Genomic DNA, 144,179 nt, shown 5'->3' on the forward strand with positions numbered 1-144,179 from the left:
ATGTGGATAAAGCGGTGTTGTGGTTGTTTCTCATGTACAGTAAAAAGGAGACCGATCTACAAATTCCAGGTTGCAAAGGCTGAATCTGGGAGGCGGCCAAACCTATGAAATGCCCCATGTGTTAAGGCCCGTACACACGTACCGATCGTCGGCATACAAACGTCGGCGGACGAAAGATCTGCCGATTGTACGCGTGTTAGTATGGTGCCTCCGACAGATGTCTGCGCACAATCCGCGGACAAAAGTCTTTCTTGCAAACATGAAAATTTTTGTATGCCGACACCAGAACGGACGATTGTTCGCCTGTCAGTACACAATTCGGCCGACACACAGCTACAAATCCCAACACGCGTGATCAAACCAAATGAGTTCCCGGAAGAATTTTCTCTAGTAAACTCAACATTTTATTCAGAAAGAACTTTCGGCTCGCGGAAGTCCAAGAAATAGGTGAAATGCGGAGCACATGCTCATCTTGATAAATGTGAGAAGAAGGAAGATGCTGCTCATAATGCCATACTTTTCTAATAAAAAGGTATGTGTTCTGTTATGATGAAGATAATGTTTGTCTATTCTATCTGTTCTATCAAATTTTATAATTAAATAATTTGAACTCTTCACCATTATTTTTGTATTTTCACACCAAAGATCTAACTATTGATATGACCCTTTATTCTTGTATGAATTAATGTCTAAAACATATTTTTCAGGTTATGCACAATATTAAACATATTAACAAATTCAGATAGGCCATTTTTTATTTTCATTTTCTTTATTTTTTGGATCTCAGCAAAAAAAACCAAAGCAAACATCAATACTTTCCGTATAATAAACTAAACATAAAAAAGGTCCATTTGGACAAAATTAAACTAGAAACTGGCAAACAGGGGTAAAATAAATAATAGGGGGTTACAAAAATTAAAGTTGCTGGTAACTGTAATCAGGTTGCCATGAGGGCAGGTTTGGATCCTGCTGGCCATATTGCCACTGGCCATGTGGCATTTGGCGAGGTGGTGGGTGTTGTGGAGGTGGAGGTGGAGGGCACGGGTGCTCCTGGCATGCATGGCTGTGCTCAGTAAGTATGCCGTTTTCAGCCTTTTGCAGCACATCAAGAATAATTTTTCTGGCATACTGACACTGCCTGGGGTCCACCTTATCCAAAATTTTTGCCGTCATGTTGCCGAAGGACTCATTGGCCTCCGGTTTCCGACGTAGGGCTATGGTGGCCTCCTGGATAAATTCGTCTGTGATATCATCCACGTGCTTCCTCTTTTGCCTCCGTTTGGCAGGAGGAGGTGGTGGTGGAAATAGTTCCACAGGCTCCTCAGGCTCCGCAGGCTCCCCAGGCTCCTGGCTGCAACCTGGCTCCTCCTCAGTGACACTTCCCTGTTGATGAAATGAACAATTGATTAGAATGTTATAGTGTATATAAAAAGTCATGTTTGTTATATTATTGTGAACAAATAGCAGACTTTACATACAGTGGCGTATCTAGGGTCTCCAGTGCCCTTGTTGAGGAGCTGTATTTGGCAACAACCCCCCCCCCCCCCAAGATCAATGTAAAACTGTAACCCACCCCCCCCAAAAAAAATTAAAGGGCATTAAAAGTTTCTAATTTGCCCCTTGTTTGCCCAGTGTAGAGCTCTCTAGTGGGCAATCATTGTCTCAGGTGTGAAAAAGAAAGAGAGGGTTGAGAGATAGAGAGAGGGAGAGAAAGAGGGGGTGTGAGAGAGAGAGGAGGGGGTTGCAGAGAGAGAGGGGCCTGAACTTGCAGAGGGCTTGATGTAGGGCATTGAGGGTGAAGCAGTGCAGGGAAACAGGAATAAGGAAGCCACCTGCCTTGCTGACCCAGAGTGAGAGACCAGAGACATGGAAGCAAGGATGGATGGATCATTTGCAGGAGCTGTTAGTTTTGTATTAAAAAAGGTTGAGCCAGAGGAATGCTGAGGCTACAGCAGTGTTTGTTAGGACCAGAGGTGTGCTGGGGATGCAGCAGTGTTTGTAAGACCAGAGGTGTGCTGGGGATGCAGTGAGAGGCAGTCTCAGTCTCCTGGTCTTTTGGCTCAGCTGCTCTCAATGTTTTACACCTGCATGAAGCAGCTCTCAATGTTTTACACCTGCATGAAGCAGCTCTCAATGTTTTACACCTGCATGAATCCGCCTGCAAACTGGGGGTTCTGGGGTGTGCAGGCTGAGTGGATTGTTAAAATAAACAATAAAACAATGCCAATGTTTTTGTGACCCACCCCCCTTGGCCTGCGCCCCTGGCGGTTGCCTGTCATGCCAACCCCTTGCTATGCCCGTTTACATAAAGGGTCAATTATGGTTTAGCTTATAATTTTGTTACATGATTACATTTTAGCAGACAATATATTGTGAAATGCTATACCTGAGTAAAACTCTCCTCCAGGAAATCCTCATCCTGGCTTGGATCAACCGACACTGAGCCCTCTGCCGATGTAGAAGGCAGTGTTGAAATTGACGGCCTGGATTCCAAGGTGTCTGCCAGGAATCGCATGTTATCATAGTACCACAGCCGTGGTACATATACATTCCGTGCACCTGCTCCAGACTGGGTGGACTCCTCTATTTTTTTTAACTCCCGCCTGTAGGCAGTGCGAATACTGTTTATTTTTTTGCGTATATACTCAAAAATTGCCCCAGGACAGACGGGCTTGTAGAAGGCCACCAAATGTTCCATGGCCTGTTTTCTGAGTTTTCTATTTTTATAATCTGCGGACTTCACTTGCCACAAACACGGCAGTTGCCTGAACTCATCAATGAAACTGATGAGAAAGTTGTGGGTGGTGTAATTGTCCACCATATTGCAGGACAGTATATGCCTGCAAGACACAAAACAACACAAAACATATTAAAAGAGCATGTATTTTGGCACATAATAAAGATATTCCTAATAAAAGCTGTATAGGGCCCAAAACACACACTTTCTATTAAAAGAGTCGTACCTTTGTTTGTGGGGAAAAGTCGTGATTCGCCGCTCGATCGTGCTCCAACTCTCGATATGTCCGCTAGCGAATCGTCGGCCGAACGATCTGGCGTCCTTTAAATACAGCGCAGGCGTCAACTCCTCCTCCAGTGGCGGGCTTGTGCAGGGGTGTGTACGTGCCGAAGATCAGGCCTACATGCGACACACACACCTGAAGCAGAGGAACAATCTTTTAATCAAGAAGAATGTCTGAAAGATCTGAGTTCATCAAGTGGGGGCCGAAGTGATTGGGCCACCAGAAAATCAAGGGCTACACCCATGTCAAAGCCAGAAATGGTGGAGATGGTCTCCATTTTAGAAAAAATGGATTATGATGGCAAGTTGGCAAATTACGATCGGCCCAATGCCAGGAAAGATGGCATCATGGATAAGGTGGTGGCCTGTTTAGTAAAAAAATTCGGTGTGGAGCGATCGAAATATCAGATTAGGAAACGGTGGTCTGACCTGAAACACCGTGAGCAGGATCAGCTTTCCCAAATCCATCGGATTTTGAAAAAAAGTAAGTTTTATTTATTAATTTTTTTTTTAATCATGCAATATGTTTTTTATAATTTTGTGTATGTTGTATTAACATGTCTAGATTATAATGTCTATGTAAAAAGTTAGATTACTCATTTTAGTTGTCATGTCGTGATTAGATCGATCTATTGATGATGTTTTAGTATATGACATTAAAAGTCAGGAAGCCATAGTTAAAAATATATGTATTGTGTTGCAACGAACGTTCTTTCCTGCACGAATCTTCTCAGCAAACATTCCTATTAATCACAGATTATTATTCAAACCTTTAAATAGGAGAAAAACGAAAACTCCGTGCCAAACTATGGGAAAGGAGGAGGAGAGGTCTGGCAGCTCCATCGGCAGTTGCCGAACAAGATGAGGACATGGGCACAGAAGGTGGCACAGATTCCACTAAAGGTAATTGGTTCCTATGCACTGTCAAACATTAATGTACCATATTTTTCGTAGATAACCATGTACATGTCTTCATATTTGTTACTAAAAGAGCTATCAAGCAGGGCACCATGTCCTAACAAATGTACCTCTTGTGACTTTTATGATACGGCCAATGTTTTGTATTATGTAGATGAAGACATTATTCCGGAAATAATCCTGGTGGAGCCAACAAGTGATGAGACACCAGAGCAACAAGAAGGTTGGTAGTCACAGATTTTTGTGTAGTGGGATCATAGAAATATGTGTATTTGCAATGATTGTTTAACCTTATATTCTTGTATTCCCTTACAAATTTACATTGCAGATGTTGCATCATGCCAGGATGTGGCATCCCCAGCCATGTCAGAACCCCGATCTCCTGGCAACTTGCCAAGCAGCGTGGAAGCCACTTCCGAAAATGTGGACGATCCTGGACCAAGTGTCAGAGAGCCAATTGTGTGCCCACGTAGGTTTTTTCATAATGATTTTTATCAGTGTTTTTTTAGCCTCCAATTGTCAACACTAGTTCCCTATGGGAGCCTCTTTATTTGAATGGAAGTGGCACCGTAAGTCGGATCAGGATGCTCTGACTTGCGGGGCCACTTGCGCTGTGAAGATTTTTGAGGGGGAAGTACACAGACAAATTGAAGAACCCACCGTGGGTGTCCCCCCAAGTTCACAACCCGGCCTTTTGTGTGTGGTATTGAGTTTGAGGGTATGCCCACAACAAAAAGACAGCGTGGGTTACCCCCAAAACCCCTACCAGACCCTTATCCAAGCATGCAGCTTGTCAGGCCAGGAAAGAGAACGAGCAAGCGGACCAAACACCCCCTGGACCACAGCAGGACACATGCCCTCAACATGGGGGGGTTTTGTTGCTTTGGGCCAGGGGGCCTCTGCACCGCACACACAAAAGCACCTTGCTCCCATGTAGAGGAGGACAAGGGCCTCATCCCCACAACCCTGTCTGGTGGTTTTGGGGGGTCATGCGGCCAGGGGGTTCCTAGGACTTTGGAAGCAACCTTTAACAAAGGGTGGCCCCCAGATCCCAATCCCTATGTGAATGGGTATGGGGTACATAGTACCCCTACACATTAACCACATAAATGGAAGTGTATGTGAATAACGACAGGAGACGTTTATGAAATGTTCTTAAATATCTTCATCCGGTCTTCTCCACTCTGCTCTTTGGATCTTCTCCTCTCCACTCTTCTGCTGTCCAATCTTCTGCTCTTATGTTGTCTGCTCTTTTGCCCTAGACTCTTCTTCTTCCTCCTGTCCTCCTCCGATGCTGTTGCCGTGCATTCTGCCCGTCTCTGGTCTCTGCATCTTAATATATATACATTACGACCATGCCCTCACAATGACGTCATCATGCGTTCACACCCCTAATAAATCTATAGTAAGCTCAGGAGACCGGCAGAATCATCAGCAACAGCATCAGAGGAGGACAGGAGGAAGAAGAAGAGCCTAGGGCAAAAGAGCATAAGAACAGGGTAGGTATTAACTCGAGAGGAATTTAAGATTACCTGGACACCAAATGTTTCTCTATTATTATGACCTCATGTAGGTGATTCACATTGACTCATTTTTTTTAATTTTTTACAGACCATGTTTTACATAGTTGCACATTAGCCAAATTGACCCGTGAGGCTCTCCAATGCTGCGCAGACCTGGAACAAATAAAGGAGACTGCAACGGCATTACAAATCAAAATGCGCAATTTTGTGGACATGATTGGCAAATTTTAAGCCACAATTTTACTACGTTTTTAATGTTTGTATTGGTTCCTGATGTTACAAATTTTTTATAATGTTTTATGGCATTTTAAATACACTCAGATGTTAAAGAGTGTACCCAAGTTTGGGAAAAGCACTTTACAACACCCTAACCCTAACCCTGTGAATGTTTGATACTAAAACGTTTTTACATTCAACAATGTGTGTTCAATTCTTTATTAGACTTTCGTTGGGGGGTCGAGGTCTAAAGCTGTGTAAAGAAGCACTAAATGTATGATGGCTGTCCTATTCCCATATTTACATGTTAATGAAAGCATTTTGGACACTGCCATATGCGAGTTGCTGGAGGTGTCAATGAAATGTTAAAGATACCCCCAGTTTTAACGCATATCACAGTGCGATCTGACATTTCACACAGGATCGGATCACACAAGTTTGAACGACTGTGCGATCCTATCCTGATGCAGCTGAATAAATGCATCATGTGCGACTTTTGTGCGAGTGCAGTGTGAATTGAGACATACACTTTGTATGGCTACATTCGCACTGAACACGCATACAAGTCGCACATGACCCTTTATTTCTGATGTATCTGGATTGGATCGCACAGTGCTTAACACTTGTGGAATACAATCCTGTGCAAAAAGTAAGTGGCGGGTCACCCTTATGCAATGCTGGAAGGCTGCAAAGTCGCAGACTTCCCGCATCGCATAAGTGTGACTCAACACTCAAGGTACTAGCAGTCCTAGGATTCAATATGGCATTGATATTGCCAGTAGCAATCAGTGTAGGGAGATCAGTGTAATCTATAGTGTATTGCTTGTTCGTTGCTCTAGTTCACTTTCCATTACCTATATATATATATATAACACTTTGAGATGAACAATGATCAAGTTTCACATAACACTGACATATCCTAACATTGGTGGGCAGTGAGAAGGATGTCATAAATGAACACAACATAACAGGTGTAGGTACTTTGTTAATACCCTAATGTATTATATGAAATATATAGTATGGGCAACTTCTGGACAATGAACACCAATGTAAGGTGACATTAGATGAACCTTGGGTGTGACCTAGTTCTCAATGTGACAGGGTTTGTGTACATTTTGTGGGGTGCAGAAGGCCCTTGTATTTACACCACTGGCTAAAAAATAACACATGGCCATCATCACTTTGGATCAGCTGGTGAGAGACTACAGTCAAGAAACACACTGATGAATGTATTAACCCTTCCAAAGTCACACATATATAACACATGATTAACCCAAATAATTGTGTTTGGCATATGTGCCCAAATGATTATAATCCACAATACAGAATCATTACAATTTTTGTTTAATGTGTTGAAAAATAATATATCTCTGACATTTATCTTGTGTGTCCAATCTTTAACAAGATTAATGGGTGTGTGACAGTGATTGCTGCCAGGACACAGCTCCTCTCCCCACGAAATAGTCCAGATATTCCTGGCGGATCTGACGGGCCCTGTGTGATGCCAATGCTGACCGTCCAACTTCCATTGACGTCATGGACTCCACTTGGTTAGAAGGTTGGGCCTCTCCACTTGTACCTGGCATAGCAGGGTCAGTATCCAGTTGCTGCAATACATAATTTTGTGCATTCCTGCGTAGGAAGTTGTGCAAAATGCAGCAACACAAGACCACATTATCCACTTTGTACAGTGCCAGGTTTATGGACGTCAGGAATATCCGGAACCGGTTGGCCATTATCCCGAAGGCATTCTCCACAACTCTGCGAGCTCTGGACAACCGGTAGTTGTAAATCCTTTGGTCTGGGGTGAGGTTCCTCTGAGGGTAGGGCTTCATGAGATGCTCCCCAAGCGCAAAAGCCTCATCTGCGATAAACACAAAGCTCATACCCTCAACAGTTTGCTCCCTGGATGGCAGGTTCAGAGTGCCGTTCTTTAGACGACGAGCGAACTCCGTCTGATCAATAACTCCCCCATGCGAATTGCGGCCATTTTTGCCAATATCCAAAAAAATAAACTCATAGTTTGCATTAACTATGGCTAGCATGACTATACTAAAAAAACCTTTATAATTATAAAAAAATGTGCCGGAATTCGGAGGGGGGACAATGCGGACGTGCTTCCCATCAATAGCACCCCCACAATTGGGAAAATTCCACTTCTCCAGAAATTGATCAGAAATCTCCAGCCATTGCTCTGCGTTTGAAGGAAACTGTGGGGAAAAAATAAAAAAAATAAAAATTAGTGCTTGAGCACATCACATTATTAATTACACACACAGTTGTCTGTTAAATGCTTATGCAACTTGCTAAAAAAATATACAACAGGAAGGCAAAGGTTTGGATATGGGGATGTAACATCTACATACATTTATTTTCAACCTCCTATTGTTCTTATATTGTAAAGGGCCATACACACTAGAAGATTCTCTGAAGACTTTTTCGTGCAGATTTACCTTTTCTATGTAGTGCAAGGGCCTACCAGATTGCATAGGATTTGAAAGTGTTTGTTGGACCTCATATTATTTGTTTTTGGTAAATCGGAAGGATAAATTGTTCTGACAATCTTCTAGTGTGTATGGCCCATTATACTCACCAGCTAGAGCTGAGATTTACAAACTACGGCCATCCAGCTGTTGCAGAACTACACATCCCATGAGGCCTTGTAATTCTCTGACATTCACAGACATGACTAGGCATGATGGAAATTGAAGTTCGTGAACAACTGGTGGGCCATAGTTTGAAGACCTCTGAATTTGAGCTTTGGTATATGCTGACTTTGAGATTTAGCATGTGGGTGGGGGATGGGTAAGTAAAACTGGGCATTTATACATCAATAAGGGCTTGTGGTCAGTGAAGGTTTTAACATCATTACATAAACATACAGAATCATAGGTGGGAATGGATGGACTGATGTATTTTAGATAAATCATTAACTAGGTACTAAAACATTGGCCAAGGAATAATTGTTTGAGGGAAAGCAATAAAATTAGATAAATTCGACATACTGTTAACAGGCAATGCGTTTAGGGACACATAGGAGAGAATGGTGGGGTGGTTAGTGGGTAATTTTACAAATGGTTAAAGATAATCTACATCTTTACTACTATGTGCATGCGGACAGAGGGTAGTTTACAAATAATGGCCTGTGTCAATTGCTGTACATCCAAAAACATCATAATTCGGGTGAAACTAGTAATACATGTAATGTAATGTAAAAAATCAAACATACCTTGATATAGTCCTTCTGCAAGACCTTGATGATGGCAGAGCAGGTCTCAGGGATGATGACTCCCAGTGCTTGGGGGGAGATGCCTGTGGTGAACTTCAGATCCTGCAGGCTTCTCCCTGTTGCAAGATACCTCAACGTCGCAATTAACCTTTGCTCAGGAGTAATTGCAAGCCGCATACAAGTATCCTGCTTCAGAATATAGGGGGACACCAGGGCAAGAAGACGGTAAAAGATGGGATCCGTCATCCTCAAATAATTCCTGAAGTCATCAGGATTATTTTCCTGGAGCTCCCTCAGCAAGGACATATGAGAAAATTGATCACGGTTAAGCAACCAATTTTTCGTCCAGGAGGTCCGCTTCTTCTTCCTATTGCTCGTACGTCGTCTCAGAGCCAAAACTCCAACACTAACGACAGCAACGGACGAATTCACGGTCGCCATAATAAATTCTCGAACGATGTCTCGGAAAATAGCGAAATGTCGTCAACCAAACAAATGCTACCGAAATCAGCGCGAGATGCCCAGAAGGGTCACGGCCAAACACTCACTTCCTCTTTTGTAGCGGCGAACGTGCGTGGAACGTAGTGACGTCATTTTCTGTCGGAAGACAAATGTCCTGGGCAAGTTTTGAGCACTTTTCAACAGACAAACAACAAACACACCAGCCGCGAACATTTGTAGGACGTTCTGTCGGCCGACGATCGGTACGTGTGTACGGGGCTTTAGTGTCTGTGCCACGGTAGGTACAGAGTATAGGTTAGGGCAGTGGTCCTCAACTCCGGTCCTCTGGGCCCACTAACAGGCCAGATTTTAAGTTTTACCTTGGGGGGGATGCAGACTATAATACTGCAATCACTGAGCAGCAAATGAGATCACCTGTGATGTAATTTAGTTGTCTTGAAAACCTGGCCTGTTAGTGGGCCCTGAGGACCGGAGTTGAGGACCACTGGGTTAGGGGACCAAGGTGATATGGGCAAGGTATACTTAGATTCCTCATTTTCATTCGATATGCCCGCAAGCAGATAAGAAATAAAAAAAAAAAAAAAAAAACACAAGCAAGGTGGATGGAGAAATCCTCCTCATTGTGCTATTGTATTCTGACAGTGGGGACTCAACTTTCAGAATACAGTGATCAGTGCTGCAGCCGCTGGTTGAATGAAAAAAACTTTTCCTGTTTAACAAAAGAGGATGGTTAGGTAGACTTCTGTCAAGCTAGAACGCCATAGAGGAATTGATCCATCTGTGGCCAGCTTAGATGCATGACAGCAGATGAGGATAGTTGGGATTATGGCATAGAATTGCCACATGAAAGTTGTTGTGGGTGGGTAAGGGAAACTGGAGGGAGGGGAGGTGTTGTGGGGAAGGGTGCCAAGTTGGAGGTGGTCTCATGGCATGAAGGGCAACTCCATCTTGCCACCCTTACAAATAGCACCACCCCCCAGCTGCACCATCCCTACCAACAACTAAATCCAGCCTAAAAAGACAGCATTAAAAACAAAACAAGACACAAAGTAAAACAAGTACATAAAAAAAAAAACCCACGTACATTTTTCAAGTTTTTATTTACCAGCGTTTTTTTTTTTTTTTAACACCAAATCCAGCCGCTCTTTAAAAACAAAACAATGTTTTAAAGCACATTCTATTAATACTTTTTTTTTAACCCAAGATGTATTCTGATCTGGTTATGAGAGCATCCTGTGACTCTCCAGCCAGGGAAAAACTGCAATTTCCACCTCTCTTTGGTAGTAGTTCTGCTGAGAAATCACAGATACCCAGTTCCTAGAATCACATACGAGATCCAGCTCCAACACAACCTCAATTAGCCAGACCAAATAAATATTATAAAAACAAAACCTCAGCAAATTCAAACCAAGACAGTTTTGGCTAACAATTAAGGCACTGATACTCCAAATTCCTTATTTGCCAAAGATCCACATGATCACCGGGAGAGGAAGGAGCTCATGTTCCTTACATACTCACAGCAAAAACTCCAAAGCTGCTAATGGCCCTCTCTGAAGCCAAAGTCTGCAATACTCTCCGACTTCTACATTCTGATCATCACACATTCTTAGGTCTTCCCTTGGCATCATCAACCCTGCACAACTCAGAAAGAGAAAGTCCAGAACAGTATATCCAGAGCAAACACGATTGTTCCTTTGCACTGTCTTCTAGTAAACAAAACTCAGCGGTGCACCCTTCTCTTGGTGATTTCTTCCTGGATCCTTCTTTTAAGGGCTTCTTTCATCCTGGCTTCCAGCTGGTTCTGAACAGATATCTTTGCTGCAACCTGCTCAGCATCATCATCCTGCAAAAACAGGAAAACTAAGTAGTATTGGTTTGTGGGGAAGGCTATGCACAGACGAGGTTTCGTGTCACTAGGATCCTTTAATAAAGAAATACATTTCCTAAATGTCGATGATGAAACCAGACATCACATCAAGGTGTGTGTGTGTGTGTGTATATATACACACACACACACACACACACCCCTTGATGTGATGTCTGGTTTCATCATCGACATTTAGGAAATGTATTTCTTTCACACACACACATTATATATATATATATATATATATATATATATATATATATATATATATATATATACACACACACACACACACACACACACACACACACACACACACACATACACTATATTATATTATACACACACACATATACATACATACACACACACACACACACACACACTATAATATATATATATATATATATATATATATATATATATATACACATACACATACATACATACATACATACATACACACACACACAAAAAAAGGGAGTACACCCCTCACATTTTTGTAAATATTTTATTATATCTTTTCATGTGACAACACTGAAGAAATTCAGAAAACTGATTTTGCTACAATGTAAAGTAGTGAGTGTACAGATTGTATAACAGTGTACATTTGCTGTCCCTTCAAAATAACTCAACACACAGCCATTAATGTCTAAACCACTGGCAACAAAAGTGAGTACACCCCTACGTGACAATGTCCAAAGTTGGGCTCCATTAGCCATTTTCCCTCCCTGGTGTCATGTGACTCGTTAGTGTTACAAGGTCTCAGGTGTGAATGGGGAGCAGGTGTGTTAAATTTGATGTTAATCGCTCTCACTCTCTCATACTGGTCCCTGGAAGTTCAATATGGCAAAGAACTCTGAGAATCTGAAAAAAAAAAAATAAAGAATTGTTGCTCTACATAAAGATGGCCTAGGCTATAAGATTGCCAAGATCCTGAAACTGAGCTGCAGAATGGTGGCCAAGACCATACAGTGGTTTAACAGGACAGGTTCCACTCAGGACAGGCCTTGTCATGTCAAGTTGAGTGCATGGGCTCAGCGTCATATCCAGAGGTTGTCTTTGGGAAATAAGCGTATTAATGCTGCCAGCATTGCTGCAGAGGTTAAAGGGGTGGGGTGGGTCAGCCTGTCAGTGCTCAGATCATACGCCGCACACTGCATCAAATTGGTCTGCATGGCTGTCGTCCCAGAAGGAAGCCTCTTCTAAAGACGATGCACAAGAAAGCCCGCAAACAGTTTTCTGAAGACAAGCAGACTATGGAAATGGACTACTGGAACCATGTCCTGTGGTCGGATGAGACCAAGATAAACTTAATTTGTTCAGATGGTGTCAAGCGTGTGTGGTGGCAACCAGGTGAGAAGTACAAAGACAAGTGTGTCTTGCCTACAGTCAAGCATGGTGGTGGGAGTGTCATGGTCTGAGGCTGCATGAGTGCTGCCGACACTGGGGAGCTACAGTTCATTGAAGGAACGATGAATGCCACCATGTACTGTGACATACTGAAGCAGAGCATGATCCCTTCACTTCGGAGACTGGGCCGCAGGGCAGTATTCCAACATGATGGCCCCAAACACCTCCAAGACAACCACCGCTAAAGAAGCTGAGGGTAAAGGTGATGGACTGGCCAAGCATGTCTCCAGACTTAAACCCTATTGAGCATCTGTGGGACATCCTCAAACGGAAAGTGGAGGAGAGCAAGGTCTCTAACATTCACCAGCTCCGTGATGTCGTCATGGAGGAGTGGAAGAGGACTCCAGTTGCAATCTGTGAAGCTCTGGTGAACTCCATGCCCAAGAGGGTTGAGGCAGTGCTGGAAAATAATGGTGGCCACAAAAAGTATTGACACTTTGGGCACAATTTGGACATTTTTCACTTAGGGGTGTACTCACTTTTGTTGCCAGCAGTTTAGACATTAATGGCTGTGTGTTAAGTTATTTTAAAGGGACAGCAAATGTACACTGTTATACAAGCTGTACACTCACTACTTTACATTGTAGCAAAATCAGTTTTCTGAATTTCTTCAGTGTTATCACATGAAAAGATTTAATAAAATATTTACAAAAATGTGAGGGGTGTATTTACTCTTGTTAGATACTGTGTGTGTATATTATATATATATATATATATATATATATATATATATATATATATATATATATATATATATATCTCTATCTCTTTGTATATGAACCCCAATACCCCCCTCATATGACAGGAGAAAATGATTTATTGAGCTATCTAGTATTAGTCAGTCATGTTCATCTGGACTTGTTCTGAAATATTGAAGAAGTTTTGCAACTTATCCAAGCATCCAAGCCACTTCTTCAGCTCTGAAGAGTGTCGGGTTAAAAACTTGAAGGCTTATCAGGTAGCGTTGACATCTTGATCCAAATACCTTGGAAAGGCAGAGGTTATGAATGAATAATGGGAGGTGTCAAAATTGTGGAACCACCCTGTTCTAGTTACATAACCCCATTCACGGTGTCAGGAAGGCTTCAAAAGGTATTAAAATTGTTTGATTTACATGGCTGAAGGTGTAAATTATCTAAAAACGCCAGGGTGTAGATATTAAAACAGCATTATATTTGGAAGGCAGCTGGTGTTGAAGATCCCCAACCTATTCAGTGATGGCTATTTAACACTGAACAGTGGTGGTGGCCTTCAACCACAAGGAGTTGATTTACTAAAACTGGAGAGTGCAAAATCTGGTGCAACTCTGTAGAAAACAAAACAACTTCCATTTTTTTTTTTTTTTGTCAAAGCTTAATTGAATAAGCTGAAGCTACCTGTGTTGATGTAAATGTTAGGGTATTTTCCTGATATTTATTAATAAAGTTGCTTGAATAAGCTACGAAAGGTCTTTAACTTTACAGAACAAGTTCAGTTAAATGTGCCCAACTACTAATAGATAAACCATGACCTGATTAAATGAAAGCCTTCACAGACAATTCACTGAGTTGATGTCAACTTTACCGGCTTGGTATAAAAACTGGATTTTTGTCTTGCCTTAAAATCCCTTTTTCTGATGTTCATTGACGGACACAGCTCCAAATCTTCTTGACCGATGGTTTATGCTGTTCTCCATTGGAGTAAGGCACTAGGTGGGAAAAAGATTGACCATGCCTATAAGGCAGTCCCAGGGGTGATACTCCCACTTCCTGCTATAGGACTTCTGTTTTGTAACAAGCAGTGTTCGAACATAAAACCCAACTCAATAGAGGGGTGTCCGTCAATGAATATCAGAGAAAAGGATTTTACGGTAAGACAAAAACCTAGTTTTCTCTTTCAAACATTGACGGACACCGCGCCATATCTTCTTGACGGATGGGATGTCCCAAAGCAGTGTACATGAGGGGTGGGAATAACGACAAAAAAAACATAAAAAAAAAAAAACAAACACACACCCCACACTAAACATAGCCAACCAGGCAAAACAAGAGCTCAACAGGAACAACTGGAGCTCAACTGACAAAAATAACAAATACACCCTCAAAGAGGACTAAACCTGTCGAACAGCGGCCTAAAAAACCTTGCGGCCAAAAGCAGCATCTTCAGATGCCAAACACATCCCCCTTATAACATTTTGTGAAAGTGTGCACAGATGACCATGTGGCCGCCTTGCATACCTGCATCACTGATGCCTGATGACGGAAGGCCCAGGAGGCACTAAGCGCCCTAGTAGTGCGCCTTAAAGAGGAAGTAAACCCTCCTCTACAACTTGTACCTATAGGCAAGCCTATGATAAGGCTTACCTATAGATACTGTAAATATCTCCTAAACATGTACCGTTTAGGAGATATTTACCTTACATGTCGCCAGTGACGTCACTGGCGCATGCGCTCTGAAGGAACGGCCGATCGTGCCGTTCCTTCAGAGCCCCGTGCCGTGACTGTCGGCTCCCGCGCGCGTGCGCGGGAGTGACATCACCGTGGCTCCGGCCAATCAGATGGCCGGATGCCGCGATCCCGGAAGACGGGCGACTAGACATGTCGCCCGTCATAGAGGTGAGTGAGCGGCACGGCGGGGGCTCGTTCTGAGGTAAGTATTGCATAATGAGCTAATATGCGATGCATACTAGCTCATTATGTCTTTCTTTTGCAGGGTGTAAAAAAAAAAAAAAAAAAAACTCAAACGAGTTTACAACCTCTTTAACAGGGAAAGGAGAATCCTGACCCTTAATGGAATAGGCCTGCACCACTGACTGTCTGAATCATCTGGAAATGGTGGCAGGAGACGTGGCCATCCCCTTATGGGGCCCATCCGTAAGGACATACAAACAGAGAATACGATTTCTCAAAAGACTCAGTCACCGCCAGGTACACCCTGATTGGCCGAACCACATCCAAAGAATGTAAGTCAATCTCTTTATTATGCTTAGGCTTAGAAAACAGAGAAGGCAACACAATGTCTTAATTTAAATGGAAACCAGAGACAAATTAAGGAAGGAACGACTGACAGGTACGAAGCACCACCTTGTCTCTGTGAACCACCAGGTAAGGTGAACAACAGGACAACGCAGAAATCTCAGAAAGCCTGCACGCAGAAGTAATAGCCACCGGGAAAGCTACCTTCTGTGACACTATGAGCAGAGGAATCTCACGAATATTTTCAAATAGTGGTTTCTGAAGAATCGACAGCACCAAATTGAGGTCCCACGGAGGCAACGGAGACCTCATAGGGAGAGCCAGGCGGTGGACCCCCTGAACAAAAGGTTTGAACCAAGGAATTTGTTGCCAACGGACGTTGAAAGAAAATCGCCAGGGCCAATATCTGGCCTTTGATGGTACCCAAGGCCAAACGCTGATCTACACCTCTTTGGAGAAACTTGAAGACACCGAGAAGGAACGGGGAGAAACCCTCCGAGTCTCACAACAAGCAATGTATGCCCTCCAGACTATGATAATCTTCCTAGAAGTAGATTTTCTAGCTTTTAACAACGTAGGAATCACCAATTCCGACACCCCTCTATCCTTCAACTCCTGGCCTTCTATAGCCAGGCCATCCAAGCCAGCGACTGTAAAGCAGGATGGGGAGGAAAAAAAAAAAAAAAAAAAAAAAAACAGTCCTTGAGTTAACAGGCCTTCCTTAGAGACCCTCTCTTAGAGGACATTGGCGACCAGCCGTACTAGGTCTGCGTACCAGTACCTGCAAGGCCAGTCTGGTGACTAGGATGACAGGAATCCCTTCTGCCATTATCCTTCGCAGAAGTCTCGGCAGAAGAGTCGATGGGCAGAGAAGAAAGTACCATGCTTGTGACGAGTCTACTCCTGGCAGACTACGGAAGCAGAGTACTCTTACCTCCTGTAAGACCCTTAATGATCTCCTCCATGGAAGCACAGAACAAGCGGTCTCCTACTCCCTAAGGGGAGATCAGTCAATACTTTCTTGGAAGCCTGATCCGCAGACCAGTATTTCAGCCATATCATGTGGCATAGAGTCACAGCCATCATGGACACCCAGCAGGCTTAGGGGGCCGCATCCAGAGAGGCATCGAAGATATACTGCAACCCCATGACCAACTAGCCCGTTAGGTCAGGAGGAGGTTGTCCACCTTCCAAATCCTGTCACGGGAGCTTAGCCCATTGTGTTAATGTGAAACCAAGGTTATAGCAAACACTGGCCGCAGAATTGAACCGGCCATGGTGAAAAGGTATTGTACCAGATATTCAGCTCTCTTGTCAAAAGGGTCCTTAAAGGACAGAAGGGTGGCTTTAAATCAACCTGGAAACCTGAGAGTCCACCACGGTTGGTACTGTCAGTTTCTTTAGCAGGGACTTTTCAAACAGATACCTTCTAGTAAAGCGCTTAGGGACCCGGAAAGTGTGTTTGGGGGAACCCCACTGACTTGCGACAATGTTGTCGAAATAGGCGGAAAAGGCGAATACTTTTGCCGCCTTGGAGGTTTTGCAGGGAACCAAACTGCACCACTGCAGTAGTAGCTGCGCCCTCCATTTTTAAAGTTTCCCACACTGATACAATCAATGCATCCACCGACGCCTTGTCTTGCGTGACTGTAGAGGAAGAGGAATCATCCTCACTATCAGAACACTCAGGGTTTGTGGACACAGACCCAGTAGGGTGACTCGTGTTAGTGGCGGCCAAATCCACCTCAGAATCTGAGGAGGCAGAGGATGCAGGTGAAGGCGGAGGACGCCTTTTACTTGTCCTATTTTGGAAGGCCAAATCTACTGTAGACACCAGTGACTGCAGGACCAGCGTCATAGCAGACTGGGACCCCGCAGGGGGGTCAGGGACCCTATGGGTTAACCTGGAAGCACCAGCAAAATGTGCAAAATAGCTAGGGGCTCCCACCAGGACCAACCCCTCCCCCCCCCCCCCAAAAAAAAAAAAAAAAAAAAAAAGTGTTTGTGCTGCAGGTGGCCCGCCCCCTCCCCAGCACCTGCTCCAAACCCCCTCCCATAAAAATCAGGCATGGCTGCCCCGGGGGGGGGGGGGGGGGGGCTAGGTATGGGTGAAAAGGGGGGGGGGGAGGGTGGTCCACAGATGGACCCCAATGTTGAAGGGTAAGGGTGGGAAGGAAGGGCACACGGGGGTCTGACCAATCCAGGGAGGGGCCCACGTCCACCCCAAAGAGCCACCAGAGGGGCGAGGAAGACGACACTACTTACTGCACCATGGGACCAGACGGGTACCACTCCAGACCGACCACCCACCATCTTGGTATGGGGGTGCTGCGGCCCAGAGGTACGCTGCAACTCAGGTCATGACTAGGATCGTGACCAGGGCTATGCGTCATCGCAAGAAGTTTAACTCGCCGGCCAGCCCCTGTCCAGTGGCCAACCCAGCGCGGAGCTAAGGTCAGGTCACTCTCGCTGGCCAGGCTAGGAAGACCGTAAGGATCTAGGATATCCAGTCTGTCGCCCAGTCCGGCAGTTGATTGTAGTTCTGAGGAACAGAAAATAAAAAGAAAAAACATTTTGTTTAAAAAAAAAAGGAAAAGATGCTAGGACCAGAGATCCCAGCAAGGAACTAGGTCCTTACTCCTGACACGGCAGAAAAAAAAAACTGAAGTCCTATAGCAGGAAGTGGGAGTATACCCCCTGGGACTGCCCTATAGGCGTGGTCACATTTTTTACACCTAGTGTCCTACTCCTATGGAGAGCAGCATAAACTCATTGGTCAAGAAGGTATGGAGCTGTGTCCGTCAATGAACGAAAGTGAAAAGTGCATTGTGTGATTATCAAAATTTCTAAGTTCTATCATATAAAAAGCAGGAATTGAGAGTGAGGTTAGAAAAGAAGGCTGGCTTCCATGATCACAAAAAATTCTCCACAGAACGGTGATTAGTAAAGCACACACCTCATAGACAATGATGGATGTGACCTCGCCATCATCTGCCTCAAACTCCAAACAGAAGAGCTGATTTCCAAGCTGCTCAGGGTCTGTACTGGAACTGCTCTCACTAATGTCATCATCAGCCAAACCTGCACTGGGGTGGGAACTCTCTAAGGAGAGACACAAGATGAAATCTCAAAAAGAAATCCTGCACAAATCCAAGAAAACTTTTTTTTTTTTTTTTTTTTTCTAAAAAAAAATCTAAAGTAATTGTTGCGAACTATAGCTTTAGCAATGCAGTGCAGACATTAATTTTTACTCATAAATAGACTCTGTCCATATGCAATTTAATGTCTCCTAAATATGTTAAAGGCTACAAGGGCAATCTTAATATAATGCATTTAGTCCAGGGCTTGACAAATTTGCCTGAAATCTAGGAGCCAGCTAAAAAAGTTAGGAGCCAGTTTTTTTTTTAAACTAACAACCAAGCTTTATTTAGTAAAACGGATACTAAATTTACACATAAATACGACTAGAACCCAACTCTCCTCTATAGCGCAATTGGATGGAAACAGACTGTCTGTCTCTTTCCATCCGATGCCATCTGATCCGATCCACAGGGTGGATAGAAAATAGAACCACCATCTGTCTGTTTTTGGCGGACAGGATCAGATGGCGGCAGATGACTGCTCCATAGAGGAGAATGAAGGGTCCGATTAGGTCTGCCTGAAAAACTGACAGGCGGACCTGATCAGACAGCCCGTGTGAAAGGGGCCTTCGGCTGTGGCACGGTGATGAGGGGAAAAAAAAAAAAAAAAAAGATATATAAAAAAATTTTAATAAGAATTGGGGAAAAAAAAAAAAAAAAGAGAATTATTATTTTTTACATTTAAAAAATAAATTAATAATAACCACACTCCCCGTCCACTTACCTTTAAGCAAAAGGTAACTGGACAGAGAGATGAAGCCTTAAAAAAACTTCCCTCTTCTCTTTGGTAGGAGATGGGAAGGCATTGAGAACATGCATTACTCCCGGCCACCACAAGAGGGCGCCAGTTCCCCTACCCTCTCATCTCACAGAAGAAGGCCGAAAAGCCGGGCCTCCATTTTTTGGACGGCGCGGAAGTCCGTGCACACGAGGAGGAGGTGGGGGGGCGCAAAAGGGACCTAATTCTAGTCGCAAATGCGACCTGGCGCCCGGGGTTTGTCGAGCCCTGATTTAGTCCTTTTCTGGCCGTACCTCCGTGTTAATTTAGAGCAACCAAGCATGTTGACAGAGTCAGTGTGGCGACTTTGAGAAGCATTAAAAAAATCAATTTGGCTATGAAAGAGTGTTATACAATGGTGAAAATAATTATTTGATCCCCTGCAGATTTTGCAAGTTTGCCTACTTACAAAGAAATGAAGGGTCTAGAATTGTTATCGTAGGTGTATTTTAAATGATAGAGACAGAATTTCAACCAATAATCCAGAAAAAAATAAAATAAAAACACAACACAAATGTTTTAAATGGAGTTGTAGTTCAGTGAGTAAAATCAGAAATTGATCCCTCATCAACCAACGATAATTCTGGCTCCCACAGAATGGCTACAGTATGTGCTCATGTGGTACACAGATCAGTCCTATTCATTTAAGAAGGTGCTCCTAACGACAACTCGTTATGTGTATAAAAGACATCTGTCCACAGAATCTCTCTTTCTTCTATGTTCTATTCAAACCTCGCCATCATGAGCAAGATCAAAGAGCTGTGAAAGGACATCAGGGACAAGATTGTAGACCTGCACAAGGCTGGAATGGGCTACAAGATAATCAGCAAGGAGCTTGGTGAGAAGGAGATAAATGTTGGAGCAATTATTGGCAAATGGAAGAAATACAAAATAACCAATAATTGCCCTCGGTCTGAAGCTCCATGAAGGATTTTGCCTCATGGGGTAAGGATGATCATGAGAAAAGGGAGGGATCAGCCCAGAGCTACACGGGAGGAGCTTGTGAATGATTGATTACAAAGCAGTTGGGACCACAGTCACCAAACATTGGTAACGCAACCTTGTACACCGCCTTGAATTGAAATCTTGTAGTGCCCGCAAGGTCCCCCTCCTCAAGAAGGCCCATGTACAGGTCCGTCTGAAGTTTGCCAATGAACATCTTAAATGATTCCGATAAGGATTGTGGTCCTAGGAGATCAAAATTAACCTCTTAAGCATTAACTCGACTTGCCATGTTTGGAGGAAGAAAAATGCTGACTATGACCCTAAGAACACTATCCCCACAGTCAAGCACGGAGGTGCAAACATTATGCTTTGGGGCTGTTTCTCTGCTAAAGTTACAGGCCAATGGACGGCAATGTATTGTAAGATCCTGGATGAGAACTTTCTTACCTCAGCCAGAACGCTGAAGATGGGCCTTTCAGCATGACAATAACCCAAAACATACAGCCAGGGAACATTAAGATCATGGAGTGGCCTAGCTAGTCTCCAGACCTTAATCCTACAGAAAATTGATCAAGGGAGCTGAAACTTCAAGCTGCCAAGAGACAGCCAAGAAACCTTAAGGATTTAGAGAAGATCTGTAAAGAAGAGTGGACCAAAATTCCTCCTGAGATGTAACCAACTACAAGAAATGTCTTACCTCTGTGCTTGCCAACAAGGGTTTCTCCACAAGTACCACATCATGTTTTGCTTGGGGATCAAATACTTATTTTACTCACAGAACTGAAACTCAAATTTAGAACATCCCACCTCCCACACTGTCTGCATCTCTGCAAAAATCTAGCACTGGATACTTGCACACTAATGTCCTGGGGATTTGAATGGAATAAACCTGTACCGCAGGGTCAATGTTCAATGAAATCTGCGGGTTGTTAGGGCACAGGCGGGGGGAGCCTGGCACTAGATATTTACCTCCTGGGCTGCAGACATTGCAGGAGGCCTGCGGTGGGGTGGCAGTGAGGATTGTATTGGAGGGGCTTTTGGTTCTTTTTGCATAAAAGGTGAACTTGTACATTACTTAAAGACAAGCAAGATTTCCAGCATCAGAAAACATCTAGTCTTTCCATATTCCATAGAAAAAAAAAACATAAAAATAGATCTTAGCATGTCTGGCACATACTACAGTTGGGGGGGGGGGGGGGAGATTTTGTGTATGTTCTTTATTGCATTTGCAGCATTAAAGCCAGTTGTTGCCAGCTTGAAACCTGAACCCTTGTGTAGATTGCAACATTCAAGGCTCTCCCAGGAAGACGTCATTTGTGTGACGAAACACCTAGGGTCCGGCGTGCTGACGTCATCACGCAACCCGGAAGGACAGGCTGTATTACGAGCCGGCCGGCTGCATTTGTTTTTGCTGCTTATTCTCTTGCTAAATGTGAGTGAATTTTTATACTTTTACGAAAAATTTGTTTTACAATATCACACTATGGAGCCCATTCTATCTTTGCATGGTAATACCGTAGATTATATTAGCGTATAGTGCTTGGAACATTGCCGTCCCTGTGTTTCTGCCATTTGTGGTTTCATTGGACCTGCCGGACAAACGTGATCCCTCAGGAGAACTGGTGTTGAGCACATTGCTTTTACAGGCTCATCTAATTCTGCCCTCTGGTAAGCTCATACGCACGGTTTGGCGATTGGAGCACAGTGGTGGAAGTTAGCATCACACAATATTTACCTTCACCCACAATTTTTGAATTTTTCCCACAAGCATCATTTACCACATTTTGGGACTTTATTATTTGGTACTTTTTTTCCATGTATATGTGGACATTTATTTTTCATATCAAGTGTTCAGCATTGTGCACTTATTTTTGTATATTTATTTGAGTCACTTCATTTTTCTATCACATTGTTTGGATTTTTATTGTGCTTATGTACTTCATTCGTTAATATTTAGTCACATTAACCCTTTTGATTATTTATATTTGAGTCATTTCAGCTGTCTTCCCTTCATATTAGTGCAGCTTTTCTTCTTTATGCAAGGCGCTCTAACTGGAAAGCACATTAGATTACCATCAATTAATAGAACTTAAAAAAATAAATAAATCAAAAAGAAGGTCAGGCCCCAAGAATGATGATATGAAAAATAGTCAGAGGAGCCCAGAAGAACCTTTTTTGGCAAATTAGGTAATATTAGGTTTCCAGCTATATTAGTATGCAAGCAGGAACCAGACAACTTCTGGTATGTGTGTACTGCTGTCTGTTCAATCTGTGTATTCTGAGGATGGGGGGGGGGGGTTCAGTGGGAGAGATCTCCACATCGTTGTGGTGATATGGTGGTTTTTATTTCGTTCAACCCACTGGTGAGGATAGCTCACCACTACTACACACAAGGTACGCTATGCCAGGGCTCCACAAACCCCAGGCGCCAGGTCGCATTGGCGACTAGAAGTAGCGGCCTAGCGTTTGGGCTACACTGCGGCAGGTGTCCTCTCCCCATGCCAGACATCCCAAGTCTCCCATGAGGTGCGGGAGTCTCCCGCATGCGGGCTGAGGGTCTCTGACAAGCGCAAGTGCCATGCGATATCCCGGCTCCGGGCTGTCAGAATGGAGCCGGCTCCATCCTGTCATAGGCAGGAGTGATATCAAATGCACTCCGCCTGTGAGAGGAAAGATATGGAAAGCATCAGCTCTGCATGCTTCCTCCAGCGCCGCTCCTCACACTCTATTACATAGTTACATAGTTAGTGAGGTTGAAAAAAGACAACAGTCCATCCAGTTCAACCTATGATGCGTGTGTGTGTTTGCTTTTAACCGTACATTGTATACCCCTGTATGTTGTGGTCTTTAAGGTGTCCATCTAATAGTTTTTTGAAACTATCAATGCTCCCTGCTGATACGACTGCTTGTGGAAGAGAATTCCACATCCTTACCGCTCTTATAGTGAAGAACCCCTTACGCACTTTAAGGTTAAACCGCCTTTCCTCTAGTTTTAGTGAGTGGCCACGTGTCTTATTGTATCTCCTTTCTCTGAATAGTTTGTTCCTTATGCTCGGGTCACCAGTACAGCATTTGTACATTGATATCATATCCCCCCTCAATCGTCTTTTCTCCAGAGAGAAAAGGTTCAGTGCTTGTAGTCTTTCCTCATAGCTGATGTCCTCCATTCCCCTAATTATTTTTGTTGCCCTTCTCTGGACTCTCTCCAATTCCAGCACATCCTTCCTGAGGTCCGGTGCCCAGAACTGGACAGCATACTCCAGATGTGGCCGGACCAGAGTCTTGTAGAGCGGGAGAATAATCTCTTTATTTCTGGAGTGAATCCCCTTTTTTATACATCCCAGTATTCTGTTGGCTTTGCTTGCGGCGGCTTGGCATTGCATGCCACTGCCAAGCTTGTTGTCTACCAGTACCCCCAAGTCCTTTTCCATCCTAGACTCACCCAGAGGTTCCCCCCCTAGTGAGTAGCTTGCTTTCTGGTTTCTGGCCCCCAAGTGCATTACTTTACATTTTTCAACATTAAACCTCATCTGCCATGTAGTTGCCCACCCCGTTATTTTGTTCAGGTCCGCTTGTAAGGTTTCCACATCCTGCATAGAATATATTGGCATGCCTAGTTTAGTATCATCTGCAAATACTGAGATTGTACTCGATATCCCCTCCTCTAGATCATTTATGAACAAATTAAACAGGATTGGTCCCAGGACAGAACCCTGGGGGACCCCACTTTCCACACCCGCCCAATCCGAGTACTCCCCATTAATCAGCACCCTCTGGACTCTCCCCTGGAGCCAGTTCCCTATCCAGGTACTCACCTTATGGTCCATACCTACCTTCCTTAGTTTGTACAGTAAGCGTTTGTGGGGAACAGTGTCAAAGGCCTTTGCAAAGTCCAGATACACCCCATCCACAGGCTTTCCTTTATCTAGGTGAATGAAGAAGAAAGTGGCACTTCCAGACCCAGGAACTTGGAAACTTGAGTTTATTTCTTCAAATCATAGGTACAACATCAGACAAGACCACAAGACAGACTGGACAGCAGACACGTTTCACACCTTGTGCTTATTCATTGCTTTATCTAGGTGGCAGCTCACTTCATCGTAGGTTAATAGATTGGTTTGGCACGAATGATTTTTCATGAATCCATGCTGATTACTACTTATAATACCGTTTTCATTACTAACGTCTTGTATGTGGTCCCTTAACATCCCCTCCAAAATTTTGCAGACTACTGATGTTAGGCTGACCGGCCTATAGTTACCCGGGATACATCTCGGTCCCTTCTTAAATATTGGTACCACGTTGGCTTTTTTCCAATCAGCTGGCACCATACCCGTCTGTAAACTATCCTTAAAGATCAAGAATAATGGTCTGGCAATCACCTGGCTGAGCTCATTAAGAACCCTCGGGTGCAAGCCATCCGGTCCCGGGGATTTATTTATGTTAAGTTTCTCTAGTTTAGCTCTAAGTCTATCTTTGGTTAGCCATGGCGGCACTTCCTGAGGTGTATTATTTAGTTCGGCCTTACAAGCTGGGTTCGTGTAGCCCCCCGATTCTTTTGTGAAGACTGAAGAGAAGAAATTATTTAACACTTCTGACTTTTCTCTGTCCTCAGTGGCCATATTTCCTTTATCATCTTTTATTGGGCCAATGTGTTCTGGTCTCGCTTTCCTACTATTTATATACTTAAAGAACTTCTTGGGGTTCTTTTTACTCTCCTCCGCTATAGGTCTCTCGTGTTCTATTTTAGCCGCCCTGATTTCATCTTTACATTTCTTATTACACTCTTTGTAATGCTTAAATGCTGCCAATGACCCCTCAGTCTTGTATTTTTTGAAGGCCTTTTCTTTAGCACTAATATACATTTTTATGTTGGAGTTTAGCCACCCAGGGTTTATTTTTGCTCTTTTAAATTTATTTCTCTTTGGAATGCACTGGCCAATCCCCCTGTTTAGTATGCTCTTGAAGCACTCCCATTTTTTCTCCATGTTCTTTGTTCCCAGGGTTCTATCCCAATTGATATTTTCTAGCAGTGAGCGCAGTTTAGGGAAATTGGCTCTTTTGAAATTCAGTGTCCTTATATTACCCCTCTGCTTCCTATTACTGTAATTAATACTGAAACTTATTGACCTATGGTCACTGCTCCCTAAGTTGTCCCGTATTTCTATATCCGTGAGCAGGTCTGTATCGTTGGTAATCAGTAGGTCAAGTACCGCATTGTTTCTTGTCGGTGCATTCACCATCTGACCCATGAAATTGTCCTGCAAAACATTTAGGAACTGCCTAGCCTTGGCTGAGTGCGCGGTTCCTTCTGCCCAGTCTATATCTGGATAATTAAAGTCCCCCATTATAATGACATTTCCCATCCTTGCTGCCAATCCTATCTGTAAAAGGAGGTCCGCCTCACCCTCCTCCCTCTGGTTGGGGGGCCTATAGCATACGCCCAATATTACCTTCCCCGCCGTGCCTTCCCTTTGAAGCTCTACCCATAGGGATTCTGCCTCGTCCATAGCTCCATTATTAATATCATCCCTCATATTTACCTGTATACTGTTCTTAATATACAGACATACCCCTCCCCCTTTTTTACCTTCTCTATCCCTGCGATAAAGGGAATACCCCTGAATGGTCGCCATCCAGTCATGAGAGCTGTCAAACCAAGTCTCAGTTATCCCCACAAAATCTAAGTCCTCCTCAAACATCAGCAGCTCCAGCTCTCCCATCTTGTTGGCCAAGCTTCTGGCATTGGTATACAAACCTCTTAATTTTGATCGGTTACATATATCCTCATTTGTTGTTATTAGGCTGCTCTCTTGATTTTTCCCCATACCCACCCTGGGTTTAGGAGCTCTGAACACCCTACTGCTAATGCCCCCATTTCTGCCCTCTGAATCTTGCTTTCCACTGGCTACTTCTACATCTATACCCTCCCCCCCGTCACCTAGTTTAAAAGCCCCTCTAACTTTGTGGCCATCCTCTCACCCAGTACGGCTGCACCCTCCCCATTTAGGTGCAATCCGTCCCTACCAAAGAGCCGGTGGCCGACTGAGAAGTCGGCCCAGTTCTCCAGGAAGAGCCGGTGTTGTAAAATTTTGTCGGACCCGTGAAAAAAAAAAAAAAAAAAATTGGACCTCGTCACTTCCGGTGATAGAGTCGTCCGTGCGCATGCGCAGAAGACATTTTTTCGAGGTTTGGCAAAATTATAACAGAGAGCGGACAGCTGATTGAGAGGAGGCGGGGCTGAGGTGCGACGGAGGACGGAGGACACATATGCAGAGCTGGTGGAGGAGGCGGGACGGAGGTGCGGCCGTGTAATATATGCAGGACTTTAGCGACTCCTTATGTTTTATTATCTTTAGCAATTATCCTATTATTTATCCCTAGGATTTCATTACATTTAGTATTTCTTATTTTGTATTATATAAATAGTAAATGTAATGAAATCCTAAGGATAAATAATACGATAATTGCTAAAGATAATAAAATAAGGAGTCGCTAAAGTCCTGCATTTATTACACGGCCGCACCTCCGTCCCGCCTCCTCTCCCGCCTCCTCTATTCAGCTCTGCAGATGACGCGGCGGTGTCTTCCGTCCCACCTCAGCCCCGCCTCCTCTCATTCAGCTGCCCGCTATGTGTTATAAGTTTACCAAACCAAGATAATGTCTTATGCGCATGCGCACTTGAGACTCCTAGCACCGGAAGTGACGAGGTCCGATTTTTTCACGGGTCCGAGAAAATTTTAGAACACCGGCATTTCTCGCCAGCAGTACCAGCCAGCATTTCACACCAGCAGTACCCGCCCCCAGCACATAACTGTAAATATACCAGCATGTGCATGGTTTCTGACTCCTACCACCATGACCACTTCAAATCACTGAAGTGGTCATGGTGGTTAGAGCGTTCCTTTAATATCTCTCAGAAGTAGTAAACCTCTGTATACTGATTCCATTTCATTTCATCATCCTCTAGTTGTGTTAAATTGGTGGGGGGAGGGCGCGGAGTGCCACCTCCCTGAAATTAGTTAGTCACCTCCCTTGCTCCCTGCTGGAGCGAGACGCTTACATTGGGGAACTGGCGCCCTCTTGTGGTGGACGGGGATGCAACAAGTAGTCACTGGCGGCGCTGAGGGTTTCCCCTACCCGCCCATCTCCTTCCAAAGAGAAGAGGTTGAAGGTGTTGCGGGCTTGATCTGGCGCACTGTCCTTACCGGAGAGTGGACAGGGAGTGTGGGGCAGGTGGTTGGAACGGCCTCAGTTCCATTTACAACTTCAAAGATGGAAACATTTTTTTATTATTCATAAAAATAAATGTATTATTTTTTATTCTCTCCCTCTCATGCCACACAGCCAAAGGCCCATTTGGAACGGGCTGTCAGATCAATTCCACCTGTCAGTTTTTCAGGCGGACCTGATCGAACCCTTTAGTCTCCTCTATGGAGCGGCGGATGTCCGCTGACAACCGCCGCCATCCGATCCATGTGCGCCAAAAACAGACGCATGGTAGTCCTATTTTCCATCCGTCCGGCGGATCGAATCAGATGGCAATGAACAGGCAGTCCATTTCCATCCGATTACCCCATAGAGGAGAGCGGGACCGTGTTAGTGTTCGTTCTGCATAGCGGAGCGGACAGGACGTGTCATCTGCCTGCTCAGCTGGGATTAGTGGGGAAATCCCTGCCGAGCAAGCAGATTCTGCTTAGCGGAGGTGCCCGTATGAAAGGGGCCCAAGGTGGCATGAGTTACTGGAACACCGGGTCTCAATCTCCTATCGCCCCCACCTTGCTGCACTGTCCTTCCCTAGTGAGCCACTACCCATCACACCATCAAGCCAAGTACACGCGATCCGAATGCCAGGCAACATCAGCCCGTTCAATAAAACCTGGCCACCATTCGGCCCGTGTGTATGGCAGGGGGTCCGACAGAAGCCGACCATTCAGGATGCGCGAAAAAAAACTGGCTCCTAACTTTTAGCTGGCTGTTAAATTCCAAGCAAATTTGTCAAGCCCTGCGCTATGCCATTAGCCACGTAAGCCTGACATGACAATTTTGGGCCAAGTTTGCCTTCACATTACTTGAACAAAAACACACAAGGAACCCAACTGGCGGTCATATAATAATCTGCACCTTTAGATTTACCTCTCGGACGGGGGTGGTAAACCTCTAAGTCCGGTTTCTTTGGGCGTGAAGGCCTTGGGGTATATCTCTTCTTCTGCATCTCTTTTACTTGTTTCATTTCCTTGTCATAATCATCTCTAGTTACATGAGAAAAAAAAAAAAAAAATGTATTTTAACTAAAAACAAAAAATACTATTAAACTCTTAGCGTCACAGCACAATAAAATAAACATTCCACAGTAAACTATTTTTTGGGGGGAATTTCATATAAAAAAAATGTGAAAAATATTGTTGTTTTTTCAAAATTTACGCTCTTTTTTTGTCTATAGCGCAAAAAGTAAAAATCGCACAGGTGATCAAATACCACCAAAAGAAAGCTCTGTTTGTGGGAAAAAAAGGACGTAAATTTCGTTTGGGTATGGCGTCGCACGACCGCGCAATTGTCAGTTAAAGTAGCACAGCGCCGAATCGCAAAAAGTGGCTCAGACGTAAGACAGCAAAATGCTCTAGTGGTAAAGTGGTTAAACTCCTATCCCAGCACTTGCAGTATTTAAATTTGTGCTGCTTCCCAGAACTTCCTGCCTTCACAGGAAGGAGTTACCAGTCTGAGGAAGGTGGGGGAGGGGGACCAGAGAAGCAAGGGAATGTCTTGCCATCCTAGGATACAGGGCTGTGTGTTTCCATTGATGATCAGCGTAGGGAGACACAACTCTAGTTCCTGCATGCAAAAGGTGGCTCCAAAGGATGCTGTGAGAGAAAGAAGACACCCTGAAACAGAAAACCTGGGGCAGCAGTCATGACAACAGCTTCAACTGGAACATAGGCAAGAATTAAAAAATAAAGACGCTCCACGATTCAGGTACACAGACTGTTACAGGCATTTGTTATTCCTAGCAAGCATTTCCTGCGTCCAGGGAGCTGCATGTACCATGTACACTCTACTGTACAAGTGAATGGCTGTACTCTTGAATGCCCATGCCTCTTTGTATTGGGGTTTACTTACACATTCCTGGATTACATGTATCCTGAGAAACTACCACGTTGGGAAATATGCACATGTGGGCAAATGATGATATATAAAGGCATTAACATTTACAAGAGTACGGCGGCTTACAGCCATTGCAAGGTGGGTAATTTTGTGACAGCACGAGGCCCTGCCACTGCGAATATGGAAGTAGAAAAAAAAAAAAAAAAACAGGGTTCGGACATATGCAGAGTGTAGGTAGGACATAGGAATAGTGATTTAAAGGGGAGAAAATTAGATTTTTGACTTACCGTAAAATCCATTTCTCTGATGTTCATTGAAGGACACAAGTCTTGCACTGCCCCAAAGAGATCTGGGTGATAAGTGCAGGTCGGGAAGGAAGAACCTTTCCAGGGGATCTGATCAAAAATCTTGTAGACGGAGCAAATTACTTATTGGACCCGCTTGTCCTGGATCAGGAAGATCCACAGATCCAGAAAACAACAAAGAGGACGCCCCCCCCCCCCAATACGGGTGAGGGCACCCCTTCATGCGGAGGAACTTTTGTCTGCAGGTCTGGCATAACCCGCTCTTAGTTTGCCAACCAAGACTTTCTGGAATCCCCAGTGAAGGCCCTGAAGGGTTTTGATCCCTTGTCCTGAGACCCCGAAACGTTTGTGAGCTGAAAAAGGAAGGATCCCGTCTGCGACGGGACTCCTTACCGTCGGAAGCCTGAGGAAGAAGAGCACCCCCCCCCCCGTGAGGCCTTTGATGATGTCATCTAATGGAGCTCCAAACAGGGGATCCCCCCCACGAATGGAAGATCGGACAAAGCCTTCTTAGAAGCCTGGTCCGCAGACCAGCATTTTAGACATATAATTCTCTGGAAGGACCACTGCTGAGACAGGAAGCAAACTGGGAGGAGAGCCGGGGGTCCGACCATCCCAGGGAGGGGCCCACGTCCACCCCAAAACCTTCCAGGGGTAGAGGAGGGACAGCTACTTACCACACCAAGAACAGGGTGGGCACTGCTCCGGATAGGACACCGCTCCATCGTAATGTGGGTGCGGTCGGCCAGGAGGAAACGCTGCGACTCAGGCCGAAGCCAGTTCGTATGCGCCCTCGAGCTGCGGTCTGCACACGCTCGCTGGCCGGACTGGGGAGCCCCTAAGGATTTAGATTATCCAGTGCATTGCCAAGTCCAGCACTTAATTGTAGATTCACACAGGAAAAAAATTCCATTTAAAAAGAAAAAATTGCCAGGACCAGAGATCCCAGCAAGGAACTAGGTCCGTACTCCTGGCTAGGCAGAAAAAAAACTGAATACCTATAGTAGGAAGTGGGAATATGCCCCCAGGGGCTGCCCCCTAGGGGTGCTCAAGCTTTTTTTTCTCCTACTCCTGTAGGGGGGGCAGTATAACCCTACGATCATGAAGATTAAGAGCTGGGTCTGTCAATGAACAAAAGAGAAACTGATTTTTTGGTTTTCTCCGGGTTTTGGTATTGCCAGATTGGGTTATGGGGTTTGGAGACTTTGCAGAGATTTGGGTGGGAAGAAGTCTCCAACCCAGTGTCCAGGTCTTGCAGAAGACTGGTAAGATGTGAGTGCAGGAGACCACAGCCCTGGTAATGAAGAACCTGGCCCTAGTGCAGGGATCCGTTCAGAGACTGGTGTGCGGTGCTCAAGAGACAGTACTCCCACAATGGAGACACGGGAGAATGGACACGGATAAGCTAGTCTGAAGGACAGGGCCGAGATGATTAAGAAGTCCACAGGACTGACTGAAGATATACATACGCACACCTCAATTTTATTTTATTTAAAGGAACACTTTTTATTTAGAGTATAGCATTGAGTCAAGTAAACTCCTGGGATATTGATCTGTTCAGTTAAGTAGCAGTGAGGGTTGTTATTCAGTTTCAGCTGCTTTGGTGTTAATGGCATCAGCTCCTTTGAGCTAGGAGGAACAGGATGAGCACTGCCAGAGCCCTACAAAATTACCTCTAGCAGACCACTGGTGTGAATGTCTCTGACCAACCAATCAGAAACAGACTTCATTAGGGTGGCCTGATGCCCTCTAGTGGGCCCAGTGCTCACTACCTGCCACCGTGGAGCATGATTGGCATTTTCCATTGAACACCGGAATTGGCAGGTCCACCACTGGTGCCCTGTGCTTTTCACAGATGAGAACAGGTTCACCCTGAACCCATGTGACAGACATGAAAGGGTCTGGAGAAGCCATGGAGAACATTATGCTGCCTGTAACATTATTCAGCATTACCGGTTTGGTGGTGGTTCAGTGATAGTCTGGGGAGGCATATTTATGGAGGGACAAACAGACCTCTACAGGCCAGACAATGGCACCCTGACTGCCATTAGGTATCAGTATGAAATCCTTGGACCCATTGTCAGACCCTACATGGGTGCAGTGGGTCCTGGGTTCCTCCTGGTGAACGACAATGCCCAGCCTCATGTGGTGAGGGTATGCAGCCAGTTCCTGGAGGATGAAGAAATTGATACCATTGAATGGCCTTAATCTCCTTAATGGAACACCGATTGCCAAAAAAGTGTCAGAAGCATCCTTCCCCTATTTATCCAAAATGAAAAAATATTTTGGCATTAGATAAACTTTTGTGTGGATCTAAAACCTCCTATCCTTTTCAGCAAGGAAGCTGCCATCTTAGGGCCCGTGCACATGATCCGAAAATCGGACGACAAATCGTCCGTTATTTTTTTTTTTTTTGCATGCTAGTCGCATATCAAAAACGGAGAGGTCACTTAAGTAACGAAAATTTTCGTACGACAGAATAAAAAATAAATAAATAATATTCAGAAGTGATGTCATGTAATGTAGTGTATTTTTGGACGACAACTGTACTGATTAAATGAAAATTGTACGATCTGGTATTGTAGGAGACACATTTTTGTCAGATAATATCAGATGAACTGTCATGATCAGCTCTCGGAAGCTCCGTACCAATGATCCGATTATTGTACAATCGCTTCAAAAGCGGTAGTTTTGTCCGATTTTTGGATCCTGTGCACGGGCTGTTAGCCTCGGTTTTCTCTACAATTGTCATAGTGCTGGACATGTGATCAGTTACGACAGCAGCCATTTGACTTGACTGTTAGGTTGAGAGCACAAGCAACTGTGACAGTTATTATTCATGGCATGCCTTGAATGTAATGGTTTTGGGAACCCATATAAATCAATGGGTTTAGTTCCACTATAGTGCCAACAGCCCATTGCCACCGCTCCACAGCACCACCAGCCCATCGCCACCACTCTACAGCGCCGACAGCCCATCGCCACCACTCTACAGCGCCGACAGCCCATCGCCACCACTCTACAGCGCCGACAGCCCATCGCCACCACTCTACAGCGCCGACAGCCCATCGCCACCACTCTACAGCGCCGACAGTCCATGGCCATCGCTCTACAGCGCCGACAGTCCATGGCCACCCCTCTACAGCGCCGACAGCCCATCGCCACCACTCTACAGCGCCGACAGCCCATCGCCCCCACTCTACAGCGCCGACAGCCCATCGCCACCACTCTACAGCGCCGACAGCCCATCGCCACCACTCTACAGCGCCGACAGTCCATGGCCATCGCTCTACAGCGCCGACAGCCCATCGCCACCACTCTACAGCGCCGACAGTCCATGGCCACCCCTCTACAGCGCCGACAGCCCATCGCCACCACTCTACAGCGCCGACAGTCCATGGCCATCGCTCTACAGCGCCGACAGCCCATCGCCACCACTCTACAGCGCCGACAGTCCATGGCCATCGCTCTACTGCCCAATCACCACCGGTCCAACGTGCCGACAGCCCATCGACACCGGTCCAACGCACCGACAGCCCATCGACACCGGTCCAACGCACCGACAGCCCATCGACACCGGTCCAACGCACCGACAGCCCATCGACACCGGTCCAACGCACCGACAGCCCATCGACACCGGTCCAGCGCCGACAGCCCATCGACACCGGTCCAACGCACCGACAGCCCATCGACACCAGTCCAACGCACCGACACCGGTCCAGCGCCGTCAGCCCATCGCCACAGGTCCAACGCGCCGACAGCCCATCGCCATCACTCTAATGGCCATTGCCACTTCTCTACAGCGCCAACAGCCCATCTCCACCGATCTACACCCCCCCCCCCCCCCCCCCGACAGCCCATCTCCCCCATTGTGAGCTGCAATGAATGATTTCTGCCCGCTGCTCTCTCACCGCGCTTTCTGATTCCGGCGGATATGATAGACGAAGCCATGGCTCATATCCAGCCGTCCCCCGGGCCCAGACTTGGCCTGCTGCTCCGCTTCCTCCTCCATGCTACCGCTCCCCCCACCGGCGGCTCCAAGAGTCCGCCTTCTGATTCGCTCCGGTGTCCCATACCGCACCCGGTAATTGGCTACGAGGCGGCACACAGACCTGGCGTTGATTGGTTACGGTCACCAGTCTGCCAGGGGATTGGTTACTTGTGCACCAAGCCTTTCACAGAGCACCCCCCAATCACAGTCACGGTTTTGAGTAAAGCCTCGTTCTTGTAGCATGGCCACCAATCAGTAGCTGGGTACCGGGAGGGGCGGGGCTTTAGCCATAGCGAGGCTCGGCACGCAGTACCGGTGTGTAGAGGAAGATGAGCGCGGAGAAAAGGATAAAGCGGGAGGCGGAGGAGCCGCTGGAGGTCAGGAGAGGTGAGGACAGCCTTCAGTGTACGGCTTACTATGGGGGCGGCCTGCAGTGTGCGCCTTACCATGGGGTAATGTCGTGTACGTGGAGGAGGAGTGCACGTTGTTTATAGCGCCCCTCAAAGGTTTATGGAGGCTCTTACACTCACGGTGCTCTTGTGTGAGAGGCCAGGATCCTTCTACATGATTCCTCCCAGAATCCTCCATTGCAGGGCCTGAGTATGGCCAATAACAAACCTCTTGTATTAGAGTGCCCCCAGTCTGGAGGAAGGAGCACAGGGGGCACCCCTGGACAGCAGCATTGTCAGTCTGGGGGGTGTTAGATGGACTATCAGATTAAGATACGCTTACAAATTGAAGCCAAAGTCCAGCCCACAAGTTTTAAAACTAAAATATGAGCAAAACTCCAATGGGGGTCAGAGGGGTGCAATTACTTGTGCTCTCGGGTGACCCAGAATTAGCCAAAAGCTGGCTGTCAGAGCTGCTTTAGGTTCTGGAAGAATCCCAGCCATCTTGTCGGGATGCACCCGGCTGTCTGATGGCTGGCTCCAGATCCCAGAACGTAGCTAAGAGCCAGAGCCAGCTGCACCCTTCCCCTTTCCAGCCTGATGCTGCCATGAGCACTAGAGAGGCAGAACAGAAGTGCCCCCCACTCCAAGCTGACCCTGAACTGAGAGGTCATGTGATCACGCAGTTCTCAGGCTTAGAGCCAACGGGGGAAAGCATTGCTGCAGCATAGAGATGAGTAGAATTGTCTTGTTTTTCTGCATGTGGACCGCAGCTGCAGGATAAGCAACTGTACGCCGCTTAGCACATTGGCAAACCCCCTGGGGCGTGCTACGGCGCCATCGTATAACCACTGTGTCCAGTGGATGCAGCAGATGACTGTGCTCGGTACAGCGTGCTTACTATTGTGAATGGCCCACAGCTATCACATGGTACCTGGGCCAATCGCAGCACCCTGAACCATGTGATTAGCTGTAGTCAATCGCTAGGGCTGCACGATATTGGGGAAAAAAGAACATTGCGATATTTAGTTTTCAACGATGTATATATTGCGATATTTCTCTGGGTGGAATGCAGAAGACGGATTAGGCAGAGTCGGGACTCACAGTTGTGGTAGGCGGTATAAAAACACAGCCCGACATGACATCTGTCCCACACGTTCCCTCTGCCGCCCTGGAGCTGACATGACATCTGTCCCACACGTTCCCTCTGCCGCCCTGGAGCTGACATGACATCTGTCCCACACGTTCCCTCTGCCGCCCTGGAGCTGACATGACATCTGTCCCACACGTTCCCTCTGCCGCCCTGGAGCTAGTTCTCTTGACAGAGCGGTGAGCGCGGCACAGCGAACCAATCACGTGAGTAGCGGCACAGGGAACCAATCAGATGGGCAGGCACGCGTGATTGGTTAGCTGTGCAGCTGATCACTGCTGAACGTGTGGGACGGCTGCCAGCACTGTGAGTCCTCTTCCTCCCCCCGAGTCCCGACTTCTCCCTGCCTAATGGTAAATATCGCGTCTTCGGCGATATGAATATCGCCCATGCCCGCAGAATGATAGTCGATATCATATCGACTATCGTTCAGCCCTATCAATGGCAGATCATAATCGTAAGCAAGCTGTCATGAATAAAACCATTCATGACCGTTAAAGCTATTGCTTATAACCGTGATCACCACGGTTGTAAGCAATACCTGTGTAAAAAACAAAAAAAAAAAAAAACCCCAACCAACAATAATTCTGGCTCTCACAGACTGGCTACATTTTGTGCTCATGAGGTACACAGATCAGTCCTGTCATTCTAAGAAGGTGCTCCTAAAGACAATTCTTTATGTGTATAAAAGACACCTATCCACAGAATCTTTCTTCCATTCAAACCTCACCATCATGGGCAAGACCAAAGAGCTGTCAAAGGAGGTCAGGGAGAAGATTGTAGATCTGCACAAGGCTGGAATGGGCTACAAGACCATCAGCAAGAAGCTTGGTGAGAAAGAGAACTGTTGGAGTGAATATTCGCAAATGGAAGAAATACAAATTAAGCATCAATCGCCCTCAGTCTGGAGCTACATGCAATATTTCGCTTCATAGAGTAAGGATGATCATAGGAAAAGTGAGGGATCAGCCCAGAGCTACACGGGAGGAGCTTGTGAATGATCTCAAAGCAGTTGGAACCACAGTCACCAAACAAATAACTGGTAACACAATACGCCACCATGAACCGAAATCCTGCAGCACTCCAAGGTCGCCCTCCTCAAGGAGGCACATGTACAGGCCTGTCTGAAGTTTGCCAATGAACATCTAAATGATTCAGAGAAGGATTAGGAGAAAGTGCTGTGGTCAAATGAGACCAAAATTAAGCTCTTTGGCATTAACTCGTTCCGCCATGTTTGGAGGAAGAAAAATGCCGGCTATGACCCTAAGAACATCATACTTACAGTCCAGCACAGAGGTGGAAACCTTATTCTTAGGGGCTGTTTCTCTGCTTATGGTACAGACCGACTGTGCTGTATTGAGGGGCCAATGGATGGGGCCATGTATTGTAAAATCTTTGAGAACCTTCTTCCCTCAGCCAGGACTTTGAAGATGGGTCTTCCAGCATAATGACCCAAAACATACAGTGCCTTGCAAAAGTATTCAATCCCCTTGGCATTTTTCGTGTTTTGTTGCCTCACAACCTGGGTCTAACATGGATTGTTTGAAGATTTGCATCATTTAATTTACAGAACATGCTCACAACTTTTAAGATGATTTTTTTTTTGTTTTGTTTTCTTTTATAGTGAAGCAAAGAACAAATAGGACAGAATAACAGAAAAAGTCAATGTGCATAACTATTCACCCCCCCTAAAGTCAATACTTTGTAGAGCCACCTTTTGCAGCAATCACAGCTCCAAGTCGCTTTGGATAAATCTGAGCTTGCCACATATTACCACTGGGATTTTTGCCCATTCCTCCTTGCAAAACTGCTCCAGCTCCTTCAAGTTGGATGGTTTGCGCGTGTGAACAACAATCTTTAACCTCCCTGGCGGTATGATTATGTCAGGAATTACATACCAAAAGCGGTACAATTCTTTTCATGGAAATTTGGCGTTATGTATTATAGGCCTACAATTCTTAGTAATTAAGAATTAAGGTGATTCCTACACTTTTAAAAGCTAGAAAATCTACTTCCAGGAAGATATACCATCGTACTTGGAAGGCCTACATTGTTTGGTGTGAGTCTCTTGGGGTTCACCCTCGCTCATTTTCGGTGACTTGGATCTTGGCTTTCCTCCAGCAGGGGGTCGAGCAACGTTTTGCTTTGAGTACCATCAAGGGCCAGGTCTCAGCCTTGGTGATTTTCTTTCAACGTCCGTTGGCCTCGCACTCCTTGGTGCGTACCTTTCTCCAGCGAGTGAGACACTTGGCTCCCCCTGGTGCATTCTCCTTTGCCGCCGTGGACCCTAAATTTGCGGTTGTCAGTTCTTCAGAAACCTCCCTTTGAAAATATTCGGGAGATTCCTCTGCCTACGTTGTCCCAGAAGGTGGCCTTTTTGGTGGCTATTACTCCGGCGCGCGGGGTGTCTGAGCTGGCAGCGCTGTCTTGTCATTCACCTTTTATCTAGTGGTTCTTCAACCATGTCCGTCGTTCCTTCCAAAGGTGGTCTCAGATTTTCATCTGAATGAAGACATTGTGTTGCCTTCCCTGTGGCCTAAGCATCCTAAGGAAGTTGTCTTGCATTCCCTGGATGTGGTATGGGCAATAAGGGTGTATCTGGCAGCTACAGAGTCATATAGGAAGTCAGACTCACTGTCCTCGCCAATGGACCTCGCAAGGGGCTGGCTGCTTCTGCTGCGACCATTTTCAGATTGATCAGGCAGGCTGTGGTTCAAGCTATTCTATTAAGGGTCAGGTTCCTCCTTTCCCTGTCAGGGCGCACTTGGGTGCTTAGTGCCTCCTGGGCCTTCCGTCAGGCGTCAGTAGTGCAAGTTTGCAAAGCTGCCACTTGGTCGTCTGTGCACACATCCACAAAGTTTTATAAAGTGGATGTACTGGCATCTGCGGATGCTTCTTTCGGCCGCAAAGTTTTGCAGGCTGCTGTTTAGAGGATTTATCCTTTTGAGGGTTTTTATTTTTTTTTTCTCAGGTGAGCTCCAGTTGTTCTCAGTTGACCTCCAAGTTACCTGGTTGGCTATGTTTAGCCTTTGGGAAGTTTGTTTTCTGCTGTTCCCACCCCCTCATGTTTGACACTGCTTTGGGACATCCCTACGGTCACGAAGATGAAGAGCTGTGTCCGTCAATGAATGAAAGAGAAAATGGGATTTTTAACTTACTGTAAAATCCATTTCTCTGATGTTCATTGATGGACACAGCACCCGTCACTCTTTGGAGTTGGGTTTTTTCATCTGACACTGCTTGTTACAAAACTAAATACCTATAGCAGGAAGTGGGGAGTATACCCCCAGGGACTGCCCCGTAGGCATGCTCAAAAAGATTTTCTCTGCCTAGTGTCCTACTCCTGTATGGGGCAGCATAACGCTACGGTCATGAAGATGAAGAGCTGTGTCCAATGAAAGTCAAAAATCCCCTTTTTGGTTTTTATTTTTTAATTTTTTTTGTAGATTTGCCGGTTTTACCATCTTTTTATTTAACATGCATCTATGATTCTCAAGCCCCTGTATTAGCTTTTAACACTTTGGAGCCTTTCACTGATGTCTATATAGAGCCATGATGCATTGGTACAAATTATTTTTTGCTCTTTCAGTTTCAGGAAAATATAGTCGCAGCGATCATGAAGACAGACGTAGCCGCCATTGCCCATACCTAGACACTATTAACAGGTTTGTATACTAGGAGAATAGGCTCTCAGGCGCTGTTTGCTCATTAAGTCTCATCTAATGATTTCTTTTCTGCTTTTTTTTTTCAGGAGTGTGCTGGATTTTGACTTTGAAAAGTTGTGTTCTATTTCACTGTCTCACATCAACGTATACGCTTGTCTGGTGTGTGGCAAATACTTTCAGGGTGAGTGACACGGTTGGAGTATTACTGAGCATGGGAATGGGTAGATGTAAAGAAAAGTGTGTAATTTATGATTGTTTCTTGTCTTTAGGTCGGGGGTTGAAGTCTCATGCATACATTCACAGCGTCCAGTTCAGTCACCACGTTTTTCTGAACCTGCACACATTGATGTTTTATTGTTTGCCTGATAATTATAAGATCATAGACTCGTCATTGGAGGATATCACAGTAAGTATAGCAACAGTAATATTATGTGTATGTGAAGGGGGTGCGCAAAATAGTGGTTAAAGCTGCAACCGATATTCAGTGCCAGATGAATACAGATAATAATTGGAAATAGTGGGGTGCGCTAAAACAAATATAGGAATCCAACAGAAATACAATAGTCAAATTATATATGTAGGATATAGGGTGCATGATATAATTCAAAAGTCCATAATGAATAAATCGTAAGTGTCCATAGTGATGACTTCAAACTGATAAACGTGAAGAAACATTCTTGAACTTCAGATGTGAAAACCCACCACCAGGTGAAATTCCTCCTTACCAGATGGAAATAAGGTGCACACAAAACACAAATCAACTGATGACCACCGACTAAATTGCTTCCAATCTCCAAGTAAACCACCCAAAATGGTCTCTTATGCCCCATACACACGTGCAGATTATCTGCAGACTTTTGTCTGCAGACTTACCAAAACCATATAATATGAGGTCAAACCTAAACACTTTCAATTTGTATGCAATCCGGCAGGCCCTTGCACTACATAGAAAAGGTAAGTCTGCAGACAAAAGTCTGCAGATAATCTGCACGTGTGTATGGGGCATTACCAAACAGCAGATAGTAAGCGCTTGTTTTTCAGTGATATCCCCTACTTCCTCCGCTGTCTCCAGCCCACAGCAAGGCGACTCTCAGACCACAAAGCCGATGACTCACAAGCACAGGACATGAAGAACAAAAGCAGACAATAGTGTGATATCTTCTACACAGTTTAATGAATAAACAGCACTTACAGGAGATGATTGGTGAATCAGCATAGATAGAATTTTTGCAGGAATTTCTTAAGGTAGCTCGTGTCCGGCTGCAGCACGGACCACAAGCTACCTTAAGAAATTCCTGCAAAAATTCTATCTATGCTGATTCACCAATCATCTCCTGCAAGTGCAATACTGTTTATTCATTAAACTGTGTAGAAGATATCACACTATTGGCTGCTTTTGTTCTTCATGTCCTGTGCTTGTGAGTCATCGGCTTTGTGGTCTGAGAGTCACCTTGCTGTGGGCTGGAGACAGCGGAGGAAGTAGGGGATATCACTGAAAAACAAGCGCTTACTATCTGCTGTTTGGTAAGAGACTATTTTGGGTGGTTTACTTGGAGATTGGAAGCACTTTAGTCGGTGGTCATCAGTTGATTTGTGTTTTGTGTGCACCTTATTTCCATCTGGTAAGGAGGAATTTCACCTGGTGGTGGGTTTTCACATCTGAAGTTCAAGAATGTTTCTTCACGTTTATCAGTTTGAAGTCATCACTATGGACACTTATGATTTATTCATTATGGACTTTTGAATTATATCATGCACCCTATATCCTACATATATAATTTGACTATTGTATTTCTGTTGGATTCCTATATTTGTTTTAGCGCACCCCACTATTTCCAACAGTAATATTAGCCTTTATAGCCTTCAGTGTTGTAGTATTTACAAAGAAGATATCTAAAGGTGCACCAAACAGAAATTTTGGTACTGAAACTAAAAATTCAGGATGCACTTGGCCGAAAATGACGGGTTGTGTGTTTTTTTTATATATATATATATATCTAGAAATTTTTTTTTTTTTGTATAGGATTGTATTCAACTTTTTAATAGCATGAATTCAAATTAATATGAATTTTTCTGCCTTTATCGGCACCTTAGTGCAAGAATAGCTCAAGAAAAATGCATCCCTTTTATATTCTATGTATGTCTTCACACTGGTCCATTGCACTTCCGTTAGTGGTGTTAAAAATCTAGCTTTTTGCATTTTTGGTAAAAAAAAAAAAAAACCCACCAAAAAATGCAGTAATTGAGGCTGCGGTTTTTCGACCTTCTTCACTGAGACGCTGCCAACGGGGAACTGGCTCCCGCTTGTGGTGGCCGGGAGTATGACAAGCAATCATAGCTGCTGCTGTGGTGCTTTAAGGATTTTCCACTGCCTGTACTCAATGCCCGCTCATCTTCTTATCATGAGGAGGAGAGAAGGAAGTTTTTGCAAGTTACTTCATCTGGCGCCCTTTGCTTAAAGGTAAGTTTGCAGGGAGTGTGATTATTATATTTTATTTTTTTGTTTAATATTTTAAAAAAAATTTTTTTATTATTTTTCATCATCTCCCTGCTCTGCCATGCCACACAGCCAACGGACCCTTTCACACTGGCTTTCTGATCAGGTCCGCCTGTCATTTTTTCAGGTGGACCTGATCGGACCCTGCAGTCTCCTCTATGGAGTGGCAACCCGCCGCCATCCGATCCTTTCCGCCAAAAACAGACGGATGGTGGTTCTATTTACCATCCGTCCAGTGAATCGGATTGGATGGCATCGGATGGAAACGAAACGGTCCGTTTCCATCTGATTGCCCCATAGAGTAGAATGGGCTGTGTCTGCATAGCAGAGCTGACAAAGACCTGTCATCCATCTGCTCAGCAGGGATCAGCAGAGAGATCCCCACTGAGCAAGCGGATTCTGCTTAGCGTAGGCGACCGTGTAAAAGGGGCCTAAGGTAGAATATGGATCTCCTATCGCCCCCACCTTGCTGCACTTCCCTAGTGAGCCGCAGCCCATCACACAATCAAGCCCCGTACACATGGGCCGAATGCCGAGCAACATCAGCCAGCTCAAAAAAACTGTCCGCCATTTTGACCCGTGTGTATGGCAGCTGAGCCAGCTTCTGTCAGATGAGTATGCTATAAAATCAGCACTCTCAGCCAATCGCTGTCCCCCTATCAAAACACAATAGCTCAACAGGGAAAATCGCTGTACTAACATCGGATTGTTAGTACAGCGGCTCAGACCTGAGCGGTTAGTTTTTTTCGTTAAACCTGTTGGGTTGGAACAAATTAAAAAAAAAAAAAAATGATAGTGTGTACAATGCCTATTATGTTTGGTTCTAGTCGTCTTTATGTGTAAATTTAGGATCGTTATTTTCGTCATAATAAAATAAAGCTTTGTTGTTAAAAAAAAAAAAAAAAAAAAACTGGCTCCTAACTTTTTTTGGCTCCTAGATTCCAAGCAAATTTGTCAAGCACTGATCTACCGGTCACCTACAGCTCTGTAATCCGTAGGGAGTGTGTTGTTGCTGATTACCATACTGTAGTGTAAAATGTAGTGGAATTTTTTTTCTAGAATAAAATGTGTACGTGCCAGTATGTAGGAGGGCTCTTCAAAAAGTTTCTGCACTTTTTATTTAAACTTTTTATTAAAATTTAAAAAAATGACTAGTCACCTTCCTTTGCGATAAATTTTTCCCAGTAATGTGACACTCTCGGACACGACCAATTACTACTTCTCCTGACCTCACCATTTCCAACGAAAATTTAAAAGTGCGGAAACGTTTTGAAGACCCCTCCTATGTCTGGCGCTGTATGCTGGCTCTCCAGAGCACCCCTGGAAATACAAACTTTTCCATAAGTCAGAGGATTGCACGTCTCCACCTTTTCAATGTGTTGTACATACCTCATATCGTACACCATTAGTTGAAATACACCTTTATTCCTTTTTTAGCTTTATGGCCCTGTCTGTTCCTCACATTTCTCTTGTTTTCCTGCAGTATGTTTTGAAACCAACATTTACAAAAACCCAGATCAGTAATCTGGATAAACAGGCCAAGTTGTCCAGAGCATATGATGGAACCACCTATTTGCCAGGCATTGTGGGGCTCAATAACATCAAAGCTAATGACTATGCTAATGCTGTTCTGCAGGTAAGAATTTTCAAGAAAATGTTTTTTTATGGGACTCCACCTTACCCATTCTTTTGTTGGTTATATGCTTATTAAGGAAGAACTTCAGTTTTTCCTCAGCAAAAAAACAGATGCATTGTGCTTGTAAATGAATTACAACCCCACTGTCAGTTTGTGTGTAACTTGCCTCCTTTAACTGTATACTAGGGATGCACCGAATGTTCGGCGGCAGAACATTATTAGGCCGAAAATAGAAAAAATAGCACTTTTGGTGTTCGGCCGAATAAGTCAAAAGGCCAAATAATTTTGTGCCGAACAATAGGGCTGAACGATAGTCGATATGATATCGACTATCGTTCTGTGGCCGTAGGCGATATTCATATCGCTGAGGTCACGATATTTACATAGGCAGGGGGAAGGGACTCGGAGGAGGACAGGAGGACTCACAGACTTCCGTGAAGCCGGGACACTTCAGCGGTGAGCATACATACCTTACTCACTCGTGCACTGCAGCCCGCCCCACACATTCAGTGAGTCTTACTCTCCTCCCTAGTTTTTTCAATGGCACATTCAGGAAGCCAATCACACCGTGATTAGCTGCACAGCGAACCAATCACGCGTGCCTGCACACCTGATTGGTTCCGCTGTGCCGCTACTCACGGCGTGATTGGCTTCCTGAATGTGCCATTGACTAGGGAGGAGAGTAAGACTCACTGAATGTGTGGGGCGGGCTGCAGTGCACGAGTGAGTAATGTATGTATGCGGCTGTGCTCCTTTCCAGGCTCCTACTAGTCCACCTCCAGCCTCCTACTACCACCACTATGAGAGACTGTATAATCTGATCGAGTCCACACTGACTGACTGTCACTGAGTAATTGATGTTACCATATTAACCCTGACCTGCCCAGTGCCCTGTATCTGCAATTAAAATTTACAAGGCTGCCTGCATGCTTCCTGATTTCCATTCCCAGCATCCTTCCCAATCCCTACAGTGTCACTAACATTAACCCTATGGTACAAGGCTGCAGTGTGCACTGAATCCCATTCCCTACAGTAACATTTAGGGAGAGAGAGAGACATGAGAGGACGAGAGAGAGAGAGAGAGACATGAGAGGACAAGAGAGAGGACAAAAAATTGGCAAAATAAATGTAAAAAATGCGAAACACCGCGTTCGGTATTCGGCCTTCGGCCAAGCATTTCATTATTATTCGGCTTCGGCCAAGAATTTCATTTCGGTGCATCCCTACTGTATACAGCAGATTTCGGCATCAGTGATGTCACTCCTCCTCTTCCTTGCTGAATTTCAGAGTTCTCGGACTTCCTGTATCCTTCCTTTTTCAGTCCTGATACTACATGTCCCATGATCCTTTGTCTCTGTAGTTTCAGGGTAGGGTATGGCAGTCACTTGTATCAGCTGTGGGAGTTGATGTGGGTGGGTCCTAGGGTTAGTGTGCGAGTTTCTGGGCCTTTGTGTGGGTGGTGAAAGGATTTAATGTCATACCTCTTCCTGTGTCATTCCTGTCTTGCAGCATGCCAGAGAATAAGGGCTTTCTGCAAGACTACAAAGGAATGGCTATGGAAGGTTATTATAAAGGTGTTTTCCTTCATATGTAAGTTAATCACTTCACAGAGAGCACAGCTCTGGGAGGGCAGGATCTGAGGGGTGGGACTCTCCCTGTTCTGGTCAGCATACTTAACTGGGCAGGATTGAATTCTAATTGTGATCCATTCAATCTTACCCAACAGCAGCACAGCTAGCTTTCAGAACAGGCTGTGTATGAACGTGTTTCTTTCTTGAATAATGCTGTGATCTGTGAGGTGGGACTTGGGAAGTTTGGACTCTTCCTGTAGGTGTGACTGGGCGGGATTGAATGATAATTAGGATGTATTCCATCCCTTCCACCATCAGAACTGTGAAGGAAGTTACATCATTTGCAGAGTCTGAAAGACTACAAAAGGGAGTGTTAAAGACTCTAGCTGCTGAAGGAAGTGGCTGTGGAAGGGGCAGACTCTATCAGCAGGATATACAGAGTGTCACATGGTACAAAGCCACAACTAAATCTAGAATATCAGAGGATCTGTAGACAACAGATTAACATGGTACAGAGTTATGATCTATGCTGGGATTGATTATTCCATTCAATTCTAGTTAAAAAGTTGGAATTCAGATTTATTTTGTGTCCTTAAGTTGGCTTTCATCCCCAAATGTTTCCTATTTTCCAGTGGCCAAATGAACCAAAAGTGGGTAAAAGGTGAACTAAACCACATCAGAGTCACTATAACTTGTATTGTCTGGTCACTTGAAATCTGAAAATGTTAGTGTGAACAGTAAAAAAAAGTACCATTCTAATGCTACTTTCACCGATCTCACTCAACATGACATGTAATGAACTGGTAAAGATCATATAAGGCTAAGTTCATACTGGAATTAAAAGCGGGCATTTGAAGGGCGTTGAATATGCCCCTCAAACGCCTATGCAAATGATACAATGGACAGCACACTGTGCTATTTACATTATCAAAACATGAAAAGTTAGCGTCGCTTTAAAATTGAAGCCTCATGTCAAGTCAGGAGGCATTTGAAGGCTTTCAATGCCTCCCATTTAAGTCAATGGTAATGCTTTGCAAATCCTGGCAGGCAATTGTGGGGCATTGAAATTAGTTTATTTCCTGTAATGTCACTTTCCATTGTGGAGTAGTTTTAACGCACCTTACTACTCTTTAAACGCTTCAAAACTGCGCATAGGGTGTTTGGGGAGTGTTTTTAAGTCCTCATTAACGCTTGTAAAACGCCAGTCTAGCGCCCATTCTAATGCTATAGGAGCATTTGTTAAGCGTTATAAATTTTGCCAAGTGTGAACAAGCCCTAAACAGATTGTCGGGCTACACTGTGCTACAGAATATGGCAACCGATTTGTGCACACAATGCCGATAACCAAAACCTAAGGCAGTAATGTAAGATGGCTTTGGCTGTGCGCCCCACCCGCAAGAGAGGTCGCAGAGACGTGTTTCACCTCTAGTGGGCATAATTGATAAGCTGCCTCTAAGATTAAGCACACTAAGGGGAGGAACATCTGAGGGACCTCTCCTGCTGATGGAGAGCAGAGCTGAAGCCATCTTACATTACTGCTTTAGTTTTGGTCACAATGAGTTGATGTCCTGTGTGCGATCGATTTTTGCCATTTTTCTGTGGCAGAAACTTTTAGTGATTGAAAGCAAGAAAATTGCTTAGAGTGTGGTCAGCTTTACTACTCACTCTACATTTTAATAGAGAATGAGCTGGGAATTTTGATTTTGTTTCCCTGTTCCCTGCGGACTACTGAAGGCTTTGTGGTAACCAGAGACCTCAGAATATATATTATTTTTTTTTTCTAGGCATTATCCAATGTGCCCCCATTGAGGAACTACTTCCAGGAAGAAGAAAATTATAAAGACATCCAGCGCCCCCCTGGAGATATAATGTTCTTGCTGGTTCAGAGGTTTGGAGAGCTGATGAGAAAGCTGTGGAACCCCAGAAATTTTAAAGCCCATGTTTCTCCCCATGAAATGCTGCAAGCTGTGGTTCTGTGCAGCAAGAAGAAATTCCAAATCACAAAGCAAGGTGAGACCAATGTGTTGTTGGCGCAGGCTTTTCTATTCTGATACCTGCAATTTTCAAGAATGGTTGTACAAGTAAAAAAACGTTTTTTAGGGTCCCTGTGGTGTTTTTCACAATAACAAACTCGCACACAGTGGGGTTGATTTACTAAAACGAGAGTGCAAAATCTGATGCACCTTTGCAAAGAAACCAATCGGCTTTCATATATATATTTTTTTTTTTTTTGTTAAAGCTTAATTGAACAAGCTGAAGTTAAAAGCTGATTGCATGCTAAATCTTGCTTTGCCACCTACAAAACCTTTTTAATTTCGTGAGTCGGAGAGAGACATGCATCATGATTTTAATGAGACTCTGCTTGACCACCTGTACCAGTTGACCCATTCCAGCTCTCTTGATACGAAAATGCAAGAAACAAATTATAAGCTGTTAACACGCTGATATAGGTTGGCAATGATATACCCCTTTTTCTGGTTCCTGTTGAAGGAACTTTGGTCAGCGTGGCTCTTTCATACATATTTGGTGGGAGTGCCCAAAGCTTTGTCCCTTTTGGTCTGATATTCGATCCCAAATAAAAATTATTTTGGGTATTGATATCCCTAACCTATTGCATGTTCCTACTATCCCTCTTAGCCACTATAAGAAGTGTGTTTTGCCCCACCTCCTTAACGCATCTAGGCATTTAATCCCAAGGTTCTGGAAGAACCCCCAAGTTCCTAGCCAGCAGGACTGGGTGAGGTTGGTGACCTCCATTATGGAGGCTGAGAAATATGAATGATTTCATTCTATTTGGTCAGTTTGGATTCCTTATAGGGCAATCAGGGTCACAACCCCCTCTAATGCCCCCTTTCACCTCCCCCTGCTAGGTGCCATCCTGTTACAGGCTGCCGTATGATCTGCTATTCAGATTCCTCCTCCTAGTCTGGTATTATTTACACTCAGTTTACATATAGGGCATCGATCTTTGCACCTGGGTTTAGGTTTCTTGTTTTCCTGTAAATGTCAATGGTTTGTTCTATTCGTATTGGTTTAGTTCTTTTGTTTGTTTAATACAAGCATATGCCTATATCTCCACTTGGCTGCCCGGGTGAATGCAGTGGTAGTTGAGGTAGTGGCGCGGTCCCCTTCATACTGGTCCTGTTGGCACATTTTCAGCCTGGACTAATCACCTGAGTCACCTTCTGGGAAACAACAACACTTCAGTGCATTTATGATAAATATTTGTCTCACTTGCAGGTGTCTAGTTGCGTATTTGTCATGCTGTGCTCTGTTTGCACCGTACTATATAGTTCACACTCCCTGTATATGTTCTTTTGCTCTCCTTTTCTTTTTAATGTGCATTTTCTCTTTGTGTCCTTTCCCTGTGTACTTTTTATTATGTATGCAGAAATAAAGATAATATATTTATATATTTTGTTATAAATTAAAAAGGAAAAAAAAAGCCGATTGGCTACCATGCACGGCTACATCAGATTTTGCACTCTCTGGGTTTAGCAAATCAACCTCAAAGTTTGCATCCGAATGGCTTGCTGCTTCCAAATTAGGCACCTAGCTGTGTCAAGAGCAGATTCATTTTTGGAGCCTGTTTAGGGCTGACATTCCTTCTCTATTAAAACATTAGTCCTCCACTTGTTTGTTTGCACAGTTCCAAGCAGAAAGTGAGGGAGTCTGAAAATGCTCTCCATAGGCCTCCCTCTACATCACTAGCATCAGTGAGCATACAGGGTTTATTGTTGAAAAAAAAGCAAACAATTAATTATTGCAAATAAATACAGCCTTTTTTTTTTTTTTTCTTCTTTATTCAGTGTGGTTAGGATCAAGGGTTTTTTTTTTTAATCCAAATGTATTGTCAAAATTATCTAATTTTCCAACCATGTACAGTATATCACACCTGTCTTATACCTGTATCTGGCATAATTTTTCCAAGATCTGTATGTTGTAATAAATGTTGTCATATGTTACAGGTGATGGTGTGGATTTTCTTTCTTGGTTCTTAAATGCCTTGAACTCTGCTCTTGGGGGTGCCAAGAAGAATAAGAAAAGTAAGTCGCCACTTTTCCAATGCGTACTGTGGTCTGTAGTAAAGATTTGCGGTTCTTATTGGCTCACTTTCATTTAACATAATGTTTTCTAAATATTGAATATTGCATTACATGACAGAAAATTTTTTAGTATCAGAATTGATGGATGCAGAATACTCAGTTTAGTGGCTCTAAAGGGTTCTTTATCCCAAGAGCATTGTTAAAGCGGTATTCAAGCAAAAATGTATTAAAACGCAGCTTACCAATAATGTGGTGGCTGCGTTTGGTTTTCTTTTTTAGACGTTTTCCCTTTAGTTTCACCTGGGGATCCAGCCTGTAAAGCTGGCCATAGATGGAGAGATTTTTCTTTCCTGCCACCACCGGTAGCAGGCAAGAAAATTGCTAGATTTCCCCATCAACATGGACTGTGTTGATGGGGGAATCCCTCCCGTGGAGCCATTGTGTTCTTCCAGCAGGAGAAGCCCTCCTTGGCACGAGAACACAGTGATTATTGCTAGCAACTATAATAGCAACTAGCATTAATTGCATGTAAAATCTGGACAGGCTGGTTGTACCCAAGTTGATTGATTAATCAACTTGGGTACATTTAGCCTGCCCATGCGTGGTTCCCTGCTGAACCAGCCGAGATTCGAATCATCTATGGCCAGCTTTAGTCTGTCATTTTTCAACTTCCTTTAACAGACCAACCTGCTCGAACAAAGCAGTTCGGGCTTTGAGATAACCATTTAACACTGACAGCTGTGCTTACAATGATCAGCCTTTAATAACCACTTCCCGACCGCCGCAAGTACATTTACTGCGGCGGTCAGCCCCTCCTGGGCAAAGTGACGTAGTACTACGTCGCTCGCCCAGGAGCCTGTAGGGGGCGAGCGTGCGCCGCTGGATTGACGCTCCCGCTCGTTCACGGAGGTCCCCTCGTGAGTGGCCGGCGGCTCCGATGTCAGCCAGCCACTGCCATCTCCCGCCGGAGAGGGAGAAAGGCAGGCGGCTGATGTAAACAAAGCCGCCTGTCTTTCTCCCTGGTGTAACAGCAGAGATCATACGATCCTGCTATGTAGGATCGTATGTCTCTGTGGTTACATCAAAAGCCACGCCTCTCTAGTTAGAAGCACACCCCTAGGGACACACTTAACCCCTTGATCTCTAATAAAGTTAACCCGTTCCCTGCCGGTGTCATTTTTACAGTAACCGTGCATATTTATAGCACTGATTACTGTAGTAATGTCACTGGTACTCCCAAAAGTGTCAAAAATGTTAGGGGTCCGATCTGTCCGCCGCAATGTCGCAGTCCCGCAAAAAAAAACGCAGATCGCCGCCATTACTAGTTAAAAAAAAAAAAAAACAATAAAAATGACATCTTTCCTTTTAGTTAGTAAACTCAAAAACTTTTTTACCAAAAATATGTAGCAGAAAACAAATTGGCCTAAAATGTTAAAAAGTTTTGGAAATTCATGGGACCCAGATCTGATAATATTTTTCCAAGTGGAACATTTTTCATTATTTATTATAGTGTTGACCCTGGCGATAGATTGGGCAATTGCCAAAGGTTGAGGGCAGTTGATGGGTATGTTCATATAGTAACTGATGGTATTTTCAAAAAATGTATTTTCTCTTACGTCCTCCGACAGTCGCCGCCCACTCACACAGTCTTCACTTATGGGGTATTGACTTCCTCTCCTTAGGAGTAGCTAGGCAAAAGACTTGTTAAAACAAAAGCATTTACATAGACACACCCATGGGGGCTGTCCCACTGGTCCAATACCCCTCCTGCAATAGCCATCCCAACTCAGTTTGTCTTCTGCCTAGTTCAGGAGTAGTCAGGATTCCCTGTGCTGAGGCTACAGTCTCTCTTCTTCTATTTTATGATTTTATTTTCTAAAATTTTAATTTTTTCTTTGCATTACTAGCTGTTTATTTTGTCAGCGTTAGTCGGATCTTCGGATGAAGACGGCGTTTGCGGAGCTGGGAATCGGACTGGCCGTCCTGGTTCTCCAGGACTGAGGGTCAGATGGAATCCCAGCCGCCATCGAGCTTTTAATAGGCTATGCGTTTGCCCTGGCCTCAAAAACGACCCATCCCTGTCCTCAGGGATGCAGCCTTGTGAGGTGGCTACCTCACCGGACACATGCACGGTTCGCCCGTGTGCTCCTGGTGTCCTGCGTTTTTGGCTGACGGCACTCCCCTGCCATCTGAGGGTGGGCGGTTTTCCGTTTGATATAAGGCACCCCACGCCATCGGGTACAGGTAAGTACACTCTGTGTGGGGCCTCTGTCTGGGGTCGGCAGTCCTGTGTGTCTGTGGTGTCCCCTATGTCTGTGCGTTTTGGGCTCCCTGATCCCGGTCCCCGCGGGGGTTTTTCTCTCACAGCCAGCTCTGTGGGGGGTTTTGGGGGATCCCTCTCCGGTGTCACTTGAGGGTGCTTGGAGGTACAGACACCTGCGGCGACCGCTGCGGGGTTAAAAACCGCCGGTCCGCCATTTTAGGTGTGGGCAGCATGTCTGGCTTCACTGTGGGCGCTTGTATAGCATTGTATGTAGTGTCTTTTGGCGCCTTGTGTCTTGTGTGTGGCAATGATCGTTCCGAGCACATGGCGGCCATTTTGCCGAAGCCTCCCATTGCTTTGCATAGGCATCCATGTTTCCGTGGCCCGCAGCCTCCGTTCAGTCTCTGCAGTGACATCACTTCCTTCCTTTACTCAGGAGCGACCGAAAGAGCTGGTAACACTCTTGTGGGCTCTGTTCTGCTGTCCTTTCTTTTCCTCCATTGTGCAATCTTCCTGGCTTCAGTTCGTCCCTGCGGGGGGTCTGTGTTCCACAGTATTGTAGCGGTGTGCTGCGGGGTCCGCGGCGCTCTTAAAGGGCCAGTACTATTTTCTTTTTGCAGTGGAATCCCAGGACAGCAAATTCCCTCCAGCCTTGGTGGGGGATTCCAGTTCCTCTGAATCCTCTACCCTGACTAATTTGGCCGCTGTGGTGGCGTCTTTGGTGTCCAAAATGGATGTGCTGATGTCTGAACGTGCTGCTAGAAAAAGGCCTAGGATTTCTTTTTCTTCTGATTGTGACATGGTTGCTGCAGGTAGCGTGCCCCTTTCAGGGTCTCGCTCTTCTCAGGACCCACTGGAGTCTGAGGGGGAGGCGGAGGTTGCAGGGGTGGATGAATCCCCCCCTGCGATGCTCGAGGAACATGCAGCTATGGATGCGCTGATTTCTGCCATTAAAGAAACACTACATTTAGAGGATGAGCCCAATCCTCCGGGCATTGTGTCCTCTTTTGGTACACACAGGACCCGCAAGACTGCGCAGGTTTTTCCTTGTCCCGCTGAGTTTCATCACACAGTGAATGAGCAATGGCGCAATTTAAAACACACCTTCACGGTGCCTAAGAAGTTTCAACTTCTCTACCCTTTTGCGGCGACTACGGTTGCACGCTGGTGTGTGGCTCCTCAAGTGGATCACGCTGTGGCCAGATTAAACAAGGCTACTCTGGTTCCCACCGAAGATTCTCTGGTGTTTAGGGATCCTACGGATAGGAGGATGGAATCCCTTGCCCGCCATGGCGGGTTCCATGTTAAAGCCTATTTTCGCTTCGGTCATGACGGCTCAGGCAGTGGCGGATTGGACTAAGGTGCTAAGACGCACTCTCGTGGCTGATTCGCCCCCCTACAGTGGAGGTTTATCAAGGGGTCATGTATTTGTGCGATGCGGCCTTGAATGAGGCCCCATTGGCTGCACGCCTGTCCAGTGTCGCGGTGCTTAACCGTCGACTGATATGGTTGAAAAGCTGGTCGGCTGACCAGAAATCCAGAAAGACGGTGGCTGACATTCCTTATGCGGGGTCTCGCCTGTTTGGGGAATCCCTGGATGAATTGCTTAAAGGAGTCACTGGGGGCAAGAGCACTCTTTTGCCCCAGAATCCTAAGGGCAAGTTTTTCAGCGGCAAGCGGGGTCCCACCTTTAAACCTACTCAGGGATCCTTTCGTGCCTTTAAGACACAGTACAAGGGGAAACCCTTCAAAGGCCAGGGTGGCCAGAAAAAACCCTGGGCCGGCAAGCAAAAATCTGGCCAAGTGGGTACGAGGGGCTCGGTCCGCCTCTGCCTGAAGGGGCGCCCTCACCCGTTTCAGGGGTGGGGGGACGTTTGCGCGCTTTCCTCCAACCTTGGCTGCTCCGAATTCCGGACAGGTGGGTTCAAGAAATCATTCGATCAGGGTACAAGAACGAATTCCTTTCGCGTCCGGCGGACAGATTCTTTCCCTCAAATCTTCATTTGACCCCAGATCGGTTGCAGGATTTTTTTCGAATCTGTTCACTGTGCCCAGAAAGGAGGGCAAGGTGCGTCCGATTCTGGACTTAAAAGCTCTGAACCGCTTTGTGCGTGTTCGAAAGTTCCGCATGGAATCTCTTCGCTTGGTGGTGGCCTCCCTGAGTCCGGGAGAATTCCTGGCCTCTATCGATATGAAGGATGCGTATCTACACATCCCTATTTTCGAGGGTCATCAGAGGTTTCTCCGATTCGCTATCGCGGAGGATCATTATCAGTTTGTGGTGTTACCTTTCGGTCTCGCTTTGGCTCCAAGGGTCTTTACCAAAGTGTTGGCGCCTGTTGCGGGCACAGGGCATTGCGGTCTTGGGTTATCTGGACGATCTCCTGTTAAGATAGAGTACCAGTCAGGGCCACAACGGTCCAGACTCTCCAGGAATTCGGATGGACCATCAACGTTCAGAAGTCGACCTTGTCTCCTTCGGTTCGTCTCCCATATTTGGCAATGGTTCTGGACTCTGCTCAAGCAAAGGTGTTTTTACCGGAGGACAAGCTCCGGACCCTACAGTCTGATGTCAGGTCCCTCAGGGACCACGAATCCTCGTCACTCAGGACCTGTATGCGGTCCCTGGGGTTGATGGTGTCAGCCTTCGAGGCGATACCATTTGCACAGTTTCACATGCGATCTCTCCAAGCGGAGATCCTGGTCAGGTGGGACAAACTACCTCAGTCCTTGGACTTGAGAGTGTCTCTGAGTCGCCAAACCAGAATGGATCTCTTGTGGTGGCTCCAGTCCCCGACTGTATCGGAAGGAAAATCCTTCCGGCCGTTACTGTGGACGGTGATCACCACGGATGCCAGCCTGTCGGGCTGGGGTGGCGTCTTGGGCAACCTGTCTGCCCAGGGCACTTGGTCGGAGGAAGAATCCTCCCTCCCGATCAACATATTGGAATTGAGAGCGATCAGACTATGCCTGCTCCACTGGTCGTATCATCTGCAGGGCTGTCCTGTACGGGTGCAGACGGACAATGCCACTGCGGTGGCTTACATCAATCGCCAAGGGAGCACCAGGAGTGCCCAGGCGGCCCAGGAAGTGACCAGTATTCTGTCTTTGGCCGAGACTCATGTCTCGGCAGTTCATTCTGGGTGTGGAGAATTGGCAGGCCAATTATCTGAGCCGCCAGACCCTGGACCAGGGGGAATGGTCCCTGCACCCGGAGATATTTCAAATGCTGTGTGCGAAGTGGGGATCCCCGTATGTGGATCTGTTCGCGTCTCGGCTAAACCACAAGGTGTAAAGGTTCGTGGCAAGAACGCGCGATCCTCTGGCAGACGCCTCAGACGTGTTGGTGGTGCCTTGGCATCAGTATCATCTGATATATGCCTTTCCTCCGATTCAGTTGTTGTCCAGGTTCCTTCGCAGGTTGGCCTCGGAACAAACGCTGGTGATTCTGATGGCGCCGGACTGGCCACGCCGGTCCTGGTACGCGGACATCGTTCACCTGGCAGTCGAGCCTTCGTGGCGGCTGCCAATACGGGAAGATCTACTGTCTCAGGGACCGATCTTCCATCCTGCTTTACAGTCGCTGGCTTTAACGGCTTGGCTGTTGAAAGCCAGGTCCTGAGAGACAGGGGTCTCTCCTCGGAGGTCATTCCTACTTTAATCCAAAGCTAGAAAAGCTTTGTCTGGTAAGATTTATTACCGTACATGGAAAGCTTATTTTGCCTGGTGTGAGTCCAGGGGCTTCTCTCCTCGTTCTTACTTGGTGGCAAGAGTGTTGGCTTTCCTCCAGTCTGGTGTGGACCAGCGCCTTGCGTTGGCCACGATTAAGGGCCAGGTGTCTGCACTGGCTAGTCTTTTCCAACGTCCTGTGGCGTCTAATTCTTTGATTCGCACCTTCATTCAAGGTGTGCGTCACTTGGCCCCTCCTAGAAAGGAGTCCTTACCTCCATGGGACTTGAACTTGGTTCTGTCCATGTTACAACATTCTCTGTTTGAAAACATCAGGGAAATCTCGTTGCCTCTGCTGTCTAAAAAGGTTGCCTTTCTTGTGGCGATCACTTCTGCTCGCAGAGTGTCGGAGTTGGCGGCTTTGTCTTGCCGCTCCCCTTACCTGGCGGTTCATAAGGATAAGGTGGTCTTGCGACCTTACCCGTCCTTTCTTCCAAAGGTGGTTTCGGATTTTCACCTTAATGAGGACATTGTTTTACCTTCGCTCTGTGCGAATCCTAAGCATCCTAAGGAGATTGCCTTGCACTCTTTGGATGTTGTCAGGGCGATCAGGGTTTACCTGTCGTCGACTGAATCCTTTCCTAAGTCGGATTCTCTCTTTGTCCTTCCTGAGGGACCTCGGAAGGGTATGGCTGCGTCTGCGGCGACCATTTCAAAATGGATCAGACAGACGATTGTACAGGCCTATTTGTTGCAGGAACGGGTACCACCCTTCCCTGTCAAGGCGCACTCTACCAGATCGGTGAGTATGTCCTGGGCTTTCCGGCATCAGGCCTCGGTGGTCCAGGTGTGCAAGGCTGCGACTTGGTCGTCAGTGCACACCTTTTCCAAATTCTACAAAATTGGTGTTCTGGCATCAGCGGACGCCTCCTTTGGCCGCAAAGTTCTCTGTGTGGCAGTACCATACATAGGGGACCCTGTTTTTTGTGTGGTCCCTGGCTGTTGGGGTTGTTGACCCCCTTGGTTATTTGCTTTCCTGGGTTGTTGCTCCTGTTGAGCTTTTGTGTTACCCAGAAGGTTCCCTTGCTGTTCTTGTAAGGTTCCTTTCTCATTGCATTTTTCCACCCCTCATGTCTACACTGCTTTGGGACATCCCCATAAGTGAAGTGTGAGATAGTGGGCGGCGACTGTCAGAGGACGTAAGAGAAAACTGAATTTTTGTAAAATCTTACCGTAAAAATTCCTTTCTCTGAGTCCTCCAACAGTCGCTGCCCCCGCCCCTCTTTTGGGGTTTTTATACATTTAACTGCTTACTACCAAACTAAGTTGGGATGGCTATTGCAGGAGGGGTATTGGACCAGTGGGACATCCCCCATGGGTGTGTCTATGTAAATGCTTTTGTTTTAACAAGTCTTTTGCCTAGCTACTCCTAAGGAGAGGAAGTTAATACCCCATAAGTGAAGACTGTGTGAGTGGGCGGCGACTGTCAAAGGACTCAGAGAAAGGAATTTTACGGTAAGATTTTACAAAAATTCAGTTTTCCTTTTATAGGGAAAAATGTGCAGTGAAACAAAGCATAGAGAATGTCTAGTTTAGAGGTTCTTTATGGTGGCTTTATGTTGTACCAGATCTACCAAATTGGATTAAAAAACGCCTTGCAATCCCTCCAAATACAACTTTATTTTTACCTTTGTTTTTTCCTAACCTTTTATTATTCTTTTTTTCTACCTGCTCTCTGGTTGTATAACATCCTTTTTATAATATAATGTTTGGTCATTTTTTTTAAGCTGGATGTTTGTGTCTTTCAGCAATTGTAACAGACGTGTTTCAGGGACAGATGAGGATTTTCACCAAGAAGTTGCCCCATCCTGATTTGGTAAGCTGAAACCACAGAATTTTGTTAAATGTATAGGCAAATAGATTTCGATGTGTTGGGGTTTAACAGTACACTGAAGATAGGTACAGGAGATAAAGGCAATACTTTAATTTATTTATATATACATATACATATATATATACATATATATATATATATATATATATATATATATATATATATATATATACACAGTGTATGTGTGTGTGGGTGTGTGTGTGTATATATATATATATATATATATATATATATATATATATATATATATATATATAATATACACACACACACTATCTCACAAAAGTGAGTACACCCCTCACATTTTTGTATATGTTTTATTATATCTTTTCATGTGACAACACTGAAGAAATTACTGTGAGTATACAGCTTGTAAAACAGTGTAAATTTGCTGTCCTCTCAAAATAACTCAACACAGCCATTAATGTCTAAACTGCTGGCAATACTCAATAGTGAGTAATGAAGAGAGATAACACCACTCAGGCCAGTCAAAGTCCACGATTCAAGGTGGGTGCTGAACCTCGGCTCGCCACCAGGAGAATTATAAAAGAAGAAAATGGTTGCACACCACCACAGAATCCAATGAAGAAAAGTTCCTTTATTCCCATAAGTGGTACAAGGTACAGCAGAGTAAGGACAGTAGACACGTTCCACATGACTGCTACGTGCTTGTTTACTACTGTAGTGAACAAGCACGTAGCAGTCGTGTGAAACGCGTCTACTTACCTACCCTGCTGTACCTTGTACCACTTATGTGAATAAAGGAACTTTTCTTCATTGGATTCCGTGGTGGTGTGCAACCATTTTCTTCTTTTAAACAATAGTGAGTACACCCCTAAGTGAAAAGTCTCAAAGTGTCAATATTGTGTGGCCACCATTATTTTCTAGCACTGCCTTAACCCTCTTGGACATATGGAGTTCACCAGAGCTTCACAGGTTGCCACTGGAGTCCTTTTTCACTCTCCATGATGACCTCACGTTGCTGGCGGATGTTAGAGACCTTGTGCTCCACCTTCCATTTGAGGATGCCCCTCAGATGCTCAATAGAGTTTAGGTCTGGAGACGTGCTTGGCCAGTCAATCACCTTTACCCTCAGCTTCTTTAGCAAGGCAGTGGTCGTCTTGGAGGTGTGTTTGGGGTCGTTATCATGTTGGAATACTGCCCTGCGGCCCAGTCTCCAAAGGGAGGGGGGATCATGCTCTTCTTCAGTATGTCACAAGTAGATGTTGGCATTCATGGTTCCCTCAATGAACTGTAGCTCCCCAGTGCCCATGACACTCCCACCACCTTGATTGACTGTAGGCAAGACACACGTCTTTGTACTTCTCATCTTGTTGCCACCACACACGCTTGACACCATCTGAACCAAATAAGTTTATCTTGGTTTCATCAGACCACAGGACATGGTTTCAGTAATCTATGTCCTTAGTCTGCTTGTCTTCAGCAAACTTTTGCAGGCTTTCTTGTGCATCATCTTTAGAAGAGGCTTCCTTCTGGTACAACAGCCATGCAAACCAATTTAATGCAATGTGCAGCGTATGGTCTGAGCACTGACAGGCTGACACCCCCCCCCCCCCCCACCCTTTCATCCTCTAAAGCCATGCTGGCAGCACTAATATGTCTTTCTCTTACGTCCTCCGACAGTCGCCGCCTCTTCATATTCGTCACATATGGGGTATTAGACTTTGCTCCGAAGGAGTAGCTAGGCAACAGAATATGTTAACAATAAAGCTTTAACATATCCCACCCTCAAGGGGTGGTCCCCTCAGTCAATACCCTCCTACTTCCTGCAACCATATCTCAGTTTTAATGTCTAGCTTGTCAGGAGTGGCTGGCTCTCTCTGTGCTGGGACTTTCTGTCCCAGACTCTTTCTTCTTTTTAATATTTTGTTTGAGTTTCTTCTCTCTACCTTTTATTAGCTGTTATTTTGTCAGCGTTAGTTAGTTCTTCGGACGGAGAGGATCATGCGGACTGGGTCTCGGGCTGATCCCCCTGGTCGCAGGTCGTGGGTCAGTGGCTTCCCAGTCTGCCATCGAGCGTTCAGCCAGGTAACGCTCCTGGCATAGTGAACGACCCATCCCTGTTCGGTGCAGGGATGATTGGTGAGGTGGCTACCTCACTGGACGCTGTGCGGTTTCTTAACCCCCATTTTGTGCGTCTTGAATTGCGACTCTCCCTGCCTCAGGTGCAGCGGCTTGTTCGCCTGTGCGGGTTCCCCACGCCATGTGAGGTAAGTGTATTTATGTGGGGACCTGTCTGTCTGGGGGGTGTCAGTCTGGGACTGTGTAACCTGCCTCTATTCACACTGCTTGTCTCCCTATCTCTCGGCTGCATGCTGTGGGCTGCAAGGGGGGGGGGGAGCTGTGTGACACTGTGTGTGTCAGGCTGGGCAGTGTGAGAGCTGTGTGCTGTGGGGCATGTTTTTTCTTGACATGTTTGGGCATATACAGCGATCGCTGCGGCGATCTAACATGTATCCTTATATTGGATTGTAATATGTGTTTTAATGCACTGTGGAGCGGCGTTTTCGGCGCCAAACGACGCCATTTTGCCTGCACCCGCTCCGGCCGCATGGTTTACATGCATGGCGGCCATTTTCTTGTAGCCTCCATAGGCTTACATAGAGCGCCCTGGCAGCATCACTTCCTCTTTCCAGGAACACCGATCGAGGCAGCAGCAGCGGCGAGGGTCTCCTCAGGTTTTATCCTTCTGTTCTTGCTATCCATTGCCTGTGTTCAGTTTGCATATTCCCTGTGGGGGTCTCATTGTGCTTGAGTGTGGTGCGGTGGGCTGCGCTTGCCGCGCTTGCAAAAAAGGGGCAGTTAACCCTTGGTTGTCTGGCATTACAGGGGCAATGGATTCTCAGGAGGGCAAATTTCCTACAGTATTGGTGGAAAGCCAGGGGACCGCTGTTTCCCCCCCAGGGGGGGATTTAGCCACTGTTGTGGCTGGCCTTGCTGCTCAGGTGCAAATGCTGGTGGCTGCTCAATCTACTAAACGGCCCAGAGTTGCTCTGTCCTCTGATTCTGAGGGTGAAGGTGATGGGGCTGTTCTGGCAGGGACCTCCTTATCGGGGTCCCGCTCCTCTCTTGATCTAGTGGGGTCTGAGGTGGAGGCTGAAGTTGAGGGGGTCGATAATTCTCCCCCTGGCTCGCCTGAAGAGCTTGCAATCATGGATGAGTTGATTGCTTCCATTAAGCAAACGCTGCGTTTGCAGGACGAAGTGTGTCCCCCCGCTGCCTTGGCGGCTTATGGGACGCAGAGAAAACGCAGGACGCCGCAGGTTTTTCCCTGCAATGCTGATTTTCAGCGCACCGTTAAGGATCAATGGCGCGATCTGCGCAAACCTTTTGCAGTACCAAGTAAATTCAAGCTGCGTTATCCTTTTTCGCCTGCCACTGATGAACGGTGGTGTGTGCCTCCACCAGTGGATCATGCAATTGCGGTTTTGAACAAAGCCACTGCGATTCCTGCAGAGGGTTCCCCTATTTTCCGTGATGCCACGGATAGGAGACTGGAGTCTCTTGCCCGTCATACTTATTCTGTTACGGGTTCTATGCTTAAGGCTCTGTTTGCTTCTCTCATGGCGGCCCAGGCGATCGCAAGTTGGACGCAGATGCTTAGGCGCGTCCTAGTGGCCGATTCGGCCTCGGCGGCGACCCTGGATATGGTGGATCAGATCCACCAGGGTGTCATGTATCTGTGTGATGCGGACCTGGACTTGATTCCGTTGGCTGCACGTGTGCACAGCGTGGCGGTGTTGTCTCGCCGCCTGGTTTGGTTAAAATGTTGGTCGGTGGACCAATCTTCACGTAAGACCTTAGCCAATCTGCCTTATGATGGGTCTCGCCTTTTTGGGGAGTCCCTGGATGTGTTGATTAAGGGGATCACCGGGGGTAAGAGCACTCTCTTGCCCCATTTCCCCAACGCTAAGGGGGCTTCTGGGAAGAAGCATGCAAATTTTCGGCCCCCTCAGGGGTCCTTTCGTGCCTTTCAGCCGCACTACAAGGGCAAACCGTTCAAAGGTCAAGGCTCTCAGAAGAAGCCCTGGTCTGGGAAACAGAAGTCCGGCCAATCCGGACCTGCAGCCCATAACAGTTCGGCCTGAAGGGGCGCCCTCACCCAGTTTTGGGGTGGGGGGACGCTTGCTCGGTTTTCTTCAGCCCTGGTTGGCCCGTGTGCGGGACAGATGGGTTCTGGAAATCGTTCGATCTGGTTACAAGATCGAGTTTCTCTCTCGGCCGGAGAGCAGATTTTTTCCCTCAAATCTTCAACTGTCTCCAGAGCGCCTGCGGGATCTGCACCTGGCGGTGCGGGACCTGAGGGCTCAGGGAGTGGTGGTCCCGGTGCCTCATCGGGACAGGTTTCGGGGGTTTTATTCCAATCTGTTCACCGTGCCCAGAAAGGAGGGCAAGGTTCGTCCGATTCTGGACTTGAAGGCTCTGAACCGCTCTGTGCGGGTTCGCAAGTTCCGCATGGAATCCCTGCGGTCGGTGGTGGCTGCCCTGGTTCCGGGGGAATTCATGGCCTCCATCGATTTGAAGGATGCATACCTTCACATCCCCATATTCGAGGGTCATCAGAGGTACCTTCGTTTTGCCATTGCGGAGGATCACTACCAGTTCGCGGCGTTGCCCTTTGGTCTCGCCTCGGCTCCGCGGGTCTTCACCAAGGTGCTTGCACCGGTTCTGGCATTATTGAGGGCCCAGGGCATTTCTGTCCTGGGGTATCTGGACGACATTCTGGTTCGGTCTGCGACCAGACAAGGTCTGGAGGAGGACCTGTCTGTCACAATGCAAACTCTGCAGGAGTTTGGTTGGACGATAAATTTTCCAAAGTCGACACTGAGTCCGTCGGTTCGTCTCCCCTATCTGGGAATGATACTGGACTCGGTGCAGGCGAAGGTCTTCCTGCCGGAAGACAAACTCAGGACTCTCCGGGAGGAAGTCAGGTCCCTCAGGGACGTTCCGAACTCGTCTCTGCGGACGTGTATGAGATGTCTGGGATTGATGGTCTCGGCCTTCGAGGCGATTCCTTTCGCACAGTTTCACACGCGGGGTCTCCAAGCGGAGATCCTGTCCAGGTGGGACGGGCGACCTCAATCTCTGGATCTTCAAATCTCGTTGAGTCTTCGCACCAGGGAAAACCTTCTGTGGTGGCTCCAGTCCCCGTTGGTGTCCGGGGGCAAGTCGTTTCGTCCGATCTCGTGGACGGTGATCACCACGGATGCCAGCCTGTCGGGCTGGGGTGGAGTTCTGGGCGTTCTGTCCGCTCAGGGGACTTGGTCGGAGGGGGAGTCTTCCCTTCCGATCAACATTCTGGAATTGCGTGCGATAAGGCTCTGTCTTCATCGCTGGACGGACCGGCTGCAGGGTTGCCCGGTTCGGGTGCAGACGGACAATGCCACGGCGGTGGCCTACATCAACCACCAAGGGGGCACCAGGAGTGCCCGAGCGGCTCGAGAAGTGGCCGACATTCTGTCTTGGGCCGAGACTCATGTCCCGGCGATAACGGCGGTTCACATTCCGGGAGTGGAGAACTGGCAGGCGGACTATCTGAGTCGCCAGACCCTGGATCAGGGGGAATGGTCTCTCCATCCGGCTGTCTTCCAGACGTTGTGCGCGAAGTGGGGTCTTCCAGAAGTGGACCTGTTCGCGTCTCGCCTCAACAACAAGGTGAAGAGGTTCGTGGCAAGGACGCGCGACCCTCGTGCAGACGCGTCGGACGCGTTAGTGGCCCCGTGGCATCAGTACAGGCTGATGTACGCGTTTCCACCGATGCAGTTGCTGTCCAGGTTCCTTCGCAGGTTACACTCGGAACGCAACACGGTGATTCTTGTGGCACCGGACTGGCCTCGCCGGTCCTGGTACGCGGACCTCGTGAATCTGGCGGTCGACGCCCCGTGGCGTCTGCCTCTTCGAGACGATCTACTGTCTCAAGGACCGATATACCATCCTGCTTTACAGTCGCTGGCTTTGACGGCCTGGCTGTTGAAACCGAGGTCCTGAAGGAGAGGGGTCTCTCTCCGGAGGTCGTTCATACTTTAATCAACGCGAGGAAGTCTTCCTCGGGGAAGGTTTATTACCGTACTTGGAAGGCCTATTTTGCCTGGTGTGAGTCCAGGGGGTTTTCACCCCGCACGTACTCGGTGTCCCGTGTGCTGTCTTTCCTTCAAACGGGTGTTGATCAGCGTTTGGCGCTGGCTACGATAAAGGGTCAGGTGTCTGCTCTGGCCGTTCTGTTTCAACGTCCCGTGGCTTCCAATCCTTTGGTTGGCACCTTTGTTCAGGGTGTGCGGCATCTGGTTCCCCCGAGGCGGGATCCTCTGCCCCCTTGGGACTTGAATCTCGTTCTCTCTGTGTTACAACGTGCTCCTTTTGAACAGATCAGGGAGATCTCGTTGTCTATGTTGTCCAAAAAGGTCGCCTTTTTGGTGGCGATCACTTCGGCTCGCAGAGTGTCGGAACTGGCGGCTTTGTCCTGCAAGTCTCCGTACCTGGTTATTCATTTGGATAAGGTGGTCTTGCGACCTAATCCTTCTTTTCTGCCGAAACGAGTTTCGGAATTCCATCTTAATGAGGATATTGTCTTGCCTTCGTTGTGCACGAAGCCTAAACATCCAAAGGAGGTGAGATTGCACTCTCTGGATGTTGTTCGGGCGATAAGGGTTTACCTTAAATCGACTGAGTCTTTTCGAAAGACGGACTCCTTGTTTGTTCTTCCAGAGGGTCCTCGGAAGGGCATGGCGGCTTCGGCCTCTACCATCGCCAAATGGATCAGGCAGACCATTGAACAGGCCTATGCTTTGCAGGGGAAGGTTCCCCCTGTGCCTGTGAAGGCGCACTCTACTAGATCTCTGAGTACGTCTTGGGCCTGTCGTCATGGGGCTTCTGTAGCCCAGGTGTGTAAGGCGGCGACTTGGTCGACCGTGCACACTTTCGCAAAATTCTACAAAGTAGATGTTCAGGCATCGGCGGATGCTTCCTTTGGCCGCAAGGTTCTTAGTGCGGCTGTTCCCTAGGGTCCCTTGTTGGGGACTCCTGGCTGTTGGGATAAGTTTTGTATCCCCTGGTTTTTTTGTCTTTTCCTGGGTTGTTGCTCCTGTTGAGCACTTATTTTTGCTGTTGCCCAGCTGGTTTCCTTCCTTTGGTAAGGTTCCTTTCTGTGATGTGGAGACTGCGTTGCCTTTCGGCGCGGATGCGTTTCCCACCCCTCATGTTTGCACTGCTTTGGGACGTCCCCATATGTGACGAATATGAAGAGGCGGCGACTGTCGGAGGACGTAAGAGAAAACGGAATTTTTGTAAAATCTTACCTGTAAAATTCCTTTCTCTGAGTCCTCCGACAGTCGCCGCCCCCGCCCCTCTTTTGGGGTTTGATTGTATACTCTACTGCTATTCCACTAAAACTGAGATATGGTTGCAGGAAGTAGGAGGGTATTGACTGAGGGGACCACCCCTTGAGGGTGGGATATGTTAAAGCTTTATTGTTAACATATTCTGTTGCCTAGCTACTCCTTCGGAGCAAAGTCTAATACCCCATATGTGACGAATATGAAGAGGCGGCGACTGTCGGAGGACTCAGAGAAAGGAATTTTACAGGTAAGATTTTACAAAAATTCCGTTATTTCACAAAGACAACTTCTGGATATGACGCTGAGCACATGCACTCAACTTCTTTGGTCGACCATGGCGAGGCCTGTTCTGAGTGGAACATGTCCTATTAAACCGCTGTATGGTCTTGGCCACCGTACTGCAGCTCAGTTTCAGGGTCTTGGCGATCTTCCTAAAGCCTAGGCCATCTTTATGTAGAGCAATACTTTTTTTCAGATCCTCAGAGTTCTTTGCCATGAGGCGCCATGTTAAACTTCAGTGACCAGTATGGGAGAGTGAGAGCGAGAACACCAAATTTAGCACAACTGCACCTTTTGCTATTTACAGAAATGTGAGGGGTGTACTCACTTTTGTGAGATACTGTGTATGTGTGTGTGTGTGTGTGTGTGTGTGTGTGTGTGTGTGTATATGTGTATATATATATATATATATATATATATATATATATATATATATATATATATATAATATATATGTATGTGTGTGTGTATATGTGTGTGTATATATATATATATATATATATATATATATATATATATATATATATATATATATATATATATATGTGTGTGTGTGTATATGTATGTATATCTATCTATCCTAACAATTATTTTTTCGGTTGACTAATCTAGCGATTTATTTTTTTTGATTAGTCGACTACACTAACAATGATTTTTATTTACATTTTTTTGCTTAATCTAGTGTTCTTTTTTTTGATTAGCTAATTAATCCTTTGAATAACGTTTCAAAAAATTAGTACAACTTTTAATATAATATTTCAACTTTTATTAAATTTCTTTCCAAAAAATACTTCAATGTGGTTGAAGTTTTTACAGTATACAAAAATAAAGGCCCCAGGACTTGTTCCACTTCCTCAAGTAAGCTCCACTGATCATGTTTTAAATCCAGGAAGCGCTTCCCTAATGGTGTGATATCAGGATCGGAAAGTGTTGCAGTCACAGGCCACCTCTGTTCAAGCAGGCTTCTGATCATGTGTAAAGTACTGTTCCATCTTACGGATACATCATTTATTAGTGCATGATCAGGGGTATCCATTTGTTGTTGCTTTTCTTTAAGCTTTGTAGTGGCCAGCTCACTTTTTTTTTTTTTTTTTTTTTTTTTTTAAATGTTCCACAAGGCACTTTGCAGACCCCAGTGTCTTGCTGATCTGGTGATCCCTCAGGGCATGGAGGATCCCTTGCAGTGTTTTACACTTTTTGTGGGGTTCCCCTGGTGACTCATGGAGTCTTTGGAGCACATCTCCCCACCTGATCCCCTCTGAGGCTGCAGGGCCCCCGAGTCCCAACCATCCATCGATGCACTGATGTTGGTCCTGGAGTCCTTTTGTGTCCCGGGTGGAGGTGGTCTTCGGGTGACGGGCTAGCAAAAAGCGCCCCGCATCTTCCCCTGCCTCATCGGTCTCCTCAGATTCTGAATCTGACTCCGCCATCGTGGACGTGGTTCACCCTTCTGGGTCTGCAACCACGCGCCCGGAATCCTCTGATCGTGAGGATGATTCCTCCACGTCTGCAACCGCGCACGAATAGGTGCTGGCGGAAGCACTGAGTGTATCTGTGTGTGAGACCTTGAAGATGGAGGATGCAGCTGCGACAGATGCAGGTTCCCTTTGGCATTTACAGCCATCCAGAGCGGCAAAGGTGTTTCCTTTCCCGCCTATTTTGACAGACTTGTCGCTAAAGAGTGGGGATGACCAAAGTGTCCCTGTGGGGTCGCGAAGCGCTTTACTAGGCGGTACCCCTATGAGGAGTCTCTCTTCTTAAGAAGTGGACTTTACCACCGGTGGTGGACCCTCCGGTTTCCAGATTGAACAAGGCAACCATGATTTTGGTTGAAGAGTCCCCGGCCTTTTAAGGCTCCAGCTGACAGGAAGGCAGAGGCTGTGGCCTGCAATATACACTCTGGCAGGTTCAGTACTGAGGCCGGTATTCACCTTTGCCTTGGTGTTGCAAACTCTGGCCAAATGGGCTAAGTTATTACGCCGTGACCTGCAGGGAGAATGGCTCCTCCCCCTGCCACGCCCTGTCCGCCCCTGCCTTTCCTGAGCTGGCGAATCAGCTGGTCCAGGTGCTGCCGTTTGTGTGATGCCTCTTTGGATGCAGCTCCCCTAGTGACTCGGCTCTGTTTTGGCAGTGGTCCTTAGGCGTGTCTTTTGGCTCAAATGCTGGTTTGCGGACCAGACTTCTAAAAAGGCCTTGACTGATCTTCCCTTTCAAGAAGATCGTCTGTTTGGAGCTACACTGGATGACCTCATTAATGGTCTCACAGGGGGGGGGGGGGGGGAAGAGTACCATTCTTCAGCAGGCTTCTAAGGGCAAGAAACCTCATCATAGATGTGGGCTTTCCTTTTCGGGTCATACGTTTTTTTTCCCTCAGGGTCGACTGACAATGGCTAGAAGCCTTTCAGAGCCTCCTCTGGAGGATCCAAACGAACATGGTCTGGCAAGCCGAGAGCTGGCGGACAAGGCTCCTTCAGCATGAAGATGCACCCTCACCTGTATCTGGGGTGGGGGGACGCATTTGCTGGTTCCTGGACCCGTGGACTTCCCTGGTGCAAGATAAGTGGGTCCACGCAGTAATTTGGTCCGGCTACAAGATTGAGTTTGCGCTCTTGTCCCCCAGCAAGGTTCTTTCCTTCCAATTTGCGCCTGTCCCCGGAATGCTTACAGTGTCTGTTTGGGGAGGTACAAGACCTGTTGCATCAAGGGACGATTGTCCCGGTTCCGACTTAGGAACGTTTTTAGGGTTTTTACTCAAACCTGTTTACAGTTCCCAGAAAGGAACTGTGCGGGTGCAGAAGTTCAGAATGGAGTGCATTCGCCAGGTGGTGGCATCCCTGCATCTATCGACGTCAAGGATGCTTACCTTTACATTCCAAAATGTGCCAGTCACCAGCGATTCCCCCTGCTTTGCCATGGGAGAGGAGCATTATCAGTTTGTTGCATTACCCTTTGGTAGGGATGCACCGAAATGAAAATTTTGGGCCGAAACCGAAAATGCAGGATGCCTTTGGCCGAAAACCGAAACCGAAACCGAAAATGACTTTTTCCCCAAAAAAATTTTAACAGATAGAAGAGGGGCATACACCAAAAACAGGCAGCGACGTACACCTGTCGCTCCCACCCTGTCACAGTATATGTACTGTGATGGGTTGGCAAGAGGTTAATTTAATTACCAATGGTATTTGTATTATGCAGCATGAGGTAACGGTTAATGTATTGCCACTGCTGGTCACTGATGAATTAGTGACCGACCAGTGGCAGTTAATTAACCCCTTTATGCTGCATTAGTGCAACCAGTATCAGTGTTAATTACCACTGGTTGCACTAATGCAGCACAAAGGGGTTAATTAACTGCCACTGGTTGGTCACTAATGCAGTAGTGACAATACATTAACCCCTCATGCTGCATAATACTAATTCCATATGTAAGCTGCCTCAGCATAATGATCAAACAAATAAAAAAAAGCAGTCAATTTTTTATGGTTGCATAAGTGCTCAATGGAACTTGGAAGAACAGAAGGGGGGGGGGCAGATAGGGGAGACAAGGGAGGGAGATGGGGACAGTGTAATGAAAAGTGTAAATGCAGTGCTCACTCATTCAAGGTCCGAGGACGAGGCAGAGGCTGCATGGCTCAGGTATCATGAGGCTTGGAATGTGTAGCTGCTTGCTGTTCTTCATATTTCCCGCCCACATCCCTCTCTCTGTCCTGCACATACGTCGAGATAGGAGAGTGGGCGGCCCCGGGCAGACACAGAAAACCTGGGGTGGGAGGGGGGAGGAGGATGAGCTGTGTGAGTCTTTCTCCTCTCCTGTCCGTGTCTGGGAGGGGTGAGAACTGCTCGCTGCTGGGCTGTGTGAGAGACGAGGTGTCACAGACGCTCCGCTCGGCTGCAGCCAAATTGAAAAGACTGATTCTCCTATCCTACGGACGGGAGAATCAGGGACTTTTCAAACCTGCGCTGCGCCCTCCTCCTTCCTCACGGCGGCCATTAATTTCGGCACTTTTAACCTATTTTCGGCCGAAATGGGATAGGCTCATTTTCGGCCGAAAATTTCGGTGGCCGAAATTTCGGTGCATCCCTACCCTTTGGTCTTGCCTCTGCTCCTCGGGTCTTCACAGAAGTGTTAGCCCCGGTGTTAGCTTTGCTATGCCAACGGGGGATTGCGGTACTGGGCTACTTGGACCATCTCCTTTTGCGAGCAGTCTCCTTCTGGTCTGGTGAAAAACCTGGAGATCACAATACGAACTCTGCGGGCTGGATTTTGGATTTTCAGAAGTCCTGCCCTTGTTCCGTTCCACAAAGCTGGTCTATCTGGGCCAGAGTCCTCTGTTCTCTGGACAAACTCCAGAAATGGCAGGCTGCAATTCATCTCCTGTCCCTCCGGACTTGCATGTGGCTGCTGTACTTGATGGTGTCTACCTTTCGAGGTGGTTCCGTTTGCAGTTCCATATGCGGTCCCTGCAAAGGGAAATTCTGACCAAATAGGACAAGACTCTGAAATCTCTGGACAATCAGTTGGGGAACGAAGGAGTCCCTGATATGGTGGCTACGTTCTCGGGTGCTTCGGCTGGACAAATCCTTCCTCCCCTTGTATTGGACAGTGGTAAACACGGATGCCAGCCTGTCCGGCTGGGGAGGCGTCCTCTGCAAGCATTCTGCTCAGGGGATCAGGACACTGTAAGAGTCCAGACTACCAAACAATGTCTCAGAACTCTGAGTAATCCTACTGTGTCTGGACCATTGGGCGGATCATCTTCTGAGTTGTCCAGTGCGCACTCAATCGGACAGTGCCACAGCCATGGCTTATGTCACTCACCAAGGGGGCACAAGAAGTGTCCTGGCGACTCTGGAGGTAGCCGGCATTCTAAGGTGGGCAGAATGGTTCGTTCCAGCTCTCTCCACCATACACATTCCTGGGGTAGAAAACTGGCAGGCGGATTACCTCTGTTGGCAGGCGTTGGACCAAGGGGAGTGATCCCTTCATCCCAGAGGAGTTTCATCAGTTGTGTCTCCAGTGGAGCACCCCCCAGGTGGATCTGTTGGCGTTTCAACTCAACAGAAAGGTGCAGAGGTTTGTGGCTCGGTCAAGGGATCCTCTGGCGGATGCCACAGATGCGCTGGTGGTTCTGTTGGGTCAGTATTGTCTGATTTACGCCTTCCCTCCTCTCAAGCTTCTGCCACGACTTCTACGCAGGTTTGAGGCAGAAGGGATTCCGGTCATCTTAGTGGCTCCGGACTGGCCTCGCCAGACTTTGTAGCACCGATCTTCCATCTTGTTTTAAAGTCGCTGGCTTTGACGGCTTGGCTGTTGAGCGCCAGGTGCTGGATAGAGGTTTATCTGTGTTGTTGAAAGCTAAGAAATCTACTTTTAGGAGGATCTAACTTTGTACGTGGAAGACGTACGTTACGAGAACTCTCGGGGTTCATCCTCGCTCCTTCTCGATGGCTCGGCTCATGACCTTCAACGGAGGGTTGAACAGAAATTTGCCTTGAGTGCCATCAGGAGCCAGGTGTCGGCTTTGACTGTCTTCTTCCAGCCACGTTTTGGCCAGTCACTCCCTGGTGCGTACCTTTCTTCAGGATGTCCGACATTTGGTTCCTCCAGTGCTGGCTCTGTTGCCGCCCTGGGACCTCAATTTGGTGCTTTCGGTCCTCCAGAAGCCTCCTTTTTGAGAATCTTCGGGAGATTCCCCTGCTTACGCTGTCCCAAAAGGTGGCCTTTTTGGTGGCTATCGCCTCTGTAGGGTGTCTGAACTGGCGGCGTTCTGTCATTCACCTTACCTGGTAATTAACAGGGATAAGGGGGTTCTTCGCCCCTGTCCGTTGTTCCTTTTGAAAGGTTGTCTCGGATGTTCATTTGACTAAGACATTGTGTTGCCTTCCCTGTGTCCCAGGCCTAAACATCCAAAGGAATTTGCCTAGCACTCTTTTTGCTCACGGATGGGCCTTATAAAGGATTATCCACGTCCTCTGCGACCGTTTCCAGATGGATCAGACAGACAGTAATTTAGGCCTATTTCATCAAGGGTCAGGGTCAGGTTCCTCTGTTCCCTGTTAGGGCGCACTCTACTCGGGCGCTTAGTGCCTCCTGGGGTCCATCAGCTGTCAGTGACGCTGGTTTGCAAGACGGCCACTTGGTTGTCGGTGCAAACTTTCACAAACTTTTTCCTCGAGGGTGTATTGTTTGTTTTTTTTTTTTTTTTTTTTTTTCAGGTGGGCACCAGTTGTTTTGGTTGAGCTTCTGTTGCCTGGTTGGCTACTGTTTTAGCCTTGGGGAATTGTTTTGCTGTTCCCACCCCTCATGTTTTAACACTATTTTCGCAGTATCTGTAGGAGTTTTGTCCTCTCTGCTACAGGCTGCTGAGACTGGGGGGTAGAGACGAGCCTTCATGCGGCTGCACAGACAAGCAGAGGAGTTCTCTTAAGGCAAGGTGGGGGCAGAGACCAGGGGGGTGCTGCAGCTGTAGGAAAGGTGCGAGAGCCACATGAAATGCTCTAGCGGGCCTAATTTGGCTTGCGGGTCTTGTGTTCTACACTATCCAAAACTATAAAAAAAGCTTAGTGTTACTAAACCCAGACCCAGATATCTGGTCTCCCACAGTACACAGAACATGGAAATGCAATTATTTTAGTAAATATAAACTGCTAAATACCTTTTTTTTTTTTTTTTTTTTTTTTTTTTTTTTTTTTTTCCATCTGCAGTATATAGCAGTCTTATGACTTCTATCAGTGTCTGGTTAAAGCTTGTAGGAGGAGTTTTTATTCCACGCTGACTGTCCTATGAGGCTGCAGGACCCCTGACCCTCTGTCTGGACAGTGCTGATTGACCCTATGCCAGTCACATGCACCCTCCAAAAAAAAAAAAAACCTCTAGCAATACACCCCAAACTGAACATGTGCAAAGTGCCTTAAAAGGCTGGAGGCACTGTTCTATCAGGAGATGGATTGGGGACTGTGGAAGAAGGTGAGGATCAGATGAGACAGGATCATACAGCCTTTTTGCACAATGCAGATGATTAACCCCTTAGGTTCCACAGTATGTATAGCAAGCATTACTGCATATTCAGACTAATTTACTGTTGTGGGTTTAGTAACACTTAAAAGAAAAACAGCTTTAAGATATTTTTATGTGACTGCCACTTTCTTACAATATTTTCTCTCTCCTACAATGTTTGTTTCTTTTAAATCTCTTAAAAAATTACAAAAAGTATAAAATGAGTATTTCCCCTAATGCAATGTACTATATAACTTTCACAAAGTCCATGTTTAAGGGGGTAAGTCCACCCTAACACTAAAATCGCTACATCTACAGGCATCCACGATCGAAGAGTAATCTATCTAGCCCTGTAAAAAATAAATCCATATACATACCTTTTCTGAAGCTGCTCCGGTCCGGTCCCACGCTGAGCTGTCAGTGGAGGCTTCTCTGTGGAGGCCGTTGAAGAGGAGGCAGTCAACAATGGAAGCCCCGTAGTAACTCTGAGACCGCAGCGGCTTAAAAAAAAAAAGTATGTAGACCAATTTTGTCTTTACAGGGCTAGATAGGTTAGTCATAGATCGGGGATGTCTGTAGATGTAGTGATTTTAGTGTTGGGATGGACTACCCCAAAATCTTCTGATTTTGGCTTCCATTTTTCTTAACATTTTATTACCTTTTTGTATGAATAAAAACCGTTCTGAAAGACCTTTGACTGATATTACTGCATCCTAGAAACGTTCTTTGTCTTTCTACCTCTCTCTTCTTTTCTGCTGATATATGTTGGGCGTTTGTGGTAGGGACGTTGCATAGGAAGTTTTATGCAACCGGGGGCTGTTGTGACTTAAGTGTTCTCTGATTGTGTGTTGTGATGGAGTTAATGGCTGTGCTGACCATTGTGTCATTGTGCTTGCAGCCAGCAGAGGAGAAAGAGCAGCTACTGCATAATGAGGAGTACCAGGAAACTAAGCTGGAGTCTCCTTTCATGTACCTAACTCTGGACCTCCCCACTGCTCCTCTTTACAAGGATGAGAAAGAACAACTGATCATACCACAAGTGCCTCTCTTCAGTATCCTTGCCAAGTTCAACGGCATCACTGAAAAGGTAAAGGATCCTAAATGTGACACAATGGTAACGTTTTTGATAGCATTGGAAAAGTATGTGTCCATCACATCCTACAAAAACCCCACATGATACAGATCACCACACCTGTAAAGGGACAGGAGCAGGAAGAGTTTAAATTGCCATCCTTACTTCCCCGTTCCTGAGGGAGTGCTCCGAGGTCACCTGAAGATATTCTGGCCTCAGCGCTTCATTCCCCACCTTTTTGGAGTCTAGTGGGTGTGGGTTCCTGACAGTTCACACCAAGGCCAGTTAGTAATAGCCTATTTCTGCGTTCAGGAATGCTTGTAGTACACAAAGCTAAATCATTGTGACTAGAGTAATACAATGCATGTAAATAATCCTATTTTATATTAACTGTGTATTTTAGCTATACAGTTCCTCCTATTTTTGATGACGTCTTAACGGCAAAACATATATATTTGGCTTAAAGCATATGTCAAGGCAATGTTTACAGTACATTTATGCATTATTCCTAAGTTTAATGCAAGTTTAGAAAAAGACCTGTTGATCTGACAGAAATGCACTCCGCTCCTGTTGTGAACTGACAATATACTGCATGGGCTGAATGGTGTCTCCCCATTTTCTTTTGCTAAACTGCTTCCACCTATCTCTACAACGTAAAGGCTAATCATTTTGTAGTTAAAGATGAGACTGAAGAAGGCTAAATGGCCTATTTGAGAACACTGTGAAGAGGACAGTTCTGAATTTCTGTTATGATCACCAGTTTTTTTTTTTTTTTTTTCACTTGTCATACAGATAAAATGCTCCCAATTGTTTTGTTTAACATTCCAAAAGGGAACAAATAAGAAACCTTCATTCGGGTTTTCATACACTTTAAATAATATATGTGTTTTTGTTTTCTTGCTCCTTGGATGTATTCCCCTCTTATTTTCCTTTTTTACATTGCAACATGAAGTTTCCATTTTGGCACATAACATTTTTTTGGAACAGTGCATACTTTCTAGAGTCTGTTTGCCAGATTAAGATTATCCTTTAGGTGAGTGGACACTGAACATTAAAAAGGCAGGAATCCCTGCCCAGGCAGCGCCCTCCCCAGCTCCACTAAGCCTCAGTGCTGTGCTAGTGTCTGAATGTTATGCATGTTTCTCTGTCTACCTGAAGATTTCCTTTTCTTGGGACTTTTCCCATATTTCCTGCCTGTTCCTTACATCCTCTACTGGGGCTGAGGTTGGCACTGTCCACATGATTCAGTATGGCCAGAAGTTCAAGAAGGACTGTACCCAGACCCCACATGCAAGAGCAGGGACGGCTTGTAATATCTGCCATTCAGTGTTGCATCTTGTGGGCAATGACCTACAGCGTATTCGGTGGCCTTACTGGCACAGTGCTGTACAAGTTTAGGGCTGTGGTCTCCTGGAGGGAAGTAGAGTCCCTGAAGGCCTGCTGTGACAGGCGAGGTTTGGGTATGAAATGGCCCTACAGCATGGACTGGTGAATGCATCTGTGTGTGGGGAGCTGTGGCAGTGTCCCTTCACTTTTTAGAAGCTTTTGGATAGTTGTGGGCAGTGATTCCACTATAGAGTGCCCTACAGCAGTGGCCCCTGCTTGAATCCACACCATCCTGCCTCCAACCGTATCTGACTACAGTGATGCCTACCTGTCTGTGAGCAGCGGCACCAGGATACTTGTCTTTTTTGGGGATTGACGCCACACAAAGGTATTCAAGCTTAGATCAACACTCCTGTCAGCTGAGTAAAAAAAGAAAAAGGTGTACAGCGCTCAAGAGTGAAACATCCAATAAATTAGATCAAATAAAAATAGTCCCAACAGTTCCTGTCGCACTAAATAAAGTGCTTCAAACTTATATCACTAAAAATCCATGTTCTGCAATCACACCAAGTGCTGGATTTCACTGTCGGCATGCTTGATCCACTTGAATCCGTGCCAATCCAAAAAGTGCCATGGTGCCACCAATATTTGTTAAAAATATATATGTCCTCATACAAATAAAAGTATTAGCGGTCACACTCCCACATATATGTGCCAGGATGGGCACAAAATGTTTCCAAGCTGATGTATATCTTGGAAGCGCTGTTGTTCCGTTCCTGAAACAAGCTTGCGTTCTAAACACAGGATGTGAATGCACCGAAAGTGACGTAAGTGTCCTCTGTCCCCGCCCTAAAGGCTCTCACTATGTGTATGCGTATTCAGGAGCTAGCCTGTTTTTTCTAGCACATACGTTTCTGTTGCGCTGTTATCATTGTACACATTCACCTGTCAGCTGAGTGCCTGCTTCCCTCTGAGGTACTCAGCCCTGATTAACATTCAGAAAGCCATGGCATTGTGCAGGCAGAGAGGTGGGGAGAACGACAATGAGATGGGCTCCTTTTATTAGGTTGGGGGGAGATTCCCCTGCCAAGTTCTCCCTGTACGGTCAGATTAAAGTGATATTTAACCCAAAACCAAAAATGTAATTATTACAGCTTAGATGTGGTGGTGGCTGCATTCGTTTTTTTTATTAGGCTTTTTTCTCTTTGGTTTCACCCAGTGATCTGGGCAGTAACACCCCTCCTTATTAGCTCCACGTGAAAAGAGCTTTCATGGAGCATTTCAGTCCCTGGTATGCAACTAAAGCATACAATCAACTATGAGTTTCAAGGCACTGTTAAAAGATCTCAGGGATAAAGCTGTGGACAGGCACAAGTCAGGAGATGGATACAAAAAAATTTCAAAGACTTTATCAATACCTGGAGCCACAACAAAGTCTATTATTAAGTGGAAGGTATTTGATACAACACCCACCCTACCTGAATCAGGACGTTGCTCCAAACAGGATGAAAGAGCCAGGAGGAAACTGCTCAGAGAGGCTACCAAGAGGCCTACAGCAACTCTGAAGCAGTTGCAGGAATTTATGACAGAGTGGTCATCGTGTGCATGTGACAACAATATCACAAATTCTCCACAAATGTGGCTTGCATGGGAGGGTTGCAAGAAAAAAGCTGCTACTCAAGAAAGGCCACATACAGTCACGACTGAGCTTTGACAAAACTCACCTTGAAGATTCTGAGGCCACATGGAAAAAGGTCTTATGGTCAGGTGAGACTAAAATTGAATTACTTGGCCTCGACCACAAACAATACAGTGCATCCGGAAAGTATTTGCAGCGCTTCACTTTTTCTACATTTTATGTTACAACCTTATTCCAAAATGGATTAAATTCATTATTTTGCACAAAATTCTACAAACAATTCCCCATAATGACAATGTGAAAGAAGTTTGTTTGAAATCCTTTGCAAATTTATTAAAAATAAAAGCAAAAAAAAGTTTCATTTGCATAATAATTTACAGCCTTTGCCATGACGCTGAAAATTGAGCTCAGGTGCATCCTGTTTTCACTGATCATCCTTGAGATGTTTCTACAACTTGGAGTACAACTGTGGTAAATTACAATTGGACATGATTTGGAAAGGCACACACCTGTCTATATAAGGACCCACAGGTAACAGTGCATATCAGAGCACAAATCAAGCCATGGATTTCTCTGTAGACCTCCTAGACAGGATTGTATTAAGGCATAGAGCTGGAGAAGGGTACAGAAAAATTTCTGCAGCATTGAAGGTCCCAATGAGCACAGTGGCCTCCATCATCCGTAAATGGAAGACGTTTGGAACCACCAGGACTCTTCCTAGAGCAGGGCCACCCAGCCAAACAGTGATTGGGGGAGAAGAACCTTAGTCAGGGAGGTGACCAAGACCCTGAAAGTCACTCTAACAGAGCTCCTGTGTTTCTCTGTGGAGAGAGAGAAGCTTCCGGAGGAATAACCATCTCTGCAGCACTCATCAATCAGGCATGTATGGTTAGAGTGGCAAGACTGAAGCCACTCCTCCAGTAAAAGGCACATGACAGCCCTCCTGGGGTTTGCCAAAAGGCACCTGAAGGACTCTGACCATGAGAAACCAAATTCTCTGGTCTGATGAATACAAAGATTGAACTCTTTGGTCTGAATGGCAAGCGTCATGTCTGGAGGAAACCAGACACCGCTTATCACCTGGCCAATACCATCCCTACAGTGAAGCATGGTAGTGGCAGCATCATGATATGGGGATGTCTTTCAGCGACAGAAACTGGGAGACTAGTCAGGATCAAGGGAAAGATGAATGCAGAATTGTACAGAGACATCCTTGATGAAAACCTGCTCCAGAGCGCTCTGTACCTCAGACTGGGGCAAAGGTTCATCTTTCAACAGGACAATGACCCTAAGCACACAGCCAAGTTAACAAAGGAGTGGCTACAGAACAACTCGGTGAATGTCCTTGAGCGGCCCAGCCAGAAACCAGACTTGAACCCGATTTGAACATCTCTGGAGAGATCTGAAAATGGCTGTGCACTAATGCTCCCCATCCAACCTGATGGGGTTCGAGAGGTCCTGCAAAGAAGAATGGGAGAAACTGCCCAAAAATAGGTGTGCCAGCTTGTAGCATCATACTCAAAAAGACTTGAGGCTGTAATTGGTGCCAAACAGGCTTCAACAAACTGTTGTACAAAGGCTGTTACTACTTATGTACATATGATTTTTTTTCGGTTTTTATTTTTAATACATTTGCAAAGATTTTAAACAAACTTTTCACATTGTCATTATGGGGTAAGGTTTGTAGAATGTTGAGGAACATATAAAATTTAATCCATTTTGGAATAGGGCTGAAACAGAACAAAATGTGGAAAACGTGAAGCACTGTGAATACTTTACGGATGCACTGTATGTCTGGCGGAAATCCAATACAGCTCACCATCCAAATAACACCATTCCTACAGTAAAGCATGGATGGGGTAATATCCATGTATGGGGGTGTTTATCTGCAGCAGGGACTGGAGCACTTGTCAGGATAGAAGGAAAATGGATGGGGTAAAATATCGTCAAATTCTTGAGGAAAATCTGCTGCCCTCTGCCAGAAAGTTGTCATTGGGAAGAAGGTTTACCTTCCAACAAGACAATGACCCAAAGCAAACAGCAAAAATGACCACATAGTGGTTGAAGGAGAAAAAGGTGAACGACCTTGCATGGCCTAGTCAGAGCCCAGACTTAAACCCTATTGAAAATCTGTGGAATAACTTGAAGACTGCAGTCCACAAACGGTCACCATCAAATTTAACTGATCTTGAGAAGTTCTGCAAAGAAGAGTGGGCAAATATTGCAAAGTTAGAGACATTGCCCAACAGACTAAAGGCTGTAATTAAAGCAAAAGGTGGTTCAACAAAATACTGAAACAAGGGGAGGTGACCCTTTTCCAACCTTATGATTCTGTTTTGTTTTTTTCTGACATGTTGGGGTTTCTATCTTTCACTTGGATGTTCTAAGTTGCATAAAGTAAATAGAGTAAATTGCAGCTGGATAACAAAAAAACTGCCTGTCTTCATTTCAGACTGCAAAGCAACAAAATGTGATTTTTTTTTTTTTTTTTTTTTTTTTTTTTAAAGGAGGTTGATTTTCTATACCCACTGTAGGCTTTGCCCTCAATGCCTGTCAGTCAGAAGTACTGCTTCTGCAGGAGAAATGCCTGTCTTTTTGAGTCTAGGTAAAATCCCTCAGGATGTTGCAGGGATACAGGCGTTCTGCAGAACTCTACAGTTCTGCAACCCAATCACCTTTTGGTATAGGACAAATTCAGGAGTGCTTTAATCATGCCGAAGTATCTGACTCCCAAGACGAGGTAGTCTCTGGAATGGCTTTCCACGCAGAAGCTAGATACCAGGAAATCTTATGTTACGGTGAATTTGAAGGTCCTGACGGCAGATGTCAGGCTGAGGAGGTGTTCCGGAGAATGCCTATCTTCAGGGAAAAGACAAACTTTGGGTGATCAAGCTAGCTCTCCTACTCTGGTCTGTCTTTGGGGTCTCCCTGACAGGGTACAGTTGGATAATGATACGGCATATATCAACCATCAAGGAGGGACAAGAATTCGCACTACTCAGGAATAAGCTGATCTGATTGAGCTTGTCTTCACAGAACTTCACAATCCAGCCCTGTCCATCATGCACATTCCAGGTGTGGAGAATTAGTAGGTGGACTTCCTGGAGAATGGCTTTTCACCTGAAAGTTTTTGCAGAGATTTGTCTGATGGGGGGGATACTGGATGTGAATTTCTAGGCATTCAGATTTAACAACAAACTAGACAGCGATTAGTAAAATTTATTTGCTCTAATATTAAAGTCCAACAGATACTAAAATCCACTCTCAGTGCTTCCGTGATTAGAAAAAGTCAAAGCTCACAGTGAAAGTCCTCTCATATCCAAAAACGTGAAATCAGACAAATCTTCTAGTGTGTTACATTAAATGATTCAGTGCTGCTCCTCTCCCCACAGGCTGAAACCCACCAGGTTATGCCTCTTATATTATAGATCGACACACTGTGCGCTATGTAATAAAATTGCAGACCTCTTGACCATCATACTCCCAAATATCCATGTGAATGCCTCCTCCAAATATGATTTGGAAAAGATACCGTAAAAACATTTTTTATTAAAAGGAAAAAAAAAAAAACTACTCACAAAAATAAAAAGCAAAGCAATGCATCATTGGTTCAGCCCAATAAATCAATCTCAAGTGGCAGCGGCAATCATAAGCACCCTCCTCCCTAGAGCTTCCACCTGGAATATTGGTGTCTCACCCAGAGTCCAGTCGAAACGTAATTTCTGGTAAACCACTAACATCACATCTGGTTGTAAAACAGCCACCCGCTGATGCGGTTTGCCCCTCTGACTTTGGCAAGGGGAAGGCTGGAGAGCATGGCAACAAAGTATTAATCTCTGCCTCTCTCACTTAGTTAACCCCTTCATTTCTCAAACGCCTTCGAAGCACAACGTATCAGTAATAGTGCCGTCTACACATTGAACCATTAAAGGGAGAGCCAATAATGAGTGGGAGCAGAACATATTCAATTTCTAAACTTCTTTAAAAAAATATATACAGGTCCCTCACAAAAAATTAGCATATTGTGATAAAGTTCATTATTTTCTGTAATGTACTGATAAACATTAGACTTTCATATATTTTAGATTCATTACACACAACTGAAGTAGTGCAAACCTTTTATTGTTTTAATATTGATGATTTTGGCATACAGCTCATGAAAACCCAAAATTCCTATCTCAAAAAATTAGCATATCATGAAAAGGTTCTCTAAACGAGCTATTAACCTAATCATCTGAATCAACTAATTAACTCTAAACACCTGCAAAAGATTCCTGAGGCCTTTAAAAACTCCCAGCCTGGTTCATTACTCAAAACCGCAATCATGGGTAAGACTGCCGACCTGACTGCTGTCCAGAAGGCCATCATTGACACCCTCAAGCAAGAGGGTAAGACACAGAAAGAAATTTCTGAACGAATAGGCTGTTCCCAGAGTGCTGTATCAAGGCACCTCAGTGGGAAGTCTGTGGGAAGGAAAAAGTGTGGCAGAAAACGCTGCACAACGAGAAGAGGTGACCGGACCCTGAGGAAGATTGTGGTGAAGGACCGATTCCAGACCTTGGGGGACCTGCGGAAGCAGTGGACTGAGTCTGGAGGAAGACTGGGGAGAGGGAAATGCCAAAATGCCTGAAGTCCAGTGTCAAGTACCCACAGTCAGTGATGTACATCTAAAATAATTGACATGGTTAGTTTTAAAACTACAGTAAAACCTTGGATTGCGAGCATAATTCATTCTGGAAACATGCTTGTAATCCAAAGCACAGTACGTCAAAGCAAATTTTCCCATAAGAAATGATGGAAACTCAGATGATTCAATGTTCCTCAACCATTTTTTCATAAGTCCTTCAGTTTATAGTCAATATAAAAAGATTACAGTAATGTGATAGGTTGTGTAACCATAAAATGTCCATCCACAAAAGGCAGCCTCCACAAGGGGATTAGAAGCAAAATCCAGCAGGAGCTACGGAGTATAAAAGAGGAGCCTCCAACTGTAGCAATATGGTTACATTTAATGAAGGTTCAACATTTAGCAACCCGCATGGTTGATAAATAAGAGGCACATCTAAGTATGCAGACATCTGGGGTAAAGCTGTCCACATAGACCATTGTCCGGCTCTCACCGCTGTCAGTCTGCAATCATCACTGGGGGAAGACTACCCTGCAGTAGAGCGATCTAAAAGAGAGGCTTGAAGACCTCGGCAGCGCAGCATGGAAGGAATGACGTTGGTGGTGAGGACGGTGATCTATGTGGACAGCTTAACCCCCCGGATGCCTGCATACTTACAGTATATATGCCTGTTTTAATCCTCAACCATGTGGATTGCTAAATGTTGTACCGTCATTAAATGTAACCATATTGCTACACTTCGAGGCGCCTCTCTTGTCTTTTATACTCAGTTGTGGCATGACCCTACTTGTATGTCAAGACATCGCTTGTTCATCGAGTCAAGATTTATAAAAAAATTGAGCTTGTCTTGCAAAGCGCTCTTAAACCAAGTTGCTCTCAATCCATTGTTTTACTGTGTGTGTGTGTATGTATGTATGTATATGTAATTTTTTCTTTTTTTGACTTATAAAATGACAATATCCTCAACCATGCGTACCAGATGTATTAACATGTATCGCAAAGTATAGGTTTGATACGATGGTACGGTGAATTCTATATTATTGACTGTTTAGGATGGTGAAATTGTTTCTGCTTTTTTTTTTTTTTTTTTTTTTTAATGCATTCGTAAATTGTGACTAATTCTTAGATTTTGCTATGCATTAGTTTTTAACATTTATTTTTCTTTGAGTATATCACAGGGCACAGAGAGCCCTCTTTTGTATGTACTCTTCATTGCTTGCTACAAAACTGAGGCTAAGCTGAGAGGGATTATGCCTTGATAGGTGTTCTGCCTTTTTTGTGTCCATTCACCTGAAGGTGGCGGCATAACCCAAGTAGTCATGATTATGAACTCCTCTGTATCCCCTAATGTGCTCCAAGAAAAGGATTTTACCAGTAAACCAGAAATCCTATTTTTTAAGCAGCACTGCAATACCTGTTAAGCTATTTTCATGTCTGCTTCACACACTCTAAAATATAAGTAACTGCAGGGCTACCACGAGGGGGAAACCTTCCTTGCTTTGCTGTACTGCAGACTTGTGAATTTATAGATTTGACAAAAATGTTGTAAGACGTATCTGCCTTAGGAAAAATATTCGGGGAGATCATTCATTCATATTGTAGTATGTGAAGTGCAGAATGCTGCCAAGTGGAAAATAACTATGGCAGTCATGTAGCAAGTCTGGTAATTGCATATTTTTCACACGTTCTAAATACAAGCTCTTTGACTGTGCTTACTTTACATTCCTGCTTCTTTTTCATTTCATATTATTGGCCTTTCTAGAAGGTACATTTTCTTTTCTGTTCACTGTTGTGGAAAGTAACCGCGATTGACCTTTTTGTACAGGAGTACAAGACCTATAAAGAGAACTTCCTAAAGCGATTCCAACTGACCAAGCTTCCGCCATATTTGATATTTTGCATTAAACGCTTTACAAAGAACAACTTTTTTGTGGAGAAGAACCCAACTATTGTGAATTTCCCTATCACGTAAGTAATGTCACAGCTAACTGACACAATTTTTACTGCAGTTCTGACAAACTGTAGAGGCTCCTCTTGTCGTCTGCCCTTCCTCCAGACAATTCTAAAATGCATGTTAAGCCACAAAACTGTGTGTTTTTGTAAATGTTTTGCTGCATTATGAATTATAAAGACCTAGTGAACTTGCCATTTTTTTCTGTGTCCCCCTTCCTGTTCCATTCTGTCAAAGCTAAACACCGGTTCAGACCTGTGGTAATCATGACAGACGGACATGAGCAGTAGGTCCTGTAATAAAAACAACATCTTGCAGTTCTGCAGTCAGCCTGTGACATCACAGTTAACTAAAAAAGAAATGACTGTATGGCGCTTATCACACAGGGAAAATAAAAACCTTAGACAAATTGAAATAAAATAACCAGAGCAGAAAAACTGCTCCTGAGAGCTGCTGTGTTGCAGCTGGCTGGAAACCGTAATCTGGAGGCTGTGAGCAACTTCTAATTAGTGGTAAGCTGACTACAGGCTGAGCTAGGCTGCCTCCTCTGTCAGGCTAGGAACCCCAAAGCCGTGAACAGAAAAGAGAGGGGTGCCAAGTTGACCACCACAGTGTAGTAAGCAAATTTATTGTAGAGAACAAAAGCTAAAAGTTGCACCTAAAAGTAGATAAGTGTGTCTTTTAAATCCTTGTGCAGTCCAGACATCTGTGATGATGGAAGACCAGGGCACAACTCCCTTCGTGGCTATTTTACCAGAGCTGTTGCAGCCAGGCACTGTAGACAAGGGGAAGAACTGCTGCTGTGGGACACATAAGACCCTGCCGGATGATGTACTCACACTGCCAGGTCCTACACTATGGTCGGCTTGGACCCCCCCCCCCCCCTCTTTTCATTGACATAAGTTGACATGTCCCCTGCCAAGAGAGATTGGCGGTAGCTGTGGATAAGGTTGACAGGCCTCCTGACTAGCCCTGCTATGAATGACTGCAGTTCCCATCAGAAACGGATGACAGGTTGACTACATCACTGGCGCTAGTTGGCTGCAAACAGCACCACTCCCTCTGCCCATCCTGATATAGATGCAAAGAAGCTGCTCTGATCATGACCTCTTTGAAACTGTATACAGATTTTAAGTGAATAAAAATTGTGAATTGGGTTATTAGTAAAGATTGCATTGTGGGTTAAAGCGGTTGTAAACAGCTGCCTTTTTCTTTTTTGCCTTACCTGCAAGGCAAAGGCATAATGTGCTAGTATGCATTGCATACTAGCACAATATGTGAAAATTACCTGAAAACAAAACCTGACATCGCATCGCTGGAAACGGCATCTATCTATACCGGGTCTTCCTTTTGGGTTTGCAGGTGCTGAAGCTGCTGGTTCGCGGCACAACACTGCTCTGAAGAAACTGTACAGGCGGCCATTCCTTCAGAGCACATGCGCCAGTGATGTTACTGGCTGCTAGGACAGTAAATATCTCCTAAACTGTGCATGTTTAGGAGATATTTACACTACCTATAGGTAACCCTTGATATAGGCTTACCTATAGGTAATACTTAAAGATGGAAGTTTACTTCCTCTTTAACTTGGTGCATTAAAAAGGTCTTTACATTCCCTTTAAAATAACGCGTGCAGTAGAACACTCAGCGGACTAAAAATACATAGTGGAAGCCTAGTGTTAAACCACGTATGTGCTTCCACGGGTGGACCGGTGGTGAGCTTCTACTTGGAGACAGAAGGGGTTAAGAATTAAAGTGACATTAAGGGCATTTCTTTTTAAATTAAAAAAAAATAAAACAAAAATGTTATACTTGTCCTCTTCCTCTTCTCGGGTCCCTCGCCGTCACTCTTGGCCCCTCCTTTCTGCCGGGTGCCCCCATAGCAAGCAGCTTGCAATGGGGCAACCCAAGCACGCTCGTTCATGAGCTGTGGCTCTGCGTGTCCATTCACACACACAGTTATTTCCCGGCCCTGCATCCTCTCTCTCCTCATTGGCTGTGATTGACAGCAGCAGGATCCAATGGCTCCTGCTGCTGTCTAAGCCAATGAGGTCGGAGAGTTCCTGGAGAGTAGGGGCTCTTGTGCACATCGCTGGAGGAAGATGAGGCTCAGATAAGTATTGGGGGGGGGGGGGGGGGGGCTGCTGCACAGAGGAGGTTTTTTACGCATGAAGGTAAAAATCCTTGAGCCTTTACAACCACTTAAGGAGCTACAACTGAAAGATATACCTGTTACCCGCTAGGTAAGCTGTTCTTGTGTACTAGAAACACCTATCTTGAATTGTCCACAGCTATGGAATCGTACTGCTCTTCGTAAAGAGCAGAGTGTGTGCCAGTGATATTCATTTTCCTAAACCACGTTCCCCTTTATTTTATTTTTTTTTCTCTGTTACCTAAACAGGAATGTAGATCTGCGGGAGTACTTGGCAGAGGAAAGCCAGGCTTTGCACAAGAACACAACTTATGACCTTGTTGCAAATGTAGTGCATGATGGGAAACCCAATGAAGGCTCATATCGTATCCATGTCCTTCACCATGTGAGTGCTCAGCTTGTTTTACATCTGTTTGTCTATCAGTTTATATCTATCAGTTATATATATATATATATATATATATATATATATATATATATCTACATATGCACTTTCAAGGACTTGAACTGCATCCTTTAGGGAGATAAGGTGTACGCTTGGTTTAGCCATATGTAATTCTACCACAAATGCATTTTCTGTTGATGTGCATAGAGTAGCTGGATTCTGTGGAAGGACAAAAACGTAGGGAAACAAGTGCACATAAGTACTTGTTTCTGGTATTAGATCTAGGCTTGTGAAGATGTATGGCTCTACATCTGAAATCTCATATATTTTAAAAGGCTGATATAAACCATGGTAAATGAATGAATGTAGTGGTTCTACAGCCTTTAGGGTTTTTTTTTTTCTCCAAATCCTAGAGTTCATCACCTTGTGAAAGGGAGAAATTATTTTTAGTGATTTTTTTATTTTACATATTTTACAGGATAAAGTATAGAACAATCTCAGATGAAAATAACAGAAATTGGAAAGATGACAAATAGGGAGGGGGGAAGAGAAAGGAAGATCAATGCTCTAATGGCATCCTGAGGACTATTCATGAATGCTCATTGTGGTCCTAGTTTAGAGTTTTAAGAGGGCTCTGATCGAATATCCGATTCCCAGTTTGATCAGACAGTTGTCTAGGGTATTTTTCAACTCAACAAAACCAGATATTCTGTAAGTTTCATAGCAGCCTATTCAGCAGACAAGCGATATACTCCTTTGAACTTTGCCCATGGCAAAACCATTGTTTAGAAGGCCTAAAACTAGATTTGTGCTTAGGATTAGATCTCCTTTACTGCAGCCAGGGGTTGCCATGAAAGAGCCTATGTGGTGGTACTGACATAATTGATACTTGTCACACAGCCTCATATGTCTGAGTCATAATAACCCAGCACATATTTATAGGATGCTGAAAAAGATTTATGTGCTTTGTTGACAGTTTCCATCTTTTTTTTTGTATGTACAGGGCACAGGAAAATGGTATGAGCTGCAAGACTTGCAAGTCACAGACATTTTACCCCAGATGATCACCCTCTCAGAAGCCTATATTCAGGTATATTCTGCAGTATTGTCTTCTGTCTATCCAGTGTATTCAGAATTCAGCACTCTGCATATAGACCATTCCTACAGACCATTCCAAGCAACCACTGATATTTACACAGGTAACATTGTGTAATAATTCTGAAGAGCCCATTCCATGAGTGAGCAATGTCTTTGGAATGAAGATGGTTTTTGAAGGCTCAGTACTTTACTCTGTAAATGTATTTGTGAAGGTTTTAGGCAGTGCATTGAACAAGGTAAATAATTGTGTAATACCTCTCTCTGAAGCAGTCTAGGAATTATATGCTTATTTTTCAGAGACTGTTCCCTTTTTTGTTTCATTGAAGTAGTTCATGTTCTTGTCCTCTGTCAAAGAAAGTTATATAGAGTATATTTATCTGCATAGGTAGGTGAGCTTGCATCTTATAATATCTTATGGCCTGTGTCAGTCTTATCGTAAAGCTTTATTGTCTTGTTGTAAATACCAACCAATTAGATGTTGCCCCCTAGTTAGCCCCCATACGATTCAAGTAAAGCCCTAGTACACGTTTATTTTTTTGTTTTTTTTTCGTTCAACCCAGCAGGGCTGAACAAATAAACTGATCGCTCTGGAGGAGGCGCTGTACTAACAATCCGATGATAAATGGTTTTCAATTTTTTTTGTAAATATCTAAAGTGTGGCGTGCATTTTGTCATTGGCCCCCTTTACTTGGATACCACTAACTAAAATCTAGTGGAACCAATTGCCTTCAGAAGTCACCTATATAGGAAATAAATTCCACCTGTGTGTAATTTAATCTTGGTATAAATACAGCTCTGTGAAGCCTTCAGAGGTTTGTTAGCGAACCTTAGTGAACAAACAGCAGTATGAAGGCCAAGGAACACACCAGACAGGTCAGGGATAAAGTTGTGGAGAAGTTTAAAGCAGTGTTAGGTTCTAAAAAAAAAAAAAAAAACATTTTCAAGCTTTGAACATCACACGGAGCGCTGTTCAATCCATCATCTGAAAATGGAAAGCGTATGGCACAACTGCAAACCTACCAAGACATGGCCGTCCACCTAAACTGACGGGCTGGGCATGGAGAGCATTATTCAGAGAAGCAGCCAAGAGGCCCATGGTAAATCTGGAGGAGCTGCAGAGCTCCACAGCTCAGGTGAGCGAATCTGTCCACAGGACAACTATTAGTCGTGCACTCCACAAATCTGGCCTTTATGGAAGAGTGCCAAGAAGAAAGCCATTGTTAAAAAGCCATAAGAATTCCTGTTTGCGAGAAGCCATGTGGGGGACACAGCAAACATGTGGAAGAAGGTGCTCTGGTCAGATGAGACCAAAATTGAACTTTTTGGCCTAAAAACAAAACGCTATGTGTGACGTAAAACTAACACTGCGCATCACCCTGACCACATCATCTCCACCGTAAAACATGGTGGTGGCAGCATCATGGTGTGGGGATGTTTTTCTTCAGCAGGGACAGGGAAGCTGGTCAGAGTTGATGGAAAGATGGATGAAGCCAAATACAAATCTTAGAGTCTGCAAAAGACACAAGACTGGGGCGGAGGTTCACCTTTCAGCAGGACAACGATCCTAAACATACAGCCAGAGCTACAATGGAATGGTTTTGATCAAAGCATAATAACCACTTCTAGACCAGAAAGGATTTGCCCCCTTAATGACCAGGCAATTTTTTGTGATTCGGCACTGTGTTACTTTAACGGACAATTGCGCGGTCATTATTCAGGGGTTAAATGCAAGCCTAGGGGAGTGTTTCTAAATGTATGGGGGTTGGGCTTTTGAAATGATCACCGAGACCTGTGATCCTATATAGAAGGATCACAGGCGCGCTGTGATCATTCCAGAGAGAACGGTCAGCTGTGTTTACAACAGCTGACCGTCCTTCTCTCTCAGCGGGGAGTGATCGCGGGTGCCTGGCGGCAATCAGAGCCGCCAGCCCCATGCATCGGAGTCTCTGCTGCTGAGTGGGGGCGGGAGCATGCTGGCGCGCACTTGCCCCCTAGCTGCAGGCGCGCGATTGACGTTGAGCTAAGTCGGTTCTTGCAGGAGGGGCTGCCTGCCGCAATAAATCTGCGGGGGGGGGGGCGGTCGTTAAGAAGTTAATGTGTTAGAATGGCCCAGTCAAAGTCCAGACCTAAATCCGATTTGAGAATGTGTGGCAAGACTTGAAAATTGCTGTTCAGACGCTCTCCATCCAATCTTGGAGAGCTTGAGCTGTTCTGCAAAGAAGAATGGGCAAAACTTTCACTCTAGATGTGCAAAGCTGACTTACAGCTGTAATTGCAGCTAAAGGTGGTTCTACAAAGTGTTGACTCAGGGGGGCTGAATACAAATGCATGCCACACTTTTCTCATATTTATTTGTAAAAATGTTAAAAACCATTTATCATTTTCCTTCCACTTCACAATTATGTGCCACTTTGTGTTGGTCTATCACATAAAATCCCAATAAAATACATTTATGGTTTTGGTTGTAACATGACAAAATGTGGAAAATTTCAAGGGGTGTGAATACTTTTTTAAGGCACTGTACACATACGAGGGGGGTCTTTAAAAAGTTTCTTCTTCTTCTTTTTTTTTTTTTTTTTTTTTTATTTTTTTTATTTTTTTTTATTTAATGGCGTTTAATTAAAGTGCAGAAACTTTTTTGAAGAACCTGTGTGTGTGTGTGTGTGTGTGTGTGTGTGTGTGTGTGTGTGCGCGCGCGTGTGCGTATACTGTATAAAATATAATTAGAATTTTGTTCGCAGATTTGGAAGAGACGTGACGATGGTGAACAGAATCAGGAGGGTGCATGAGGGAAATTGATCTTCTGGAAAGAGAACATGCGAGTACTGGGGCAGTAGATTTTGTGGTTTGAAGTGTAAATATTTACTGGAATGTGAGACCAGTTGGCCTGTTGAAGACGCAATACACGTTGAAGAGCTTTAACAGCCTTCTGCCATGATGCAACCTCTCTGCAAAATGTCTATTCCTGTTTTTCCAGGAGTTTTGTGAATTTGTATATTTTTATATTAAATCTATGGAGAAAGGTTAAAGGCTTCTGTTTGTGTTTTTTTTTTTTTTTTTTGTTTAATATACATTAAATCCGTTTTCCCTAAACATTCTACCTATTGTGATTCTTATTAAAGTACATGTAACTCCTATCACTGAAATTTCTTAGGCTTTAACATAAATGTAATTTCATTTTATTTTCAAGGTTTAATTCCTCAGCTTTCATTGAATGATTCCTGGTGATGATGGAAGGCTTCCTGTTATAGGGTGACCACATTCTGTGCCTGTTTCCACACTCTGCTCTTGTGTTGTCACCTTGTCAGATGGACTACTAGTGAAGCTACAGCGGCCATCGCAACAAACGTTGGTCCACTGTTATTACCATCAGGAAAGCCACCCTGTGAAATGCCATGCACTCATCACTGTAGCACATGCAGACAGCGAGTGGTTGCAATGAGGCTGCAGGAAATCAGTGTGAGATGTAACAAAGGTGAAAACTGTACTTTATTAAAAAGAAATGGCAGTTTATGATACACAGTGATTTATTCAACTATATATCCTGCCATTAGGGTTTACATTTGCTTACACATCTTGATGACCATGTATAGCATATGTACAGTGGCAGGAAGGGTGGGCCTTAACACTGAACACGCGACACACACGTGTCCATGGCAGCTGAGGTTTCTGAGAACATACACTAGCTTAATGACTGAGCTGTCAGACAGCTGAGCTTTTTCTGTTTATGACCAGGAGCTGGCAGGACAGGCTCCCTATCAAGTGACAGCCAATCTGTGATCAAGGAGTCTGCCCTGCCTCCCAGCATTAAGACCCAGTTAAAAAGCTGCTATGAAGGTCCAGGGAGGGGTTAAAGTAGGTTGGCTTTCATCATATACTGTATGTGTGCAGAAATAGAACAGAAACAAAGTAAACCGTTAACCATGCCTTTCATGTGATTCAATCACTGTGCTGATCTAAGGTGTGGCCAAAGCAGCCACTTAGGCCATTAATGTTTCTAACTCCTGAACATGTTGAAGAGGAGCCTAGCAACAATAACCCTTCCTTTTTTTTTTTTTTTTGACCATTGGGTCCAGTGATATTCAATATATCTGTAGCACCCTACAGGTAGGTGCTAGGTAAAAGTATAGTGGGCCTTGGCTGCCTAACAGCAGGGCCATGATTTCAGCTGGCTGTTATGTCTCCTAGGTGTGTTTGCTGAAAGGGGAGTCTCCCCACTGGCTCCAAGAGAGGATTCTCATTGGATAGTGTAGGAAACTTAATCAGAGACACACTCAGGCCTGTATCTACCCCAGAAGGCAGATTCTGCTGCAAAGGATTCTGGGAGTGGGTATAAGTTCTGAAGGAATGCATGATGCAGCATCTTTGGTGGGATGCAGATTCTCAGGAGGGAGAGTACGGCTGTCTCTCCTCCTGTCAGAGGAAGCGGGTGTCCTGGGTGGCAGCCTGGGAATCCAAAGAGTGCAGAGGGGATCTGGTGTGCGGAGAACCAGTGGAGAGAGAGAGAGAGGTCCAGTTCCAGGAAAGCCTACAAAGGTCGTGAGTACTGTGGACTGCCCCTAGGGGTCTTCCTAGTGTCGGAGGGGACCGCTCTGGAGAAGGTTCTAGGGATCCAGGAGTCAGCTAACTGTTAAAGGGGGTGTCTAGTCGGAGGATCCTGAAGTATTAGAGTGGGTACCTAGTGAGAGGACCCTGAAGTATTAGAGGGGGTACCTGCAGTTTGGGCCCTGAAGAGTCAGTGTACAGTGTGAAGTGTACAAAGTTGAGAGTTGCAGCAGCACAAGTAGTGACAAGGAGCTACCTCAGCCAGTGAAGGGATGGAGGGAGCTGTTCTGATACTCGGTTTAGCTCAAAAGTCACTGGAGTTAAGAATTCTACAGTCCTGGAGTTTCTGAGCTAACAAACAAGTTAAAGTCGAGGTTTCAGCACTAATTCAGTCAAGCAGCCTTTGAAGCGTCAGGAAGCGCTGGTCGGCATTCAGCTGGCACCAAGACAGCGTTGGTGAGCATTTTTTTGTACAAAGTCCCAGTTAAGCCTAGAAGAGCCAGAGGAGTATCCCACTCATTCCCTTCTCCCATCCCCTGAATACAATAAAACAAACCAAAGATACCGCAATGGTCATTGTCTCAGTTCTCACACCTGGATTCACAACTTAAATTTGTTGGAAGTGTTACCGGTACTGATGGCAGACCCACCTCAGGCCCTAGGCCTGGAAATATTGCTACATATCCAATACCCAACGTCTCAGTAATGGAGTGCCACTATGTCACCTCTATTTGGGGGATCGGCAATTCTAATGCTAAAAGGTACACAAGGAACGCAAGTGGGACAGAGGATCTTGTTTAACGCTACAATGGGGGCTAAGTAGGTAACCATTTTTTTTTTTCTACTGCAGGTAAGTGGTAAAATAATTTGTCTATATATACTCCATAAAATTGAGTTTAAAAAAGTGGTAAAACTGAGTCGCCTCTCTACCACCAGCATAATGTTTATGACCTACAGCAGTGGTTCCCATCCTCAGTCCTACAGTACCCCCACAGGTCCGGTTTTTGATATGTCCTTCACTTTGCACAGATGCTTTTAAAATCAATGTCAGTGGCTTGGTATTTATGACCACAATTTTATCTAAGGGAAAATCCCAAACCATGGCCTGTTGGGGGTGCCGGAGGACAGATGTTGGAACTACTGACCTAGAGAACAACTTAGGTTTTAAGAATTTAAAATTAACTATCATGGAGGCTGCCGTTGATGACCTCCCCTAAAAATGATATGTCCCTGGCTGTACACCCATGCTCACATCCCATGCTTCAGTAGTTTGCTTAAATAATACAGGACAGGTATGTCGAAAAGCATTGACTTTTCTGAAATACAGTATGCGAAGATACCGTATTTTCCGGCGTATAAGACGACCCCCCTATTACATGATCTACCGGTAATACTTATTCTTAGGTTACCTTGGAGATATTATGCTCGGCGTATAAGACGACCTCCCATTTTTGGGGGATTTTTTTGAGGTTCAAAAGTAGTCTTATACGCCAGAAAATACAGTACTTGTTCCAGGTCAGTGATTTCAAAGTATTGAAGCCAGTGGGTTGGTGGGCAGCCAGCATTTTTAAAGGTATTCAGCAATGGCAGCCTGTGTGTTTGTCTCTTAACAGGTTTACATAATTAGCTAAGTAAAGCAGAAAAAGGATAAGAGGGCTGCATTCTGCCCAACACTTCACCCACAAACAAATGTGAGTCCTGTGATATACATGTGTAGAAAGCTTTATAATCCCATGTAATAATGTCCATGAATGACAAACACTTTAATGTGTTTGGCAGCCCTTGCACTAGATTGTAACTTTTGAAGTGTATGTCAACTTTAACAGTTTACTTCTCTTATTTACTGCCCTTGGTTTGTTAAATATACTTTGTTACATTTGTTAAGTTGCATCTGTTCTAAGTGCAAAAAAAAAGGCCTGTTCATATCCTGTCAAAGGTCTTGTGAGACAATAACTTCCTGTGCATTGTTTCCATCTATATCTACAAAACACATCCACCTATGTTATAAAGAGGAGAGGTGGTGGTGTTCTGTAGTTTGTGTCCTAAGGTGACCTCTGCTCCTTCATAGATTCAGTATGCAGAATGAGCATAGCCACCTTAGGATAGGAAGTTTTTGACTGGCTGGATCATGAGGTTAAAACAGCCTTAAAGAAGAAAACGAATGCAGCAACATCTGAGGATTGGCATGTTGCAATATATAACATTTTGGATTTGGGTACTCTTTGTCTCTGCAGGTAATAATGACAGTACAGATGGGGTGATTTGTAACCAGACAGTATTTTATTGCAGTAAAACAAGATAACGTAAGGCTCATTTTCACAAAGTGCTTTGTAAGTTGCTCTGAAGAAAGCAGTTTCTTTAGTGCCACACATTGGCCAGGCAGTGTCCGATGGCCTAGAAAAGAGAATAGCTGATAAATATTTATTTCATTTACACAATCAATTTTTATCCCCCACCTTAGTTAAAGTATGCTGCTTCCATCTAGTTTGCTTAGTCTATTTTAAAGGAAAACTGCACTAGGTGGGAGGGTCACTATTTCTAACCACCTGGATACATATTGCCTGGCTGTCTCTTGCTTTGGTAATTCAATTTACTGTCGTAGAATAAAAATGCAAATAAAGTAAGAGTGAAGGCAAGAACACCTAATCTGCATATCTGTTTCAGATCACTGACTCCCAAGTATTGAAGCCAATGGATTAGCATAACAGCCTGGCAACTAGCACTTTCAGAAGAAATCAACGGTTGCAGTCCCAAAATTGTTGGTACAGATTTTGTTTAATTACTCACATTGCACTCTCTTGCATTGTCCAGATTTTGACACCAATAGGATGGCCCAGCTGCACACCCAGAATCTTTGATGGTTGTGGAAGCTGCAGGACAGGCTCCAACTACCTGCAAGAAGAAAGTAAAGGTTCCTCTGAAATTTTTCACTTTAACATTTTTAGTCTTGTGTTAGGCTTTGGATTGAGTGGGTTCTTGCTACGTATCCCAAGAGGGGCATATGTTCTCTCAATTCCTGTTCTGGTGACATCTGACATTTCTACTTTGTGTCCTGGTGACAAAGATCTACAGCACAAACAGTAAGGACTCCTCTTTACAACTAGGCTGCAGACACCAACAAAGGTTTTTGTGTCCCTTTCCCCACTCAAGAACTAGAATAAAAAGGAGGCTGGCCTGTTAGAAACATGTAGCAGATGATATTGCCAGATGGGCTCATTACCCCAAAAGCTAAATATGAATAGCCCTGTATTGCCGCTTTATATACCTTACAGGTTGTCATGTGGTCCCACGGTTTGAGGAGAAGCTGAGACAGTTCTTTCTGGTGCTCTTGCAGGAATTCATGACACTGGGGAAGGACAAACATTTGTGTACATTGCAATGAACATTTCAAGTTAGTTTAGTATAGTACTCTTCATGTATAGTAGAAATGAGATTCTAACCAGCTCTGAATTTTTACTAGAATAAGTTTTTATAGCTAGAATCTGAGGATGAAGAATAATTTAAACATGATTAAAAAAACTGATTACATCTGCAGCGTTATTGCAGTAGAATGTCAAACCGAGGCCAAGATGGCAGCTTCCTTGGCTGCAAATGATAGGAGGGTTTAGTTCTGCTTTAAGCTGGCCTCACAAATAAAAAAATAGGCCACTTCCTGCTGACTCAAATTAAATTTGTTCCATGGGTGACCCTGTTGACACTACTAGGCTTGATAAAAGTTGAAAAAAAGAAGCCCAATGGAAAATTCTCAGCCGGACAGCACCTGCATCCAGTCAGAGGCAGGCACTGTTCAGGTATTTAGGACAGGCATGGTTGCAGATTCATCCATTCATTCTTTTTTTGATTGGGGATTGGGGCTTGGCTAAACAAAAATATATGGCCAGCTTTACAGTTTAAAATGCTACAAACATGAATAACTTTGAATGATCATACAGTGGGAAAACTGCATAAGGTGAGGTAATAGCAGTAGTCAAAAGGGCATTTTACAATGATTAGCGGACCTAGGCTATTTACATCATTTGCTGGAAAAAGCCCAGTTGGGTCAATAGGGCAGCACATTGCACTAAAGTGTGGAAGAGACCAAGGTTGTGCCCTACTCGAAATGCCAAGATATTCATATAACATTAGTGTCACTTCTGGTACTACTCATTGCTTTGAAATTCAGTTTGCACTGAATATAGCCTGTGCATATGAATTTTTTTCTTTATATGCTCATTTTGAATTGTTCAGGTTTGTGATAGGTTTACTTTATCCACTTTAGGTTCACCCTATAGCAGTCCTACTGCTACAAGGTGGCACTTGTGTGCTGGGTGACATATATTCACGTGATTTGACACTTCTGGGTAGGGGAAGCGCATGCCCGCCGCCGGCGGCTCGCTTCCGCTGTGATTACACACAGCAGAAGCTGATCTGTGGGTGCACAGTACCCGATGTATTCCGGAACCCGCTGATCATCAGGCAGAGAGGCAGAAGAGCAATCTGCCTATGTAAACAAGGCAGATCGCCATTCTGAGGGAAAGGATGGAATTTGTGTTCCTGCAAAGCAGGGAATAAATTCCATCTCTTTCCTCTAGTGAAAGCACCTCCTACAGTGTAGTAAAACACTAGTTAGGTACACAGTTAACTCTTTGATTGCCCCTAATGTTAACCCCTTCCAAGCCAGTGCCATTAGTACAGTGACAGTGCGTATTTTTATTTTTTTTTCTTTAGCACTGATCACTGTATTAGTGTCACTGCTCCCCAGAAAGTGTCAGACTGTTCGCCACAATATTTCTGTCCCGCTACAAGTCGCTTAACGCCACCATTACCAGTAAAAAAAATATATTTATCCCATAGTTTGTAGACGCTATAACTTTTGCGCAAACCAATCAATATACGCTTATTGGGATTTTTTTTACCAAAAATATTTAGCAGAATACATAATGGCCTAAATTTATCAATAAATTTTATTTTTATTTTTTTTAATTGTTGGTCTTTTTTTCTTTATAGCGCAAAAAATAAAAATGCAGAGGTGATCAAATGGCACCAAAAGAAAGCTCTAGTTGTGGGGGAAAAAAAAAACATAATTTTTTTTGGGTACAATGTTGCATGACCGTGCAATTGTCAGTTAAAGTAACGCAATGCCGTTTTGCAAAAAATGCCCTGGTCGTGAGGGGGAGGGGGGGTAAATCTTACTGAGGTCAAGTGGTTAAAGGAAATGTGATATGAGATACATTTATAGGCTATTATTGCTGATCGCTGGTTTTAAATATTCTAGCTGACAGCATGGCAGGCTGAGACCATGGCTTCAGTTCTTTGAGTCACTGATCTAGCGTCTGTTGGACTTAAATTTGAAAATTTCTTGACTCAGATCAGTGACACCTGAAGTACTAATACACTAGTACAGTGATCTCCAAACTGCGGCTTGGGGCCAGATGCGGCCCTTTGCTTGCTTTTAGCCGGCCCTTGGGGCACTATTTCATCCACTGATACCCACAATGGGGCACAATTCACCCCAATGGCCCCAATGATGGGGCACAATTTATCGCAATGCCTCCGGCGATGGGGCACAATTACTCCCAGTGAAACAAACAATGGGGCATTATTTTTTCTCACTGAAGTCGGGACCTTTTCTACTCCCTATAGTGACAGTCCAGCCCCCCTAAAGTCTGAAGGACAATCAACTGGCCCTTTGTTTAGAAAGCTTGAAGACCCCTGCTCTAGCATAAAGACCAGCAAAGGCAGTCTATATTTTTCTCAGATAACTTGTTCCTTGATGGTGGTCCTTTTTACCACTTTCTTAGTGTGAATGAATCTAGTGAGTTTCAAGGCAACATTCGTCTCATAAGTGTTTTGTCCTACTTTAGGCTTTAACAGAAAAAAAACACATATAAGCAGGGAACACACTGCAGTATCTATTCTACTAGACTCAGCTGTGGTTCATCATATGGCAATTCATTGCTTGGTGTCACTGACAGAAACAAGTTGTGTCTTCACCCACCTCCTTCCAACCCAGCTGTTCGGGGCACACACTGGATAGTGACTTGGTGATCTGCTCCTGGGTCACATTTTCCTTAGCCATTGGCTTCACAAGGGAGGTGACAGCCAGGCAGGTTTCACAGGCGATGTCATATTCTAGATCTGGAAATTCAGCAGAAAAGCAAAAGTCATTGTAAGTTTACCTACATAGCCATATAGCCATTTCAAGTCAGGCTCAGTACAACATACACTAAGTGACTCAGTTGCGTATGATGAACAGGCAGAACAAAACAGCCTGGATTTAAAAATATTGAAAATTAATTTTTATGATATACACATTGCCTGGCCAAAAAAAAAAGTTGACACTTTGAATTAACCAAGCAACTAACTAAATTAAGCCAATAGGATAGTTACTGCATGTGCCCAAAGAATGAGGTCAGCTGACTACCTGAATATACTGAATGACCAGGTTATTCCATCAATGGATTTTTCCTTCCCTGATGGCACGGGCATATTCTAAGATGACAATGCCAGGATTCCTTGGGCTCAAATTGTGAAAGAGTGGTTCAGGGAGCATGAGACATCATTTTCACGCATGGATTGGCCACCACACAGTCCAGAACTTAACCCCATTGAGAATCTTTGGAGAAGGCTTTGTGCAGGGGTCCAACTCTCCCATCATCGATACAAGATCTTGGTGAAAAATGAATGCAACACTGGACGGAAATAAATCTTGTGACATTGCAGAAGCTTATCGAAACAATGCCACAGCCGTAATCAAAGCCAATGAAGAGTTAGTTATTAGAGTGTGTGACCTTTTTTTTTTGGTGGCGACTTTTTTTTTTTTTTTTTGGCTAGGCAGTGTATTACCATGATAAAGCTCCATGCTATCCTTTATTTGCTTTGCTTAAAAAAAATATATATACCTTTCCAGTGTCAATGTCAGCAAGCAGAGGTGGTGGCACAGGGCTTTGAAAATCCCATGTTCACACCATGTGTGTTGCACTATGTTAATCTACACATAGATCAACACAGGCTAAACGCAAATCATAATTGTTTTCTATGTGCCCTGTTCACATCATACTTGTGTGGTGGTGTGCTCTGCATAAAAATACAACATGTATACATTTTATACAGTGCACTACATGTCAATGATCCAGAGCATGTTGCAATGCGCTGTGCTGTCATTTCTAGCCTTTAAAGAGGAAGTAAACCCTCCTCTGACACTTGTACCTATAGGTAAGCCTATGATAAAGCTTACCTATAGGTACTGTAAATATCTCCTAAACATGTACCGTTTAGGAGATATTGACCTTACATACAGCCAGTGACATCACTGGCGCATGCGCTCTGAAGGAACGGCCACTGGTGCCGTTCCTTCAGAGCCCCGTGCCGTGACCGTCGGCTTTTTTTTTTCTCCTACTGGCCAATAATGCTAAAGCATTTTCTCCCACTGATCATGGATGCTTGGGCATTTTTTCCTCTCACTCTTCAACAAAGTTACATACTTCTCGCCATTGCACTCTGCATGGTATGCTCTACCTTATATACTCATGCCCCATGCACTCTGCAATCTGTGCTGTACATTACAAAGTATGTCACATATGCACTGCATTTGTGGTGTAGTGCATTGCATACATTTCACACCTGTGCTCAGGGGAACTAACTGTACACTTTGGACATAAAGGTGAGATTTGAAATTCAGTAGCAGCTCTGATTAGTTGGCTTTGGCTGCACATTTTGGAAAAGGGGGAACTTTGTTTAAAAAAAGAAGATGGAGCAGATTATGAGGGTATCAATACATATATCTGCTGAAAGAATTAAAAGTCTCCCATTAAAATGTTATATGATGATGATATACGTACTTTGTGTGTATTCTCTTATTGTAACTGCCTTCATAATTCATCACGGTGAAGGTCTATGCCTTTTGTATCACTTTTAAGAAATTTTTATACTGTATATTGCACCTTTTACATCAGACAAACGTTCTATAAAACAGCCATAAGACTGTATTTGATTATACTGACACCCACCTGCCTCGCAGTTCTCTTCAGTAGCACACATGAGTAGTAGTCCACACACCAATTTTGGGCCCAGTTTTCCCAGTATGGTATCCAGTATAATAACTGTGTACTTCTCAATCAAACACTGGCACACTCCAGCAATCTTCCCCGGGAGGGCTAGGCACAGAGCCGAGGCACTCTTTGCAATGGCACTCTGTAAGCAAAATCAACACTTATTATGCACACAGTATTTTAAGAGAACCTGTCACCAGTACAGGCTTGTAAACTGTTAGGCTGGGTTCTCACTGATGCAAACTGGTTTCCTTGCATCCATGTCGTATGACAGGATAGTGTGACCAGCTCTCAATGGAGCCGGTTCACACAGCTCCGGGGCGGCCGCAAAGTGCACTGACCTGATTCGCACCTGACATGGTGAACAGGGAAACACCGGACCCCAGGCATGAACCCAAGGCCGCATCAGTGTGAACCCAGCCTTAGCAGACAGTTAAGGCATTCACATCTAAAGGTGCTGACACAAAACTTGGTTTTAACTGTAGAATGCCCCTGGCCCTTGGCACTAAAATTGCAAATGTCAAATTTCCAGCTATAAAAAAATCTGATCTCCACCCACCCTCATTTAATACACTCCTGTTCTGTTTAGAGAGGCCCATTCACACCTATGTGTTTTACAAAGTGCGTTAAACCTTCTGTTCACATTTGGAAATAGTACGGATTACATTCTCATTAGTGGTACACTCAACACAAATCCCTGTATTCAGCAGTTTGGTTGCACCCAGGGTGCTGTTAAAAGTGTTGTCCTAGGCAGGGCCGGTGCTTCCACTAGGCAGCCGCCTAGGGCGCATTGCCACCTAGGGGCACAGCCATGAGTCGGCACTCTCTCTCCATCATTAATGATCCTTGTGAGCTGAGGGGAGAGGCGACAGTGGGCGAGGAAGAAGGGACAGAGAAGGATGATAGGTGTCTGGGGCAGTGGCAGAACTACCAGGCCTTGGCTTTCCACCGCTGTTTGGGGGGGGGGGGGTTGGGGCCCAATAGGCAGGAAGGGAGCCCACCTGCCTTCATGATGATCCACTTCGGGTGGAGCTGAGTGGCCTAAACCCCGAGCAGGAAGTGATACTCTGCACTGAGCTGGTGGGCAGCCGTTCACGTCCCTGGGTCGATATTAAGCAGGGAGCGGAGGAGAGCTGAACCTCAGCCGGAGCTCGGCACTGACTGCTGCTTCTCCATCCACCATGAGCCGGTTGGAGCCGTGGTGAGCACTGTGGTCCAGGAGAGGAGCGTCCTGGGAAAAGCAATCACGGTGAAGGAGGGCAGAGTGTGGACCACTCTCTTCATACTGCCTAGTGGGTGTCCCCAGAACAGGGGATTGGGGTCCCGGGGTGTGACATGGAGGATCCCTGGTGTGAAAGGGAATCGGGGTCACCAGGTTTGCCATGGTAAATCGGAGTCACCAGGTGTGACATGGGGGATAGGGGTCACTGGGTGTAACAGGGGTTCGGGGTCACCATGTGTGCCCTGAGAAATTGGGGACCCTTTGTGTGCCATGGGGGATTGATGTTCCCAGGTGTGACATGTAAAAACATCAGGGTCTCTTCGAGTATGACATGGAGGAACATCAGGGGCCCCTGGTGTGACATAGAGGAACATTGGGGTCACTGGGTATGACAGCATGCCATTGAGGAATATTGGGGTCCCAGGATGTGACATAGAAAAACATCAGGGTCCCTGGGAGTGACATAGAGGGACATAAGGACATGAAGGAATATGGGGGTCACGGGGTATGACAGCATAACATGGAGGAACCATCAGATCAGGGTCACTGGGTATTACATAGAGGAGCTTTTAACCCTTTCCCTTTTTTATTTTTTTTGGGGGGGCGCAAGTAGCTGGTCTTGCCTAGGGCGTAAAATAGTCTAGCACCGGCCCTGGTCCTAGGATGCTTTATTACAGCACTGAAACTGCACTAGGAACCCAGTCTTTCTGAGAAAAGCCTCAATATATCCTCAGAGTTTACAGAATGGGGGGGTTTCAAAAGAGAGGGACTTCGTAAATGGTTCTAATGCCACTGTCTCAAGAGATGAAAACAACACTAAAAAAAGTAAGTGGACCAAAGCCCACAGTACTTAGCGTTTGGTAAGTCAATACAGATAGCTAACTCTAATATCACAGCCCAACTCTCGGCATAGCAAGAACACCCTCCCTCCCAACACCATGTAGTATAAAAATAATTGATAATCCCTATTTACCTACCTAAAGCCACAACCACATGACATTTAGGCCCCAAGCCTCCTCTACTCCTGTTTATATCCAGTGGGTTCTTTTTAGTAATGTCCACGTCATTACTATTTGGAGTCTCCCTTTTGGTGGAGATGCATGATCCAGCAGCGAGGGCCTTATCACAGAGGCTTCAGAGGCAGCAGGACTACAATGGTCATTGAGGGGACCGGTCCTCAGAAAGATAACCAGCGGCCAAAATCATCCAGTCTCCAGGGCAAGAAAAAAATATTTCCAGCCCAAGTGAGAGGGGAGTGTTTAAGACTCCATCTCATTTTGTGTTTGCGGAACCAACCCAAGAGAAAGGTAAGTCATTTGCCATACACTGTAACAATTTGGGCTCTTTAGAGTGAAACACTTTAGAATAAGTGCTCTATGGGGCTAAGCATGGCCATGTAGTACAATTATAGTATATATCTTGAACTGTGGCTTTCATTATTTTCTTAAATGACCCATAAGTGGAAGCTAAGAAAAACCGCTGCAGCTGAGGCGGGGAAGGTGGTTTACAGGAGTGCCTTGAGAAATGGACATTGAAATGCATACGGTCATTATGAGGTTTGATCATAAGCAAATTACAGATTAAACAAGTCCCAATGAGCACATCTGTATACAGTGATTTCTCATTAATGCCCTTGAAGCAGTATAGTACATTGCTAGGCTAGGGCAAAATTCAATCCACTGCTTAGAGTATGGCTGTCCAACCTTTTGGCTTCTCTGGGCTACATTGAGTGTAGAGAAATCTTCTCGGGCCGCATATAAAATATATACTATAGTTAAGGTATATAAGTAATAAAACGCCGCTTCGCCCTTCCTGTGCTAAAGCCCCAGCACTAACCCCCCAGCACTAATTTAACACAACTAGTGGATGATCCCCTCGAAGGCAGCTTCTGTGGCCATGCCCCTGACTTGACTTCCTTCCTCCCCACCAAAAAAATATTGTCATGGGGCAGTGGGCCGCATTGCCTGCAGTTTTGGGCCGCATGCGGCCGCAGGTTGGACATGCCTGGCTTAGAGTATGGCTCTTGCATCTTGGCTGCAAAAATGATAAATATAGTAGTATCAGTAATACCCACAGAGGTTTGCTTCTTTAGAACTGCAGAGGTCTATCAGATCATGGTTTACTGTGGAATACATACCACTGGAATTGCTGCCTCAAATTTAGAGATAAATGATTTACACATCCAACACATTGGCTTCGGAATAGGCAAGTCTTCCTTAAAATTCTGCAACACAATGAAAAGTATTGAAATAGCCTGCATGAGTAAATTAAAATACATGTACCTATATTAGAATATCAGTGTTACTCCAAGCTACCCCATGAAAGCCCCCCCAACCAGAAGGCCCTCTTTGAGGCAAACTGAAACATCGCTGAGATGCAGCTAGGTCAAAAACGATGTGTGATGGGACCCCATAGCAAAACCTTTATTGGCCTTGCCACCTTAGTAATCTCCATTTCAAAGAGAATTTCTTTATCGAAATATAAAAAACATACTGTTTTCATAGCAATTTTATAAAAGTCCCCAATCGAGATATACATTTATTTATTTATTTGTTGTGTTAAATGCTAGTGCTGCCTGTATAAAACACTGTGTAATCAGACTGTGCGGGGCCCTCTGTACGTCTGGGCCCCACAGCATTTGAATGGCCCACTAAGGCTATAGTTTTATCCTTGGATGCTGCGTGGATGTGTTCAGTGAACATTATTCAGTCGGTGTTTCCAGCTGGTGGCAGATGAGATGTGGCCTGCCTTCTTACTTCCATGATTTCTGTAACACAATCCTCCAAACAGAGAGAATGTGGTCAATGAACAGACAACTGATCACCTGTACTGGCATGATACATAAATGTGTCATAGCACACAGGTTGGATTGAGAATCACTACTGAGCCATTTATACACAGATCCTATAAAAAATATTATTATTATTTTTTTTTTTAAAAAGACACAAATCAGAGTTCAACTAATAGAAAAAAATGAAAACATCCATATATAGAACCTTTTAACTTACAGGTAATCCAGAAGAAGGCAAAAATCCTATAAAGTATGGTCCAATTTTCTTCAACAGGGGACAAACATTCTTTCCTGATCTTCTAAGCCTGAGATCTCCAAACTTTCTAAATAATGGGGCACTTTACTCTACCCCAGATTTTAGGAGGGCTGGACTGTGGTCATTGGGAGTAGCAATGGTCCTGGCGTCAGTGGGAGTAAACAATTTATCTTTGGTAGTAGGGGGAGGAATAGCGCCCTATTGTTGATGCCAGTGGGAGGAATAGTCCCCCATGTTGGTGCCAGTGGAAGAAATAATGCCCCATCATTGGTGTCAGTTTGAGGAATAGTCCCCCATGTTGGTGCCAGTGGAAGAAATAATGCCCCATCATTGGTGTCAGTTTGAGGAATAGTCCCCCATGTTGGTGCCAGTGGAAGAAATAATGCCCCATCATTGGTGTTAGTTTGAGGAATAGTGCCCCATTGTTGGTGTCAGTGGAAGAAATAATGCCCCATCATTGGTGTCAGTTTGAGGAATATTGCCCCATTGTTGGTGTCAGTGGGAGAAATAATGCCCCATCATTGGTGTCAGTTTGAGGAATAGTCCCCCATGTTGGTGCCAGTGGAAGAAATAATGCCCCATCATTGGTGTCAGTTTGAGGAATAGTGCAAGGAATAGTGCCCCATTGTTGGTGTAAGTGGAAGGAATAGTGCCCCATTGTTGGTGTAAGTGGGAGGAATAGTGCCCCATTGTTGGTGTAAGTGGAAGGAATAGTGCCCCATTGTTGGTGTAAGTGGGAGGAATAGTGCCCCATTGTTGGTCTAAGTGGAAGGAATAGTGCCCCATTGTTGGTGTAAAAGGGAGGAATAGTGCCCCATTGTTGGTGTAAGTGGAAGGAATAGTCCCCCATGTTGGTGTAAGTGGGAGAAATAATGCCCCATCATTGGTATCAGTTTCAGGAATAGTGCCCCATTGTTGATGTCAGTAGCAGTCTTGTATCAGTGGAATAAAAAGTGTCCCAAGGGCCAGATAATGGCAAGCAAAGGGCCGCAGCTTGGAGACCACTTTTAACAGGCAATCAAACATTCTTTGGATTAACAATTTCTGGTGTTATTACCTATACATTTTAATAGCCAAATATATTCTATGCATTTAGGGGGGAAGACAGCTTTTAACCACTTCCGCACTGCACACTAGAGCTGTATTTGGGCAAAGTACTACGTCACCAGACATTCCCCTCTCTCGCTCCCGCTGTATTCAGTCACAGCAGGAGTCGGCCAGGGGAGGAGCGGCGTCGATCGCCGCTGCATTTCCCCGATCGTCGGGGAATCGAGTGTGGAGATCCACCCGCTTGTGTAAACACAAGCGGGCGGATCTCCTAAGTGACAGACAGGGTCAGATTGCAGGGTTCAGCATAGCGGAACCCGCGATCTGTCCTTGTGTCACATAGTCCCCTCCCCCCACACACGTCAGTAAGCACCAGGCATACATTAACCCCTTGATCACCAATAAAAATTAACCCCTTCCCTGCCAGTGTCATTTTTACAGTAGCAGTGCATATTTATAGCACTGATTACTGTAGTAATGTCACTGGTACCCCCAAAAGTTTCAAAAATGTCAGTCAGAGGTCCGATCTGTCCACCCCAATGTCGCAGTCCCGCAAAAGAAATCGCAGATCGCCGCCATTACTCGTTAAAAAAAAACACCAAAAATGACATAAATCTTTCCCTTAGTTAGTAAACGCAATAACTTTTGCGCAAACCAATCAAAATACGCTTATTGCGATTTTTTTACCAAACATAGGTAGCAGAAAACAAATTGGCCAAAAATTTAAAAAAATTTAGATTTTTACATTTTTTTGAGGGGAATTTCATATAAAAAAAATGTGAAAAATATTGTTATTTTTTCAAAATTTACGCTCTTTTTTTGTTTATAGTGCAAAAAGTAAAAATCGCACAGGTGATCAAATACCACCAAAAGAAATCTCTGTTTGTGGGAAAAAAAGGACGTAAATTTCGTTTGGGTACGGCGTCGCACGACCGCGCAATTGTCAGTTAAATTGGCACAGTGCCGAATCGCAAAAAGTGGCCCAGACGTAAGACAGCAAAATCCTCCGGTGGTAAAGTGGTTAAATAAAATCAACTGGGCTGGATTCAACTAATTCCTGAGAGTCTTTTTCCACAGTGTCACAGCTTTTACTGAGAATAACTCTATGTGGACATTAAACCTCTTTTTCTCAGGATACTTTGAAGTGAATAACTTTGCAGCAAGTTTACTATATGGAACATTTATGTATTTATTTACATGGTGATCATGCGCCATTTAAATACCTTTTTTTAAGGAACAAAAAATTAAGCTCAGCTAATCTTTCCTCAAAGATGGGCTCCTCCATGCCTCTTAGAAATGTATTTGTCTCTGTAATCTCTCCAGTTCCTCAACATTTTTCTTTTTGGACTGGTGCCCAAAACTGAACTGCATATTCCAGATGAGGTCTTACTAATGATTTGTACAGGAGAAAAATAATGTCTCCGTCTCTTGAATTTATACCTCTTTTAACTGCTTCCCGTCCAGCCTGTGTACATAAGGATCTGGATGGGAGCAGCGTTGATGCGGAAGGGCATATACTGTATATATACAGTACAGGGCCTCCCCCATCAGCTGCTCCTGCATGGCTTATAGAGCGTGTAGTGGAGTACGCTGTGATTGGCTGTGAAAGAAACTGAATGCTTACCACAGAAATCAAGACTATAATAATCACTCTTAGTGGTAAGAAAAAAAAATTACCCCTCAAGCAGTACAGTGTCACTATGGTCTATGGTGACATTGTACTGCTCTATGGATCAGAGACACTGGCTGCTACACTGATGACAATGTATGCCAGTGCAGCAGCCAGCCAGTGTCTCTGATCAATAGCCACAGCAGTACAATGTCACCATATTGACACTGCACTGCTCTGGTGACATTATGTATAAAAATGAATGTATGTATGTATGTATAATAGACACGATATTACCAAAAGTATTGGGGTGCCTGCCTTTACGCACAGATGAACTTTAATGGCATCCCAGTCTTAGTCTGTATGGTTCAATATTGAGTTGGCCCACCCTTTTGCAGCTATAACAGCTTCAACTCTTCTGGGAAGGCTGTCCACAAGGTTTAGGAGTGTGTATATAAAAATGTTTGACCATTCTTCCAGAAGCACGTTTGTGAGGTTAGGCACTGATGTTGGACAAGAAGGCCTGGCCCGCAGTCTCCCCCTTATTAATCCCAAAGGTGTTCTTTTGGGTTGAGGTCAGCACTCTCTGCAGGTCAGTGAAGTTTCTCCACCCCAAACTCGCTCATTCATGTCTTTATGGACCTTGCTTTGTGCATTTGTCCAAATAATTTTGTGCAGACGGGATTATGGTGTGGGGTTGTTTTTCAAGGGTTGGGCTTGGCCCCTTAGTCCCAGTGAAGGGAACTTTAAAAGCATCAGCATACCAAGATATTTTGGACAATTTCATGCTCCCAACTTTGTGGGAACAGTTTGGGGATGGCCCCTTCTTCTTCCAACATGACGACGCACCAGTGCACAAAGCAAGGATTTGTTTAAACAATCTGGTCTTCAAGAGGTTAATACAAGAAAGTATTTTGTAAGCTTTAGAAACTGCAGCTTAGCATTGCTAGTTATTACTAGATCTATGATCTACCAGAACACCCAGATCCTTCTCTACCATTGACTTACCCAATTGTTCTCCTACTAGGATGTGTGATGTATGCATGTTTTTAGCCCCCAATTGCAAAGCTTTGCTATTTTCAACAGTAAACCTTTTTTGCCACATAGTTCCCTAGCTATACAGTAAGTTGGAGACATCTTGGGGGAGATTTACTAAAACTGGTGCACATTGATTACTATGCACAGCTGCACCAGATTCTATCAGCTTCTAGGTTTTATTGTCAAAGCTTAAAGTGGAACTTAAGGCCAAATTTAGAAATGGGCAAACAGGCAGGAATTTTAATGCAGAAGATACATGCTTTGTCCCTTCTGCATTAAAGCTACTTACCTGCCTGTCCACCCTTATACAGTAAGCCACCCACATGCAGCTCACTATACAAGTTCTGCAATGGCAAATCTGGCTTAACTCCTGCGCATGGCGGGAGTGACGTCATCCCCACGCAGCCAATCAAAGGAAGGGCATCGAGACCCTGAAGCCGGCCACCTGAAGATGTCAGTGGCCGGGCTGGGGGCTTGGGGACACCGCATTGCTGGAGTCAAGGTGAATATACTGTTTTTAGTCTGGGTTCATGCTGCCGTGACTTCCGCCCGACTTTGAATACCATATCACTGTGCGACTCTCAAGTCACATGACAAGTCACGGCAGTGTGAACCAGGGCTTAATTTAACAAACTGAGGTTGGAAGCTGATTGGTTACTATGCACAGCTGCACCAGATTCTGTGTGCACCAGACACTAAATGATATCATTATTCTCCTAAACTCATTCATCTACATCTATTGAAGAACAGTTTAACCAATCATTAAATAATGGAAAGAGCATGGCACTGCTGTAAATCTATCAAGAACAGGCTCTCCACCTAAACGGCACTACATTGTTTTAACTGACAATTGCGCGGTTGTGCAACACTGTACCCAAATAAAATTTATGGGTTTTTTTCTCACAAATAGAGATCTCTTATGATGGTTTTTGATCACCTCTATGGTTTTTATTTTTTGCACTCTAAACAAAAAAAGAACCACAATTTCGAAAAAAAAAAAAAAAAATAACCATATTTTTTACTTTCTGCTATAAAACATACCCAATAAAAAATTTTTAAAAATCTAATTTTTTCATCAATTTAGGCCAATATGTATTCTGCTACATATTTTTGGTTAAAAAAAATCCTAATAAGTGTATGTTGATTGCTTTGGGCAAAAGTTATAGTGTCTACAAACTATGGGATACATTTATGGACTTTTTATTTATTTATTTGTTTTTACTAGTAATGGCGGCGATCAGTGATTTTTACTGGGACTGCGAGATCGTAGCGGACAAATCAGACACTAAATGACACTTTTTGGGGACCAGTGACACTAATACAGTGATCAGTGCTAAAAAAAATGCACTGTTACTGTATAAATGACACTGGCAGGGAAGGGGTTAACACCAGGGGCGATCAAGGGGTTAAGTGTGCTCCCACGGAGTGCTTTATAACTGTGGGGGGAGTGGATACACTGGAGGAAAAGAGAGATCTGTGTTTCAGCAAAGATCTCTCTTTTACTCTCTGGCAGAACAGTGGTCTGTCTTGTTTACATAGGCAGACCGCCGTTCTGTCATTCCTCCGAACGATCGGCAGGTGCCGGACCCGCTGATTGGCTCCCGCTGTGTCCAATCACAGCAGGAGCGGTGCTCAGGCGGCGCGCGTGCCCCCTACATCACCTGCACAAAATCACATACATGTACGTGATTTTGCGCTGCTGGCCCACCCTGCCGCAGTATATATGCGGTGGGCGCTCCGGAACTGGTTAATGGCAGAGTTGCAACAAGGAAACCATGTTAACTAAGTTTGCCAGAAGAGATTAGAGATTGTGAATTCATTTAGTAGAAGATTATGGCCTATTGAGACTACAATTGAGCTTTTTGGACATTAGACATTTGGTAGAAGCCAAACATTACAGCTTATGATACACACACTGTGAAGCACAGTGGTGGGAGCAACATTCACCGAAAATGTTTCTCTGCAGCAGGCAACATATGGATTTTATGGTTTTTATACAAACTGTACATTAATATATAAAGTATTAAAATATTTTACCTCTGTGATTTTGTCATGAATAGTCTGTACATTTTCATGGACAACAGACAAGATATTTCCCAGAAAGATAGAGTCGCTTATTAGCTCCAGCTTCGAGTTATCAGACTGGTCGTGAGGGCACAAAGAGAGTTCAGCGCAGACTGAAGTAGGATTCTAGGAACACAATTCATTCATATGTCATAATTCATTCACTGTTTTTTTTTTTTTTTGCTATTTATTAATTTTGCTCTAGTGCATAGGTCTGTTTCCAAAGATGAATCCACCACTGGGTAATTGCTACACAAAATATACCACAAGAGCTTGCAATCACTACAAAACATTACATCTGGCATCTAACTACAATAGTTGCTAGAGGCAACACAATCATTTCTATAAAGAATTAAAGAAAACATTTGTTAAATTTCTTCGTTCAACCTGTGTATGGCCAGCTAGCCTGCCATGCTGGGTGTGGGAGAATTCTGAAGCCACCTCCACACTGTGCTAAAAGTCTGTCACTAAGGGGTTGACTAAAACTAGAGAGTGAAAAATCTGGTGCAGCTTTGCAAAGAAACCAATCAGCTTCCAGCTTTTTTGTCAAAACTTAATTGAACGAGCTGAAGTTTGAAGCTGATTGGCTACCATGCACAGCTGCACCAGATTTTGCACTCTCCAGTTTTATGAAATCAACGCTAATGGGCCATATACACTATAAGATTTTCTGAAAACTTTTTCCTTTAGACTTACCAAAACCATATAATATGAGGTCAGACCTAAACACTTTCAATTTGTATGCAATCTGGCAGGCCCTTGCACTACATAGAAAAGGTAAATCTGAAGGAAAATGTCTTCAGAAAATCTTATAGTGTGTATGGCCCTTTAGGCCCCTTTCACACATGCAGACCGTTCAGATCCGTCTGTCTTTTTCTTTGGCGGATCGGAACGGACGCCCCATGCATCCCTATGGGGCATCAGATGTCAGTGGAGACATGTCCGCTGACATCCGATCCGATCCGTCAAAACCGGATGGATGGAAACCCTATTTTCCATCTGTCTGGCAGATCGTATCGGATGAGAAGGGACAGATGGTCCGTTCCCATACAATTCCCCCATAGAGATGCATGGGGACCTGACAGCTGTCTCTCCGCACACAGAGCGGAGACACAGCTGTCATCCGCCTGCTCAGCAGGGGATCGGCGGATCGATCCCCCGCTGAGAAAAACAGAGTCTGCCTGACGGACTCCGTGTGTGAAAGGGGCCTAAAGTGACTAGTGACTGCGGTATAAACCACTGGAATCACTACAACACAGGCCTTTAATTAACTCCAAGAAAACTTTTCCAAGCAACAAAAGCATTAATGAGAGTGATGAAGATCACTGCCACAAAACCACTCAGGTATTCACGTAAAATGGCCCTAATTGATTTTTTTGTAGTACAGGTACACTTTCTTATTTGAAATCCAAACTCGGGTGTGACCGCTCTAGGTGAGGCAGTATCAGGTGCTGGTCGGATCCATCATCCGGTAACTAGATTTAATATAGGAAAAAGTGATCGCACTCCGAAGGTTCAAATCAAAAAGGAGAGATTTATTCTTCATCACCTTGGTAATGAGTAAGCGACCTTCTTAGTCGTGAAACGCGTCTACCTTTTTGTCCCATGTCTCACAGTTTGATTTCTTGATGTTTTTTTGATGAAGAATAAATCACTCCATTTTGATTTGAACCTTCGGAGTGCGGTCACTTTTTCCTATATTAAATCTACACTTTCTTATTGTTCATATGTTGATGGGCAGAGTTTTTATTTTTTTAGGTTACTGCAGCTATCAAGATATCAAAAAAAATATGAAAACATTGAATTTTTGTCGCCTGATCAATATTTTACATGAAAAGTATAACAGCTTACTTTGCTTTCCCGATAGAAAAAAAAAGGGGGGGGGGGGAGGATACCTTAGGTTAGAAAATCTTTTATCTATCATAAGTTTTTACCCTATGTTCATTTTGGTGGGATGTCCCAGTGAACAAATGAACAGTAATGCCCCATACACACGTGCAGATTATCTGCAGACTTTTGTCTGCAGACTTACCTTTTCTATGTAGTGCAAGGGCCTGCCGGATTGCATACGAATTGAAAGTGTTTAGGTTTGACCTCATATTATATGGTTTTGGTAAGTCTGCAGACAAAAGTCTGCAGATAATCTGCACGTGTGTAAGGGGCATTAGAGCTAGTAGTTGTCAGTGAAAGTTAACTGGCCTTGGTCTGTAATGTTGAAGTTGTTTTGCTGCTTATCCAAATGCCTTCTTTAGTTCTAATGAGTATTAGGGACATACCCCAGAATTTATAGCACACAGTTAAATCACAGTCCCCTAAAGTAGATCGTATCAGTCTGAATGTCGCACCACTTCCTCAAACTCAGTCTATCCAAAACCAAACTCATAATATGTCCTCTTCCACGTGCCTCTTCTTCTGAATTCTCTGTCAAGAAAGATCAATGGCAAAACTATCAGTCCGTCCCCACATGCCAATGTTCTAGTTGTAATCCTGGACTCTGATCTATCCTTTAGGCCCCACATCCAATCGCTATTCAGATCTTGCCACCTCAACTTCCTCAACATCTCCAAAATACGCCCCTTCCTAACCAATGACATCACAAAGCTCCTAGTTCACTCCCTGGTCATCTCCCGCCTTGACTAATGCATCTCCTTTCTCATTGGCTTACCTTTACATACGCTATCCCCCCTTCAGTCCTTCATGAATGCTGCTGCCAGGCTTATCCACCTTACGAACTTTCTGCCAATCTCTCCACTGGCTTCCGCTCACCCAACAAATTATGTTCAAAATTCTAACAACTTACAAAGCCATCCACAACTCAGCCCCCCACTAGCCTAGTCTCAAAATACCAACCTAATCATTCTCTTCGATCCTCTCAAGACCTTCTGCTCTCTAGCTCCCTCGTCACCTCCTCCCATGCTCGCCTCCAGGACTTTTCCAGAGCCTCTCCCATTCTATGAAACTCCTTACCCCAATCTGTCCAATTATCTCCTACTCTGTTTGCTTTGAGCCTCTTCCGCATGCATTTGCAAATATGTGTTAACTAAACTCCTGCTTTTAACTTATATTGTTAGACAGGTTTATTTTGGTTTGTTAGCAGACTGGTGGGTAAGTATTTCAAACTAGGGACCGGCTGTTTTTCACACACCTTCATTTATCCCATCTTGCTTTTCAATTGACTATTCACAGGGATGGAGACACTGAGCAGTGCTCGCCAGTTCTCACATAAAGTCCCAAATTGCCCATTTCTTGTATCTTACTAGGGATGGAGACGCTTGCTTTACAGGCGGGTGTCTCACTCAAAGTCCCCATTTGCCTATAACATCTTTACTAAAGGGGTTGGATTGGAGCAGGTGGGGGAGGATTGGGTGGTCTCCAATCCCATCTGTTTCCCATCCATCTATTAGCAAGCATATACTTCCCTTTGTGAAGACACTTGGACACTCAGGTTGAGTAGTGTTATTTAGTGTTAGGTTCTGCAAGTAACGCAGGATGCCTTGTCGTTGGCCTTGCAGCTTCCACATGCATTTGCAAATATGTGTTAACTAAACTCCTGCTTTTAACTTATATTGTTAGACAGGTTTATTTTGGTTTGTTAGCAGACTGGTGGGTAAGTATTTCAAACTAGGGACCGGCTGTTTTTCACACACCTTCATTTATCCCATCTTGCTTTTCAATTGACCTTTACATACGCTATCCCCCCTTCAGTTCTTCATGAATGCTGCTGCCAGGCTTATCCACCTTACGAACTTTCTGCCAATCTCTCCACTGGCTTCCGCTCACCCAACAAATTATGTTCAAAATTCTAACAACTTACAAAGCCATCCACAACTCAGCCCCCTACTAGCCTAGTCTCAAAATACCAACCTAATCATTCTCTTCGATCCTCTCAAGACTTTCTGCTCTCTAGCTCCCTCGTCACCTCCTCCCATGCTCGCCTCCAGGACTTTTCCAGAGCCTCTCCCATTCTATGAAACTCCTTACCCCAATCTGTCCAATTATCTCCTACTCTGTTTGCTTTTAGACGATCCCTAAAAACCCTTCTTTTCAGAGAAGCCTGTTCTGCCCCTACCTAACAGCTGTACTTTTATTTACTCCATTAGCTCATCTCCCACAGTTATTAGCTTTTGTATAATTTGACCCTCCCTCCTAGATTGTTAGCTCTATTGAGCAGGGCCCTCTGATTCCTCCTGTATTGAATTGTATTGTAACTGTACTGTCTGCCCTCATGTTATAAAGCGCTGCACAAACTGTTGGCTCTACATAAATCCTGTATAATAATAATAATCTAAACCATAACTGGATGACATTTGGTTAGCTAGATCAGATTAAGTGATAAACAATGTTTTTTTTATCATAAACTATTGTTTTTCTTTTTTTCATCCTTCTTGGCATCTCAGTGCTGCAATCTCATCTATCTCCGCTTTCAGTCACTTCATTTGCTCCAGCTTTGACAGGATTTTATGGCTCTGGACCGATTACCTAATTGTGACAATGGTGGACCATGCCTTTGCAATGTGTGTTGGAAAGGGTGCTTGTAGGCTCCACCAGAGTAGCAATGTGACAGGGTGACACCTCAGGAACATAACTGGGAAATAGTTGGTATCCTGCAACAGGAAGTTCTTAAACAAATACCTTCATGCTGGGTTTATTGAGTATTCGTTTTATTAAAAGTTGCTTATTAACAGTTTTAGAAAACAACAAAATAAGGAGGCCTCAAGTTAGTTAGTTGAGCCTTGGACAAAAGCTGTGTTTCCCTGCCCAAACGATAGCCATGCCAGACTTTACAACTGTGAAGTTAACTGTGCACACAAATTCATGGTAAAAGCAATGTATTCAGCGGAGGACTGGGGCAGGAGGGCAATTGCCCCCTGGGCCACTCTGATGCCCCGTAAAAAGGCTGCACTGCTTCTGCCACAGATATGCCTAAAGGATTCCTGGTGAAGAGAAGTAAAAAGTCCCTGCCACTGACCTACTGAGTGCGGATTGAAGACAAGGACAGAGTGAAGGCCTCCCCCCCTGCATGGATGGTGTAAACTGTGTCTGAGCAGAGGCCGGTTCCCTGCCCCACTGGAGACACTGGTCAGCCCCGACTGAGCTGTCCCAGCTCACCTCAACCGCCCCCTGCTTGCCAGGTCGGGAACCCGGATTTAGAGAGTATCTGGAGCAGGGCTTCAGCTTGGAATGGGGGTCAGGAAAAGGACGGGAAGAGGGAGAGAGGGAAGGGGGCCGAGTCCCTGCACCATGGGCCCCTGGTTTGTACTTGCCGCCTGGGCTGAAAGTTGCCAGTCTGCCCCTGAACATATTGTAAGTCCTTACCAGCCATTTTTCCATGGTATCAAACAGGACACTTTCATATTGATCCAAAAGCTTTTTGCACTCTTCCAGGAATAAATTAAGAGGGTAATGATTGCACTGTTTGTGCAACAATTCCTTGATGGAGATCTGAAGTGGAAAGACAGATACTGGTCATTTGGCTAGGTTGCCTGCCATTCATCTACAATATTATATTACTGTTTTCCAAAGTCAGGTTTAAACCCCTGTTGAACATTTCAATTATTGTATCTAAATATATTCCATATACATTAAAACAGAAAGTGTTCAATGTCTTGCAGTCTGTTTTCTTTCTGAAGCAGCCACAGCCTGAGTAGGAAAGCCTGTTCTCTGCCAGCATCCTGTAGATAAGGACCCTGGCTTTCTGAGTGGAAGCAGTGGTCTTTCTGTAGAGGCCTGATGTGCCCCTTGCTGAGTCAGACCTATAGTCCTGCAATTGGCAAAGCTGCTTTTCACCAAATGGAGCTCTCTGACACGTCAGACCTCTGCAAAAAGAGCACTGCTTCCTCACAGAGAGCAATGGTCCCACTATGCAGCATGCTGGCAGGACAAAGGCTTTTGTGCTCTACAAACTGTAACGCTAAGGTTTAGATGTATAACAGTTATACCTGCTATGAACAGTGGGCCGGGACGAGAACCCACAGTAATGTGCTGAGTCTTTACTAGCTTTAGCCATGGGCCTCTGGTTTGTACTTGCCCCCCTGGGCCGAAAGTCGCCAGTCTGCCCCTGTACATATCCATGATTATATCTGGTGAATACATTACCTGGATATGAGATGACTTCACCATGCTGATGAATAATGAGACCATCTGCTTACATTGGAGGCATACCGGGTCCTGTTTAAGGGGGAGAGAGAAAGACAGGGGGATTATTTAATGTTAGATTTCTTCTAAGAAGAAGGTATGAATCCCATCACCTACATTTAGACCGTATTCTAAATAATAAGGTATGAATCCCGTCACCTACTTTTAGACCTTATTCTAAAGAACCACTGTGAATCTGACCTAGGAAGTAGAGAAAAGACACCACATAACTAGGCTTCTGATTTTCTGTTTCAGAACAATTAGGCCAGATGTTATTATATCCTACCTGATACGTAAAAAATGTATTCATTGCTTAGACAGGCCCTTACACCAAATAGTTGATGCTAGGAGTGTTTAGAATGCAGATTCCATAAATAAATTGAGATATTGCCAATAGCAGCCAGAGTAATTTAATATTTCATTTTCCAATTTAGAGAAAGAAAGCAAGCATCCTGTTCTGGGCCACCCTTCCGCTTGGCCATAAACCAGACCTAATTTTCTCTTCCGCTCTTACCAGTCCTTCCTTCCACACATTCTGCTTGCAGTGATCCACTGCTCCACACTGAAAGGCAGTAGCCAAATCCTGGCACCAGAACTCTGGACCCTGGGCACACTCATCTTTCACCAGAACCTTCCCAGACACAGCTGTGGAATGAAAACATAATATATTGCTTTAATTAGTATCCCATAGGAGGCTGAGGTTATAGAGGTGACTACAAAGGATGACCGCCAATAGTAGGTGTCATCATCATGTTTTGGAAATTGTGTGTTTATATATGATTGGTTTAGTGGTGGTTTAAAGCTCTATTTTTAATTGATCTGTTCCTCTGTTATGCATAAATGTGTCCTTTTGGTTTGTTTTCCAATCAGTTGATTTGATGTAATTTTCAATATTTGTAAAAACGGTGGGCTCCTGGATAACTTCAACAAGCAACATCCTACACCTCTATTGCCTTTCGGTCAGTAGAAAAGCCCTTACTCGTGGTACAAAGTGAGCACATTCCTGAGCACATAAATTGGTCCTGTTTTTCCCCTTCCTACCACCTGACTTGATAAAGGAGCGCGCGCTGGTGTTCCATCACAGTGCGCATGCTCAGAAACGCGTCATCATCTGTGGACGGCCAACACGGTCACCCCGCGTTCCACCCTGCAGGCCAAGCCTCAGTTTCACTATTGTTTGCCAATTAAAACTACAGTCTTTACTCAGAGGCGCCTCTCTTTTTCTCTCTTTGCTTTTCTGTCGTGGTCGACTGATGATGTGCATTCAGTTGGGTTAGTCAATTAGAAAAGGACTGGTCCACCTAAAAGTGATATTTTCATTATAGATGGAGCATGGTTGGCTTGGATATTCCAACATTGAGTCCTCCTGCCATAGTTCCCAAATCTGTTCCTGACCACCTGTGAGATTTTGGTGTTCCTATCGACCTTTGCATGTTCCACTACCTCCTTTTGCATCCTCAATAGTATGACATAAGCTAAAAAAAACTAACAGAGAAAGTGGAAACTCATATTGTCCATGGTAAGACAGGATGTCCCACCAACAGCAGCAATTACAAAAAACGAAAATCGTTCTTTGCAATAGTTTGTATGGGTTTGTACATCATTTTTGCATCTTGCACTGCTGTCGTGAATAAGGGCTCATTCACACTGGAACGCGGTGCAAGAAATCCACATTCCATGTGTGTTTCCCACACCACAAACAAAATTCAGGGTGTGCGATCTGTTGCAGATGTCAATTTAATCCTAACGACACCCAAGATGCAGGAAGGCATTCGCTTGCAACCAATCGCATGATACCTCTACCATGCGATCCAGTTGTAGTGCACTACCTTTGGTGCCATCCAGTGTTATTTGCACCACACTAAATTGCACAGAAACGTGGACCGCGTTTCTGTGTGATTTCCCTGTGACCTGGCCCTAAGGGTTCAGAAACCACAATTTTTGTTTTTCCACGGAGACCCACCAACAAGCTACACTGGCATTGTCACCCAGCTTTCAAAGTCACAGCAAATGTAAGCAACAGGGTAAGAAATGTTTACGGGATAATAGTGGCCTTTCTTAGGTTTTCAATGGCCCTGGAAAACCCTTTCATTTTTCATTTCATTTTTCCAGCTTTGAGTACACAGGTAGATAGCCTAATATTTCCCACCATTTGATGAAGTGACCAGGGGAATCACAAAACGCAGAGCACTTGTGCCTACACTGTGCATATTAACCATATACACATACTTAACAAGCAGTAAAGAGCTTTAAAGTTTCGCTAAAAAGAAAAAAAAATCCATACAGCTTTAGTCATATCTCTGACATGTAATGAAATATGTCCTACATTGTGCAAGCATCTGGATCCTGGAGAAATCTTCACTACAGGGATGACTGTCCTCTTCCTGTCTCTGAACTTCTAGGGCTGCAATAGTTAACAGCTTTGGGTCATCAGGCAGAACAGCAGTACAGATTGTCTGACGTGGACACACCCCCTTCTTCCTCCTCCCCCATCGAGAAACGTTTTCTCATTGATTACAGGGCCTGTAACAAGATCTGTGAATGATGGAGAGTCTAATCAGTCACATGGTTCTCTCCCCCATTCACAGATCATGTTGCAAGCCCTGTAATTAATGTAAAAACTTTTCTCAGTGGAAGAGGAGGAAGGAGGGGGTGTGTCCACATCAGACCATCTGTACTGCGGTTCTGCCTGATTACCTGAAGCTGTTAACTGTTGCAGCACTGGAAGGCCAGAAACAGGAAGAGGACAGGCATCCCCACAGTAAAGATTTCTCCAGGATCCAGGTGCCTACACAATGTAGGACATACGTCAATACAGGTAAGTGATATGACTAAAAATGTAGGAATTCTTTTTTTTTTGGTTGTAAATGCTAGATTTGTACTCGGAATCATGGGCTGGTTCCTCCACTGTTCACATGTAACTGCTTATCTAAGCAGGTACATGCAAAAAGAGCCTCCGACCAACCCTGGTCACAGACAGTGTGCGTCTATGGGAGGATTTTCTGTTGAGTTTTGGCCACAAACAAACTGGCTGCAGCTAATTGTTCAGCTTGTACACCACCTTAGTGCAACGTTGCTGTTTAGCCGCCTCTGAATGCAGCAAACTATGCACTGCTAAACTACCATGTGAATGTAGCTTTAAGGCTCGGTTTACATTGCTGCAACTTGGGATCCGACTTGTGAGACCCCGAGTCACGTAACATGTAAAATCCCATTTTAGTCAATGTGAGCTGTCTTAATTAGTAATACTGAAGTCGTTCCTGTACTACTTCAAGGGGACTTCTATTAGACTTGTGCCCATAGACTTTAACCGCTTTCCGACCAGCCCCGCAGATATACTGCGGCAGGCTGGTTCCCACAGGCAAATCGCCGTACATGTGCCGTCCACAGATGATGACGCGTTTCTGAGCATGCTTGCTCTGGGGAGGCTAGGGGGCGGGCGCCCCCGCTCGTCAGCAGGGAAGCCAGTGCGTGTGTCAGACGGCTCCGGTTGCCGCCTGACACCGGCGATCTCTCCCTGCTGACAGAGAAGGACGGATGGCTGATGTAAACACAGCCGTCCGTCCTTCTCCCTCGGATGATCACAGAGACTATTTGATCCTGCTATATAGGATCACATGTCTCTATGATCATCTCACAAGCCCAACCCCCCCACAGTTAGAATCACTCCCCTAGGCTTCCATTTAACCCCTTGATCACCAACAGTATTAACCCCTTTCCTGCCAGTGTCATTATTACAGTAACAGTGCATATTTTTAGCACTGATTACTGTAGTAATGTCACTGGTACCCCCAAAAGTGTCAAAAATGTCAGTTCAGGGTCCGATCTGTCCACCGTAATATTACAGTCCCGCAAAAAATTGCAGATCGCCGCCATTACTAGTAAAAAAAAAAAAACAATAAAAATGACATAAATCTTTCCCGTAATTTGTAGACGTAAAACCTTTTGCGCAAACCAATAAAAATACGCTTATTGTGATTTTTTTTTACCAAAAATATGTAGCCGAAAACAAATTGGCCTAAAATGTTAAAAAAAATAGATTTTTACATTTTTTTTTGAGAATGTCATATAAAAAATTTGTAAAATATAGTTTTTTTTTCAAAATTGTCGCTTTTTTTTGTTTATAGCGCAAAAAATAAAAATTTGCACAGGTGATCAAATACCACCAAAAGAAAGCTCTATTTGTGGGAAAAAAGGATGTAAATTTTGTTTGGGTACAGCGTCGCACAACTCCGCAATTGTCTGTTAAAGTAACGCAGTGCCGAATCGCAAAATAGGGCCTGGTCATTAAGGGGGCAAATCATTCTGGGGCTAAAGTGGTTAATGGAAGTCGCCTCCAAGTCGGATCTTAATCCTAATTAATGTGATTTGTATCCGTCATTACAGGAAGATTACCCCGACATTCCCTGAAGTTGCTGCAAAGTTGCTCCAAGTCACACTCACGTCACACTCAAGTCGCCTGGCAAAGTCGCACTTTAAGTCACGCGACTTTCAGGTCGCAGCAGTGTGAACCTAAAGATAGCCTCTCACTCGCTGACACCTTTGGCATTTGAAGTGAAGGTAAATACCCCTAATTGGACACAAATGAAAAAAAAAGAAAAAAAAACAAAATTCTAGGGAAAAAAAGTTTTAAAACTTTTAACTTTACCTTTTAAGCAATATTTTATGGTACTGGCCCTAGTATTAGTATTATCAATTCATGAATGTTTACAGGTAAAGTGGATGATGAATAATGCTATGAAATATATTTGCACTTACAGTATAACTAACACAGCAGCACAAAAACACTTTGACTCATCTTGTGCTATTCCATAAAAGTGACATTTTTGGTTCAATTATGCAATCATATGCATTTATAGTGACCTTTTTATATATTCCCCTGCACACAATACACATACAGTATGAAATGAATACAGGTAATTTCAATAAATAAGCTTGTAGTTTTGTGATCCCCAAAATGCTGTTTTTCCCCATTAATATTAGAATTATCACTAGCCTTAACCTAGAAGAATGTAAAGAAACAGGCAGTAGTATCCTTCCTTGTCAAAGTGCTGCTCAATCTACATAATCAGGTAAGGACCATTTATTTTTTCTGGAATAAAAGGGACTGTTCTTTTGTTTTGCACATTTGGAAAAAATTGCAGCTATTAGGAAAACAAAGTTTTGCTGAGTACTGGGGCACAATTAACAATTGAGGATGGACATACGGTCCCCTTTTACTGAGTTTAATGACAGGTACATTACTGCATGCCCAGCCTATTGTCATGATATCCAGCATATTACAGTGAATAGTCAGTGGAAGTCACTCACCTGCAATGACAGTCAGGAGACAAAACAGGCTCACCGGAGTCCTTTCCATGGTGAAGTGGAATGGGCAGTGCCCAGTCATCGGTGGACCTATATACCCAGAACGGAGGAGCCAGAGAGGCAAATCACCCTCCAGAACACTGTGACACTCCCACTGCTCTCACTGTCCTGGAGTCACATGTCACCCTCTTGTCTGCTTCTTATAGAAACTTATGTTATTGATTGAGGGATGATTAAAAGTTCATTCAGGCAGGTTTTTTATTCTGTGATGTTAGTGATGGGAGAAATGAAATATTGCTATTGCTCTTCTTCTTACAATTGTGGCTGTGATGCTGATCCTACAACAAGTGTGACTCTAAAGACTTTTTTTTATGTCACCCCTTCTATTACCTAATGCAGGAGTTCTCGAAAACTAAGGGTCGCGACCCACTGCGGAAAATGAGGGCATAGCAGCCCATTCAAATCAATGGGCTGCTATGCCTGTGCAAATGTGGTCTAAAGCAGTATATAATATATAGCACCAACAAATTCTGTAGCACTTTACAATATTCAATTACAAGCAAGTGGGTCCCGAAAAATAACGGTATTCAGAAGTGGGTCTCGGCCCAAAAAAGTTTGGGAAGCCCTGACCTAATGCATTTACAGTCCCCACTACTATGACCATCTCTATCACAGGAGCAACTCCCAACATGAGGACTAGATCAGTAGGGCATGGTTCAACCAGTCTTTCTATTTACCTTACTGTCATTGCTGACCCTTCTTCCAAAAGTGCTGCTGTCGTTGCTGACCCTTCTAAAAAAACATCTCTGGCTGTTATGCTGATGTCTTAGCTTCAATAATTTCTGAGTTACTGATCAGAGATAAATGTAAAGATAAGTATTGTATTTCTGACTTGTATTTGCTGTATGTTTGTTCATAGTTAGTGACACAGAAATGATTAAAGATAAACACAAAAATACAACCAACTACCATTTCTGCACAAAAATACAACTAACTACCATTTCCAGATGGAAGTCCCTCTTTCTCTTGCAAGAAATATACTTTAAAGCAAACATTCAGCCAAAGAAAAAAAAAAAAAGATAAAAAAAGTGATAGCGTGTAGAAAAAAAAACAGCTTTTATTGGAATATTCACTTTCAATCTGGAGATTTCTCCTGCAGTACTTATTTTCTCCCACAAGATGTCCTCAGTCTAATGGTCAGCATCATGCAACCCGCTTTCTCTAAACCCAGGTCCTCCTGGACATGCCCCTGTCTGTGTGTGGATAGTAAAAGGAGAAGCACCTTTCTCTCTGTCACCCTGAATTCTTCTGCTATCAGCATGCTTCTTGTAAGTACATGGACTAATTGGCTCCTTGTACTGCTTCTTCCTTTCACACTCCTGCCAGGCTAAACAGGGATAGCAAGAAGCTATCAGGTCAAATGCAGGTGCTTACACGGTTAAATTAAAAAATACATTTATTAATGTCTTAATGATTCCTGGGATTCATTAATTTGTGTGTATTATTTAATGGCCAGAGTTCATCTCTAACCACTTCAATACCGGACACTTTCACCCCCTTCCTGCCCAGGTCAATTTTCAGCTTTCAGCTCTGGCACAATTTGAATAACAATTGAGCAGTCATGCAGCACTCTACTCATATGAAATTTTTATCATTTTTTTCCACACACATAGACCTTTCTTTTGGTGGTGTTTTATCACCACTGTGTTTTTTTTTTTTGCTGAAAAAAATTAAAAAGACTTAAAAATGTGGGGAAAAAAAACCCATGTTTTTCTTTGTTTCTGTTAAAAAGTTTAGCAAAAAAATAATAATCTTTCTTTATAAATTTAGACCAAAATGTATACTGCTACATTGGTAAAAATAATCTAAATCATTGTAGATTATTTAGTCTGTAGGAAAGTTATAGAGTGCACAAACTATGGTATACAGTATACTGTTAATCTGAAAATCGATCAATCCTGATGTACTGATGATCTCATTTCTTGAGGCCTGATAATGCCAGGATAGTACAAATACGAGTAGACAGTCCACAGTGTTTATTATAGTATGAGGCATGGCATGTTTTCTTGATGTTGTAATATTTTGTCTCAATTTTTTGGAAAATGAAGAAATAAAAAATTAAAAAAAAAATCACATTTTTTTTTACATACTGTCACCACTGCAGTACAGCATCATCATATACTGACTGCTGACAGTATGTTTTAATTCATTATTTAATTTCAATTATATATTTTTTTCAATTCTTTAAATAGGTATTTCTATCTTTTTTTTTATTAAATTTTTTTCACATTTTTTTTTTTTACATACTGTAACCAGAGCAATAGAGTTTAACTATAGTACCACTGTACTACTCTGGGGAGGTGATAGGGATTTTTTTTACACACTTTGCTTATAACACTGAAAGTCACTGTATAAGCAACCATTTTTCTGAATGAAATCCATGAATTCAGTGTGCACTATTGTGATTAGCTGTGATTGGTCACAGCTAATCACATGGTACAGATGTGCTGTAATTGGCCCTGTCTGTACTATGTGATCACTGTGACCAATCACATAGATTGATTGGTCACAGCGATCACATGTTTTTTTTTATTGGTGTGGTATTTTACAATTTATTAAATTCATTGTTTAGCAAAATACAGTGTAATAATCACCAAATTTAACACTTACTGCCACTGCAAATAGATACTGCCTAAAAAAAGAGGCCAGTGTGTCTGGAAGGCAGGCACTGCAATCTATTTAGATACTTTAAATGATATTGACCTAAAACTAGACTTTTACTTTTGTTGATGACTAACATAGTACAATACTCTGCTACTACCACTGCTAAAGGCTTTACTAAAATCTAACAGAGTGTCTCTGCTAGGAGCTTTGAGAATTGCTCCACGGTGCCTGCAGCTATAGAGGTCGGTGAGGTCGTATTTTTCTTTTACAGGTTGTTAATAATATGTAAATAAATGTAAAACATTAATTCTAAAAGCTATAAGCACAACCAAAGAGAAGCTATGATTTGAAACATAATGGAATACGTGTCATGTTGGATTACCTTCATACAGTGCAGACATTTTTCCTGGACACAAATTGATATAAAACAGCCAATCATTTGGTTTTCATGCCTACATCTCATTTGCTAATTTTGGAAACAGTTTAGTCTGGACTGTGTTAACCTATGTTGACATCATTTCATTTTACTCCCTCCCTCCAACACTGCTCTAATATCTCAGTTTTCAAGGGCTCTTGAAACCTAAAAAAAATACCAGACCACTTATGAAGTGTCTTTCAAACACCAATTGTCCCTCACTTGTCCACACTGTGTTACACAGGAAGGGGACCATCAGCCATGAGTGTGAGAGAAAATTGAGAACATTTTGGTTTTTAAACAAGCTTCATGGGAAATGATGATGATGAAAATATTGATCAGTTTACCTTGAACTGAAATTCCATGATACTTGAAGTCCAAAACTAGAGTGTTTTAATAACTGTTTATTGAGGTAGTCATGCACCCTGCAGGAGCAATTACAATGTGTGCAGCACACAAGTCCTTCAAAGTTAATTATATTCAACTGTTTTGCAGTCAGATAAATGAAACATGCTTTCTGTTTAAATTATCTGGACTACTGTACTGTTCAAATCAATATTGCTCTTTATACTTGCTTCTTTAACAACTCTAATTGAGTATCTTTTAAAGGCACCCTTACTAATAGATTGCACACAGCCAAGGGTTGGAAGGAGATGGACCCTTTCTAGGCCAGAATAAAATTCTTTGGATCCTGAGGAGAACGTTCATGCCCCTGTATTAAAAGATAATTCCACCAAAAGTTTCATCACAAACCTGGCCCTACGATGTCAAAGGGACATCCTGGAAGGAGGGGAATACTGTAAGGACCAGGATCTGAGTCCAAAACCCTCTGCTGCATCTAGCAATAGCTCTTATTGCTAAGCTACCTGAGATGCTGGACAGCGTCCTGTCTAAACTCTTGGATAATCTTGTCTTGTACCTTGTTTCTGGTGAACCTTGAACTCCTTTTTCCTCCCATGAACTTCTTTTTTAAGCCATGCCTTTGCACTTCCTGTTTGCCAGACTATTGTGCTCTCTCCAGCCAATATCCTGCTTCTTTGCATATCTGCAGCTGGCCTTTTCTCCACTACCACACGTTACTGACCTTTTGCTTGTTCCCCAACTACACTTCCGCTTGTTCCCATCCTGAAAACCACTTGTTACCGACCTTTGGCTTGTTTACTGACTACTCTTCTGCTTGATCCCTACCTGTCATATCTTCTACTGGACTTCGGCTTGCTCACCTTCTGGTGAGGCAATCTTGAAGACCACCACCTGGTACAATCACACAGCAAAACCCATCTCCACCATCAGGAGTTTTGGTGAATACTGGTTAGTGCTTAGAGCCTGCACCTCAGGTGAGCTTGCATCATCGGCCAGGGTGACCCGCCTGTGTACTTATCCAGCTGGTTAGTGGGAGCCTCACTACTGCTGATGCTACTGGTCTCTGAGCCTGACCCCGACTGTAATAACTGGATTCTATTCCCCGAACAAATAAAATTCAAAATACTAGCAATAACACACAAAGACATCCACTACTCCTACCTGAGCTACTGTATATCACCAACCTCATCTCAAAATATCACCCAAACTGTCCTCTTTGCTCCTCCCAAGAACTCCTGTGCTCTAGCTGCCTTATTATCTGCTCCAATGCTTGCCTGCAGGAATTCTCCAGAGCCTCCCCCATCCTCTGTAACTTCCAACTCCAATCTGTCCTGCTATCTCCAACTCATCTAATCAGGGAGGCTTATCTAGCCTCTTGGAGTTAATTGTATTGGAACTGTACTGTCTACAATTTTCTATAAAGGATCAGTGCAGTTCAAACTGAATAATAGTTTTACTAAAGGCTGGAAAGTTAAACCACCTAGAGATTTGTGGTAATGTCTGTAGGCGTGGGATCACCCCAAGGTAGGTGATAAGATGCAAAACTCCAAGGTACGCAGAAACAGTTCCAGGAACATCTGGCTGCTGGATTACAGTGGCAAAAGACCAAAGGATGACTCTACTGAACTCCAGATAAAACTGCAATATCTATTTATATTAAGACTTCAAAGCCTAACATAGAACAACTTTACCTGAACCAAATTTATACTACTCACATGTCTTTTAGATTGCAAGCTCTTATAAGCATGAGACATTTTCATTGGGTTAATCATTGTTTGTGTATTTACTAGTACTAATGAGTGCAAACTTGTAAAATAGATTGAATGTAGTAGATAGCTTTTCTTTTTTCTGTGATGTCCCTTTATCCCGATTCACACTCATGCGATGCAGGAAACCGTGCGATTCAATGTCGGTTCCCGCATTGCACCTGAATCGCACAGTGGTCCACACTGAGATCTGTGAACTGCTGGGGGTGTCAATGTAAAGTTAATGACACCCCCAGATCGGTCCGCAGATCGCAGTGCGAACTGTGAAATGGTGCAGGAATTGGATCACATAGGTGAGAACATCCATGCAATTCAATTCCAGTGCAGACCAAAAAAGGGTCCTACACAATTTTGGTGCGAATGCGATGCGATTTCAGCCAGACAGTTTGTATGGCTGAAATCACATTGCACAGACATTGCAGGTGATCTGAACAGCAATGCGGTGCGAATCACATGCAACGTCTGGCATCGCACAAGTGTGAACCGGCCCTTCATGGAAATGCATGTTGCAAATTGCAGTAGGTAAAGCATCTAATGAAACAAAATGATAGGATGAAGGAATCGAACTGCATTGTAAAACATGTGTGTCAGAGTAACGGGTCCTCTTTACAGTGCAGCTTGTGCCTTTACTGACATTGATATTGATTGTAAACAGAAAGGTTTGTAGTTTGGTCTTTTCCATAATTAAACCTCTTATCCTGCTGAAAATTTTCCTAATTTATTTCTGTGATGGATGTTGTGAAACGCTGATGAGGACTCTTCACTGTTGTGTAAAAAGATCGGTAAGCCCCCTTCATGTTTAAGTTGTTTATTTTACAGGTAAGCGGTTCACATGACACAACACTGACTCACCGTGCAGGCGTCATATGAAGGGTCAGCTCTTGTGCAAGCAAATACCTCTTCAAAGACATATTGCAACAGCAAGGTTTTTTGGATTTTCAAGTGGCCTACATTCTTGCTGAAATCTTTCTGACATATACTGTACATAGCCAGCAAGGCAAACACCAACCTCCTGATTCCATTGTCATCGTTACTGGATTATTGATGGCATATGTAAGTTTCCTTTAACTGTATTGGTGGTGGTGAACCTGGAAGTTGTTGGAGTGAACATAATGGGCTCAACTGACAAAAATAACAAACCAGGATAAGTAGATTTATTTTGAAAACGTGACACATACACGATATTACCAAAAGTATTGAGACACCTGCCTTAACCGTTACATGAACTTTAATGGCATCCCAGTCTTAGTCCGTAGGGTTCAGTATTGAGTTGGCCCACCCTTTGCAGCTATAACAGCTTCAACTCTTCTTGGAAGGCTGTCCACATGGTTTAGAAGTGTGTCTATAGTGTATTTGTGAGGTCAGGCACTGATGTTGGATGGGAAGGCCTGGCTTGCAGTCTCCGCTTCAATTCATCCCAAAGGTGTTCTATCGGGTTGAGGTCAGGACTCTGTGCAGGCCAGTCAAGTTCATCCACCCTAAACTTGCTCATCCATGTCTTTATGGACCTTGCTTTGTGCACTTGTCCCAATTATTTAGTGGAGGGGGGAATATGGTGTGGGGTTGTTTTTCAGGTGTTGGGCTTGGCTCCTTTTTTCCTGAGGAGGATTTTGGGACTTTAAATGAGGCACGTAATAACCGTTGGATGAGTTTGTAAACACACTGACATATTTATTCAGCATGTATACATGTCAAAGCATATAACAATTTGTACATACAAGTAAAAAACTATTTCCTCTATATATATACCAATGACACTTTACAATTCATCTTTATACATGGATATCATCATGACACTTTGCAATATAAAATATTGGGAGCCAATGCTACTCCGTATTGTGGGATCATTGCATAGAAAGATCTAAGGGTAAAAATTGCACCGTATCTAGAAAACATATATGCATCTAAAAGAATGCTGATGCTTAAATGTATCTTGAAGATATTTAAAGACCAATGAAGTCTATTGTTTAATCCAATAACGGGGGAGAGAATCCATCCCTATGATACTTAAATATTGGTTCATAGACCAAACATGCGGTGCTGCAACCTGAGGGCTGTCAAGAGCGTCTGTCCTGGGAGCTGTAGTGATAGAGACCCATGGGAAAACCGGGCGCACACACTGTTGCCCAAGGAGGATGAGAGTCTTCATGCTAGAGTCATTGGTAGTGCACAGCAATAGTGTCCAGGGTGTCTATAAAATAATTAGATTGTGTATAATTATGTATAGTGAAAAGTGCTGCTACCATAAGTGAGTGTATTGATGATACCAGATGACTATAGAAAAATAAAGAACATGTGTGCATAAGGAAACATATGAAGTTGACCATGACCCAAATGTAGGGAAAGAAACAAGGATAGTGGCAGAAATGTTGCATGGAACCCACCATGTAATTTCCCCAAAGATAAAACAAAGAGTGAGCAACATAAAGAAAAACATGTGACTAAAAGGACCCTGTGGATAAACGAGCTACCAGTTCCAGTGAAGGGAACTCTTAAGGCGTCAGCATACCAAGACATTTTGGACAATTTCATGGTCCCAACTTTGTGGGAACAGTTTGGGGCCTGGAGCATAAAGAAAGGTCCATAAAGACATGGATGAGTGAGTTTGGGGTGGAGGAATTTGACTGACCTGCACAGAGTCCTGACCTGACCTGACGGAGGAATTAGAGCACAGGCTGCGAGCCAGGCCAAACCTTGTGGACAACCTTCCTGGATGAGTTGAAGCTGTTATAGCTGCAAAGTGTGGGCCAACTCAATAATGAACCCTACGAACTAAGACGAAGATGCCACTAAAGTTCATGTGTGTGTAAATGCATGAGTCCCAATACTTTTGGTAATATAGTGTAGTTAGCCAGGTTGAAAATAGACATTCTAGTCCATCTAGTCCACCCAGTAAAAAAAAAGTAAACCTCCATAAACACTGTACACTATCCTATAGTATATCCACAGTTGATCCAGAGGAAGGTAAAAAAAACTTTGGAAAAAAAATTTGGAAAAAAAAAAAAAACACCCAATAGAGCACGATGCAATTTGCTACGCCGAGAGAAAAAAATTCCCTCCTGACCCCTCCGGAGGCAGGTGGATTTACTGTAGATCAGGGGTCCCCAATTCTCAGGCCATGGACCGCTGCCGGTCTGACTGGGTAGATTTCTACAATTTAAACCATTTTCCCTCTTTATTAGCAATAAAAAACTGACAGAAGTTCTAATTCTTCTCCACTGAGCATGCAGTATTTTAGAAGTGTTTTTTCGTGCATGCCCAAAAATATTTAGAAAAGCACCATGTGATATTTTACTGCATTTCTTAAAGTGGTTATAAACCCACCTTTTTAACTTGTACTTGTAGGTAAGCCTTTAACTACCTAGAGTAGGAGTGGTGCCTGGAGGAGAAAAAGGAATAGTCCCGCTCAGTAGCATGTTGACATCTCCACACATCGTAAAGCTTTTCAGAGGGCAATAGGCCCCCCAATGCCTGTTGCCGACCCCGGGGGGACGCGGACGCATCCAACCCGGGACCGGCAACAAGGTTAAAGTCCCCACATAACAACAAATGACCTTTTTGAACTTTATATACTTGCTTAATGAGTCTGCGATGGAACCGAAGTTGGTGGGTGTTTGGAGCGTATAGATTCACAATAGTCACAGGTAAGTCATTCAGTTCCCATACAGCAATAATAAACCTGCTCTGCAGATCCAAAACGTATGAAGCTTGACTGCAAGTGAGTTCCTGAAGGCCAATAAGACTCCCCTTTGTCCGACGCTAGGATTACTTGAGAGAAGTCCTTATGGGTGCACAATGGATGCGATCCCTCCTGGAAATGATTCTCTTGGACAGCAATCACATCAGCCCTACTGGACAGGGCCTCCTTCCAAAGTGAACGATATTTTGCAGGGTGGTTTAAACCGTTCGCATTAATAGATAGGAACTTAATGGTCATTGTTCATGACTTGTAGATTGGAATGCATATGGTGTGACACTGTGCAAACCTGAGCCAGGTGTATCAGTAGAAGACTAGGAGATTCGGAAGGTATGCTTGGTAGCCAGTTATGAGAGCTTATTGCAAACATTGCCAATGCCAAACATAGCAAAGTATAGGAAATAAAGGGTAGAACAGAGACTGGGGATAAGGTTAAGAAGAGGACCGTCTCTGTGATCCATGGTCGGAGATATCCGACTAAGAGCAAACGGAGGGCCAAAGGAAAGTAACACTTTCTATGGCCATGGACACATGGTGGGTCGGTGCTGGTTTTATGTTAGGGCCCATGTTATTGGATGATGGTTTGGATGGTCTCTTTCGAGACACCACTTGCCAGTCTTCCTCCAAAGAGCGCAGGGGTGGAGAGGCTGAAGGAGCAGACTGTAAAGGTGGCAAGATGTTCCATTGTCGCAGAGCTTGGACTCCCTCCTCCAAGGTCCGAATTTGCACTGTGGAACCCCCATGAGTGACGGAGAGAGTCACAGGGTATTTCCACTTGTGAGGCACATTATGATTCCGTAAGGCTTTGGTGATCGTAGACAGGTTCCTTCTGGCTTGGAGCGTGTGCCTTGAGAGATCCGGTAGCAGCTGGAGATTACTGTACCCCTCAGGAAGATTGGCAGCTTGTCGGGACGCCAGCATGATTTGCTCCTTGGCGTGATAAAAATGCACTCGTAGCAATACGTCCCTGGGAGTGTCGCTAGACAGGAAAGACGGCATCGGTAACCTGTGAATCCTATCAATGACCAGGTCTGAGGTAGGAACAGTAGGTGCCAGGGCTTGGAATAAGGAGCTGACATAGGTCAGGAGCTGTGACGGTTGTACCGATTCAGGGATGCCCCTTAGTTTTATATTGTTTCACCTGGAGCGGTCCTCCAGGTCTGCCACCTTGTTTTTAAGCCACTGGATATCTTCATTCTGCGCATTGATAGTGTCAATTACGGTGTTAATACAGGAAGCTTGCTTCCCTGCATTATGCTCAATAGTGTCAACCCTGGTCCCTAGGGATACTATTTCAGATTTGATTTGTTGCATGCAGGCCTGCATGTCTGCCTGCATTGTTGTGCGCAGGGTAAATAGCATGTCCTTCATAACCCCTTCTGAAATTGGATTGCTGCCTGAAGGGAATGAGGCAAAGGGGTCTGCATGCTGCTGGGCTGAGAAGCTGGCTGCCTGATGGGGAAGGGTAATCTCCATACCTGGGCCCTGGATAGGGCGCTGAGGTGAATCCCTCCGTTGTTTATTTTTCGCCGGGCTCCTGGAGGATAGCGAGGGGGGTGAGGGAGATCCAGAAGATTGCCCACTATCCGGATTAGCGATCATCCTGTGTACTGGAGGGGCCAATGGATGTGGATTAAGCTTGTGGAGTGGAACGGCTCCCTGCTGGCTCCACTGCTTAAATCATGGTCCGCCGCCATTTTGTTGTAGCCCAGGACTCTGAGAAACCAGGAAACCGGACAGTTTATTAAGCTGCTCGGTCCCTTTCTTGCGGCGAGTCATGGTGGCTGCGGTATGCGGGTCCGGTCGGCGTGATGTGCGGGTCGCTGCAGGTCACCTGAGCCCTAGTATGAGATTGTGTCCAGGGTGGCCTTGCGGAGCAGGATTAGGAAGCGTCCATCTTACGCGCCTGTGACCACGCCCTCTACATGCAGAATCTTAACACTTTACTGTAGCACCCTACAGGTAGGTGTTAGGTAAATGTATAGTGGGCCTTGTCTGCCTAACGGCAGGGCCATGATTTCTTTTGGTCAGGGTGTCATGGTTTCCAGGTGTGCTTGCTGAAGGGAAAGTCTCCCGATTGGTTCCTATGAGAGGCTTCTCATAGGGTAGTGGAGAGGAAGCCCAATCAGGGGACACATTCAAGCTTGTAACTATCCCAGAAGGCAGATTATGCTGCAAAGGATTCTGGGAGTGGGTATAAGTTTGGGGGAAGCGCGTGACCCGGCCTCTTTGGCGGGAGCAGAGTCCCAGGAGGGAGAGTGCGGCTGTCTCTCCTCCTGTCTGAGGAAGTGGATATCTCGGGGTGCCGCCCGAGAATCCAAAGAGTGCTGAGCTGAGCTGAGGGGATCCAGTGTGCCGAGAACCAGCGGAGAGCGAGAGGGGTCCAGTCCCAGGAAAGCCTACACAGGTCGTGAGTACTGATGATTGCCCCTGGGGGTCTGCCTGAAGAGTTACAGGAGACCACTCCGGAGGAGGTTCTGGGATCCAGTGTCAGCTAGCTGTAAAGGGGGTCCCTAGGTTGAGGACCCTGAAATAACAGAGGGGGTACATAGTCAGTGGACCCTGAAGAGCTAAAAGTGTAAAGAGGGCGCCTGCGGTTTGGGCCCTGAATTGTGCAGAGTACCAGTTGAGAGTTGCAGCTATACAGTAATTCACAGCAAGCTACCTTAAGCCAGTGCCAGGCTGGAGAGAGTGGTCAGTGACTTTGCAGTGCAGCAGTGTCAGCAGTTCTATGCTCCACAGTCCTGGGTCTTCTGAACCCAGAGTTGAGGATTCAGCACTTCTGTCAAGTTACAGTGTGTTCTAAGCGTCAGTAAGCGCTGGCTAGCGCCTGCTGGCGTCAAGGCAGCGTTAACAGACATTTTCTGGATAAAGTCCCAAATTGTATCTAGTTAAGCCTAAAGGAGTATCCCACTCATTCCCTTCTCCCATTCCCTTTATCTACAATAAAACCACAAAACAAAGATGCCGGAGTTGTCAATGTCTCAGTTCTCACACCCAGGGCCGCAGTTCACATGGGCTGGGGAAGTAACCGGTAACAATGGCAGACCCACATCAGGCCCAATGCCTGGAAAACCTGCTACATTACTTTCTTGACTCAGTCAATAAACAGTCTAGGGGTTGTTGTTTTTGTTGTTTTATTTGATATTGGGATGGGAGAAGGGATAAGTGGGATACTCCAACATTTGAATATGAGGAAAGGCTGCAGCTTCTTCCTGGAACCAGATGAATCTTAGGTAATGTTCCTTTTAGTACTTATCTTCAGGGCACTCACCTAGTACTCCCTTTCTATCCACCAGCTGACTCCCGTCCTCTGGCTACTCTACTCTGGAGTGGCCCCCTTCCTTGTCAGGCATTTAGACACGATCCTCTGTACTCACGACATTGCTTTCCAGGTTCTCCAGTGCCTCAACTCCCTCAGTCAGCTCTCCTGGACCTCTGGGTTCAGCTCCTTCCTTCTTGCTCACCAGGCGACTGCCTGTGACCATACACCAACCACTGCAGAAGAGGAGGCAGGCGCCACCCTCCTTCCGGGACTCTGCTCCCCAGCCAAAGACCTTGAGCGCACCACAAAATGCACCGAGACAGCAGTCTTGTGCCAATCACTGGGGCTGTATCAAAGCCTGTGTGTCCATTGGTCAGGTTTCCTCCACTGTGCAACATGCCTCCCCATTCGACCAGTGGGGATACTCCCTCAGACCACATGAATCACACACTGAGCACATTGAGCAGACCTAACTCACAGATCCTGCTCCCTGTTAAGCAGAGATAATATAGAATTTACCTGCTGTTCCTCTGATAGGCAGACAGAGACAAAACTATACTCACTCTCTAACACCTACCTAGGAGGGTGCTACATAAGTGTACTGGGATATACTGTATATATATTTTTTGTTTATGTTTGACATGTTGCATTGGTTAATGTGTGTTTCCTTTTTCTATACACACTTTTATTTGCTTTGTAATTTAGAGAGCCTTCTGATTTGTTAAACACGGCCACCCCCCCCCCCCCAGGAAGAACCACCACCCCCTGATTTGTTAACCCCCCCCAGGAAGAACAAAAGAGTCTAAACGCTTCCAGGTTTTGAATTCATGCAATCATTATTATTTCATGAATTTTTCTCTTTTTTAACTGTTACTGTGTAAAACTGTTGATACCCTGTCTATCTCCACCAATTATTTTGTTATAGGGGCTAATGTTTTAAAGATTTTTCAATAAATCTCTGCTTTTATCATTACTATATATGTTGCATATTTCATTGGTATCACAAAGTCCCTCTCATTTACCCATTGTTCCTTTGTGGATTTTTTCAATATTTAACCCCTTGCCAACTGTGTAATGCATATTTGCGGTGACAAAGAAATTGGCATTTAATACCCAGCTGCTGGATATAGGCATCTACATTGGCCTGATGCCGTGCGCTGAGAACGCACTCATTGCATGCTCCTAGCATACTGAGCGAGCTGTCACCAACAGCTCTTGGTCAAGGCTTCTGATCAGGAGCCAGCGGGAAGGGCTGCCAATCATGGAACCACTGTGAGAGCCAACCACAGCGGCCACATGGTATAGAAGGTGCCCTGTCTCCTGGGCATATCTCTATTTTAATAGCATAGTTTTTCTTTTTAAATACAGACCCTGCTGCCGGACAATTCATTAAATAAATAAATAATATAAATATATATATATATATATAAATATATATATATATATATATATATATATATATATATATATACCTATTTTAGATAAAAATCCTTATGCAGACATCAAAAAGCCCTGAGACTGCTGTTGGGCACTGCCATCGTGGATGCAATGTCAGTAGACTCGAGGGATTGTCCTTCATTCAGAACAATGTTCCTCTGTCCCTCATTTTGGTTTGATCTATATACTTGTATATAAAATGCACTTTATATCTTTTTAAAAAGTGTTTCCCAGTGCTAAACCTTTCATCCAATTTCTAAATTGCTGCATCTGTAAATTCCAAAAGCCAATATAAAGGAATAGTAGTGGTAAAAAAAAGCAGTTGTGGGTTTAACCAATTATTTTTTTTGTACAATTCAATTCAATTTTTTTTTTGTACAATTGTACGGGGGGGGGGGGGGGGGTTGTTCTATGCCTACATACTTTTGCTAATATGTGTCCCTCATTCCCATCTCAGAAAGTTGTGAGGTATGTCAGAGCTTTTACTTAAGTCACATTCCCCTTCATTCCTTCTCCTACAGCTACATGAAAGGTTACAGAGGCGTAACTAGAACCTTCAGGGCCCCGGTGCAAGAAACCATAGAGGGCCCCCCCCGGACCCCTGGTCCTTCCCTTCAATTCTGGGGCTCTTCCCACTGACCCTTTACTCTCATTGCGGGGCCCTTTATTACGGTCCTGCAGTGGGACCCTTTCACAAGTTCTGCAGTGGGCCCCCTTCCTGCCATCTTGGGGCCTCCCCACCGTGGTGGAATGCCAGGGCCCGGTTGCAAGTGTGACATTTGCGATCCTGGAAGTTTACCTACTGGTGTCAGTAGTTTTTATTTTTTGGTATTTTAATTGTATTATTTTTTACCATTTTATTTAATTTTTTTACAATGTCACTGACTATGACTCTGTCCATTCAGAAAAGGAAAGAGCTAGTAATTTACATATTTACAGACCCCTTCCTGGTTCCCTATTGTGACACATCCCCTGCAGCAGCTGGCAGAAGAGGGGAGGGAGCACACAGGGGCCCAGAGACTGCAGAACACAAGTGAACTGGATAGGAGGAGTGGTGGGGGCAGCATACAGAGGAACCAATCTCCTCCATTTTCTTCCTGCAGCTACAGGAGGAAAAAGGAGGACAGTGATTTCTCTACATGCTGCCTCCGCTGCCCCTCCTATCCAGGTGTACAGGGGAGCCTCACAGGCCCCCTGGAGCATGGGGCCGGTTGCAATTGCAACCCATGCAACCCCTGTAGTTACGCCCCTGAAAGGTTATATAGGGAGCGGAGGGGTGGAGGAGCTGGGCCAGCACAAAGAATAACAAGACATTCCCAGAAGAGGAAAGGCCTATGACATACAAGGAGAGAGAGAGGCTGTGCTAGGGAATTAACTCTTCCCGGAGTAGTCAAATTTTCCAACAGGTTCTCTTTAAATTAAAAATGAAGAGTAAAACTTCTGACTTCTCCTGAAAATGCTGGTTTCATTGTTGGCATGCTGATGGTAATTGCAGCGGGGATACAGTTGTGATCCCCCCCACAGAAGTCCCATAAGATTTTAAATAACCAGCGATCAAATTCTCCTCCAGTTCATGCAAAACAAATTACTCTGTTTCAGTTGGAGTTGTGCTTTAACAAAACATTAGGACAAAGAAAAAAGAGTTTGGAAGGCCTGATTTTTACTACCATGTAAGATCAAATAGATGCAAATAAATATTTCAATTTGCAAATCGACTAAATAGGAAATCCATCTCACAGCCAGAAACTGAGGATGTGGGGATACTGAGGATACCTATAGCATTGGCCAAGTGGTTTGGTTAAATGCAAATTTACTGTAGACTAGAGGTAGAACAACAGCGCCATCTGCTGGAGACACTGGGGCACAACACTCCCTCTTTCATGTACAAGTAGCACTATAATAAATTACATGCAGGGCGATGAACAATGGTGTAAGTGAATTCTAAACCATTACAACCTGAACAAAGGAATAGATCAGATGTGGAGATCTAGAGTCTTGGGCTTAGTGGGGATATTGCAAGATAACCTAAAGTATTCAAAACATTTATTATGTTGCAGTAGAAACAGGAATATTACTTTAAAGTATAACTAAAGGCAACACTTTACAGTATATTTAGGTTTGGTGGTGAGGGGATAGAAACACTGTCAGGTTTTTATTGCTTTCTGTGTCCCCATTAGGGGGATTTACTCTGATCACCAATGTCACCAGGAATGATAATGAGGATACATCCAAATGTTTGAGTTGCCACCAGAACAGAAACAGAGGTGGCATTTTCTGATGGGAATACTTATTCCTGTGGCAACTGTCTAAGGGCTCGTTCACACCAGAATGCGGTGCAGGAAACGCGTGTGCATTTCATGCACCGAGTTCAAAGCGCACTAGGTGCGTGATCTTCCCCAAGCGCAGATCTCAAATGCACCGCTTTACTTAGTGACGGAGGTGACCACTTTTGAATCTTCTCATTTCCTGGGTGCCAGATCAATGGCATGTTCGTTCTGATCCTTGCTATGGACACACGTGCATTTTTTTCTTACAAATACTGTAAATGTGACGGAAATATTGTGCAATAGATTGTATTCAGTTTTTGAGCAGTGCTGCACAGATTTGCTCTCAAAACGATAAGACATCAGATCAGACTTTGTGATCTTTTTCATGGGTAAAATTTTTTCCAAACGGAGGACTATGTAAAACAATGCTAGAAAACGCACCTTGACTGACGTTGGCATGACACCTTAGAACTTTCATTTCTCATTACAGCCACAAGATGGCGATAAAAATATACATACATTGTTGGTTGTTGTATATGGTAACAATATACAGTAAAGTAAAGGCGTAACAATGAAGGATTTTACAGCAAACTACCATCATAAACCCCCTATTGTAGGTTGTACTTGTAAGGTGTATTTAATTACTTAATTGCTAAGTTCTCCTTCTGTGGTTATGGTATTGAAAAATTCTTCAAAAACAAAGAAGAGTAATGGAAATGATAATTGGAAAATCAGCTTGGCTAGTTATTCAATGAAGATGACTGCATTATTCTTTGTAGTGGGAAAATATCCACTTTTTAAAAAGGGATCAAAACTTCAGAGTGCAGAAACCCCAACTGCCGTCCTCACCCAACAGAGTTCTCAAGTCCCAAGTCCTCTGGGTGACACCTATTGAGAAACACTTCTTAGATGGTGAAGAAACCTACTTCAAAAGTCTTTATTCTTCTGACCCCTACACTGCATTCACTATGTTGTACATTGTATACTGTTGCTCTGCATATGCTATATTGTAAATGTTACTCCTGACCCCTGCACTATACTGTATAAGCTATGATGTACATTATACTCTTGACTCCTGCATTGTGTATGCTATTTTGTACAATATACTCCTGACCCCAGCACTGTATTTGCTTTATTGTACATTATACTCCTGACCCCTGCACTGTATATATGATGTATAATATATTAATCTGAGAGACAGGGTCCTAAATAGCTTTATTACACATGATTATTTTTTTTCCACTGATACCACTGATGTTACTTATTCAACTTCCACTGGCACCATAATGGTTCTTATTTATCCTGCTGACACCAACAATATGGACTTTATTTTATCCCACTGTCACTAACAATATGGACTTTATTTTATCCCACTGTCACTAACAATGCAGAGTTTATTTTATCCCACTGTCGCTAACAATAAGGAGTTTATTTTATCCCACTGTCACCAACAATATGTACTTTATTTTATCCCACTGTCACCAACAATATGAAGTTTATTTTATCCCACTGTCACCAACAATATGAAGTTTATTTTATCCCACAATCACCAACAATATGAAGTTTATTTTATCCCACTGTCACCAACAATATAGATTGTATTTAATCCCACTGTCACCAACAATAAGGAGTTTATTTTATCCCACTGTCACCAACAATAAGGAGTTTATTTTATCCCACTGTCACCAACAATAAGGAGTTTATTTTATCCCACTGTCACCAACAATACGGAGTTTAGTTTATCCCACTGTCCCCAACAATATAGAGTTTATTTTATCCCACTGTCACCAACAATAAGACGTTTTTTTTTTATCCCACTGTCACCAACAATAAGGAGTTTATTTTATCCCACTGTCACCAACAATAAGACGTTTTTTTTATCCCACTGTCACCAACAATACAGAGTTTATTTTATCCCACTGTCACCAACAATAAGACGTTTTTTTTATCCCACTGTCACCAACAATATGGAGTTTATTTTATCCCACTGTCCCCAACAATATAGATTTTATTTTATCTCACTGACCCTTACTTCCACACCATGATGGGGTTTATTTTTGCTCCTATCAACAGTGGAACTTATTTTACGCTCACTTTGTCCACGGTGTACCACCAGGCCTGATTTTGTCTATACACAATACAACGCAGAAGGAGAAGGACACAGCACTACAAATCACATGTCATAAAGCCACATGTTGTATATTGACCATTCCCACTTTTTGGCCATACCCTATGAGTCTGACAGAAGGTGCACTCAATGCATCACATTTTATCTCCAAAGTATCTTTCCTAGCTCTTACTATATGTTGACAACTATTTTCTGTAAAGCTGTGGAATGGTTGTGTCTTACTGTACCTCTCATATTATGTTTGTAATTCTGTGGTCTGGCTGAAAAGAATCATACTCTCTAATGAAGATCCGCATAAATGAATGTTCTTGCACCCACCTTACTGTCCAAGGAAGAACCTGCTAATAAACCTTTGACACGTATAAAATGTCTGGATAGAGTACAGGTACATAAAGGTTTGTCTTGCCTAATTTCTTTTTTTAGTGCTGCATAAAAAGACAAACACAACATTTTTCAAAAGCCTTCATTTCGATGGTAAAAAAAACATTGCCGTACTAGTATAAGAAATACACTTTTAGTACTTATATAAAGGTGCCAAATCACAGAATAAAATTTGCGCCTTCACAAGCTACAAGTAGTTATAAGCTACTTCTGTTCCCAGATGAAAGAAAAATGTTGATTATCATAATGTTGATGAAAGCCCAGTTTACAGTAACTAGGCTTTTATATGAGTAAATAACACTTCTTAATGTAGCACTCTTCTAGGTAGGTGCTAGAGAGAGAGTATAGTTTTTGGCTCTGTCTGCCTATCAGAGGAGCAGCAGGAAAATCTATATTGCTTTCTGCCTACCAGAGAGCAGGATCTGTGAGTTAGTTCTGATCAGTGTGCTCAGTGTGTGATTCATTGGGTCTAGATAGTGCTTCACACTGGTCCAATAGGGAGGCATGTTGGACAGTGGGAGGAGACCTGACCAATGGGTACACAGGCTTTGGTACAGTCCCGGTGATTGGTAGAGACTGGCTATCTCGGTGCATTATGGGATACTGTATAAAAGCCCAGAGCACATGTGCTGCGGGGTCTTTGGCAGTTGAGCAGAGTCCCGAAGGGAGGGTGGCGGCTGCCTCCTCCTCTGTAGCAGTGGCACGTGGTCACAGGCAGTCAGCCTGGGGACCAGAGGAAAGGAACTGAACCAAAAGGTCCAGGAGAACTGACTGGAGGGGTAGAGACACTGGAGACCCTGGAAAACAGTATCGTGAGTACAGGGGATCGTGTCTAGGGACCTGACCTGAGGGGGGCCACCCCGGTGTAGGATAGTCAGAGGACAGGTGTCAGTCTGTTGAATGAAAGGGGATGCTAGGAGTGTATCCTGAAGATAATGTACCCAAGCAAGTCCTTTATAGAGAGACTTAACCCAAATTCATCTAGTAGCAAGGTGAATCTAAAGCCTGGCTGCATCATCAGCGAGAGTCCTCGTCCATTGTGAATAGTTTAATTTGGAGTATCCCACTCTTCCCTTCTCCCATCCCTAATTAAATAAAATAACAAAAAAACAACTACAACCTCTAGACTGTTCAGTGACTGAGCCAAAGAGTAAAGTGCTAAGTTGTCCACCTTGGATAAACCCCAAAAATTCTTCACCATCCACTCACTCACATGGGCCAAAAGGTAGCAAGCCAAGTACAGGGGCATCTCAAAAAAATAAGAATATCATCTAAAAATTCATTTATTTCAGTAATTCTATTCAAATAGTAAAACTCAATTATTTTATATACAGTCAGGTCCATAAATATTGGGACATCGACACAATTCTAATCTTTTTGGCCCTATACACCACCACAATGGATTTAAAATGAAACAAACAAGATGTGCTTTAACTGCAGACTTTCAGCTTTAATTTGAGGGTATTTACATCCAAATCAGGTGAACGGTGTAGGAATTACAACAGTTTGTATATGTGCCTCCCACTTTTTAAGGGACCAAAAGTAATGGGACAATTGGCTGCTCAGCTGTTCCATGGCCAGGTGTGTGTTATTCCCTCATTATCCCATTTACAAGGAGCAGATAAAAGGTCCAGAGTTTATTTCAAGTGTGCTATTTGCATTTGGAATCTGTTGCTGTCAACTCTCAATATGAGATCCAAAGAGCTGTCACTATCAGTGAAGCAAGCCATCATTAGGCTGAAAAAAAAAAAACAAACCCATCAGAGATAGCAAAAACATTAGGTGTGGCCAAATCAACTGTTTGGAACATCCTTAAAAAGAAAGAACGCACCGGTGAGCTCAGCAACACCAAAAGATCCGGAAGACCACGGAAAACAACTGTGGTGGATGACCGAAGAATTCTTTCCCTGGTGAAAAAAACACCCTTCACAACAGTTGGCCAGATTAAGAACACTCTCCAGGAGGTAGGTGTATGTGCGTCAAAGTCAACAATCAAGAGAAGACTTCACCAGAGTGAATACAGAGGGTTCACCACAAGATGTAAACCATTGGTGAGCCTCAAAAACAGGAAGGCCAGATTAGAGTTTGCCAAATAACATCTAAAAAAGCCTTCACAGTTCTGGAACAACATCCAATGGATATTGATGGCAATGATCAGCCCTCATTTCTCTATATCTGACATTTATTATCTGTAATGGCTGGGCTATGTGCACACAAGTGTCTTTATTTCTGTGTTAGATCTGTTATAGATCCTTTTGATTTGTTTTTGTGTTTTTACGAAGTCAGTAGAAAGTCACAGCACCTGGAAGATCTACCTTGTGGCCTGTTTGTCTGGATAAGCTTTTGAATGGGAGCAAAGGCAGACAGCTAGAATTTGTAAGTAAGAAGAGTCTTCTTGACAAATAAATTGTAATTATGGTCAGATTGTTTCCTAATTCAGACAGTACAGCCAGGCTCTGACCTCACTTTTCTATAAAACAACAAAGCAATAAAACATGGCCAGGGTTGTCTCAGCCTGTTATTGGGTAATGAATGAGGAACAACACAGTGATCAGATCAATCATGAGTTCTCTCCACCAATTAACCAGCTTCCTGTGTACTAAGCAGTGCTGCCAACATCTCGCAGCATTTTTTACTAACAAAACATGGAAAATTTACTGACGGTGCACATTTATTACTGACAACCCTGAAAAATGACAAAAATCAATATTTCAACAGTATAAACACAATATGGCAACACTGACAATATCCATAACAAATAATTTGCCTGAATTACACTTTAAAAGTCAACACAGCATGAGAAATTATTAGCCCTTGATATTTACAGACAGTTGTAAAAAAAAAGCACTGATTTTTACAGACTGTCTGTAAATTTACTGACAGTTGGCAATCCTTGTACTAAGTAATGAAGTAAAACCTGACTTTCTTACAGTGCTGTCCCTTCCTCTTCCAGTTGGATTCATGCTATGCAGTGAGCTATAGGAAGCTAATATAAATAGAAACTAAATGAATATTAAAAGTAGGCGGTCCCCTGAAGACGTGCATATGCACGAAACGCGCAGGGAGGAGCCCAATAAACTAACGTCACGCTGCCACATCTGGTATACAGGACAGGGGCCATCTCAGTATGTTACAGCCGTGATTGTTATATATCCATGTGGAATGCTTTTAGTTATATGTTTTAAGAGTAAATAAACCTACTACACTATATATAATCTCTGGGTTCCGTGCGCAGTGATCTATCCCTATCTAGGATGAGCTGTCTGGAGGTACCTGATTGATGCTGAAACATCCATTGTAGGATCAGGAAGGAGATCCCAGGCCATGGTTAATTATATCAGGTGCTTTTCCTTGTATGCTCTGGTGAGTGCATAGTGGTGGTGGACTTGGTGCACGTGTGGTTGCATGTGTGGCTTCACCGTTTCACTGAAGAGCATTGGATGAAGAACTCCTGTTGTAATTGCACAATTTATGGACTTTTCATTTATATTTATCTTTGCACTAATTGCACTTTAATATTTTGTAATATTTTTATTGTTTATTACTTTTGCACCAAGTAAGGGTCCTTTCAAATGGGCTTTCTGATCAGGTCCGCCTGTCAGTTTTCCAGGCGAACCTGAGCAGATGCTCCATGCACCCCTATGGAGCAGAGGATGTCAGTGGTGACATGTCCGCTGACACCTGCTGCTATCCAATCCAATCCTATCTGTGAAATCCGGACAAATAGAAACCCTATATTCCATCCATCTGGAGGATCGGATCGGATTGGATCAAATGAGAACGGACAGGCTGTCTGTTATCATCCGATCTCCCATAGAGGAGAGCGGGGATCTGACAGGTCCGTCTCAGCACAGAGAGCGGAGACGGACCTGTCATCCGCCTGCTCAGCGGGGTTCGGCGGATCGATCTCCTCTGAGTCCGTCGGGCGGAAAGCCGTGTGAAAGGACCCTAAGATATCTTACGTTTCATCTCACAATGTTTTATTAATCTATATGATGTGACACTTATTTGTTACTGCTATTAATGAGATGCTGCACTTCACCTCTGTTTTAATAGTATATAATACATGCACCAACATTTTTAATCCCTGCCAGTGTTAAGTGGTTTGCCCCATAAATGTAAACTGATACATTCTGCTGGAGAGATCGTGCTTTTAACCACTTGCCGACCGCCGCAAGTACATATACTGCGGCAGTCAGCCCCTCCTGGGCAAAGTGACGTTTCGGTACGTCACTCGCCCGCGAGCCAATAGGGGATGAGCGCGCACCGTCGGAGGCGCGCTCACCCCCCGCTCGTTCACTGCAATCACCACGCGAGTGACCAGCGGCTCCGACGTCCGCCGGTCACTCGCGATCTCCCGCTGGAGAGGGAGAAAGGCAGGTGGCTGATGTAAACAAAGCCGCCTGTCATTCTCCCTGGTGTAACTGCAGAGATCATACGATCCTGCTATGTAGGATCGTATGTCTCTGTGGTTACATCAAAAGCCACACCCCTTTACAGTTAGAAGCACGCCCCTAGGGACACACTTAACACCTGGATCTCCAATAAAGTTAACCCCTTCCCTGCCAGTGTCATTATTACAGTAACAGTGCTTATGTATAGCACTGATTACTGTAGTAATGTCACTCGTACCCCCAAAAGTGTCAAAAATGTCAGTCAAGCGTCCGATCTGTCCACCGCAATGTCGCAGTCTTGCAAAAAAAAAATCGCAGATCGCCGCCATTACTAGTTAAATAAAAACAAAAAATACAATAAACATTACAAGCACAGTGGTGTAGTGGTTAGCTCTTTCACCTAGCAGCAAGAGGGTCGCTGGTTCAAATCCCAACCACGACACTACCTGCCTGGAGTTTGCATGTTCTCCCAGTGCCTGTGTGGGTTTCCTCTGGGTACTCCGGTTTCCTCCCACACTCCAAAGACATGCTGGTAGGTTAATTGGATCCTGTATAAAAAAAATTGGCCCTACTATGTATGTATGTGAGTTAGGGACCTTAGATTGTAAGCTCCTTGAGGGCAGGGACTGATGTGAATGTGCAATGTATATGTAAAGCGCTACGTAAATTGACAGCGCTAAATAAGTACCTGAAATAAATAAATCTTTCCCGTAGTTAGTAAACGCAATAACTTTTGCACAAACCAATCAAAATACGCTTATTGCTATTTCTTTCACCAAACATATGTAGCAGAAAACAAATTGGCCTAAAATGTTAAAAAATTTTGATTTTTACATTTTTTTGGGGGGGGGGGGGGAATTTCATATAAAAAAAATTTGAACAATATTGTTGTTTTTTCAAAATTGTCACTCTTTTTTTGTTTATAGCGCAAAAAGTAAAAATCGCACAGGTGATCAAATACCACCAAAAGAAAGCTCTGTTTATGGGAAAAAAAGGACGTCAATTTCATGACCGCGCAATTGTCCGTTAAAATCACGCAGTGAGTAATTGCAAAATAGGCCCTGGTCTTTGAGCAGGCAAATCCTCCGGGGCTTAAGTGGTTAAAAAACATCAGATTTGATAGCTGGATCATCAGATGAAAATAGAAGAAAGAAAGCCTTGAAAAGAAAACAAATGCAGTCATCACATTTAAGAATTGGTAAGTTGTGATATAATAAATGTTTTCTTTTGAATTTAGTATTGCCTTAACCACTTTACCACTAGAGCATTTTGCTGTCTTAAGTCTGGGCCACTTTTTGCGATTCGGCGCTCTGCGACTTTAACTGACAATTGCGCGGTCATGCGACGCCATACCCAAACGAAATTTACGTCTTTTTTTCCCCACAAACAGAGCTTTTTTTTGGTGGTATTTGATCACCTGTGCGATTTTCACTTTTTGCGCTATAAACAAAAAAAGAGCGTAAATTTTGAAAAAACAACAATATTTTTCACATTTTTTTATATGAAATTCCCCCCCAAAAAATGTAAAAATCAAAATTTTTTTACATTTTTGGCCAATTTGTTTTCTGCTACATATGTTTGGTAAAAAAATTCACAATAAGCGTATTTTGATTGGTTTGCGCAAAAGTTATTGCGTTTACTAACAAAGGGAAAGATTTCTGTCATTTTTGATTTTTGGTGTTTTTTTTTTAACGCGTAATGGCGGTGATCTGCGATTTTTTCTGCGGGACTGCGACATTGCGGCGGACAGATCGGACTCTTGACTGACATTTTTGACACTTTTGGGGGTACCAGTGACATTACTGCAGTAATCAGTGCTATATATATGCACTGTTACT

General features: G+C 44.3%; 3 protein-coding genes across 4 annotated transcripts; 1 reads left to right on the forward strand and 2 right to left on the reverse strand.

Annotated features, from left to right (window-relative positions):
- Positions 1 to 10,733: 10,733 nt before the first annotated feature.
- LOC309555164 (UPF0561 protein C2orf68 homolog) lies at positions 10,734 to 33,955 on the reverse strand. Its single transcript, XM_082257006.1, has 4 exons — positions 33,783 to 33,955; positions 28,601 to 28,716; positions 18,558 to 18,703; positions 10,734 to 11,210 (listed from the first exon to the last, which is right to left on the reverse strand). The coding sequence occupies exons 1-4, from the start codon at positions 33,881 to 33,883 to the stop codon at positions 11,088 to 11,090; spliced, it is 486 nt and encodes a 161-aa protein (XP_082113132.1). The 5' UTR covers positions 33,884 to 33,955; the 3' UTR covers positions 10,734 to 11,087.
- Positions 33,956 to 34,100: 145 nt separating this feature from the next.
- USP39 (ubiquitin specific peptidase 39) lies at positions 34,101 to 88,553 on the forward strand. The gene is made up of 13 exons (XM_082257005.1): positions 34,101 to 34,249; positions 38,991 to 39,066; positions 39,153 to 39,247; positions 39,336 to 39,472; positions 43,047 to 43,199; positions 46,555 to 46,780; positions 48,739 to 48,816; positions 56,557 to 56,624; positions 72,172 to 72,360; positions 81,763 to 81,905; positions 84,287 to 84,422; positions 85,426 to 85,512; positions 88,262 to 88,553. Exons 1-13 carry the CDS (start codon positions 34,192 to 34,194, stop codon positions 88,307 to 88,309), a joined length of 1,494 nt encoding a protein of 497 aa, XP_082113131.1. The 5' UTR covers positions 34,101 to 34,191; the 3' UTR covers positions 88,310 to 88,553.
- A 3,782-nt stretch (positions 88,554 to 92,335) lies between these two features.
- SFTPB (surfactant protein B) lies at positions 92,336 to 119,646 on the reverse strand (the record flags this gene model as incomplete). Of its 2 annotated transcripts, none has more annotated exons than XM_082255083.1 (11): positions 92,336 to 92,459; positions 92,853 to 92,957; positions 93,331 to 93,411; positions 96,043 to 96,182; positions 98,054 to 98,237; positions 101,455 to 101,541; positions 108,096 to 108,248; positions 113,439 to 113,564; positions 114,219 to 114,290; positions 114,772 to 114,902; positions 119,568 to 119,646. In XM_082255083.1, 11 exons carry the CDS (start codon positions 119,644 to 119,646, stop codon positions 92,424 to 92,426), a joined length of 1,194 nt encoding a protein of 397 aa, XP_082111209.1. In that variant the 3' UTR covers positions 92,336 to 92,423. The 2 variants fall into 2 exon arrangements, with proteins under 2 accessions (XP_082111209.1, XP_082111210.1); XM_082255084.1 differs by having other exon boundaries at positions 113,439 to 113,570; positions 114,225 to 114,290; positions 119,568 to 119,627.
- Positions 119,647 to 144,179: the final 24,533 nt, after the last annotated feature.

Source organism: Pelophylax lessonae (genome assembly GCF_965119305.1).
Source record: "Pelophylax lessonae genome assembly, chromosome: 4".
NCBI lineage: Eukaryota > Metazoa > Chordata > Amphibia > Anura > Ranidae > Pelophylax > Pelophylax lessonae.

What these genes read in the sequence shown, in the direction of transcription:
- LOC309555164 (XM_082257006.1), bottom strand. Translation starts at nt 33,883, where the DNA reads ATGGAGGAGGAAGCGGAGCAGCAGGCCAAGTCTGGGCCCGGGGGACGG. An exon ending in CGCCGGAATCAGAAAGCGCG is followed by an intron (nt 28,717 to 33,782) that starts GTGAGAGAGCAG and finishes TCATGTAACTAG; the next exon opens with AGATGATTATGACAAGGAAA. An exon ending in TTACCACCCCCGTCCGAGAG is followed by an intron (nt 18,704 to 28,600) that starts GTAAATCTAAAG and finishes GTCTCTCCTTAG; the next exon opens with AGAGTTCCCACCCCAGTGCA.
- USP39 (XM_082257005.1), top strand. Translation starts at nt 34,192, where the DNA reads ATGAGCGCGGAGAAAAGGATAAAGCGGGAGGCGGAGGAGCCGCTGGAG. An exon ending in AGTTGCCCCATCCTGATTTG is followed by an intron (nt 56,625 to 72,171) that starts GTAAGCTGAAAC and finishes TTGTGCTTGCAG; the next exon opens with CCAGCAGAGGAGAAAGAGCA. An exon ending in GTATCCATGTCCTTCACCAT is followed by an intron (nt 84,423 to 85,425) that starts GTGAGTGCTCAG and finishes TTGTATGTACAG; the next exon opens with GGCACAGGAAAATGGTATGA.